A 144,179-nucleotide genomic window follows, 5' to 3' on the forward strand; every position below is an offset into this window, starting at 1 on the left:
GCACCAGGCATGGGCCCACCACCACAGCAGCACCAGGCAGAGGCCCACCACCACAGCAGCACCAGGCAGAGGCCCACCACCACAGCAGCACCAGGCATGGGCCCACCACCACAGCAGCACCAGGCATGGGCCCACCACCACAGCAGCACCAGGCATGGGCCCACCACCACAGCAGCACCAGGCAGAGGCCCACCACCACAGCAGCACCAGGCAGAGGCCCACCACCACAGCAGCACCAGGCATGGGCCCACCACCACAGCAGCACCAGGCATGGGCCCACCACCACAGCAGCACCAGGCAGAGGCCCACCACCACAGCAGCACCAGGCATGGGCCCACCACCACAGCAGCACCAGGCATGGGCCCACCACCACAGCAGCACCAGGCATGGGCCCACCACCACAGCAGCACCAGGCAGAGGCCCACCACAACAGCAGCACCAGGCAGAGGCCCACCACCACAGCAGCACCAGGCAGAGGCCCACCACCACAGCAGCACCAGGCAGAGGCCCACCACCACAGCATTACCAGGCAGAGGCCCACCACCACAGCAGCACCAGGCAGAGGCCCACCACCACAGCAGCACCAGGCAGAGGCCCACCACCACAGCAGCACCAGGCAGAGGCCCACCACCACAGCAGCACCAGGCAGAGGCCCACCACCACAGCAGCAGCAGGCAGAGGCCCACCACCACAGCAGCACCAGGCAGAGGCCCACCACCACAGCAGCACCAGGCATGGGCCCACCACCACAGCAGCACGAGGCATGGGCCCACCACCACAGCAGCACCAGGCAGAGGCCCACCACCACAGCAGCACCAGGCATGGGCCCACCACCACAGCAGCACCAGGCATGGGCCCACCACCACAGCAGCAGGGTGGTTACTACCTCCTGTGTTAAACAAGTAACAATGTACCGTCGAGCTGAAGTAATGGGAAATGAAGAACCTGAAAAACTGAGCCGTGTTTTTTGTACATTGTGGTGAAGGAGGGAATTGGTTTTACCTCGTAGTCAGGCCTGGGTCCAGGTTTTTCTGTTGATTACCTGTTCAACCAACCTATTGTTATTGGTAACAACAATGCTCACATAACCATGGCAGTCAGGATGATGTGGCACTTGCCAGGAATACTGAACCAGTTTCTTCTTGAATACGTCTACACTTTTGCCGGAAATATTTCTAAAATCCGCTGTTGCAAGGTTGAATATACTTGTACCACGGATGTTGACGCAGTATTCATTATATTTTCTGGCCGTGATGTCTCTCCTACCTCGGGACCACATAAGATCTGAATGTTAGTAATGTTCTCAGAATCCTCTCTCACTGTCGTGATCTTCGCTGTTTTTAAGTGATTGTGCTCTCTATATGACAAATGGTTTGACATAATTGTTCTTAGTTTTTTACTTGTTCTCTTCGTTTTATGAGATAATCTAGTTTCGTTCTTTATATTGCCATTGTTTTGAACTCTTCATTCTGACCATATCTAAGTGATTGAAATTTGTGACCATTTAACATTCTCTTACTTTCCTGCACTCTTTGTGTGTGTGTGTGTATGTGTGTGTGTGTGTGTGTGTGTGTGTGTACTCACCTAATTGTACTCACCTAATTGTGGTTGCAGGGGTCGAGACTCAGCTCCTGGCCCCGCCTCTTCACTGATCGCTACTGGATCCTCTCTCTCTGCTTCCTGAGCTTTGTCATACCTCTTCTTAAAACTATGTATGGTTCCTGCCTCCACTACTTCACTTGCTAGGCTATTCCACTTGCTGACAACTCTATGACTGAAGAAATACTTCCTAACGTCCCTGTGACTCGTCTGAGTCTTCAGCTTCCAGTTGTGACCCCTTGTCCCTGTGTCCCCTCTCTGGAACATCCTATCTCTGTCCACCTTGTCTATTCCCCGCAGTATCTTGTATGTCGTTATCATGTCTCCCCTGACCCTTCTGTCCTCCAGTGTCGTCAGTCCGATTTCCCTTAACCTTTCCTCGTACGACATTCCCTTGAGCTCTGGGACTAGCCTTGTTGCAAACCTTTGTACTTTCTCTAACTTCTTGACGTGCTTGACCAGGTGTGGGTTCCAGACTGGTGCTGCATACTCCAGTATGGGCCTAACATACACAGTGTACAGTGTCTTGAACGATTCCTTATTAAGGTATCGGAACGCTATTCTCAGGTTTGCCAGGCGCCCGTATGCTGCAGCGGTTATTTGGTTGATGTGTGCCTCCGGTGATGTGCTCGGTGTTATGGTCACCCCAAGGTCTTTCTCCCTGAGTGAGGTCTGTAGTCTTTGTCCACCTAGCCTATACTCTGTCTGCGGTCTTCTTTGCCCCTCCCCAATCTTCATGACTTTGCATTTGGCTGGATTGAATTCGAGAAGCCAGTTACTGGACCACATGTCCAGCCTCTCCAGGTCTCTTTGCAGTCCTGCCTCATCCTCGTCCGATTTAATTCTTCTCATCAACTTCACGTCATCTGCGAACAGGGACACTTCAGAGTCTATTCCTTCCATCATGTCGTTCACATATATCAAAAATAGCACTGGTCCTAGAACTGACCCCTGTGGGACCCCGCTCGTAACAGGCGCCCACTGTGATACCTCTTCACGTACCATGACTCGTTGCTGCCTCCCTGTCAGGTATTCCCTTATCCATTGCAGTGCCCTTCCTTTTACGTGTGCCTGATCCTCCAGCTTCTGCACTAATCTCTTGTGGGGAACTGTGTCAAAGGCCTTCCTGCAGTCTAGGAAAACGCAATCTACCCAACCCTCTCTCTCATGTCTTACTTCTGTTACCTTGTCATAAAACTCCAGGAGGTTTGTGATACAAGATTTGCCTTCCATGAACCCATGCTGGTTTTCATTTATAATCTTGTTCCTTTCCAGGTGTTCGACCACTCTCCTCCTGATAATCTTCTCCATGACTTTGCACACAATACATGTCAGAGACACAGGTCTGTAGTTTAGTGCCTCGTTTCTGTTTCCTTTCTTAAATATGGGGACTACATTTGCTATCTTCCATTTCTCAGGTAGTTGCCCAGTTTCAAGGGATGTGTTGAAGATTGTGGTTAGAGGCACACACAGCATCTCTGCTCCTTCTCTAAGGACCCATGGGGAGATGTTGTCTGGTCCCATCGCCTTTGAGGTGTCAAGGTCACTTAAGAGCTTCTTCACCTCCTCCTCAGTTGTTCGTATGTCATCCAACACTTGTTGGTATATTCCCTCTTGATGTTCCCTTCTGTTCTGTCTTCCCACAGCCCTTCCTGTCTCTACTGTAAAAACTTCCTTAAATCTCCTGTTCAGCTCCTCACATACCTCCTGATCATTTCTTGTGAGTTCTCCACCTTCTGTCCTTAATCTGATCACCTGGTCTTTGACTGTTGTCTTCCTCCTGATGTGGCTATACAACAGTTTCGGGTCTGTCTTGATTCTCGATGCTATGTCATTTTCATACTGTCGCTGGGCCTCCCTCCTTACCTGTGCATACTCATTCCTGGCTCTGCGACTGATCTCCCTATTTTCGTGTGTTCTCTGCCTTCTGTACTTTTTCCATTCTCTATTGCACTTTGTTTTTGCCTCCTTACACCGTCGGGTGAACCAGGGGCTTGTTCTGGTCTTCCCGTTGTTACTGTTGCCCTTGGGAATGAACCTTTCCACTGCCTCCTTGCATTTTGTTGCTACATATTCCATCATTTCATTTACTGGCTTTCCTGCCAGTTCTCTGTCCCACTGGACCTCCCGCAGGAAGTTCTTCAACCCTATGTAGTCCCCTCTTTTATAGTCAGGCTTTTCCCATTCTACTCCTGTTATTCTCTCCACTTGCAGCTCTACTATGTATTCAAAGCACAGAACCACGTGGTCGCTAGCTCCTAGGGGACTCTCATACTTGATGTCCTCAATGTCTGAGCTGCCCAGGGTGAACACAAGGTCCAATCTTGCTGGTTCATCCTCCCCTCTCACTCTGGTAGTGTCCTTAACATGTTGGTGCATGAGGTTTTCCAGCACCACGTCCAACATCCTGGCTCTCCATGTTTCGGGACCCCCATGTGGCTCCAGGTTTTCCCAGTCAATCTCCCTGTGGTTGAAATCCCCCATAACCAGCAACTTTGCTCTGCTGGAGTGAGCTCTTCTTGCCACCTCAGCAAGTGTGTCCACCATTGCTCTGTTGCTCTCTTCATATTCCTCTCTTGGCCTCCTGCAGTTCTGTGGTGGATTATACATCACTGCAATGACCACTTTGTGTTACCCAGACTGAAGTGTACCTGCTATGTAGTCTCTTTCTCCCGTCTCATCTATTCCTTCCATTTTCTCGAATTTCCATCTGTTTTTTTACGAGCAGAGCAACCCCACCTCCCCCCCTGCCCCTTCTATCTTTCCTCATGATCTGGTATCCTGGTGGGAAGATTGCATCTGTTATTGTCTCCATGAGTTTTGTTTCTGTAACTGCTATGATGTCTGGGGACTTCTCATTGATTCTTTCTTGCCATTCCTCATGTTTATTCGTTAATCCATCTGCATTTGTGTACCAAACCTTCAACTTCTGTTCTAATACTGTAACTGTGGTGCGGGGGGTGGAAACAGAGGGATCGGTGTGTGATGGTTGGTTTGGATTGTTCAGTTGCCTTGGGGGTGTCGTGGCTGGAGTCCTTCTGCAGGTGTTTCTGGGGGGTGCGCTTGTCCTTCCATTTGATCCTGGGTCATTCTGCTCTCCTTTTTCATTTCCTCCCATTTCTCCTTTCGTTTTTGAACTCTCTCTTTCATTGTCTTCCTTTCGTCCTGTGTTCTGTCTCGGTCGAGGTACACACTCCGGAACTCCTGCTTGCCTCTCAGCCGTGCTTTCTCCTGCAGGATCATGGTTCGGGTTGATTCTGCCTTGAAAATTACTTTGAGAGGCCGATTCCTTTTCTTTGTGAACCACCCAATTCTCCGAAAATTTGCCACCTGGGTCATGTCCCCCTCGCCTATCACCTTCATGATGTCTTCAATCGCTTTTTTCTCCTCCTGCTTTCTTTCATCATAAGTTTCCCCTTTAGCTTCGTCTAGCCCATAGACAAACACGGATCTCTCCCTTTCCACCTCCCACTGTGACTCCCATTGCATCCTCTGATGTGTTTTAGTTCCTTCCCATGGAGTGTTCCTTCCTTCAGTCCCTTCCCTCGTTATGGCCCCTATGCTTCTTGGTTTATCCTTCCTGCTCACCTGCTCCTGGCCCACACAGGTATCTGGTAAGGTCCTTGCACATGTCCTAGTTCCTTCGATGTCTTCCAACCTCTCTTTCTGTCCTAGTGTGCTCCCTGTCTTTGTTTTGGCCCCATGTGGGTTTGACAGGACCTCTGCATATAGTTTAGTTTCCATGCTTCCTTCAGACCTGTTGTCTGTGTTTAATTTAGCCATTGCCGATGCTACTTCTGTAATATCTTTGTCTCTGTGCTGTTTCAGATGTCTCAGCTCCTCTTCTAATCTCTCTATCTTGATTTCTGCTTCTGTGGCCTGTTGCTTCCACCTTCTGCATTCTGCTGCTAACCTCTCTTCCATCTTCCTTTCCAGCTCATCTAGTCTCCTTCCTCAGTCTTCCTCCCTTTTTTTGAGCTCTATCTCCCATTCCTCCCTCTCAGATTCGTCCTTGGAACCCCTTGTCCTCATCCTGGTTAGGGGGAGGGGAATAGATGGTTAGGAGAGGGGATGGATGGTTGTGGGGGAGGGGGAGGATGGTTATTGGAGGGGTAGAGATAGTTGGGGGAGGGAGTTAGATGGTTTGGGGGAGAGAGGGGATGGATGGTTATGGGGGAGGGGGAGGATGGTTATTGGAGGGAGGTTGTTGGGCGGGGGTTAGACGGTTTGGGGAGGGGTTAGGTGGTTTGGGGGAGGGGTAGGTGGCTAAGGTGAGGTGGTTAGGGAAGGGGTGGTACGTGTTTGTGTCTAGTGTTTGTGTCAAGTGGTGGAGGGTGTGTGTGTGTGTGTGTGTGTGTGTGTGTGTGTGTGTGTGTGTGTGTGTGTGTGTGTGTGTGTGTGTGTGTGTGTGTGTGTGTGGATGTGCGTGCGTGTGTGTGTGTGTGTGTGTGTGTGTGTGTGTGTGTGTGTGGGTGCGTGTGGGTGTGTGCTTGTGTGTGGTGTGTGTGTGTGTGTGTGTGTGTGGTGTGTGTGTGGTGTGTGTGTGGTGTGTGTGTGGTGTGTGTGTGTGTGTGTGTGTGTGGTGTGTGTGTGGTGTGTGTGTGTGTGTGTGTGGTGTGTGTGTGTGTGTGTGTGGTGTGTGGTGTGTGTGTGTGTGTGTGTGTGTGCGTGTGCGTGCGCGTGTGTACTCGCCTAGTTGTACTCACCTAGTTGTGTTCACCTAGTTTTGGTCGCAGGGGTCGATTCATAGCTCCTGGTCCCGCCTCTTCACTGGCCGCTACTGGGTCACTCTCCGTGCACCATGAGCTTTATCATACCTCTTCTTAAAGCTATGAATAGATCCTGCCTCCACTTCATCGCTTCCCAAGCTTTTCCACTTCCTGACTACTCTGTGATTGAAGAAATACTTCCTAACATCTCTGTGATTCATCTGAGTCTTCAACTTCCAACTGTGTCCCCTTGTTGCTGGGACTAGTCTTGTTGCAAACCTTTGCACTTTCTCTAGTTTCTTTACGTGCTTGGCTAGGTGTGGGTTCCAAACTGGTGCCGCATACTCCAATATGGGCCTAACGTACACGGTGTACAGGGTCCTGAACGATTCCTTATTAAGATGTCGGAATGCTGTTCTTAGGTTTGCCAGGCGCCCATATGCTGCAGCAGTCATTTGGTTGATGTGCGCCTCAGGAGATGTGCCTGGTGTTATACTCACCCCAAGATATTTTTCCTTGAGTGAGGTTTGTAGTCTCTGGCCCCCTAGACTGTACTCCACATGCGGTCTTCTTTGCCCTTCCCCAGTCTTCATGACTTTGCACTTGGTGGGGTTGAACTCCAGAAGCCAATTGATGGACCAGGTCTGCAGCCTGTCCAGATCCCTTTGTAGTTCTGCCTGGTTCTCGTCCGATTGAATTCTTCTCATCAACTTCACATCATCTGCAAACAGGGACACTTCGGAGTCTATTCCTTCCGTCATGTCGTTCACAAATACCAGAAACAGCGCTGTTCCTAGGACTGACCCCTGTGGAACCCCACTCGTCACAGGCGCCCACTCTGACACCTCGCCACGTACTGCTGTTGTCTTCCTGACAAGTATTCTCTAATCCATTGAAGTGCCTTCCCTGTTATCCCTGCTTGGTCCTCCAATTTTTGCACTAATCTCTTGTGTGGAACTGTGTCAAACGCCTTCTTGCAGTCCAAGAAAATGCAGTCTACCCACCTCACTCTCTCTCTTGTCTTACTGTTGTCACCCTGTCGTAGAACTCCAGTAGGTTTGTGACACAGGATTTCCTGTCCCTGAAACCATGTTGGCTGTTGTTGATGAGCTCATTCCTTTCTAGGTGTTCCACCACTCTTCTGATAATCTTCTCCATGACTTTACATACTATACATGTCAGTGACACTGGTCAGTAGTTTAGCACTTCATGTCTGTCTCCTTTTTTTAAAAATTGGGACTACATTTGCTGTCTTCCATAACTCAGGTAATCTCCCTGTTTCGATAGATGTGTTGAATATTGTTGTTAGAGGTACACAAAGTGCCTCTGCTCCCTCTCTCAGGACCCATGGAGAGATGTTATCTGGCCCCATCGCCTTTAAGGTATATAGCTCACTTAGCAGCCTCTTCACTTCTTACTCGGTTGTATGTACTGTGTCCAACACTTGGTGGTGTACCGTACCTCTCCATCTTTCTGGAGTCCCTTCTGTCTCCTCTGTGAACATTTCTTTGAATCTCATGTTGAGTTCCTTGCATACTTCGAGGTCGTTTCTTGTTGTCTCTCCTCCTTCCTTCCATAGCCTGATTACCTGGTCCTTGACTACTGTTTTCCGCCTGGTGTGGCTGTATAACAGCTTCGGGTAATATTTGGCTTTTGCTGCAATGTCATTTTCGTATTGTCGTTGGGCCTCCCTTCTTAACAGTGCACATTCATTTCTGGCTCTGTGACTGCTCTTATTCTCCTGGGTCCTTTGCCTTCTATACTTCTTCCATTCCCTAGCACAGTTGATTTCTGCCTCCCTGTACCTTTGGGTGAACCATGGGCTCATCCTGGCTTTTTCATTATTCCTGTCACATATGGGTACAAACCTCTCCTCAGCTTCCTTACATATTCCATTATCTCATTTACTGACTTCCCTACCAGTTTTCTGTCCCACTGATCCCCGTTCAGGAAGATCCTCATTCCTACGTAATCCCTTGCTTGTAGTTTGGCTTCATTCGCCCGGCCCTTCCTGCTTCCCCTTCCACTTGTAACTCTACTGTGTATTCGAAGCTTAAAACCACATTATCACTGGCCCCAAGGGGTCTTTTGCATGTGATGTCCTCAATATCTGCACTACTCAAGGCGAATACTAAGCCCAGTCTCGTTGGTTCATCCTCTCCTCTCTCTCTGGTAGTGTCCCTTACGTGTTGGTACATGAAGTTTTTCAGTACCACCTCCATCATCTTAACCCTCCACGTTTCTTGGCCCCCATTTGGCTCCAAGTTCTCCCAATCGATTTCCTTGTGGTTGAAGTCACCCATGATCAGTAGTTTTGCCGTGCTCGTGTGAGCCCTTATGGCTACTGCAGCCAGTGTGTCAACCATTGCTCTATTACTCTCATCATACTCTTGCCTGGGCCTCCTGCTGTTCTGTGGTGGGTTATACATCACTGCAATTACCACCTTGGGACATCCAGACTGAAGCGTTCCTATGTAATCTCTTGCTTCTCCACTGTCTCCTCTCTCCAGTTCATCAAAACTCCATTGGTTTTTGATCAGCAGTGCCACTCCTCCCCACTCCCCCCTGTTCCCTCTGTCTTTCCTGAGGATCTGATATCCCGTTGGAAAGATGGCATCTGTTATCATACCTGTGATCTTGGTTTCTGTGAGAGCTATGATTTCCTGTGATGGCTCTTTGGCTCTTTCATGCCACTCCTCCCACTTATTTGTTATTCCATCAGCATTTGTGTACCATACCTTCAGTTTCCTCTCCAACACTATGTTTTGGGTGGTCTATGAGGGTGGGAGACCTGGTATTGTACTGTGGAATTCTATAGCTTAGTGTTGGGTGGGAGCTGTGTGGATTGTAGTTTGTGTTGGGATAGTGAGACTGGTTGTGGGGTTCTGGGGATGATTCTGTGTGTGCTTGCTCTTGTTGCTGTGTGCGTGTGTGTGTGTGTGTGTGTGTGTGTGTGTGTGTGTGTGTGTGTGTGCTCACCTAATTGTGGTTGCAGGGGTCGAGACTCAGCTCCTTGTGTGTACTCACCTATTTGTGGTTTCAGGGGTCGAGTCATAGCTCCTGGCCCACCTCTTCACTGATTGCTACTGGGTCCTCTCTCTCCATGCTCCATGAGCTTTATCAAACCTCGTCTTAAAACTATGTATGGTTCCCGCCTCCACTACGTCACTTTCTAGGCTGTTCCACTGCCTGACAACTCTATGACTGAAGAAATACTTCCTAACATCCCTTTGACTCATCTGAGTCTTCAACTTTCAATTGTGAACCCTTGTTTCTGTGTCCCATCTCTGGAACATCCTGTCTTTGTCCACCTTGTCTATTCTGTGCAGTATTTTATATGCTATTATCATGTCTCCTTGGACCCTCCTGTCCTCCAGTGTCGTCAGGCCAATTTCCCTTAACCTTTCTTCGTAGGACAGTCCCCTTAGCTCTGGGACTAGTCTTGTTGCAAACCTTTGCACTTTCTCTAATTTCTTGATGTGCTTGATCAGGTGTGGGTTCCAAACTGGTGTTGCATACTCCAGTATGGGCCTGACGTAAATGGTGTACAGAATCTTGAACGATTCCTTACTGAGGTATCGGAATGCTATCCTTAGGTTTGCCAGTCGCCCGTACGCTGCAGTAGTTGTCTGATTGATGTGTGCCTCAGGAGACGTGCTCGGTGTTATACTCACGCCAAGGTCCTTTTCCTTGAGTGAGGTTTGCAGTCTTTGGCCACCTAGACTATACTGTGTGTGCCGTCTTCTTTGCCCTTCCCCGATCTTCATGACTTTGCATTTGGCGGTGTTAAATTCAAGGAGCCAGTTGCTGGACCAGGCTTGTAGCCTGTTCAGGTCGCTTTGTAGTCCTGCCTGATCCTCGACCAAATTAATTCTCATTAACTTCACATTATCTGCAAACAAGGACACTTCTGAGTCTATCCCTTCCGTTATGTCATTCACATGTACCAAAAACAGCACAGGTCCTAGGACTAACCCCACCCCTGTGGAACCCCGCTTGTCACAGGTGCCCACTCTGACACCTTGTCACATACCATGATTCGTTGTTGCCTCCCTGTCAGATATTCTCTGATCCATTGTAATGTCTTTCCTGTTATGTGTGTCTGATCCTCTAGCTTTTGCAGTAACCTCTTGTGAGGAACTGTGTCGAAGGCCTTCTTGCAGTCCAAGAAAATGTAGTCTATCCATCCCTCTCTCTCTCTTGTCTTACTTCTGTCACCTTGTCATAAAACTCCAGTAGGTTTGTGACACAGGATTTTCCTTCCCTGAAACCATGCTGGTTGTCGATTATACACTTGTTTCTTTCCAGGTGCTCCACCACTCTCCTCCTGATGTTCTTCATGACTTTGCATACTATACACGTTAGTGACACAGGGCTGTAGTTTAATGCCTCGTGTCTGTCTCCTTTTTTAAAAATTGGGACTACATTTGCCATCTTCCATACCTCAGGGAGTTGCCCAGTTTCAATGGATGTGTTGAAGATCTTTGTTAGTGGCACACACAGCATCTCTGCTCCCTCTCTAAGGACCCACGGAGAGATGTTGTCTGGTCCTACCACCTTTGAGTTATCAAGTTCACATAGCAGCTTCTTCACCTCCTCCTCGGTTATGTGTACCACATCCAGCACTTGTTGGTGTACCTCCCTGTTCTGATTTCCTGAAGTCCTACCAGTTTCCACTGCAAATACTCTTTAAATTGCATGTTGAGCTCCTCACATACCTCTTGGTCGTTTCTTGTGAACTCCCCATCCTTCCTCAGTCTGATTTCCTGGTCCTTGACTGTTGTTTTCCTCCTGATGTGGCTGTACAACAGCTTCAGGTCAGACTTGACTTTCGATGCTATGTCATTTTCGTATTATCGCTGAGCCTCCCTTCTTCTCTGTGCATATTCGTTTCTGGCTCTTCGGCTGATCTCTTTGTTTTACTGGGTCTTTTGTCTTCTGTACCTTTTCCATTCTCTAGTACACCTAGTCCTTGCCTCCCTACACCTTTGGGTGAACTAAGGACTCGTTCTGGTCTTCCCACTATTTCTGTTTCCCTTGGGAACAAACCTCTTCTCTGCCTCCTTGCATTTTGTTGTCACATAGCCCATCATTTCTTTTACTGATTTTCCTGCCATTTCTCTCTCCCACTGAACGTCTTGCAGGAAGTTCCTCATGCCTGTGTAGTCCCCCCTTTTGTAGTTTGTTTTTTCCCATCCTATTCCTGATACTCTCTCCACTTGTAGCTCAACTATGTAGTCAAAGCACAGAACCACATGATCACTAGCTCCGAGGGGCCTTTCATACATGATATCCTCGATGTCCGAACTACTCAAGGTGAATACAAGGTCCAGTCTTGCTGGATCGTCCTCGCCTCTCTCTCTGGTACTGTCTCTAACATGTTGATGCATGAGGTTTTCCAGTACCACATCCATCATCTTGGATGTGGTACTGGGCTCCAGGCTTTCCCAGTCAATCTCCTTGTGATTGAAATCACCCACGACTAGTAACTTTGCTCCCCCCATGTGAGCTCTTCTGGCCACCTCTGCTAGTGTGTCGACCATTGCTCTGTTGCTCTCGTCATATTCTTCTCTTAGCCTCCTGCAGTTCTGTGGTGGGTTGTACATTACTGCAATTACCACCTTATGGCCCTCAGACTGGATTGTTCCTACTAAGTAGTCCATTTCACCTATGCCATCCATTCCTTACATTTTCTCAAATCCCCACCGGTTTTTAATGAGCAGTGCAACTCCTCTCCCCCCTCTCCTCCCTCTATCTTTCCTGAGAATTTGATATACGAGAGGAAAGATTGCATCTGTTATGATCCTGGTGAGCTTTGTTTCTGTGAGTGCTATTATGTCTGGGGATGTCTCCTTGATTCTTTCATGCCTAAAAACTATGTATGGTTCCTGCCTCCACTACGTTACTTTGAAGACTATTCCAATTCCTAACAACTCCATGACAGAAGAAAGACTTCCTAACATCCCTTAGACTCATCTGAGTCTTCAACTTCCAATTGTGAACACTTGTTCCTTTCTCCCATCTCTAGAACATCCTGTCTTTGTCCACCTTGTCAATTCCTCATAGTATTTTATACATCTTTATCATGTCTCCCCTAACTCTCCTGTCCTCCAGTGTCGTCAGGCCAAGTTCCCTTAACCCTTCTTCATAGGGCATTCCCCTTAGCTCTGGGACTAGTCTTGTTGCAATCCTTTACACTTTCTCTAATTTCTTGATGTGCTTGACTAGGTGTGGGTTCCAAACTGGTACTGCATACTCCAATAAGGACCTGATGTACAAGATGCACAGTCTTGAGCGATTCCTTGATGTATCAGAATGCTATTCTTAGATTTGCCTGGCACTCATATGCTGCAGCAGTTATCTGGTTAATGTGCAACTCAGGAGCTGTGCTCAGTATTATACTCGCCCCAAGATCCTTTTCCATGAAAGAGGTTTGCAGTCTTTGGCTACCTAGCCTATACTCTGTCTGCGGTCTTCTTTATTCTTCCCCGATCTACATGACTTTGCATTTGGCGGCGTTAAATTCGAGGAGCCAGTTCCTGGACCAGGCTTGCAGCCTCTCCAGGTCCTTTTTGTAGTTCTGAATGATCCTCATCCGATTTAACTCTCCTCATTAGTTTCATATCATCTGCAAACAGGGACACTTCTGAGTCTATCCCTTCTGTCATGTCATTCACATATACCAAAAACTGCACTGGTCCTAGGACTGACCCCTGTGGAGCCCCGCTCGTCACAGGCTCCCACTCTGACACCTCGTCACGCACTTTGACTCGTTGTTGCCTCCATATCAGGTATTCTCTTGTCCACTGCAGTGCCTTTCCTGTTATGCATGCCTGATCCTCTAGCTTTTGCGCTAACTTCTTGTGAGGAACTGTGTTGAAGGCCTTCTTGCAGTCCAAGAAGATGCAATCTACCCATCCCTCTCTCTCTTCTTAGCTCCATTACTTTGTCATAAAACTCCAGTGGGTTTGTGACACAGGATTTCCTTCCCTTGTTCCTTCCTCGGTGCTCCACCACCCTCCTCCTGATAATCTTCTCAATGATTTTGCATACTATACACGTCAATGACACTGGTCTGTAGTTTAATGCCTCGTGTCTGTCTCCTTTCTTAAAAACTAGGTCTACATTTGCCACCTTCCATACCTCAGGTAGTTGTCCAGTTTCAATGGATGTGTTGAAGATTTTCGTAAGTGGCACACACAACATCTCTGCTCCCATGGAGAGATGTCCGGTCCCTCCGCCTTTGAGGTATCAGGTTCACATAGCAGCTTCTTCACCTCCTCCTCGGTTGTATGTATTTCATCCAGCACTTGCTGGTATATCCCTCGTTGGTTTAACCCCCTACTCATGGAGTCCTTCCTTTCTCTACTGTGAATACTTCATTAAATCTCATGTTGAGTTCCTCTCACATACTTCTTAATTGTTTTTTGTGAACTCCCCACCTTCCTTCCTCAGCCTGATTACTTGATCCTTGACTGTTGTTTTCCTCCTTATGTGGCTATAGAACAATTTTGGGTCAGACTTGACTTTCAATGCTATGTCGTTTTCGTATTGTTGCTGGCCCTCCCTCCTTATTTGTGCACATTTATTTCTCATTCTTCAACTAATCTCTTTATTTTCCTAGGTCCTTTGTCTTCTGTACTTTTTCCATTCTCTAGCACACTTTTTTTTTTTGCCTCTCTACAGTTTTGGGTGAACTAAGGGCTCATTCCGGTCTTTCCATTATTTCTGTTTCCCTTGGCAACAAAGCTCTCTTCAGCCTCCTTGCATTTTGTTGTCAGATAGTCCATCATTTCGTTTGCTGATTTTCCTATCAGTTCTCCTTCCCACTGTACCTCTTGCAGGAAGTACCTCATGCCTGTGTAGTCTCCTCTTTTGTAATTTGGCATTTCCTATCCTACTCCAGTTACTCTCTCCAATTGTAACTCCACTATGTATTCAAAGTTTAGAACCACATGGCCACTAAATCCGAGAGGTCTTTCGTATGTGATGTCCTCAGTGTCAGAACTACTCATTGTGAATACGAGGTCCAGTATTGCTGTTTCGTCCTTACCTATCTCTCCGGTAGTGTCCCAAACATATTGATGCATGAAGTTTTCCAGTACCATATCCAAAATTTTGGCTCTCCATGTTTCGGGACCCCCATTTGGTTCCAGGTTTTCCCAATCTCGTGATTAAAATCACCCATGACTAGTAACTTTGCTCTACCCAAGTGAGCTCTTCTGGTCAACTCAGCTAGTGCATCCACCATTTCTCTGTTGCTCTCTTCATATTCTTCTCTTGGCCTCCTGCAGCTCTGTGGTGGGTTGTACATCATGTAGTCACTTTCGCCCATTCTGTCCATTCCATCCATTTCCTCAAATTCCCACCAGTTTTTAATGAGCAGTGCAATTCCTCCTCTCCCCTCTGCTCCCTCTACCTTTCCTCAGGATCTGATATCCGGGTAGAAACATTGTGCCTATTATCCCAGTGTGTTTCTTTTCTGTGAGTCTTATGTCTGGGAATGTCTCTCCAGACATCCACATTTGTATACCAAACCTTCAACTTTTCTAAAACTGTGATCTGGGGGATATGTTGGGATTGGGGAGGCAGGAGACCTGGCCTGGAACTATGACGGGTTGCTGTGAAGGTGGAGTTTGTGCTGATGGGGTGAGGGCAGTGGGTACAGCATGTGGGTTGTGGGTTAGATTGGGTGCATTGATGATGTCGGGGTTGATGGCCTTCTGTATGTGGTTCTGAGGGAGTTTGTATTTGCTCCTCCTCCTGAGTCTGGGTTCTCCTGCCAGTCTCCATCTTTGCCTCTCTTTCCTCCTTGCATCTTTGTACCCTATCCTTCAGTTTCTCTTTCTTCTCATGTTCTGTCACGGTTAAGGTACACCCTCTAGTACACTGGTATGTCCCTTAGTTGTGCTTTCTCCTGCAGGATCCTGTTTCATGCCAGTTCTGCCTTGAAAATCACTTTGATCAGCCAGTTTCTTCCTCTTGCAAATCTCCCCTATTTTCAAAAAAATTGTCAGCTGCATCATGTCGTCCTCTCCTATTGTTTTCATGATACTTTCAATTGCTTTTTTCTCCCCCTTTCTTCTTGCTTCATAAGTTTCCCTTCAACTTTCTGGAGTCCATAAACAAAGACTGACCTCTCCCTCTCATTCTTCCACTGCAGTTCCCTTTGTATCCTCTGATTCAATTTAGTTGTCTCTGTCACAGCTTTCCTTTCTTCAGTTTCTTCTCTATCTGTTGTCCCTGTGCCCAGTGGTTTGTCATTTTCCCTTAATTTTTCCGGGACACTGCCGTGGTCTGTTATGGCCTCTACGTAAAACTTAGCACTTTCATTGTCTTTAGTCCCCTCATTTGTTCTTGGTGAGCTCCCCGTCTTTTCCTATGCTCCACGGTGGTCTGACAGGGCCTCTGCATACAGTTTAACTCCTTTGTTCCCTACAGTCCCCTCATATGTGACTGATGTAGCAGTTTCTGATGTCATCCCTAATCATTTAGCCTAATCCAACTAAATATATTTTAGACAAGTTTACAATAATTTAATAATAAACAGACACAATGAAATATATATTTTTTGTTAGGTTCAGAATGACTTTTGCAAATTTACCACATACATAAATTTTCGCTTGCTCAAGTACTTTTACACTTCTCAGTGCATCATCAGGAGCTATACAATGTTGCAAGGTTACAACTGAAGGAGGGGAAGTTTTCTCAGAATAGCACAGGGCTGGTCTATCACCTGCTGATGGCTCTCTTAAAATGTGGGCCAATAGTCGGTGTCACACCCAGCACTACCACCATCCCCATCCCCCCATATGGGGTAAGACAGTTTTGCGAAGTCAAGTATTATGAAATCAGAATATATAATAGTCCACCCCAAGCTTTTTCTAACCGTGTAGAAGGGGTCATGTGACTTGAGAAAATACGTTTCTTAGTGGATATTATATGCAGTGTATGGACATCTATTATTCTGTGTAACCTTTTTAATTAATAAAAGAGAGGGAATGAATGTGCTCTTTGTCTGTTTAAATGCCCTGTTCTGGGGTACTCGAATGTTCTCAGGAGTACTGAGAAGTATCTCTTATATTTTATTGAATATTGTCTATTCTTCTCAATATCAATTAATATGCCTTATTTGGGATTCTTCTATACATTCCTATAATATTTCTATGATCGAGATTTCTACTTGTAATATCCTTTAACCCCACTACTTATGTTATCAGGTAATTAGGTGTACCCATCAATGTATGGTACAATCACAGCTAAACGCGTTTTATAACCATAAACCAACTGATGTAGCATGGTGTTGTGGTGCGTAGACATCAATTGAGCGTCACCAATCCATCATGAGACCACCTGGTATAATGAGCAATCCTGTGATTTTGTATAGCATTGTTGCTTAAGTTTGTGTACAGCAGACTCTACTAAATAGCTATCGAGATTGTATAACCCATGATTTGAGTTATATACGGTATTTCTCTCATGTTTCAAGAGAGAAGATTCAATTATGTTTCTTTCTATGACAGAACCGTTTGGGCAGTATCCCATCCCGGTGGTTGACTACAGGAACTAACCTGCCCTGTCCTGAGTATTTATGTTGGGCTATTCTGGTTTCCAGAATTTTACCTATTTGACTTATATATGAGAGAAGGCACTGAGTACATGGGACCTTGTAAACTCCACCAACTCCACCAAGCAAGGTATATACTGCTCTTTTTTAATGCCTCACGCAGGCAAACCAGGTTCTCATTGTAAGGTAAAACTAGTACATTTTTCTTGGCCATCACTTCCTTGGGTTCAGTCCTGTAGAAAGTCTTTCTTGCTGATATTAGTGCCTTCTCGGCTAAATCCCCAGGTTATCTCACTTTTGTGGCTATGTTGAATGTCTTGCTCATTTCGTCGTCTAATTACTCTGGACTGCAGATGCGCAAGGCTCTCAAGAACACTGTGAGGAACACACTCCTTTTTACCCTGGCTTCGTGGTTGGAATAATAGTGAATGTATGACGACACATTGGTGGACTTCCTTTAAACTGTAAATTTGAAATTTCTATCAACACAATGGATTAAAACATCTAGGAAAGGCAAAGTGTTGTTTATTTCATGTTCTGTAGTGAACTTAATGGAAGGTACTAGCCCATTAAGTGTAGGTAGGAACTAGTCAATTATGTGATCTCTCGGCCATAGGTAAAGAACATCATCTACGTATCTGAACCAACTAGCTTAATCTTGAAGAATGTCTTTTAAGAAGTCTGGTCTCATAGAGTTCCATATACAAGGTGCTGAGTAAGGGATTAAAGGGATTCCCCATTGGCATGCCTTGTTTTGAAGATAGTATTTCCCTTCAAACACGAACTTACCATCAGTAACACAAAGTTTTGTCAATTCACTTATATTCGTGGGGTAGGGCATGGGAAATTTTTCTAATTCCTCTTCGAGGTACGAAAGCAAGTCAGGGACAGGGACTTTGATGAACAGAGCTGTGACGTCAAAGCTCACTAGGGTAAAGTCATGAGGGACATTTAATTTCTGGCACACCATCTAAAGGGAACAAAAAGATACAAAACATCCAGACCATGGGAAAACCTGGGTAGCCACAGCCACTCAAGAGGGAGAGGTTTTTTAGTGCCAGGAAGAAAAAAAAACTGGCAGGAAATGGCAGAAATCGCATACCAAATCCAGTCATTTCTGGAGTGGAATCACAGTCAATGGCCTCCACTCCAAACCAACAGATACAGATATTAGTGCCGGAAAAAAAGTCCCCCCAGTACCACCAATACCACCAATCCGATGACATTCTTCTTTGCAAATATACAGGGTCTAAAGCCAGCAACGAACAACAAAATACCTTTCATCCGTGGACTGCTTGCAGAGGCAAATGCAATGTTTGCGGCTTTCACAGAGACCCACATAAAGGATCACTTGGACAACGAAATATGGACCCTATGTTACAACCTATACAGATGCGACAGAGTGAACAGGCAAAAGGGGGGGGGTGGCCTGTATATCGCAGAGTCACTTATTTGCACAGAACTGCTTAATGCCTCAAATGGTGTAGTGGAAGTTTTAGCAGTAAAGATCGAGAACCAAATCACTGTCTGGAAAATCTTCCAGCTCCTGCCCCCAACATCTTGTTCCTGGGGGATTTCAACTTAAGGCACCTAAAATGGAGGAATATAGCAAATAATGTTGTTGCAGTGATAACACTAGGAGGCAGCTCAGACGAGAACTCACACACACACACACGAGCTTTTAAATCTCTGCACAAAATTCAATTTAAACCAGCAAATAATAGAGCCTACTAGACTGAAGAATACACTGGACCTCATCTTCACTAACAATGATGATCTGATACGAAATGTCACCATATCAAAAACAATATACTCGGATCACAACATAATCGAGGTTCAGACATGTATGCCCCGAGCCCCAGACCGACAAAATGAGATCAGTCACGAGGGAGCCTTCACCAAATTCAACTTCAATAAGAAGAACATAAAGTGGGACCAAGTCCTAAACGATATAAGCTGGGAAGATAGACTAAGCAACACAGACCCCAACTTATGCCTAGAACAGATTAACTCGGTGGCACTCGATGTATGCTCAAGGCATATTCCTTTAAGAAGAACGAGGAGTAAATGTGAAAGAGAAAGAGACAGGCGCTCCCTTTACAGGCGACGGAAAAGAATAACAGAGCGGGTAAAAGAGGCCATTATATCTGAAATGCGTAGGGAGACACTGGTCAGAGAAATAGCAAACATCAAACAAAAGCTAAAGGAATCTTATAGGAGTCAGGAGTCGCGGGAAGAACTAAAAGCCATAAATGAAATCGAAAGAAACCCAAAGTATTTCTTTTCTTATGCCAAATCAAAGTCGAGAACAACATCCAGTATTGGGCCCCTACTTAAACAAGATGGGTCCTACACAGATGACAGCAAGGAAATGAGTGAGCTACTCAAGTCTCAATGACTCAGTTTTTAGCAAGCCGCTAACCAAAGTCGAAGATCTAAATGATTTTTTATGAGCCACAGAATTTGGTAAACACAAGCCTATCTGACGTTATCTTGACGCCAAATGACTTCGAACAGGCGATAAATGACATGCCCATGCACTCTGCCCCAGGGGCAGACTCATGGAACTCCGTGTTCATCAAGAACACATACTTTTAACATCCTATGGAGAGGGAGCATGGACACTGGGATCGTCCCACAGTTACTAAAAACAACAGACATAGCCCCACTCTACAAAGGGGGTAGTAAAGCAATAGCAAGGAACTACAGACCGATAGCACTAACATCCCATATCATAAAAATCTTTGAAAGGGTCCTAACAAGCAAGATCACCACCCATCTAGATACCCATCAATTACACAACCCAGGGCAACATGGGTTTAGAGCAAGTCGCTCCTGTCTTTCCCAACTACTGAATCACTACGACAAGGTCCTAGATGCACTAGAAGACAAAAAGAATGCAAATGTAATATACACAGACTTTGCAAAAGCCTTCGACAAGTGTGACCATGGCGTAACAGCGCACAAAATGCGTGCTAAAGGAATAACAGGAAAAGTTGGTAGATGGATCTATAATTTCCTCACAAACAGAACACACCTAGCACTACCGCAATCCCCATATCCCCCATATGGGATAAGAGGGTTTTGAGAAGTCAAGTATAATGAATTTAGAAGATATAATAGGCCGCCCGAGGTAGTAGGTTGGTAGACAGCAACCACCCAGGGAAGTACTACCGTCCTGCCAGATGACTGTGAAACAAAAACCTGTAACTGTTTTGCATGATGGTAGGATTGCTGGTTTCTTTTTCTGTCTCATAAACACGCTAAGATAACAGGGATATCTTGCTACTCCTACTTACACTTTGGTCACACTTCACAGACACGCACATGCATATATATATATACATACATCTAGGTTTTTCTCCTTTTTCTAAATAGCTCTTGTTCTTTTTTATTTCTTCTATTGTCCATGGGGAAGTGGAAAAGAATCTTTCCTCCGTAAGCCATGCGTGTCGTATGAGGCGACTAAAATGCCGGGAGCAATGGGCTAGTAACCCCTTCTCCTGTATACAATTACTAAAAAAGAGAAGAAGAAAAACTTTATAAAACTGGGTTGCTTAAATGTGCGTGGATGTAGTGCGGATGACAAGAAACAGATGATTGCTGATGTTATGAATGAAAAGAAGTTGGATGTCCTGGCCCTAAGCGAAACAAAGCTGAAGGGGGTAGGAGAGTTTCAGTGGGGGGAAATAAATGGGATTAAATCTGGAGTATCTGAGAGAGTTAGAGCAAAGGAAGGGGTAGCAGTAATGTTAAATGATCAGTTATGGAAGGAGAAAAGAGAATATGAATGTGTAAATTCAAGAATTATGTGGATTAAAGTAAAGGTTGGATGCGAGAAGTGGGTCATAATAAGCGTGTATGCACCTGGAGAAAAGAGGAATGCAGAGGAGAGAGAGAGATTTTGGGAGATGTTAAGTGAATGTATAGGAGCCTTTGAACCAAGTGAGAGAGTAATTGTGGTAGGGGACTTGAATGCTAAAGTAGGAGAAACTTTTAGAGAGGGTGTGGTAGGTAAGTTTGGGGTGCCAGGTGTAAATGATAATGGGAGCCCTTTGATTGAACTTTGTATAGAAAGGGGTTTAGTTATAGGTAATACATATTTTAAGAAAAAGAGGATAAATAAGTATACACGATATGATGTAGGGCGAAATGACAGTAGTTTGTTGGATTATGTATTGGTAGATAAAAGACTGTTGAGTAGACTTCAGGATGTACATGTTTATAGAGGGGCCACAGATATATCAGATCACTTTCTAGTTGTAGCTACACTGAGAGTAAAAGGTAGATAGGATACAAGGAGAATAGAAGCATCAGGGAAGAGAGAGGTGAAAGTTTATAAACTAAAAGAGGAGGCAGTTAGGGTAAGATATATAAACAGCTATTGGAGGATAGATGGGCTAATGAGAGCATAGGCAATGGGGTCGAAGAGGTATGGGGTAGGTTTAAAAATGTAGTGTTAGAGTGTTCAGCAGAAGTTTGTGGTTACAGGAAAGTGGGTGCAGGAGGGAAGAGGAGCGATTGGTGGAATGATGATGTAAAGAGAGTAGTAAGGGAGAAAAAGTTAGCATATGAGAAGTTTTTACAAAGTAGAAGTGATGCAAGGAGGGAAGAGTATATGGAGAAAAAGAGAGAGGTTAAGAGAGTGGTGAAGCAATGTAAAAAGAGAGCAAATGAGAGAGTGGGTGAGATGTTATCAACAAATTTTGTTGAAAATAAGAAAAAGTTTTGGAGTGAGATTAACAAGTTAAGAAAGCCTAGAGAACAAATTGATTTGTCAGTTAAAAATAGGAGAGGAGAGTTATTAAATGGAGAGTTAGAGGTATTGGGAAGATGGAAGGAATATTTTGAGGAATTGTTAAATGTTGATGAAGATAGGGAAGCTGTGATTTCGTGTATAGGGCAAGGAGGAATAACATCTTGTAGGAGTGAGGAAGAGCCAGTTGTGAGTGTGGGGGAAGTTCGTGAGGCAGTAGGTAAAATGAAAGGGGGTAAGGCAGCCGGGATTGATGGGATAAAGATAGAAATGTTAAAAGCAGGTGGGGATATAGTTTTGGAGTGGTTGGTGCAATTATTTAATAAATGTATGGAAGAGGGTAAGGTACCTAGGGATTGGCAGAGAGCATGCATAGTTCCTTTGTATAAAGGCAAAGGGGATAAAAGAGAGTGCAAAAATTATAGGGGGATAAGTCTGTTGAGTGTACCTGGTAAAGTGTATGGTAGAGTTATAATTGAAAGAATTAAGAGTAAGACGGAGAATAGGATAGCAGATGAACAAGGAGGCTTTAGGAAAGGTAGGGGGTGTGTGGACCAGGTGTTTACAGTGAAACATATAAGTGAACAGTATTTAGATAAGGCTAAAGAGGTCTTTGTGGCATTTATGGATTTGGAAAAGGCGTATGACAGGGTGGATAGGGGGGCAATGTGGCAGATGTTGCAAGTGTATGGTGTAGGAGGTAGGTTACTGAAAGCAGTGAAGAGTTTTTACGAGGATAGTGAGGCTCAAGTTAGAGTATGTAGGAAAGAGGGAAATTTTTTCCCAGTAAAAGTAGGCCTTAGACAAGGATGTGTGATGTCACCGTGGTTGTTTAATATATTTATAGGTGGGGTTGTAAGAGAAGTAAATGCGAGGGTCTTGGCAAGAGGCGTGGAGTTAAAAGATAAAGAATCACACACAAAGTGGGAGTTGTCACAGCTGCTCTTTGCTGATGACACTGTGCTCTTGGGAGATTCTGAAGAGAAGTTGCAGAGATTGGTGGATGAATTTGGTAGGGTGTGCAAAAGAAGAAAATTAAAGGTGAATACAGGAAAGAGTAAGGTTATGAGGATAACAAAAAGATTAGGTGATGAAAGATTGAATATCAGATTGGAGGGAGAGAGTATGGAGGAGGTGAACGTATTCAGATATTTGGGAGTGGACGTGTCAGCGGATGGGTCTATGAAAGATGAGGTGAATCATAGAATTGATGAGGGAAAAAGAGTGATTGGTGCACTTAGGAGTCTGTGGAGACAAAGAACTTTGTCCTTGGAGGCAAAGAGGGGAATGTATGAGAGTATAGTTTTACCAACGCTCTTATATGGGTGTGAAGCGTGGGTGATGAATGTTGCAGCGAGGAGAAGGCTGGAGGCAGTGGAGATGTCATGTCTGAGGGCAATGTGTGGTGTGAATATAATGCAGAGAATTCGTAGTTTGGAAGTTAGGAGGAGGTGCGGGATTACCAAAACTGTTGTCCAGAGGGCTGAGGAAGGGTTGTTGAGGTGGTTCGGACATGTAGAGAGAATGGAGCGAAACAGAATGACTTCAAGAGTGTATCAGTCTGTAGTGGAAGGAAGGCGGGGTAGGGGTCGGCCTAGGAAAGGTTGGAGGGAGGGGGTAAAGGAGGTTTTGTGTGCGAGGGGCTTGGACTTCCAGCAGGCATGCGTGAGCGTGTTTGATAGGAGTGAATGGAGACAAATGGTTTTTAATACTTGACGTGCTGTTGGAGTGTGAGCAAAGTAACATTTATGAAGGGATTCAGGGAAACCGGCAGGCCGGACTTGAGTCCTGGAGATGGGAAGTACAGTGTCTGCACTCTGAAGGAGGGGTGTTAATGTTGCAGTTTAAAAACTGTAGTGTAAAGCACCCTTCTGGCAAGACAGTGATGGAGTGAATGATGGTGAAAGTTTTTCTTTTTCGGGCCACCCTGCCTTGGTGGGAATCGGCCGGTGTAATAATAAAAATAAAAAATAGGCCGCCCCAAGCTTTTCGCAAACATGCAATCTTGACGATGGTGAACAAGCCACATTGGGACGGAAATCATCTTTAGATGTAGTATACACAGACTTTGCAAAAGCCTTTGACAAGTGCGACCATGGTGTAATAGCACACAAAATACGTGCTAAAGGGATAACCGGCAAAGTAGGCAGATGGATCTTCAACTTTCTAACCAATCGCACACAAAGAGTAGTGGTAAACAGAGTTAAATCAGATGCTGCCATAGTGAAGAGCTCTGTCCCACAAGGCACAGTACTCGCACCTATCCTGTTCCTTATTCTCATATCAGACATAGACAGAGATGTAAACCACAGCACTGTACCATCTTTTGCAGACGATACTAGGATCTGCAAGAGAGTGTCATCCATTGAGGACACGGCAAAGCTCCAAGAAGATATAAACCAAGTTTTCCAATGGGCAACAGAGAACAATATTATGTTCAATGAAGACAAATTCCAACTACTCCGTTATGGAAAACTGAAGGAAATAATAATTAGAACTGAGTATACTACAAACTCCAGTCACACAATAGAGCGGAAAAGTAATGTGAAGGACCTGGGTGTGGTAATGTCCGAAGACCTCACCTTCAAGGACCACAACAATGCCACTATCACATCTGCTAGGAAACTGATAGGATGGATAATGAGAACATTCAAGACAAGAGATGCTAAGCCAATGATGATCCTTTTTAAATCACTTATTCTTTCTTGGCTGGAATACTGCTGTACATTAACATCCCCATTCAAGGCAGGTGAAATTGCAGAGCTAGAGAATGTACAGAGAACCTTTACTGTACGTATAAGTTCCATCAAACACCTTAACTACTAGGAGCGCCTGGAAGCACTTGACTTGTACTCACTAGAGCGCAGGCGAGAGAGATATATCATAATCTACACCTGGAAGATTCTGGAGGGACTGGTCCCTAATATGCACACAGCAATCACTCCATACGAAAGCAAAACACTTGGCAGGCGATGCAACATACTCCCAGTGAAAAGTAGGGGGCGTCACTGGTACACTAAGAGAAAACGTAATAAGTGTCCGGGGCCCAAGACTGTTCAACAGCCTCCCACCAGCAATAAGGGGCATTATGGGAAGACCCCTGGTTGTCTTCAAAACGGAGATGGACAGATACTTGAAGACGGTGCCGGATCAGCCGGGCTGTGGCTCGTACGTTGAATTGCGTGCGGCCAGCAGTAACAGCCTCGTTGATCAGGCCCTGATCCACCGGGAGGCATGGTCGTGGACCGGGTCGCGGGGGCGTTGATCCCCGGAATGCCCTCCAGGTAGACTCCAGGTAGCTCGATCTTTCACACAACCTCCCATCCCTTGACACCCTCCCGAGGAGTCAGGGGAAGGCAAGTTACAGAATACTAGGGAAACGCAGTAGTCAGCCCAAAACTGCGTCTAATCGATATCAGCTAATCAGTTGCCATATCGAATCATTTTACGTAAGTGGTTAATACATCCCCAAATTAAAGTTTTATGTAACATTGCTTTATTATGCGAATCAGATTAACTAGTTGTCAGCCTATACTATCATGCGTCAGGGAATGTTGAAGAAAGTGAAAGGAGAGAAGATTCTTTACAAAGTTCCCTGTATATTTACCTACCCTATTCCATGCCAACTGCACTTTTTCTTAACACTAGGACCACAGAGACGATAAGTCGTTCTACCTGACCCTGATAGGAATAAGTCACTTTGATTTTTTTGGAGGGGTTATCCTAGGTAATTTACAATATGTATTATAATTGTACTTATGTATACCTGTGGCTAAATAAGCTTACTTACTTGTTAGGATATCCTAGGAAACTCGCATATACGTTACTATGTAACATAATATCTTTATTTACTACAAGTACATGTACAAGGTATACAGTCCTAGCTGACATCAATAACATACTACTATATAGAAAGCCACTTGTTATGTAGAGCATTTCGGGCAAATTAGATCAGTTTTGTCCCAGGATGCGACCCACACCAGTCCACTAACACCCAGGTACCCATTTTACTGAAGGGGAACATAGACAACCGGTGTAAGGAAACACACCCAACGTTCCAACCCTCGCCAGGAATGGAACCCGGACACTCGCCATCTGATGTGAAAGCTTCAGCCGCCCGGCCACGGGGCTTACTTTTGATATTAAAGATTTTGAAAACTTGTTGAAATATAGTGGAATTCTTTCAACTGTCCCAAGTTGACTATAGTTGATCCATTTGTGACCTCAGGTCTGGGAAGCCATCCCGCTTGATAGCTTTCTGAACGGTGTGTTTAAAATTTAATACATTTTGTAAAGAAGTTCGGAGTGTTGATGTTTGATATGTGGGGAGAGTATGAGTGTTTTATTTGTGAGACTTTTGGTGGAGCAATTACTGGCCGAAACTGAATATTTGGAGAGTAAACAAAGTCATTCATCCACTCATCCTGCTTTGGAAGAGTCACTCACCATAGTGTCACCCGCTGGAGAGCTGCCTGGGGAGTTACTCAGCTGAGTTCCCCATCTTGCTGGCCATACGGGTCACCCGAACTAGGAGCTGTCACTGAAGACTCCCATCACCCGATGATAGTGACCTATCACCTACCCACTGCCATCAACCCACCTATTGTCACTCAACTCCTGTGACTTTCACCCAGCTGCTGTGTTACTGCTCTGGCCTGTTACCCATTGTAGTGGGTGCATGTGGCTGTCACCCATTGTAGTGGGTGCATGTGGCTGTCACCCATTGTAGTGGATACCTGTGGCTGTCACTCATTGTAGTGGGTGCATGTGACTGTCACCTAGCTGCGGTGCTACTATTACCTAGCTGCTGTGTTCCTGTTACCTAGCTGATGTGTTACTGTTACCTAGCTGATGTGCTCCTGTTACCTAGCTGCTGTGCTCCTGTTACCTAGTTGCTGTGTTACTGTATTGACCTAGTTGTGCTCACCTGTTTGTGGTTGCAGGGGTCGAGACTCAGCTCCTGACCCCACCTCTTCACTGATCGGTACTAGGTCCTCTCTTTCCCTGCTCCATGAGCTTTATCATACCTCGTCTTAAAGCAATGTATGGTTCCTGCCTCCACTACATCACTTGCTAGACTATTCCACTTCCTGACAACTCTATGACTGAAGAAATACTTTCTAACATCCCTTTGACTCACCTGAGTCTTCAACTTCCGATTGTGACCGCTTGTTTCTGTGTCCCATCTCTGGAACATCCTGTCTCTGTCCACCTTATCTATTTCACGCAGTATTTTGTATGTCGTTATCACGTCTCCCTTAACCTTTCTGTCCTCCAGTGTCGTCAGGCCGATTTCCCTTAACCTTTCTTCGTAGGACATTCCCCTTAGCTCTGGAACTAACCTTGTTGCAAATCTTTGCACTTTCTCTAATTTCTTGACCTGCTTGACCAGGTGTGGGTTCCAAACTGGTGTTGCATACTCCAGTATGGGCCTGACGTACACGGTGTACAGTGTCTTGAACGATTCCTTACTGAGGTATCGGAACGCTATTCTCATGTTTGTCAGGCGCCCATATGCTGCAGCAGTTATCTGGTTGATGTGTGCTTCCCGAGACGTTACCTAGCTGCTGTGTTACTGTTGCCTAGCTGCTGTGTTATTGTTACCTAGCTGCTGTGCTACTGTTACCTAGCTGCTGTGTTGCTGTAACCTAGCTGCTGTGTTTCTGTTACCTACCTGCTCTATTACTGTTACCTAGCTGCTGTGTTACTGTTGCCTAGCTGCTGTGTTACTGTTACCTAGCTGCTGTGTTCCTGTTACCTACCTGCTCTATTACTGTTACCTAGCTGCTGTGCTCCTGTTACCTAGCTGCAGTGCTACTGTTACCTAGCTGCTGTGCTCCTGTTACCTAGCTGCTGTGCTACTGTTACCTAGCTGCTGTGTTACTGTTACCTAGCTAGCTGCTGTGTTACTGTTACCTATCTCCTGTGTTGCCGTTACCTAGCTGCTGTGCTACTGTTACCTAGCTGCTGTGCTACTGGCCTGGTCTGTTGTCATAAAGTGGGTGCCTTGTAAATATCACCTGTTGTCACCCAGGGATGGGTGACTGTAATGCTATCAAATGCCTTCCTGCAGTCACTATTGGCTAGCTGCCTCACTCAGTCTACACACCCGTCGGTTCCCACTTTTCCTCCGCCATACGAATTGATCTACCACTATTCCTAGTTATCTCCTGACCAGGTTAATGCCTCTCCTGCAGCTGACCATTAGCAGTGGGAGCACTGTTATGCTGAAAGCCGAGATGCTGCTGCTTTACTGTAAGCTGGGCCGATGACAAAAGGCTTTTGGTGGGTATGATGACTGTCATGTTGGGGTTGAGTATGAGGGATGCTGGCTGGTGTGCCATCCAGGAACTGCCCTCTTTGGAGATGTGGAAGGATGTTGCCCACGGAGATAGACTCAAGCTGTTGGGACGAGCCACCCTGCCGGAGGCTTGTCTCCAAGGTTATAATATTAAGACCTGCTGTTGTGGTAGTAGTTGCAAGCCTTCAAAATGTCACCTGCTTGTTGCTGCTGGCTTGGTATAGGACCTATCTACTGATTTTGCTGGCTTGCCTGTACTGCTGGTATGGGGCTGTTCTGCTGCCTTGAAGAACAGAGGGCGAAGTGTTCCAAGCCTTTCTTTGAGCTGCCAGAGGCGTTTATATTACCTGTGTGGAATGAGGTGACCTTGGAAACGGTCCAGTGACCGTTTCCAAGGTCACCTTGTTTTATACAGCCAGTGAACCCTAGTAGTGGTGTAGTATAGTGGAGAGTTTCTAGTTGTGATACCTGCCCTGTCTCAAGTTTCAAAAACTGAAGGGTTGTTGTGGAAGTGTGTCAGGAAACTGCGACCTCGGGAGCTGTGAAGTAGTCCAGGTGCGAATATTTGAAGAATATCGCACCTGGAGCTGTTTTGCAAGCCAATATATAACACAAGGTAGAGGTTTGGCCCAATGGTTAATTTGCTAGGGTGCTGTAATAAAAGCGTTCTACCTTGACTAACAATAAATTAGTCACTTCGTCATTAAAGTCCACACTAAACACCAGACGTCTCATGTTTTGTCATTATATGGAAATTATCTCTTCCGACACGGCTGTACTTACCAGGGTGAGCTGGTTGAATATTCTGGGCGAGTTCTAGAAGGCTTCAATTCTCCTCTTTCAACCCACCAAAACTACCTGTGCAATATAGATTTGAGCAAATCCTAACACTTTGAGGGTACAATGAGTGCTTGTTGTGGAGTCTGACGCAGTTATTCTTGTCACGAAGCTTGCCCTGTCTGTTCCACCAGTATACCATTAATGAACCACTAATATTCATACCGGTAGCTTTAAGAGTCGTGAGTCAATGCCGGTTCTTATCATACGTTCCCGTCGCTAGTCAGAACTTGACTCACCCGTGTGTTAGTATTTAGCGTCTGAGGTCCACCAGCCTGTAATAGTGCCTGGTACATATAGTATCAAGTTTATAGGCCTACAGAGACAGCCAATGTCAATACTATGCTACTTACCATTAACTATGTAAACTACAGTCTTAGACTGGGTTCTAGTTGACTAACGTGTTACGACTAATTTGCCTTACACATAATGTTAAGGGCAGAGACCTGGCAGTGCAAAGTTACAATATGTCACCAGACCTTCTCGTGTAGGTTCTATATAACCCTCCCACTCTCACCCCCCAGTATACACTCTCACACAAAACTCATATTTTTCCATAGAGGGTGACTAGTGAAACTAGTTTGTGTATTTCTAGTAAAGTATGAAAAACAATGGCGCCAGAAGTTAGTTTAATTATAAAGCAAAATGAGTAATAAGGAAGTTTTGTGGCCAGGAACTTCATTGTGTCGTACCAGTGTCAGGGTCTCTGATTATAATGACCTTCATTGTGTCGTGCCAGTGTCAGGGTCTCTGATTATAATGACCTTCATTGTGTCGTGCCAGTGTCAGGGTCTCTGGTTATAATGACCTTCATTGTGTCGTGCCAGTGTCAGGGTCTCTGATTATAATGACCTTCATTGTGTCGTGCCAGTGTCAGGGTCTCTGGTTATAATGACCTTCATTGTGTCGTGCCAGTGTCAGGGTCTCTGGTTATAATGACCTTCATTGTGTCGTGCCAGTGTCAGGGTCTCTGGTTATAATGACCTTCATTGTGTCGTGCCAGTGTCAGGGTCTCTGATTATAATGACCTTCATTGTGTCGTGCCAGTGTCAGGGTCTCTGGTTATAATGACCTTCATTGTGTCGTGCCAGTGTCAGGGTCTCTGATTATAATGACCTTCATTGTGTCGTGCCAGTGTCAGGGTCTCTGGTTATAATGACCTTCATTGTGTCGTGCCAGTGTCAGGGTCTCTGGTTATAATGACCTTCATTGTGTCGTGCCAGTGTCAGGGTCTCTGGTTATAATGACCTTCATTGTGTCGTGCCAGTGTCAGGGTCTCTGATTATAATGACCTTCATTGTGTCGTGCCAGTGTCAGGGTCTCTGGTTATAATGACCTTCATTGTGTCGTGCCAGTGTCAGGGTCTCTGATTATAATGACCTTCATTGTGTCGTGCCAGTGTCAGGGTCTCTGGTTATAATGACCTTCATTGTGTCGTGCCAGTGTCAGGGTCTCTGGTTATAATGACCTTCATTGTGTCGTGCCAGTGTCAGGGTCTCTGGTTATAATGACCTTCATTGTGTCGTGCCAGTGTCAGGGTCTCTGATTATAATGACCTTCATTGTGTCGTGCCAGTGTCAGGGTCTCTGGTTATAATGACCTTCATTGTGTCGTGCCAGTGTCAGGGTCTCTGGTTATAATGACCTTCATTGTGTCGTGCCAGTGTCAGGGTCTCTGGTTATAATGACCTTCATTGTGTCGTGCCAGTGTCAGGGTCTCTGGTTATAATGACCTTCATTGTGTCGTGCCAGTGTCAGGGTCTCTGTTTATAATGACCTTCATTGTGTCGTGCCAGTGTCAGGGTCTCTGGTTATAATAACCTTCATTGTGTCGTGCCAGTGTCAGGGTCTCTGATTATAATGACCTTCATTGTGTCGTGCCAGTGTCAGGGTCTCTGGTTATAATGACCTTCATTGTGTCGTGCCAGTGTCAGGGTCTCTGATTATAATGACCTTCATTGTGTCGTGCCAGTGTCAGGGTCTCTGATTATAATGACCTTCATTGTGTCGTGCCAGTGTCAGGGTCTCTGGTTATAATGACCTTCATTGTGTCGTGCCAGTGTCAGGGTCTCTGATTATAATGACCTTCATTGTGTCGTGCCAGTGTCAGGGTCTCTGATTATAATGACCTTCATTGTGTCGTGCCAGTGTCAGGGTCTCTGACTATAATGACCTTCATTGTGTCGTGCCAGTGTCAGGGTCTCTGATTATAATGACCTTCATTGTGTCGTGCCAGTGTCAGGGTCTCTGGTTATAATGACCTTCATTGTGTCGTGCCAGTGTCAGGGTCTCTGACTATAATGACCTTCATTGTGTCGTGCCAGTGTCAGGGTCTCTGACTATAATGACCTTCATTGTGTCGTGCCAGTGTCAGGGTCTCTGGTTATAATGACCTTCATTGTGTCGTGCCAGTGTCAGGGTCTCTGGTTATAATGACCTTCATTGTGTCGTGCCAGTGTCAGGGTCTCTGGTTATAATGACCTTCATTGTGTCGTGCCAGTGTCAGGGTCTCTGATTATAATGACCTTCATTGTGTCGTGCCAGTGTCAGGGTCTCTGGTTATAATGACCTTCATTGTGTCGTGCCAGTGTCAGGGTCTCTGATTATAATGACCTTCATTGTGTCGTGCCAGTGTCAGGGTCTCTGGTTATAATGACCTTCATTGTGTCGTGCCAGTGTCAGGGTCTCTGACTATAATGACCTTCATTGTGTCGTGCCAGTGTCAGGGTCTCTGACTATAATGACCTTTATTGTGTCGTGCCAGTGTCAGGGTCTCTGGTTATAATGACCTTCATTGTGTCGTGCCAGTGTCAGGGTCTCTGACTATAATGACCTTCATTGTGTCGTGCCAGTGTCAGGGTCTCTGACTATAATGACCTTCATTGTGTCGTGCCAGTGTCAGGGTCTCTGGTTATAATGACCTTCATTGTGTCGTGCCAGTGTCAGGGTCTCTGGTTATAATGACCTTCATTGTGTCGTGCCAGTGTCAGGGTCTCTGGTTATAATGACCTTCATTGTGTCGTGCCAGTGTCAGGGTCTCTGATTATAATGACCTTCATTGTGTCGTGCCAGTGTCAGGGTCTCTGGTTATAATGACCTTCATTGTGTCGTGCCAGTGTCAGGGTCTCTGGTTATAATGACCTTCATTGTGTCGTGCCAGTGTCAGGGTCTCTGGTTATAATGACCTTCATTGTGTCGTGCCAGTGTCAGGGTCTCTGATTATAATGACCTTCATTGTGTCGTGCCAGTGTCAGAGTCTCTGATTATAATGACCTTCATTGTGTCGTGCCAGTGTCAGGGTCTCTGATTATAATGACCTTCATTGTGTCGTGCCAGTGTCAGGGTCTCTGGTTATAATGACCTTCATTGTGTCGTGCCAGTGTCAGGGTCTCTGGTTATAATGACCTTCATTGTGTCGTGCCAGTGTCAGGGTCTCTGATTATAATGACCTTCATTGTGTCGTGCCAGTGTCAGGGTCTCTGATTATAATGACCTTCATTGTGTCGTGCCAGTGTCAGGGTCTCTGATTATAATGACCTTCATTGTGTCGTGCCAGTGTCAGGGTCTCTGGTTATAATGACCTTCATTGTGTCGTGCCAGTGTCAGGGTCTCTGGTTATAATGACCTTCATTGTGTCGTGCCAGTGTCAGGGTCTCTGATTATAATGACCTTCATTGTGTCGTGCCAGTGTCAGGGTCTCTGATTATAATGACCTTCATTGTGTCGTGCCAGTGTCAGGGTCTCTGATTATAATGACCTTCATTGTGTCGTGCCAGTGTCAGGGTCTCTGATTATAATGACCTTCATTGTGTCGTGCCAGTGTCAGGGTCTCTGGTTATAATGACCTTCATTGTGTCGTGCCAGTGTCAGGGTCTCTGATTATAATGACCTTCATTGTGTCGTGCCAGTGTCAGGGTCTCTGATTATAATGACCTTCATTGTGTCGTGCCAGTGTCAGGGTCTCTGATTATAATGACCTTCATTGTGTCGTGCCAGTGTCAGGGTCTCTGGTTATAATGACCTTCATTGTGTCGTGCCAGTGTCAGGGTCTCTGATTATAATGACCTTCATTGTGTCGTGCCAGTGTCAGGGTCTCTGATTATAATGACCTTCATTGTGTCGTGCCAGTGTCAGGGTCTCTGATTATAATGACCTTCATTGTGTCGTGCCAGTGTCAGGGTCTCTGGTTATAATGACCTTCATTGTGTCGTGCCAGTGTCAGGGTCTCTGATTATAATGACCTTCATTGTGTCGTGCCAGTGTCAGGGTCTCTGGTTATAATGACCTTCATTGTGTCGTGCCAGTGTCAGGGTCTCTGGTTATAATGACCTTCATTGTGTCGTGCCAGTGTCAGGGTCTCTGGTTATAATGACCTTCATTGTGTCGTGCCAGTGTCAGGGTCTCTGGTTATAATGACCTTCATTGTGTCGTGCCAGTGTCAGGGTCTCTGGTTATAATGACCTTCATTGTGTCGTGCCAGTGTCAGGGTCTCTGGTTATAATGAACTTCATTGTGTCGTGCCAGTGTCAGGGTCTCTGGTTATAATGACCTTCATTGTGTCGTGCCAGTGTCAGGGTCTCTGGTTATAATGACCTTCATTGTGTCGTGCCAGTGTCAGGGTCTCTGGTTATAATGACCTTCATTGTGTCGTGCCAGTGTCAGGGTCTCTGGTTATAATGACCTTCATTGTGTCGTGCCAGTGTCAGAGTCTCTGATTATAATGACCTTCATTGTGTCGTGCCAGTGTCAGGGTCTCTGATTATAATGACCTTCATTGTGTCGTGCCAGTGTCAGGGTCTCTGATTATAATGACCTTCATTGTGTCGTGCCAGTGTCAGGGTCTCTGGTTATAATGACCTTCATTGTGTCGTGCCAGTGTCAGGGTCTCTGGTTATAATGACCTTCATTGTGTCGTGCCAGTGTCAGGGTCTCTGGTTATAATGACCTTCATTGTGTCGTGCCAGTGTCAGAGTCTCTGATTATAATGACCTTCATTGTGTCGTGCCAGTGTCAGGGTCTCTGGTTATAATGACCTTCATTGTGTCGTGCCAGTGTCAGGGTCTCTGATTATAATGACCTTCATTGTGTCGTGCCAGTGTCAGGGTCTCTGATTATAATGACCTTCATTGTGTCGTGCCAGTGTCAGGGTCTCTGGTTATAATGACCTTCATTGTGTCGTGCCAGTGTCAGGGTCTCTGGTTATAATGACCTTCATTGTGTCGTGCCAGTGTCAGGGTCTCTGATTATAATAACCTTCATTGTGTCGTGCCAGTGTCAGGGTCTCTGGTTATAATGACCTTCATTGTGTCGTGCCAGTGTCAGGGTCTCTGGTTATAATGACCTTCATTGTGTCGTGCCAGTGTCAGGGTCTCTGGTTATAATGACCTTCATTGTGTCGTGCCAGTGTCAGAGTCTCTGACTATAATGACCTTCATTGTGTCGTGCCAGTGTCAGGGTCTCTGGTTATAATGACCTTCATTGTGTCGTGCCAGTGTCAGAGTCTCTGACTATAATGACCTTCATTGTGTCGTGCCAGTGTCAGGGTCTCTGACTATAATGACCTTCATTGTGTCGTGCCAGTGTCAGGGTCTCTGACTATAATGACCTTCATTGTGTCGTGCCAGTGTCAGAGTCTCTGATTATAATGACCTTCTGGTACTGGGAGTCCAAAAGGCTACTAAAACTTTGCTAAAGTACTGAAAGTTTGTATTGTATTTAGAAAGAAAGTAAGAAGTAAAGTGATAATTCTGTATAATTATTGACTTTTTTTGTGTCCGTCTTTGGCTGGTTCATCTGAACCAGTCAAAAATTATTATTAAAACTATTTTTTATATGTTGAATAATTTTCTTAAGCTTTTATTTGAGTTTGTAAGTCCCATATATGTGAAGACTGTTGAAAAGTTTTGATCCTCTACACTTACTGTGTTCTCTCTCACAGTAACCATAGTACTCTTGCTTACTGTGTTCTCTCTCACAGTAGTCATAGTACTCTTGCTTACTGTGTTCTCTCTCACAGTAACCATAGTACTCTTGCTTACTGTATTCTCTCTCACAGTAGTCATAGTACTCTTGCTTACTGTGTTCTCTCTCACAGTAGTCATAGTACTCTTGCTTACAGTGTTCTCTCTCACAGTAGTCATAGTACTCTTGCTTACTGTGTTCTCTCTCACAGTAACCATAGTACTCTTGCTTACTGTGTTCTCTCTCACAGTAACCATAGTACTCTTGCTTACTGTGTTCTCTCTCACAGTAACCATACTACTCTTGCTTACTGTGTTCTCTCTCACAGTAGTCATAGTACTCTTGCTTACTGTGTTCTCTCTCACAGTAGTCATAGTACTCTTGCTTACTGTGTTCTCTCTCACAGTAGTCATAGTACTCTTGCTTACTGTGTTCTCTCTCACAGTAGTCATAGTACTCTTGCTTACTGTGTTCTCTCTCACAGTAGTCATAGTACTCTTGCTTAGTGTGTTCTCTCTCACAGTAGTCATAGTACTCTTGCTTACAGTGTTCTCTCTCACAGTAGTCATAGTACTCTTGCTTACTGTGTTCTCTCTCACAGTAACCATAGTACTCTTGCTTACTGTGTTCTCTCTCACAGTAACCATAGTACTCTTGCTTACTGTGTTCTCTCTCACAGTAATCATAGTACTCTTGCTTACTGTGTTCTCTCTCACAGTAGTCATAGTACTCTTGCTTACTGTGTTCTCTCTCACAGTAGTCATAGTACTCTTGCTTACTGTGTTCTCTCTCACAGTAATCATAGTACTCTTGCTTACTGTGTTCTCTCTCACAGTAGTCATAGTACACTAGCTTACTGTGTTCTCTCTCACAGTAACCATAGTACTCTTGCTTACTGTGTTCTCTCTCACAGTAGTCATAGTACTCTTCCTTACAGTGTTCTCTCTCACAGTAGTCATAGTACTCTTGCTTAGTGTGTTCTCTCTCACAGTAACCATAGTACTCTTGCTTACTGTGTTCTCTCTCACAGTAACCATAGTACTCTTGCTTACTGTGTTCTCTCTCACAGTAATCATAGTACTCTTGCTTACTGTGTTCTCTCTCACAGTAGTCATAGTACTCTTGCTTACTGTGTTCTCTCTCACAGTAGTCATAGTACTCTTGCTTACAGTGTTCTCTCTCACAGTAGTCATAGTACTCTTGCTTACTGTGTTCTCTCTCACAGTAGTCATAGTACTCTTGCTTACTGTGTTCTCTTTCACAGTAACCATAGTACTCTTGCTTACTGTGTTCTCTCTCACAGTAATCATAGTACTCTTGCTTACTGTGTTCTCTCTCACAGTAGTCATAGTACTCTTGCTTAGTGTGTTCTCTCTCACAGTAGTCATAGTACTCTTGCTTACTGTGTTCTCTCTCACAGTAATCATAGTACTCTTGCTTACTGTGTTCTCTCTCACAGTAATCATAGTACTCTTGCTTACTGTGTTCTCTCTCACAGTAGTCATAGTACTCTTGCTTACTGTGTTCTCTCTCACAGTAACCATAGTACTCTTGCTTACTGTGTTCTCTCTCACAGTAACCATAGTACTCTTGCTTACTGTGTTCTCTCTCACAGTAATCATAGTACTCTTGCTTACTGTGTTCTCTCTCACAGTAGTCATAGTACTCTTGCTTACTGTGTTCTCTCTCACAGTAACCATAGTACTCTTGCTTACTGTGTTCTCTCTCACAGTAATCATAGTACTCTTGCTTACTGTGTTCTCTCTCACAGTAGTCATAGTACTCTTGCTTACTAGTACTCTTGCTTACTGTGTTCTCTCTCACAGTAATCATAGTACTCTTGCTTACTGTGTTCTCTCTCACAGTAACCATAGTACTCTTGCTTACTGTGTTCTCTCTCACAGTAATCATAGTACTCTTGCTTACTGTGTTCTCTCTCACAGTAACCATAGTACTCTTGCTTACTGTGTTCTCTCTCACAGTAATCATAGTACTCTTGCTTATAGTACTCTTGCTTACTGTGTTCTCTCTCACAGTAATCATAGTACTCTTGCTTACTGTGTTCTCTCTCACAGTAACCATAGTACTCTTGCTTACTGTGTTCTCTCTCACAGTAGTCATAGTACTCTTGCTTACTGTGTTCTCTCTCACAGTAACCATAGTACTCTTGCTTACTGTGTTCTCTCTCACAGTAACCATAGTACTCTTGCTTACTGTGTTCTCTCTCACAGTAGTCATAGTACTCTTGCTTACTGTGTTCTCTCTCACAGTAACCATAGTACTCTTGCTTACTGTGTTCTCTCTCACAGTAACCATAGTACTCTTGCTTACTGTGTTCTCTCTCACAGTAATCATAGTACTCTTGCTTACTGTGTTCTCTCTCACAGTAGTCATAGTACTCTTGCTTACTGTGTTCTCTCTCACAGTAACCATAGTACTCTTGCTTACTGTGTTCTCTCTCACAGTAGTCATAGTACTCTTGCTTACTGTGTTCTCTCTCACAGTAGTCATAGTACTCTTGCTTAGTGTGTTCTCTCTCACAGTAGTCATAGTACTCTTGCTTACTGTCTCTCTCACAGTAGTCATAGTACTCTTGCTTACTGTGTTCTCTCTCACAGTAACCATAGTACTCTTGCTTACTGTGTTCTCTCTCACAGTAACCATAGTACTCTTGCTTACTGTGTTCTCTCTCACAGTAATCATAGTACTCTTGCTTAGTGTGTTCTCTCTCACAGTAACCATAGTACTCTTGCTTACTGTGTTCTCTCTCACAGTAGTCATAGTACTCTTGCTTACTGTGTTCTCTCTCACAGTAGTCATAGTACTCTTGCTTACTGTGTTCTCTCTCACAGTAGTCATAGTACTCTTGCTTACTGTGTTCTCTCTCACAGTAGTCATAGTACTCTTGCTTACTGTGTTCTCTCTCACAGTAGTCATAGTACTCTTGCTTACTGTGTTTTCTCTCACAGTAACCATAGTACTCTTGCTTACTGTGTTCTCTCTCACAGTAATCATAGTACTCTTGCTTAGTGTGTTCTCTCTCACAGTAACCATAGTACTCTTGCTTACTGTGTTCTCTCTCACAGTAGTCATAGTACTCTTGCTTACTGTGTTCTCTCTCACAGTAGTCATAGTACTCTTGCTTACTGTGTTCTCTCTCACAGTAGTCATAGTACTCTTGCTTACTGTGTTCTCTCTCACAGTAGTCATAGTACTCTTGCTTACTGTGTTCTCTCTCACAGTAGTCATAGTACTCTTGCTTAGTGTGTTCTCTCTCACAGTAGTCATAGTACTCTTGCTTACTGTGTTCTCTCTCACAGTAGTCATAGTACTCTTGCTTACTGTGTTCTCTCTCACAGTAGTCATAGTACTCTTGCTTACTGTGTTTTCTCTCACAGTAACCATAGTACTCTTGCTTACTGTGTTCTCTCTCACAGTAATCATAGTACTCTTGCTTAGTGTGTTCTCTCTCACAGTAACCATAGTACTCTTGCTTACTGTGTTCTCTCTCACAGTAGTCATAGTACTCTTGCTTACTGTGTTCTCTCTCACAGTAGTCATAGTACTCTTGCTTACTGTGTTCTCTCTCACAGTAGTCATAGTACTCTTGCTTACTGTGTTCTCTCTCACAGTAGTCATAGTACTCTTGCTTACTGTGTTCTCTCTCACAGTAGTCATAGTACTCTTGCTTACTGTGTTCTCTCTCACAGTAGTCATAGTACTCTTGCTTAGTGTGTTCTCTCTCACAGTAGTCATAGTACTCTTGCTTACTGTGTTCTCTCTCACAGTAACCATAGTACTCTTGCTTACTGTGTTCTCTCTCACAGTAACCATAGTACTCTTGCTTAGTGTGTTCTCTCTCACAGTAGTCATAGTACTCTTGCTTACTGTGTTCTCTCTCACAGTAGTCATAGTACTCTCGCTTACTGTGTTCTCTCTCACAGTAGTCATAGTACTCTTGCTTACTGTGTTCTCTCTCACAGTAGTCATAGTACTCTTGCTTACTGTGTTCTCTCTCACAGTAGTCATAGTACTCTTGCTTACAGTGTTTGTTACAATCTCTGTTCATTTTGAGGAGGAAATTCCCATTTATTGTTTTTTAGCAAGTGAATGTGGAATGTATTCAGTGGTTGGTGGTGGTTGGGGGGGGGGGGTGGTGGTGGTGGTTGGGGGGGGGGAGTGCAAGCAATGATGGGTAGGTTCCATTATATGTATAAACCTTGAGTACTTGTGAAGCAATGTACGTAGAAGCTGTCTGTAGGTTGTGTTAAGTTTGTTTTAATGTTCTCATGTATGTACTTATACAGTAGATTGTGTAGTGAATGTTTTATTGCTTATCACCAGTGTTAGTGTTACATATTGATGTATGTACATATTGATGTATGTACATATTGATGTATGTACATATTGATGTATGTACATATTGATGTATGTACATATTGATGTATGTACATATTGATGTATGTACATATTGATGTATGTACATATTGATGTATGTACATATTGATGTATGTACATATTGATGTATGTACATATTGATGTATGTACATATTGATGTATGTACATATTGTACCTACATATATCTCTACATGAAGTTTTAAATAAAATATAAAAAGAAAACTTGTTTTGTCAACGACATATTTTTACATGTTAATTTGGCTTTTTCACTTAATATTATTTTCAGGAGTAATTCCATTAGTAGTTAAAATGGATTTACTCGACTATATAGTATTACTGGCCGTGTATTATTTAGCTTTGTACATAGGTAGGTTGATTATTCTGACTGTTGGTGCGACCTGGCTAAGCACCAGTAGGCGATTTGAGCTACTCAACCCCAGCTCCTACCTAGTCAGAGTTGGCTGGTAAAGCCTCACTTTAGTCAGTTCCTACCTTCCTCTGGACCAGGAACGGTCTAGGGAAATATCCAGCTAAAACCCACGATTCACCTCCCTAGGATCTACCAAGACTTTCGTGGCAAGAGTTTCTTTCGGTCGGAGAAGGCGGTTGAGAGTCTCGTAAAGAAAGTAAGAATAAGTGAGCAACTCTCAGTGCTATAAGAGGAATTATTGGAGACTGAACTCAGTGGAATAGCTCTAACAGTGTTGTTTGAGTTTTTTAAAGAACTCCAGTCTAGTACTTACCTGTATATTCTGACTCACAGAGAGCCTTTGTAAATTCTTAGATCATTACAGTGATGTGATAATGAGACGTGTGACACATGTTCAACTCATAATATAGATATGAGAAAGTTGTAAAGATATTAAATAATTTAAGTCATTAAATTTAAGTAGTTATTAAGATTATTAATAAATTACCCAGGAAATGTGATAATGCCTTCGCTTCTGAGTGATGGCCCGTGGACATGATAATCTCGTTCATTTGTTACGAAAAGCACTAATACCCTAGGACCATCAGGCTATGTTCGTAACAGTGTTCTCTCTCACAGTAACCATAGTAGTCTTGCTTACTGTTCTCTCACAGTAATCATAGTGCTCTTGCTTTTTCTCTGGAGGCATTTAGCACCGTCTTCCAACCTTCTTCATTTCGTAGGTAATGATTTGATGTTCAGATATGGGACCTGTCCCTCTAGAATTTTCCAGATGTAAATTAATATAATATACCATCTTTATTTACTATAAGTACATGTACAAGGTACACAGTCCTAGCTGACATCAATGACATACTACTATATAGAAAGCCACTTGTTATGCTGAGCATTTCGGACAAATTAGGTCGGTTTTGTCCCAGGATGCGACCCACACCAGTCGACTAACACCCAGGTACCTGTTTTATTGATGGGTGAACATAGACAACCGGTGTAAGGAAACACGTCCATTGTTTCCATCCCTTCACCGGGAATCGAACCCGGACACTCACCGTGTGAAGCGAGAGCTTTTGCCACCAGGTCACGGGGCACCACAATGTGTTTCTCTTGTCTAGGTTCAAGAGAGTATGGCTGAAGGAACTTCAAAGCATTCCCAACAATTTATACTAGCAGTGATTTTGACTACCATTCAAGGGGCTGTTAGTATACAGTAATATTGCATTTTAGACAGAAGAGGAGATTTAAAAGGGGCCATGATCGGCCCCTTTTAAATCGGTCGTTTAGAAGACTAGTTATTCAGACTATTATTTTTTCTTGTAGTTGTGAAAATGATAATGTTATGCCTCAGTGTGAGATCTTCTGACATCACTTCTAAGTCCCTCACAACAATCTTCCGCTATACTGAGTGAGCTGAGTTGGTTTTATTCTCAGTTACTATAATTAATTCCTAAGTTTTCTCCATGGCTGAGCAACTGAAATTTGTCCTCCCTGCACATCATATTTTCAATGGCCCACTGAAAGATGCTTCACATCGTCTTGAAGATCTGCTGTGTCTTCAATGGAAGCCCCTCTCATACTGACTCTAGTATCATCTGCCACGGACGGTGTGGTACTACATCTGCCACGGACGGTGTGGTACTACATCTGCCACGGACGGTGTGGTACTACATCTGCCACGGACGGTGTGGTACTACCATTTGTCTGTCTATTTCACATTAAAATGACAGACCTGAGGCAAGTAGTGAGCTTTGATTAACATCACTTCTGATTGTATTTACCATAACCATAACTACCACCAGCTCTTCCACCATAAATGCCATCAGCTTTGCCACCATAACTGCCACCAGCTCTATTACCATTACTGCCACCAGCTCTACCACCATTACTGCCACCAGCACTTGTTATTCATCACAGCATCACTACCACCATCACTGGCAACATCACTACCGCCATCACTGGCACCATCACCACTACCTGCACTTGTTTAACATACCGTTACTACCACCATTACCACCATCATCACCACTACCTGTACTTGTTTAACATACCGTCACTACCACCATCACCACTACCTGTAGCTGTTTAACATACCGTTACTACCACCATTACCACCATCATCACCACTACCTGCACTTGTTTAACATACCGTTACTACCACCATTACCACCATCATCACCACTACCTGTACTTGTTTAACATACCGTCACTACCACCATCACCACTACCTGTAGCTGTTTAACATACCGTCACTACCACCGTTACTACCATCATCACCACCACCATCACCACTACCTGTAGCTGTTTAACATACCGTCACCACCACCGTCACTACCACTATCACCTCTACCGTCACTATCATCACCACCACTACCTGTAGCTGTTTAACATACCGTCACCACCACCGTCTCTACCACCGTCACTACCATCACCACCACTACCTGTAGTTGTTTAACATACCGTCACCACCACCATCACCACCATCACCACCACCACCACCACCACCATCCCCACCACCCTCACCACCCTCACCACTACCTGTACTTATTTAACATACCGTCACCACCACCATCACCACCACCATCACCATCACCATCACCATCACCACTACCTGTACTTGCTTAACATACCGTCACCACCACCATCACCACCACCATCACCACCACCATCACCACTACCTGCACTTGTTTAACATACCGTCACAACCACCATCACCACCACCATCACCACCACCATCACCACTACCTGCACTTGTTTAACATACCGTCACCACCACCATCACCACCACCACCATCACCATCACCACCACCATCACCACTACCTGCACTTGTTTAACATACCGTCACCACCACCATCACCACCACCATCACCACCACCATCACCACCACCATCACCACCACCATCACCACCACCATCACCACTACCTGCACTTGTTTAACATACCGTCACCACCACCATCACCACCACCACCATCACCACCACCACCACCATCACCACCACCATCACCATCACCACCACCCTCACCACCACCATCACCACCACCATCACCACCACCATCACCACCACCACCATCACCATCACCACCACCCTCACCACTACTTGTACTTGTTTAACATACCGTCACCACCACCATCACCACCACCATCACCACCACCATCACCACCACCACCATCACCACCACCACCATCACCATCACCACCACCCTCACCACTACTTGTACTTGTTTAACATACCGTCACCACCACCATCACCACCACCATCACCACCACCATCACCACCACCACCATCACCATCACCACCACCATCACCACCACCATCACCACCACCATCACCATCACCACCACCATCTCCACCACCATCACCATCACCACCACCACCATCACCACCACCACCATCACCATCACCACCACCATCACCACCACCATCACCACCACCATCACCACCACCACCATCACCACCACCACCATCACCATCACCACCACCCTCACCACTACTTGTACTTGTTTAACATACCGTCACCACCATCACCACCATCACCACCACCACCATCACCACCACCACCACCACCATCACCACCACCACCATCACCACCATCACCACCACCACCATCACCACCATCACCACCACCACCACCACCACCATCACCACCACCATCACCACTACTTGTACTTGTTTAACATACCATCACCACCACCATCACCACCATCACCACCACCATCACCACCATCACCACCATCACCACCACCATCACCACCACCATCACCACTACTTGTACTTGTTTAACATACCGTCACCACCACCATCACCAACACCATCACCACCACCATCACCACCATCACCACCACCATCACCATCACCACCACCACCACCACCATCACCACTACTTGTACTTGTTTAACATACCGTCACCACCACCATCACCACCACCATCACCACCACCATCACCACCATCACCACCATCACCACCACCATCACCACCATCACCACCACCATCACCACCACCATCACCACTACTTGTACTTGTTTAACATACCGTCACCACCACCATCACCAACACCATCACCACCACCATCACCATCACCACCATCACCACCACCATCACCACCACCACCACCATCACCACCACCATCACCACCACCATCACCACCACCATCACCACCACCATCACCACTACTTGTACTTGTTTAACATACCGTCACCACCACCATCACCACCACCATCCCCACCACCATCACCACTACTTGTACTTGTTTAACATACCGTCACCACCACCATCACCACCACCATCACCACTACCTGTACTTGTTTAACATACCGTCACCACCACCATCACCACCACCATCACCACTACTTGTACTTGTTTAACATACCGTCACCACCACCATCACCAACACCATCACCACCACCATCACCACCATCACCACCACCATCACCACCACCATCACCATCACCACCACCCTCACCACTACTTGTACTTGTTTAACATACCGTCACCACCACCATCACCATCACCATCACCACCACCCTCACCACTACTTGTACTTGTTTAACATACCGTCACCACCACCATCACCACCATCACCACCACCATCACCACCACCATCACCACCATCACCACCACCATCACCACCATCACCACCACCATCACCACCACCATCACCACCACCATCACCACTACCTGTACTTGTTTAACATACCGTCACCACCACCATCACCACCACCATCACCATCACCACCACCCTCACCACTACTTGTACTTGTTTAACATACCGTCACCACCACCATCACCACCACCATCACCACTACCTGTACTTGTTTAACATACCGTCACCACCACCATCACCACCATCACCACCACCATCACCACCATCACCACCATCACCACCACCATCACCACCACCATCACCACCACCATCACCACCACCATCACCACTACCTGTACTTGTTTAACATACCGTCACCACCACCATCACCACCATCACCACCACCATCACCACCATCACCACCACCATCACCACCACCATCACCACCACCATCACCACTACTTGTACTTGTTTAACATACCGTCACCACCACCATCACCACCACCATCACCACCACCATCACCACCATCACCTCCATCACCACCACCATCACCACCACCATCACCACCATCACCACCACCATCACCACCACCATCACCACCACCATCACCACCACCATCACCACCACCATCACCACTACTTGTACTTGTTTAACATACCGTCACCACCACCATGGCTGCACTCTCCATACTAACCTGCAAAAGAAAACACGAAAATTAATGTAACAGGCTGGATGGTGTTTAGAATAATGGTGTCAAGCAAAATAAATTTACAGGCACAACAGTATACGTATAATTCCACCGATGGACTGAACAGAGAAAAATATATATATAAGCAGAGAAACTTTAGCTGCGTCAACATGAACTTTGAGTAAACTAACATCTCGCTAAGACAAACACAGCAACATATCATGGCTCAACTTTTCCTTGTGGTGGCGAGGCAGCACAAACACACATGCTGAGAAATACAAGTTTCCCTTGCTGGATATTTTCTTCCCAGCTCGTCAACCTCATCCCTCCAGGTGTCCTGGGCAAAACACTCCCATTGACACACAGGAATGTACGATGGACGATGGTAATAACAGTAATAATATCTTTATTTCTACAAGTACATGTACAAGGTGTACTACAATCCTAGCTGACATCACTGACATACTACTATATAGAAAGCCACTTCCTATACACAGCATTTCGGGAAAATTAGGTCAATTTTGTCCCGGAATGTGACCCACACCAGTCCACTAACTCCCAGATACCCATTTTACTGACTGGTGAACATAGACAACAGGTGTAAGGAAACACACAACGTTCCCCCCGGCCGGGAATCGAATCCGGAACCTCAGCGTGTGAAGCCAGAGCTTTCGCCACAAGACCACGGGCCACCAAGACTTTAACTTTGGAGTGCCTGAGGTAATGCAGAGTCACTAGGACAAACACAGGTGTATCCTCTGGCTGGATATCCTCTTCCTCCTCTCCTCCCATGTGGTACCCAGGGTTAGTTTAATATGTTTATTATGCACCCCATACCCATCCTGTGGGCGGTAGTCAAAAGATTACAGAGGTACATAATTGGTCCAGGGACTGGACTCCAAAGTTTTGATAGCTGAGCAAGTTAGAGGTAATGAACTCACAATTTACAAAGGTAATGAACTCACAATTTACAAAGGTAATGAACTCACAATTTACAAAGGTAATGAACTCCAGGTAGGTCTAGTCACAATCATGACAAGTTACACAACCCTCATCCCATGTGGTACCCAGGAAATAATAATAATAATAATAATAATAATAATATCTTTATTTCTACAAGTACATGTACAAGGTATACAGGCATACTACTACTATACAAAAAGCCGCTTGTTATGCAGAGCATTTCGGGCAAATTAAATCAGTTTTGTCTCTGGATGAGACCCACACCAGTCCACTAACTCCCAGGTACCCATTTTACTGATGGGGAACATAGACAACCTGTGTAAGGAAACACGCCCAATATTTTTACCCCTCACCGGGATTCGAACCCGGACCCTCGCTGTGTGAAGCGAGAGCTTCAGCCACCAGACTACAGCGCGAATCTCGGTTTGGTTTACGTGGGTTGACTACAGTGTATTTTGATGTGTTGATCGAGGGATAGATGGAGGATGTGGAGGATGGATAAGATGATGATGGAGGTTGTGAATGATGGATGAGTATGGAGGAAAAGTACAGAGGTTGTGAATAATGGATAAGATAAAGATGGAGGTTGTGAAGGATGGATAAAGATGGAGGTTATGGAGGATGGATAAGGATGGAGGTTGTGAAGGATGGATAAGGATGGAGGTTATGAAGGATGGATAAGGATGGAGGTTGTGAAGGATGGATAAGGATGGAGGTTGTGAAGGATGGGTAAGATAAGGATGGAGGTTGTGATAGATGGATAAAATGAGTATGGAAGATGTAGGTTGTGAAAGATGGATAAGATGAAGATGGAAGTTGTGAAGGACGGAGGTTGTGAAGGATGGATAGTGATTATGGGTGATGTATGGTGGTTGTGAGTAATGGATGGTGAGTAGGGGGGATGGATGGTGGTTGTGGGGGTGGAGGGTAGTTGTGGGGGGATGGATGGAGGCTGTGGGAGATGGATGGTGGTTGTGAGGGATGGATGGTGGTTGTGCGGGTGGATGATAGTTGTGAGGGATGGGTAGTGGTTTTGGGGATGGATTATATTACATTTTGCCACTGAAGTGGCTAGTTTATTGTGTACCCCATCTCCATCCTGTGGACGGTAGCGCAAGAACATCTGGATACACAGAAGGCCTAGGAACTAGGCCACAAAAGGGTTTACAGGTGTACATCTTGATTTAGATCTAGATTTGACTTATCTGTTACAAGAAAATTCAGAGATGGAATATACGCTGGCTGAAACAGCGACAAACTGTTCCCCCAAGACACAGTTCTTGCGTCGCTTCTCTCTTCCATTCATATATTCCACATAGACAGGGTTTTAATTATAGAAATGAACCATCCTCTGCAGATACTAGAAAGGTATCTATCGAAGGTAACCTCCAAGCTGATGTAAGCCTTCCAGTGGGTCACTGATAACTATATAATATTTATCAAGGACAATTTTCAGTTAGAGTAGACCGTTATTTAACACGGTAGTAACGTTCCGGAAAACACCGTGTTAGGTAAAAACCGTGTTAGATGAAGTCAGTCAGTGAGTCACTAAGTCAGTCAGTCACACAAACTTATGTTTACCTTTTTTTGTGTACAACTGTCAGACACTGCATCATCATGGGATCTTGATACAAAGAATTCTTCAAAACTTGTCCAACCTTTGGACGAAGACCTACTTCGACTAGTGGATGGTACCACTATGACCCCGCCTCCTCCTGCTTCGCCTCACCTCACTACAGTATATAAGCCACGTCTACGGCTCTATACAATACATTCTACAAGACTGATGGATTGAACACATCGACTCCAGGCTGAGGGACTGATTACCTCAAACTCCTCTCTTTACACCTTTCTGCTTTGTATTGGACTGATGAAGCCACTGTTTGGTGAAACGTTTCCTCAATAAAGATTCCCATATGTTGCATAAGTGTCTGAATCTTCATCAAGTGTACAAAGTAACACTTCATTATGGCCACAGGATGTCTTGTCTAATGTCTTTGTTTCCTTCGTTAATTCTAAGACTTAAATGTTTACACCTTTTCTTGCCACTTTGAACAACACTGGTATGCCTACTGGGTGTCAGGATTGTTTGGCAGAAACAAGATACAGCAATTAAAAGATGAAAACACAATTCACAATCACAAGCTTGTAGCAGAGAAGTTGGACTGGACACACATGAAGTACAAATGCTGGGATGGTGGGTGGTGTCACGGGGGGGGGGGGACGGTGGGAGGTCTCCCCCGCTGATCCACTACAAGGCAGCCGCTTGAGGAAAAGGGAAGTTTTTTTCCTTCCCGCAAACTGAACCGTGTTAAATTCATCATACGACGTGCTACATAAAATTGTGCCGCAATTCTTCAATCGTGCTATACTCAAATCGTGCCCAATAAACTCGTGCTAAATAACGGTCTACTGTACTTAGTTTTGGGAAAAAAAAATAAGTTCAGCAATTTAATTTAGTAGAACAGGATTTCAGTGTGAGAGTGTTGAGCGTGACAGAGTCAAAGGATCTCACAATGATATTATGGAAAACTAGAAAATTCAGAACAAGAACAAGAACGAGAGTGCTCAGCCAATGATTTTCAAGCCACTTGTTCTCTCCAGGCTGGAATATTGCAGTAAGCTAACTAGTCTCTCCAAGGTAAGAGATATGGCAGAACCGGAAAACACAGATAATCTTCAGTTATCATATAAGTTCCGTCAAACATCTACACTAGTAGAAACGCCTAAAGCTCCCTGAATTTTGCTCTTTGTAGTGTAGGTGAGAAAATGCAACATAATCGATACCTGGAAAATACTCAATACGAAAGCAGCAGGTCTGGCAGACGTTGATAAATACTTCCAATGAAAAGTAGGAGTGCGATGAGCACACTGACATAAAATCTTCACAAATGCTCCTTTCGTACTTAAGGAAACTTGCCAGAAAACTCCCTGGCTTTCTTGAAGATGAAATTTGATAAGTGTCTCAAGGGCAGTTCCTGCTCTGCCAGGCTGTGGTGCATATGTTGGACTACGTGTGGGATGGCACCATCAACCTGGTCGATCAGGCCAGCAACAGAGGGACTTGGTCTGGTACCGAGCCGCAGGGACGATGACTCCTGAAATCGGCTCCACTGAGGCTCCCGGTCAACTTTATCATGTACTTTCCCCTAGATACGACTCTCAACACTGTTACTACAGAGGTAAGTTAACAAGACACAATATACAGTTTATGGTATTTTAATAATAAGACGTTTCGCGTAGAGAAACTTTCTCCAACCCCCAGGGGGGCATCGATCCCCCTGTCAGGAGGCAACGACCCCCCTCGAGGGAGCTAAGACCCCTCTCTGTAATTTCCCACACTGGAGAGCAGGAAAGAGCAGGAGAGGGGTCAAGATCTGTTCTTTTTGCACTAGCAGAGGTCAATAAGATCTTGCATTTTTCTACAAGACTCCACGACGTCACTACGCAGTCAAGACAACAATATCCGTTTCTTGACGTCAATACGTCACCAGCTCCCGTTACAACGAGCCACTGCAGTGCACTGCAGTGCCTAGGGTCGATGTTAGGTGAATAGGACTGACCATTTCAAGATAATGATGGACGGCCCAAGCCTAAAACCACAGGTAAGGGTCTCCCACGTCTTCCAGGTGACATACCTGACATACTGTTCATATATGTCAGCAGAGCATATTATTATTATTATAATCAAGGGGAAGCGCTAAACCCGGAGGATTATAAAGCGCCTGGGGGGGGATGTGGAAGGCATTCAGGCTTAATTCGGGGAACTGGAGCACAGATCCAATTCCCTAAATCAAGAGCCCCTCACCAACATCAAGGAACCTTCCTTGAGGGGTCAGCAGAGCATATATTAACCCTGGTTATAATCACCTCCTTACAGCCATGGTGGAGCTCCAGACAACAAAAGGTCGACGGGAACCTTGAAGAGGCTGCAGGTGTTTTCACCTGTCCTCAAGAGATGAGTACTAGTCCACATAGTGGTTCTTTTATTATCATAATTAATGTACTCATCTCGCCCAAAATCTCAAATTTCGTCCACCAGGAACATGATCAATAAACAAGTCCTTGGTGGGTGAAACATCTCAATAAAGTGCCATAAACGGCATATGGTGTCTCATTAACGTAAGTGACGGAATATAATATCATTGTCATACAACACAAAGATGTTTATTATTACTGTTCCTTGATGGGCAGGGGCAACATTTGGCCCTCTTGCCCCTGTCTGTTGGGAAGGGGTAACAGGCATGCAAGAAAATTTGCCCAGGAAATCGAACCTAGGACCTTGCAGTTGTGCGCTGAATGCTCTCGCTAGTGAACTACATGGCACCCTAGGAAAATGGATAATGTGATTGCAGTTGTTTTTATGGTGGAGGTGGGATAATTATTGAAAATGTGTGGTTGTGGTCGTGGTGTAGGTGGGTTTGTTCGGTGGAACCGAAGGGTGAAGACGGGTTGGGGAGGAGTTACCCAGACTTGAGGTCCACTTCCTTCACCGTGCTTTGCAGGAAACGCCTTGTGTCAACAGTGTTGGAGGAAGAGAACTTATGGTATGACACTGTGTTGGAGGAAGAAGACTGAGGGTATGACACCTTGTGTTGGAGAAAGAAGACTGAGGGTATGACACCTTGTGTTGGAGAAAGAAGACTGAGGGTATGACACCTTGTGTTGGAGGAAGAAGACTGAGGGTATGACACCTTGTGTTGGAGGAAGAAGACTGAGGGTATGACACCTTGTGTTGGAGGAAGAAGACTGAGGGTATGACACCTTGTGTTGGAGGAAGAAGACTGAGGGTATGACACCTTGTGTTGGAGAAAGAAGACTGAGATGACACCTTGTGTTGGAGAAACAAGGAGGGTATGACACCTTGTGTTGGAGAAAGACTGAGGGTACACCTTGAGGAAGAAGACTGAGGGTATGACACCTTGTGTTGGAGAAACAAGACTGAGGGTATGACACCTTGTGTTGGAGAAACAAGACTGAGGGTATGACACCTTGTGTTGGAGGAACAAGACTGAGGGTATGACACCTTGTGTTGGAGAAACAAGACTGAGGGTATGACACTTTGTGTTGGAGAAACAAGAATGAGGGTATGACACCTTGTGTTGGAGAAACAAGACTGAGGGTATGACACCTTGTGTTGGAGAAACAAGACTGAGGGTATGACACCTTGTGTTGGAGGTAGAAGACTGAGGGTATGACACCTTGTGTTGGAGGTAGAAGGCTGAGGGTATGACACCTTGTGTTGGAGAAACAAGACTGAGGGTATGACATCTTGTGTTGGAGAAACAAGACTGAGGGTATGACACCTTGTGTTGGAGAAACAAGACTGAGGGTATGACACCTTGTGTTGGAGAAACAAGACTGAGGGTATGACACCTTGTGTTGGAGAAACAAGACTGAGGGTATGACACCTTGTGTTGGAGAAACAAGACTGAGGGTATGACATCTTGTGTTGGAGAAACAAGACTGAGGGTATGACACCTATGAGGGTATGACACCTTGTGTTGGAGAAACAAGACTGAGGGTATGACACCTTGTGTTGGAGAAACAAGACTGAGGGTATGACACCTTGTGTTGGAGAAACAAGACTGAGGGTATGACACCTTGTGTTGGAGAAACAAGAATGAGGGTATGACACCTTGTGTTGGAGAAACAAGACTGAGGGTATGACACCTTGTGTTGGAGAAACAAGAATGAGGGTATGACACCTTGTGTTGGAGAAACAAGACTGAGGGTATGACACCTTGTGTTGGAGAAACAAGACTGAGGGTATGACACCTTGTGTTGGAGAAACAAGACTGAGGGTATGACACCTTGTGTTGGAGAAACAAGACTGAGGGTATGACACCTTGTGTTGGAGAAACAAGACTGAGGGTATGACACCTTGTGTTGGAGAAACAAGACTGAGGGTATGAAAATCTCCAGTGTCGGCATGTGTACGTAATAAAACTATCGTGTTTACACTGCATGTCTAAAACCGTACATTACCCTTAATCTTCTTAGCGAATCCTCGAGAGCCCTAACAAAACCGTAAGTTAGGCGTAGTATTTTGATGGATTTAGGCCTTAAGAATAATTTAGGAAGGCGAATCATTAAATAATATTAAGACTATTAAAGTATCAGGATGTTACATTAGATAATGAGCGTATACCTTCTATATGTACTTGTAGAAATAAAGATAATAATAATAATTAATAATAATATTATTATTACATGTATTATTATTGAATGTAGGTGGCAACTCTGCAGAGGGCTGAGGAGAACGAGAGATCACATGCTTGCTCGTCCTTCTGGTTCTAGTAGGCAAGGTGAGCGGTCAAGCAGTGACTGCTGGTGGACTGTGTCAACAACATCCACACCTTGCCTCAGCCTTACAAAATATCGTCTGGCAGCCAGAGAAACATCGTTGTGCAAGAAAGGTATAAAATACCGACAATATGAAAGTTAAGACACATGTGCAACATCTGGATATCTTTATTGTAGACGTTTCGCCATCCAGTGGCTTTATCAATACAGATTCTAGGACATAATAGGAAGACAGTAGAACTATATACAAAAGATGAGGTAATCAGTCCCTCGGCCTTGGAGTTAGTGTTCACAGCATCGTGGTGGAGGAGAATCTGGAGCAAAGGCAAGAAGACTGGCGTTTATATAGGCGTCAGTGGAAGGGACGGGCAGCAGACGAGGGCAGTCACTGGTAGGCGGGATTCCCAAGTGGAAGTAGGTCCTTCCCAAAGAGATGGGTTAGTTGCAGCAGCCGTGAAGAAGGTCTTGTAGATGTCCTCTGAACCAAGATTCCATGATGTTGCAGTGTCTGACAAGTTGTGCAAGAAAGGTATAAAATACCGACAATATGAAAGTTAAGACACATGTGCAACATCTGGATATCTTTATTGTAGACGTTTCGCCATCCAGTGGCTTTATCAATACAGATTCTAGGACATAATAGGAAGACAGTAGAACTGACGCCTATATAAACGCCAGTCTTCTTGCCTTTGCTCCAGATTCTCCTCCACCACGATGCTGTGAACACTAACTCCAAGGCCGAGGGACTGATTACCTCATCTTTTGTATATAGTTCTACTGTCTTCCTATTATGTCCTAGAATCTGTATTGATAAAGCCACTGGATGGCGAAACGTCTACAATAAAGATATCCAGATGTTGCACATGTGTCTTAACTTTCAGAGAAACATCGGTAGAAGCAGTCCCAAAATAGAGAGGATATTTTGTCTCCATGCCAGACCCTGTCCATAAGATTATTACTCAAGTCTTCAACTAAATTAACTAGTGTGGTGAATGGTTTTGAAAACCGACAAGTTGAAGAATTGAGACACTTGTGCAACACATGGGAATCTTTATTGAAGAAACGTTTCGCCACACAGTGGCTTCATCAGTCCAATACAAAGTAGAAATAGGTAAGGAGAGGAGGAGTTCGAGGTAATCAGTCCCTCAACCTGGAATCGATGTGTTCAGTCCATCACTCTTGTAGGAAGTGCAGCATAGGGCCAGAGAGGTGGCTTATATACGGCAGTCAGATGAGTTGAAGCAGGAGGAGGCGGGATCACAGTGGGACCTGCCACTTGTGTAAGTAGGTCGTCGTCCAAAGGTTGGGCAAGCGTTGAAGTCTTTGTACCAAGATCCCATGTGTTGCACAAGTGTCTCAATTCTTCAACTTGTCGGTTTTCAAAACCATTCATCACATCTGTCAGACACTGCAACATCATGGGATCTTGGTACAAAGACTTCAACGCTTGCCCAACCTATGGACGACGACCTACTTACACAAGTGGCAGGTCCCACTGTGATCCCGCCTCCTCCTGCTTCAACTCATCTGACTGCCGTATATAAGCCACCTCTCTGGCCCTATGCTGCACTTCCTACATGAGTGATGGACTGAACACATCGATTCCAGGTTGAGGGACTGATTACCTCGAACTCCTCCTCTCCTTACCTATTTCTACTTTGTATTGGACTGATGAAGCCACTGTGTGGCGAAACGTTTCTTCAATAAAGATTCCCATGTTGCACAAGTGTCTAAATTAACTAGGCGGCCAATGACACCACTGAGTGGAAAGCTAGGATAATTAAGGGTATGTGATATAAGCAGGGCAATGCCCCACCCTAGGGTAGGTCACAGTAAATATTGTTTAGTAATTTATTTACTGTGAACCTCGTTCCAGAAGCTAGTAACTCCTCAGTCATATATTGATGCTAGTTAGCGCAAACCCAAAAAATATAAGGAACCTTAGGTTGTATACTAGAGTTACTAACCTATTGTTTGCAGGTACCATTTTTCCCTTTACACGTGACCATTGAGTAGGCAGTCTCACAGAGGTCAAGCTAGCCTGAGTAGTCTCAGGGAAAATTTCTAATTATGACAGACTTTACATCAAGTAAGTTGGTTTCATTCTGTGCATGGGTATGTGGAGACCCGCAGGGTCTTCGTCCCAATTACCTTTTTCAAAGAAGAGAACCACGGAAGTTTGTGAGGGTAGGATTGTTAATCTTACATTAACTGCGCCAGCTGTGATTGCCAGAGTTGAGCACCTCACTCTGGGGGAGAGGGAGGGTATAACACTGTGTTGGAGGAAGGAGAGGGAGGGTATGGCACTGTGTTGGAGGAAGGAGACTGAGGGTATGACACTGTTGGAGGAAGGAGAGGAAGGGTTTGAACTGTGTGTTGGAGGAAAGAGAGGGAGGGTTTAATACTTCGTGTTGAAGGATGGGTATGACGTTGCGTGTTGGAGGAAGGAGAGGGAGGGTATGGCACTGTGTTGGAGGAAGGAGAGGGAGGGTATGGCACTGTGTTGGAGGAAGGAGAGGGAGGGTATGGCAATGTGTTGGAGGAAGGAGAGGGAAGGTATAGCACTGTGTTGGAAAAAAAAGAGGGTATGGCACTGTGTTGGAGGAAGGAGAGGGAGGGTATGGCAATGTGTTGGAGAAAGGAGAGGGAGGGTATGGCACTGTATTTCTTATATACCTCAGTCAGGTGAGTTGAAGTAGGAGGAGGTGGAGTCACCGGTGGAAAAATCCCCTAATGCATGTAGGTCATGCCTGTAGGTCAGGCAAACATTGAAGAATTTCCTGTATTAAGACCCCAATATGTTGCTGGGTCTGACATGTGATGTAAATGGTTTAGAAAACGGACAAAATGAAGCATGAGACACTTATGTAACGTATGGGAATCTTTAGTGTGAAACATTACGCCAATCAGTGGCTTCTTCAGTCCAATACAGAGAAAAATTGTAAAATATAAGGAGGAGGACGAGCTTGAGGTAATCACTCCGTCAGCCTTGAGTCGATGTGTTCTGTCCATCAGTCTTCAGAACTGTACATTTCACTGTTTAAATAACTTACAAACTCGAATAGTTAAGATTTCAAAATTTCATGAAACTCATTTAAACCTTAAATTTTATATTCTCGTTATCTTATTATTTTATTTTTTCTACAACAATGAGAGACTTGTGAATATATATTTTCTTACCTCCCAAAAAAAAAAATTCTATTCATGAAAATTAATAAAGACAACGTATTTCTTCCCGTCAACACTTGTGGAATATTATCTAAACTTTTAAATTTTCATGACTATGTTAATTTGCAATGACCATTTTGTCTTGCAACCCTCTTTGATGTTCATAGAATAATATTGTTTGAAATGTAAATTTCCACTTCCTGTATATATAAACAAGGCAAGTTTATCAGATGTAAACAACACAGCTGATGCACCAAACAAATACATTTAACTAGCTAATACGTTATTATTTTGCAATATAAATTTAATGCATACCTATAATGTTACTCTATGTTGAACGTTCCAAGATATACTGTTCAAGGGACTTGAAACAGTCCTGGTAGTTCAGATGTCTGAATGAATTTATGCAAGCGGTGAAGATTCTCTAAGTTCTTCAGCTTTGAAATCTCTACCGCCTTAAAGAGGCAGTATAATACAATAATGTTCCAGCCTGCAAAGAACAAGTGACTTGAAGAGTATCATCACTGGATTCACAATTCTTATCTTGAATGTTCTAGTTATCCAGCCTATTATTTTCCTTGGGGTAGTGTAGCAAAATTATTATGATCCTTCATAGTGAGATCTTCTGACACTGTCACTCACAAGTCTCGCTCATTAAACTTCCGCTCAAGTGAATTATTCGCGTTTATCTTGTAGTCCATTTCAATCATCATTTTTTCAATTTTTCCATAGTGGAATATCTGAATTTTGTTTTCAATGAGCATTATATTATTGTCTGTGGCCCAATGGAAAAAGTGGGTTATATCTGCATGAAGATTCGCTGTATCTTCGATGGACTCCACTCATATATATCCTGGTATCAACAAAGGATGCTATAGTGTTGTGATGCATATCCTTGTTTATATCAGATATAAGAATGAGAAATAGAAGTGAAGCGAGTACTGTTTTGTGAGGAACCAGCCTTTTCACCGTGGCAGCCTCCGACTACACTCCATTTACTATTACTACCTTGTTTGTTTTTGTTAAGAGATTAACTATCCAGAAATAAATTATGGTGTATCTTTCTTGCCTATATTCCAGGGACTTCAAGCGTTCCTAGTAATTTAAGTGCTTGACAGATTTTAAACTGGCAGTGAGAGTTCTCTGGCATTCTCCATCTCCTCACTAGTGACTTAAAAGGGATTCTTAGTATATTATGGCCTAGAGAGCAAGTGACTTCAAGAATATCATTAACTGGGTATCTTTAATTTTGAAGGTTTTGCTTAGCATGCTAATCATTTTTCCTTGAATTGTGGTAATAATATGATCACTGAATGTGATATGTTCTGACATTATTACTCGTTTGTCATATACCCAATTTTCATTAGTTCAGTTTTTCCACAATGGAGTAGCCAAAATTTGTCCTCACTGAACATTATATTGTCAGTGGCCCTCTGGAAGACATGGTTTGCATCAGCTTGAAGGTTTGTTGTTTTCTCCGCTGCCACTCTCATACAAATTCTAATCTCATCGGCAAAGAATATGATGCTATGATTATATCCCTTTTTTATGTTGAATTTGAGAATAAAAAAGACAACTGAGCGGATTGCTGTGCGGTAGAAAACAGAACTTTCAGTCAATGTAATAGTCTCTGACTTGACTGTGTTCACTATAATTCTTTGGGCTTTGTTTGTTAAGAAGCTAAATATCCATCTGCTCATATTTTCAGTTATTTCTTTTAAAAAGTTTTTGTACACTAGTTTCTGTATTTTGCTTGTCTCCCAGAACACCAAGATGATGTAATGAAGTAGCAGATGCGAGAAGCAACAGCTGATACATAGCATCATGCTGCCCTGAGTTACTCACTTGTTGTGAATCTATAGAAACCTTGCTTCTTAAAACTGTTTAAAAGATTTTCCTAATGTTGGAGGTCAGAGCAATCGGTCTATAGTTTCTTGTATATCGTCCGGTTTTCCAATAAAGATTTAGCAGCTGTGGTAGTTTCAAAGGTCATGTTCTAACAGAGTTGGATTTACTGTTACTGAGAAATTACCATTAATATGACTATTCTGTATTCTCTGGGAAAAGAGCTTAGATCTAGGTGAAGGACCAGTTGCCTTAAAAAGTGCAGACATAGTTCCTCAGCAGAGAAGTGACGGTAGAGAACTGGCAAATAATTACAAACCAGTAACAACAATATTATGCATTATCAAAGTTAGTTAAAGGGTGACGAAACGCGAAACTGCAAAAATCTATGAAAAAAAACATGAGGCCTGGTCTCAGACCGGGCCGCAGGGGCGTTGACCCCCGAAACCCTCTGCAGGTAAACTCCAGATATACAACCCAGACCAACATTGGTTTAGAACTGGAGGATCATGTTTGTCAAGCTGACAAAATCACAAAAGTTTTAAAAGAAAATCAAAATGCAGATACTGTCTATACGATTTTTTTCATGAAGAAACTATATCACTATCTATGTCAAGTGCAAGATCAACCAGGCTGTGAGGATATGCAGGCCAGTGGGCTACTTAAAGCAAAAGCCTGATTCATCAGGGATGCACCAGAAAAGCCTGGCCAGAGGCAGAGCTGGGGAAGCAGAAATGGTTCTCGAAACCCATCACACACACACTATCCCATACACAGGAAAAATGGAAGAGGAAGCAAAAAGAAAAATAGTAAACTAGGACTGATCACTAGACAAAAACAAGGAGAATAAGGATGGGGGTGAAGCTGAACGGTGAGAAGCACCACTGCCAACCAGGGAAGGAGTAACCTGGGTGCCAATTGCTGTTACCTCCCCCCACCCCCACCCCCCCCAGGGCGTACACTCCCGGCAATCTGATGTTACTGTTAAACACACAGTGAAGGTAATTATGCTCTGGTAGTCACGCGGACCATGTAGTCACATCTCACATCCACCCTCAAGTATGTTCACAGTTAAACATTTCCATCCTCGCTCACCTAACAGAATTTATACGGTTCTTGATTTAACAATTATTTGTATAACTATGTATGTGTTTATATATGTTTATATATATATATATATATATATATATATATATATATATATATATATATATATATATATATATATATATATATTGTGTGTGTGTGAGTGTGTGTGTGTACTCACCTAATTGTGGTTGCAGGGGTCGAGACTCAGCTCCTGGCCCCGCCTCTTCACTGATCGCTACTAGGTCCTCTCTCTCTCTGCTTCCTGAGATTTGTCTAATGCGTGGAATAGATAAGGTGGACAGAGACTGGATGTTCCAGAGACTGGACACAGAAACAATGGGTCACAATTGGAAGTTGAAGACTGAGACGAGTCAGAGGGATGTTTGGAAATATTTCTTCAGTCATAGAGTTGTCAGGAATTGGAATAGTCTAGCAAGTGATGTAGTGGAGGCAGGAACCATACATAGCTTAAAGAGGAGGTATGACAAAGCTCAGGAAGCAGAGAGAGGACCTAGCAGCGATCAGTGAGGAGGAGGGGCCAGGAGCTGAGTCTCGACCCCTGCAACCACAATTAGGCGAGTACAATTAGGTGAGTACACACACACACACACACACACATTATATATATATATATATATATATATATATATATATATATATATATATATATATATATATATATATATATATATATAACACATTGGCTGTTTACTACCAAGGCAGGGTGGCCCAAAATAGAAAAAACTTTCATCATTCACTCCATCACTGTCCTGCCAGAGGCATGCTTGCGCTACAGTTATAAAACTGCAACATTAACACCCCTCCTTCAGAGTGCAGACACTGTACTTCCCATCTCCAGGACTCAAGTCCGGCCTGCCGGTTTCCCTGAATCCCTTCATAAATGTTACCTTGCTCACACTCCAACAGCACGTCAAGTATTAAAAACCATTTGTCTACATTCGCTCCTATCTAGCATGCTCACGCATGCCTGCTGGAGGTCCAAGCCCCTCGCACACAAAACCTCCTTTACCCCCTCCGTCCAACCTTTCCTAGGCCGACCCCTACCCCGCCTTCCCTTCACTACAGATCTGCATACTCTCGAAGTCATTCTATTTCGTTCCATCATCTCTACACGTCAAACCATCTCAGTGGCCCCTCCTCAGCCCTCTAGATAATAGTTTTGGTAATCCCATACCTCCTTCTAATCTCTAAACTACGGATTCTCTGCATTATATTCACACCACACATTGCCCTCAGACATGACATCTTCACTGCCTCCAGTCCTCTCCTTGTTGCAACATTCACAACCCATGCCTCACACCCATACAAGAGCGTTGGTATAACTATACTCTCATACATTAACCTCTTTGCTTTCAAGGATAAAATTCTTTGTCTCCACAGACTCCTCAGTGCACCACTCACCCTTTTCCCCTCGTCAACTCTATGATTCACCTCATCCTTCATAGACCCATCTGCTGACACGTCCACTCCAAAATATCTGAATACATTCACATCCTACATACTCTCTCCCTCCAATCTGATATCCAGTTTTCCATTACCTATTTTTTATCCTCATCACCTTACTCTTTCCTATATTCACTTTCAATTTTCTTCTTTTACATACCCTACTAAACTCATCAACCAACCTCTGCAACTTCTCTTCAGAATCTCCCAAAAGCACACACACACACATGCGCACACACACACTCACAAGAAACGATCAAGAGGTATGTGAGGAGCTCAACACGAGATTTAAGGAAGTATTTACAGTAGAGTCAGGAAGGACTCTGGGGGGACAGACCAGATGGGGACACCAGCAAGGAATACACCAACAAGTGTTGGACGACATACATACAGATGAGGAGGAGGTGAAGAAACTGCTAAGGGACATCGATACCTCAAAGGCAATGGGACCGGACAACATCTCCCGTGGGTCCTTAGAAAGGGAGCAGATATGTTGTGTGTGCCACTTACCACAATCTTCAACACGTCCCTGGAAACTGGGCAACTACCTGAGGTATGGAAGACGGCAAATGTAGTTCCCATTTTTAAAAAAGGAGACAGAAAAGAGGCACTAAACTATAGACCTGTGTCATTGACGTGTATAGTATGCAAAATTATGGAGAAGATTATCAGGAGGAGAGTGGTGGAGCACCTGGAACGGAACAAGAGTATAAATGCCAACCAGCACGGATTCATGGAAGGCAAATCCTGTGTCACAAACCTTCTGGAGTTTTATGATAAAATAACAGAAGTAAGACACGAGAGAGAGGGGTGGGTTGATTGCATCTTCTTGGACTGCAAGAAGGCCTTTGACACAGTTCCTCACAAGAGATTAGTGCAGAAGCTAGAGCATCAGGCGCATATAACAGGAAGGGCACTGCAATGGATCAGAGAATACCTGACAGGGAGACAACAACGAGTCATGGTACGTAATGATGTATCACAGTGGGCACCTGTGACGAGCGGGGTCCCACAGGGGTCGGTCCTAGGACCAGTGCTATTTTTGGTATATGTGAACAACATGATGGAAGGGTTAGACTCAGAAGTGTCCCTGTTTGCAGATGATGTGAAGTTAATGAGGAGAATTAAATCTGATGAGGACCAGGCAGGACTTCAAAGAGACCTGGACAGACTGGACACCTGGTCCAGCAAATGGCTTCTCGAATTTAATCCTGCCAAATGCAAAGTCATGAAGATTGGGGAAGGGCACAGAAGACCACAGACCGAGTATAGGCTAGGTGGCCAAAGACTGCAAACCTCACTCAAGGAGAAAGATCTTGGGGCGAGTATAACACCGAGCATGTCTCCGGAAGCACACATCAACCAGATAACTGCTGCAGCATATGGGCGCCTGGCAAACCTGAGAACAGCATTCCGATACCTTAGTAAGGAATCGTTCAAGACACTGTACACCGTGTATGTCAGGCCCATACTGGAGTATGCAGCACCTGTTTGGAACCCGCACTTGATAAAGCACGTCAAGAAACTAGAGAAAGTACAAAGGTTTGCGACAAGGTTAGTTCCAGAGCTAAGGGGAATGTCCTATGAAGAAAGATTAAGGGAAATCGGCCTGACGACACTGGAGGACAGGAGGGTCAGGGGAGACATGATAACGACATATAAAGTACTGCGTGGAATAGACAAGGTGGACAAAGACAGGATGTTCCAGGGAGGGGACACAGAAACAAGAGGCCACAATTGGAAGTTGAAGACACAAATGAGTCAGAGAGATATTAGGAAGTATTTCTTCAGTCATAGAGTTGTAAGGCAGTGGAATAGCCTAGAAAATGACGTAGTGGAGGCAGGAACCATACACAGTTTTAAGACAAGGTTTGATAAAGCTCATGGAGCGGGGAGAGAGAGGGCCCAGTAGCAACCGGTGAAGAGGCGGGGCCAGGAGCTAAGACTCGACCCCTGCAACCACAAATAGGTGAGTACACACACACGCACACGCACATGCACACGCACACACAGTAGGGACAGCGAGTGCGCTAGTCACGCCGTCGGTGCTCCGGGGATTTAAGTGTTTTTGAGGGCTACTAAGTGTTCTGCAAGGGTTGCTAAGTGTGTCAGGGTAGTCAACAATCCTAGAAGTGTTTTTTTTAATTGCCTGAGCCACACAAGTGTGGGGAAAGACACAATTTTGAAAGTGATCTGGAAAATAAAAGCGTTGTGGCGCAGGCTAGTGTGTAAGGCGGCATTGCCAAGTGTCACCCAAGAAAGGTAATAAAGTGAAACAATCGTGTGACCAGTGAAAGAAATACAGTGAATAGGGTACATTATTAACGAGAAGGAATTGAGGTGGATCTACGCAAGGATGTACATCGAGCTGGACAATCTACAGTGCTACAGCTGCACTACAAGTACTGTATCACCTATGAGTGGTTGTTTGGGTGTGGGGTCCAGGTTCCAATTAACCGCCAAGCTGAATGTGAATTGTCTAACTCTCATAGCACGATAAAGAATAGGCACTCAAGTATTCAATAAGGTTTAGCAAATGGTAATCCATTGAACAAGGCGATTAACTCACTATAAGCAGGTCGATATAGGCAACACTGCAAGGGTGGGAGTCAGGTCACAAGAGGTTGTGGACACAAGCGACAACTGAGAATCTACATTACACTCCAAGCACAAGCCACCTACTTTTCAGACACATAATAAACCCACACATAATTCGACACATAATTACACACACACACACACACACACACACACGCACACACACAAACACACACACACACACACACACACACATACACACACCCACATACACACATACACACACACACACACACACACAAACACACACACACACACACACACATACACACACACACACACACACACACACACATACACACACCCACATACACACATACACACACACACACACACATGGAGCGGGGAGAGAGAGGGCCTAGTAGCAACCGGTGAAGAGGCGGGGCCAGGAGCTAGGACTCGACCCCTGCAACCACAAATAGGTGAGTACAAATAGGTGAGTACACACACACACTGTAAGTGCGGTAAGTCCCAGGAGGTTGGGGGTCAGGTCACAAGAAGGTGTGGGCAGCCAAGGACCACTGAGACTTACATTAAACGAGAAGCCACCTACCTTTCAGTACATAATAAACCCACACATAATTCCACACACAATTACACACAAAATTACACACTCACACACACACACACACACACACACACACACACACACACACACAAATCCAGACACACATACACACCCCCCACACCACCGACATCTCACTACATCCCCTGATCCCTCCCCTCCCTCGATCACCCTCCCCTCCCCCGTTCACCCCAAACCCTCCCCACTCCTCCCCACTCAGCTCCCACATAGCCACAGTTCCTCCACTACTTCCCCCCCCCACACTCTGACACACACACTACTAACCTAACATACAGAACTACATAGGTTTCCCACTCTGAGGCAATCAGGATAAAACAAAAATGGGTTGCCAGAGAGCAACAAGAAAAACCAAGGGACAGGAGGAGGAAAATGCAAAGGAAGATTGGGCAGCAGAGCTCATAAAAAGGGATCATGAATGGGAAAAGAAACTAGAAGAACTTAGCATGAGAATGGAAGAGAGGATAGATATGGAAAGCAGGAAGTGGGAGGTGCATGTCAAAGCAGCAGAAGCTAGGATACAGAGTTTAGAAGAGGAATTGAAAAATCTGAAACAGCCTAAAGAACTAAAGAACATTTTGGGATTGACAACAGAGACTGCTACCTCAGCCACAAATAAGGGGACTGTAGGGAAAGAAGGGGCACAACTGTGTGGAGATGCTCTATCAGAGGAGACTGTAGCAAATGAAAGAGCTAAGCTTTATGTGGAGGCCCTAACAGACAACAACAGAGCCCAAGGAAAGCCGAGAAGGGAAAATGACAGGCCACTGAGCCCAAGTACATTAGCCAGTGAAACTGATGAAAGGAAAGCTGCAGTGGAGGAAACCAAATTAAATGAGGGGATACACAGGGATATGCAGTGGGAGAATGAAAGGGTGAGGTCAGTCTTTGTGTATGGGCTCCAGGAAGTCGAAGGGGAAACATATGAAGCAAGAAAACAAGGCGAAAAAAAGCAATTGAAAGCATCATGAAAGCAATAGGAGAAGACGATATGACCCAGCTGGAAAATTTTCGGAGAATAGGGGGGTTTGTAAAAACATGAACCCGGCCAGTGAGAGTGACCTTCAAGGCAGAAGCGACTCGGACCAGGATCCTGCAGGAGAAAGCACGATTAAGGGACATGACGGCATACAGGAGGGTGTATCTCGACTGCGACAGAACACAAGAAGAAAGGAAGAAACTGAGAGAGATGGTACAAAGGCGAAAGGAGGAAAGAGAGGGGATGGAGAAGACAGACAGGAGATCCCAGACCCAGGAAGATCAAATACAGCCTCCCTCACAGCTTCCTATAGAAGCCTCCCAACCAGGTCAACTCCAGTGCAACCAAACACTCTAAATCAAAACACCCATGCCACATCCAATGCCCCCACCCACTACATTACAAACTTCACCCCCACAGCAACAACCCATAGTTCCTTACCAGGTCTCCCACTTCCCCAACCCCAATATACTTCCCAGACCACAGTCTTAGAAAAGAAGTTGAAGGTGTGGTATACAAATGCAGATGGAATAACAAACAAGTATGAGGAGTGGCACGAAAGAATCAAAGAGACATCCCCAGACATAATAGCACTCACAGAAACAAAACTCACCAGAATAATAACAGATTCAATCTTTCCATCCGGATATCAAATCTTCAGGAAAGACAGAGGGAGGAGAGGGGGAGGAGGAGTTGCACTGCTCATTAAAAACCAGTGGGGTTTTGAGAAAATGGAAGGAATGGATGGCATGGGCGAAAGGGACTACTTAGTAGGAACAATCCCGTCTGAGGGACATGAGGTGATAATTGCAGTAATGTACAACCCACCAAAGAACTGCAGGAGGCCAAGAGAAGAATACGATGAGAGCAACAGAGCAATGATCAACACACTAGCCGAGGTGGCCAGGAGAGCACACATGGGGGGAGCAAAGTTACTAGTTATGGGTGATTTCAATCACAAGGAGATTGACTGGGAAAACCTGGAGCCCCATGGGGGTCCCGAAACATGTAGAGCCAAGATGATGGATGTGGTACTGGAGAACCTCATGCATCAACATGTTAGAGACACTACCAGAGAGAGAGGAGAGGATGAACCAGCAAGGTTGGACCTTGTATTCACCATGAGTAGTTCGGACATCGAGGGTATCATGTATGAAAGGCCCCTGGGAGCTAGTGATCATGTGGTTCTGTGCTTCGACTACATAGTTGAGCTCCAAGTGGAGAGAGTAGCAGGAATAGGCTGGGAAAAACCAAACTACAAAAGGGGGAACTACTCAGGCATGAGGAACTTCCTTCAAGACATTCAGTGGGAGAGGGAACTGACAGGAAAACCAGTACAAGAAATGATGGACTATGTAGCAACAAAATGCAAGGAGGCAGAGGAGAGGTTTGTTCCCAAGGGAAACAGAAATAATGGGAAGAACAGAACGAGTCCTTGGTTCACCCAAAGGTGTAGGGAGGCAAAAACTAGGTGTACTAGAGAATGGAAAAGGTACAGAAGACAGAGAACTCAGGAAAATAAAGAAATCAGCCGAAGAGCCAGAAACGAATATGCACAGATAAGAAGGGAGGCTCAGAGACAATATGAAAATGACATAGCATCAAAAGTAAAGACTGACCCGAAGCTGTTGTACAGCCACATCAGGAGGAAAACAACAGTCAAGGACCAGGTAATCAGACTGAGGAAGGGTGATGGGGAATTCACAAGAAACGACCGAGAGGTATGTCAGGAGTTCAACACAAGATTTAAAGAGGTATTTACAGTGGAAACCAGTAGGACTCCAGGAAATCAGAACAGGGGGGCACACCAGCAAGTGCTTGATGAGGTACATATAACCAAGGAGGAGGTGAAGAAGCTGCTATGCGAACTTGACACCTCAAAGGCGGTGGGACCAGACAACATCTCTCCATGGGTCCTTAAAGAGGGAGCAGAGATATTGTGTGAGCCATTAACAAAGATCTTCAACACATCATTTGAAACTGGGCAACTCCCTGAGGTATGGAAAATGGCAAATGTAGTCCCAATTTTTAAAAAGGGAGACAGACATGAGGCACTAAACTACAGACCTGTATCACTAACGTGTATAGTATGCAAGGTCATGGAGAAGATCATCAGGAGGAGAGTGGTGGGGCACCTGGAAAGAAACAAGTGTATAATTGACAACCAGCACGGTTTCAGGGAAGGAAAATCCTGTGTCACAAACCTACTAGAGTTTTATGACAAGGTGACAGAAGTAAGACAAGAGAGAGAGGGGTGGATCGACTGCGTATTTTTGGACTGCAAGAAGGCTTTCGACACAGTTCCTCACAAGAGGTTACTGCAAAAGCTAGAGGACCAGGCACACATAACAGGAAAGGCACTGCAATGGATCAGAGAATATCTGACAGGGAGGCAACAACGAGTCATGGTACGCGACGAGGTGTCAGAGTGGGCGCCTGTGACAAGCGGGGTTCCACAGGGGTCAGTCTTAGGACCTGTTCTGTTCTTGGTATACGTGAACGACATAACGGAAGGGATAGACTCAGAAGTGTCCTTGTTTGCAGACGATGTGAAGTTAATGAGAAGAATCGAATCGGACGAGGATCAGGCAGGACTACAAAGAGATCTGGACCGGCTACAAGCCTGGTCCAGCAACTGGCACCTTGAATTTAACCCTGCCAAATGCAAAGTCATGAAGATTGGGGAAGAGCAAAGAAGACCGCAGACACAATATAGTTTAGATGGCCAAAGACTGCAAACCTCACTCAAGGAAAAAGATCTGGGGGTGAGTATAACACCGAGCATATCTCCTGAGGCGCACATCAATCAGATAACTGCTGCAGCATACGGGCGCCTGGTAAACCTACGGATAGCGTTCCGATACCTCAGTAAGGATTCGTTTAAGACTCTGTACACCATCTACGTCAGGCCCATACTGGAGTATGCAGCACCAGTTTGGAATCCACACCTAGTCAAGCACGTCAAGAAATTAGAGAAAGTGCAAAGGTTTGCAACAAGACTAGTCCCAGAGCTACGGGGATTGTCCTATGAAGAAAGGTTGAGGGAAATCGGCCTGACGACACTGGAGGCCAGGAGGGTCAGGGGAGACATGATAACGACATATAAAATACTGCGCGGAATAGACGAGGTGGACAAAGACGGGATGTTCCAGAGACGGGACACAGACACAAGAGGTCACAATTGGAAGTTGAAGACTCAGATGAATCAAAGGGATGTTAGGAAGTATTTCTTCAGTCATAGAGTAGTCAGGCCATGGAATAGCCTAGAAAGTGATGTGGTGGAGGCAGGAACCATACATAGTTTTAAGGCGAGGTATGATAAAGCTCATGGGGCAGGGAGAGAGAGGACCTAGTAGCAATCAGCGAAGAGGCGGGGCCAGGAGCTGTGACTCGACCCCTGCAACCACAAATAGATGAGTACAAATAGGTGAGTACAGACACACACACACACACACACACACACACATATATATATATATATATATATATATATATATATATATATATATATATATATATATATATATATATATAGTGCCGAATAGGAAAAACTTGCGATTTTGGCTCAAATAGCTACGCTCTTTTTGCCGAATAAGGCAAGCGAAAATTTGTGTATGCAATAATTTTGCAAAAGTCATTCTCAACCTAACGAAAAAAATATATTTCATTGTGTTTGTTTATTATTAAATTACTGTAAACGTATCTAAAATATATTTAGTTTGATTGAGCTAAATTAAATTGCGCTTGTTATAATAAGGTTATGTAAGTTTTCTAAGGTTGTTTTTGTGCAAAATTAATAGTTTTTACATTAACATAAATGAAAAATATATATATTTAAACTTATAAGAGAAAATTTTAGAAAGGACTTAATTTTAAATGAGTTCTTGGAAACTGACCAATTTTACCTATTCGGCACGACATATATATATATATATTATATATATATATATATATATATATATATATATATATATATATATATATATATATATATATATATATATATATATATATATATATATATATATATATATATATATATATATATATATATATATATATATATATTATATATATTTTTTCTAAGTAGTAGGGTTGTAGAGAGTAACGACCCAGGGGGGCACTACTGTCCTGCCAAATGGGTATGAAACGGAAATCTATAATTGATTTACACAATACTGCGACTGCTAGTGTCTTTTCTTTCTTTTTTTGTAAACACGCAAGATAACAGGTACATCTTGCTACTCCTTCTTACACTGAGGTATTGAGTTCTCTTAACCTCTCCTCATAGGACATACCCAGTATCTCGGGGACTAATCTTGATGCAAACCTCTACACTTTCTCCAATTTCTTAATAACCTTGACCAGGTGTGGGTTCCACACTGGTGCTGCATATTCCAATATTGGCTTGACGTACACGGTGTACAGTGTTGTGAATGACTTCATACTAAGATGTCGAAAAGCTATAATTAGATTACCAAACATGTATTTGCTGCAGCAGTTATTTGGGTGATGTGCCCCACAGGGTATATGCTCGGTATGATAGTCACCCCAACGACCTTCTCCTTGAGTAAGGTTTGTAGCCTTTGACCCTCGAGCCTCTACTCCGTCTGCCCTTCCTTAAACTTCATAACTTTACACTTGGCGAAGTTAAACTCCCGGAGCCATTTGTTAGACCTGGCCTGTAGCCTGTCCACATTCTTTTGTAGCCTTTCCTGGTCTTCGTCCACTTGTATTCTCATGATTAGTTTCAAGTTATCTGCAAATAGGGACACCTCTGATTCTATTCCTTCTGTCATGTCATTCACATATACAGAAACATCACCGGCCCTAGGACTATTCCTTGTGGAACCTCACTTGTCACATGCACCCATTTAGACACTTCATCATGGATCATTATTCGTTGTTTCATTTTTGTCAGATATTTCTCGATGCACTGTATTTCTTCTATTATTCCTGCTTGCTCCTCTAGCTTTTGTATCAGTCTTTTGAGTGGTACTGTGCCAAAAGCCTTCTTACATTCGAAGAAAATGCAATCTACCCATTCCTCTTTCTCCTATCTTACTTATGTAACCGTGTAGAACTCCAGTAGGTTTGTGACACGGGAGTTTTCTTCCCTACAGACCTGCTGGCTGTCATATATGAACTCACTCCTCTCTAAGTGTTCCACCACTTTTCTCCTGATAATCTTTTCCATAACTTTATATAACACATTCCATTAACAATGGTGTGTGGTTTAATGCTGCCTGTCTCTTCTCCTAAAAGTTGGGACTATATTTGCTGTCTTCCACGCCTTTGGCAGTTGCTCTGTGTCGATAGACCTGCTGAAGATTGTTGCTAGTACACACACCTCGGGGTAAACTATGAACTCACTCTGGTCTTTCCATTGTTTCTACTACCTCTGGATACCAACTTTTACGCTTCACTGCACTTTGTGGGCACATGTTCCATCATCCCATAAAAGTTTTTCATTCTAGTTTTCTTTCCCATTGTGTGTGTGTGTGTGTGTGTGTGTGTGTGTGTGTGTGTGTGTGTGTGTGTGTGTGTGTACTCACCTAATTGTGGTTGCAGGGATGGAGTCATTGTTCCTGACCCCGCCTCTTCACTGGTCGCTACAAGGTCCACTCTCTCCCTGCCCCATGAGGTTTTTCATACCTGCCTTACATAATTACTAAATCATTACAATGTATTTCTGGATGCTGCAGAAGATAAGCTAAATGCTGATGTATGTATATTAATTTAATAAAAGCATTCAACAAATGCGACCATAGTGTAACTGTACACAAAATGCGTGCAAAAAGGAATAACTGAAAAAGGGCCGATGGATACTTAACTTTTTAACAAATACAACACAGAGAGTAGTTGTAAAAATAGTGAAGTCGAAGGCTGTCACACCGAAAACTGCCGTTTCTCACTCACAGTTCTCGCCCCACTTCTCTTGCTCATTCTTATATCCGACATTTACAAGGACATAAATCATAGTACTGTAACATCGTTTGCTGATGACACCAGGATATCTATATTTGAGTGACATCCTTCAAAGACAGCTAATTTTTAGGTAGATGTAAATCCATTCTTCCAGTGGTCCTCAGACAACAATATGATGTTTAACGATGATAAGTTTCAATTACTCCACTATGAAAGAATAAAAGAAATAAATACTAACAAACTTAGATCATTCAATATAGCGATAAAGTCCCATGCGCGAGACTGAAGAGCAATAATGTCGGAAGATCTCACATTCAAGGATCACAACGATGCTGTTATCCCTACTGCAAGGAAAATAATAGGCTGGATAACTAGAACTATCAAGAGATTCTGAGCCAGTGATCATACTCTTCAAGGCATTTGTTCTCTCCAGGCTGGAATACTGCTATATACTAATAGCCCCTTCAAGGCAGGCGAGATTTCGGAGCTGGGAAACGTAGAGGAACTTTCACTACTGTGAGAAAGATAGACAATAATATACACCTGGAAAATCCTGGAGGGATTCGTTCCTAACTTGAACATTAAAATCATTCAGTATAACGACAGGAGATTTGGTAGACGGTGCAAAATATCTCCACTTAAAAGCAAAGGGCGCGACGAATACACCAAGATAGAACTCGATAAGTTTGAGAGGTCCCCAACTCTTTTGTGCCCTCTTTCTTTCGTACGTAAGGTGAATTTTCAACAAACCTCTGGCGGTCTTAAGTTGGAAGTGTAAAAGCTTCTCAAGTAAATGCCTGACAAGCCGGTAGTGGTTCGTACATAGCACTGCGTGCAGTCAGCAGTAACAACCTGGTCGATCAGGCCTTGATCCTCCAGAGGCCAAATCTGGAACAGAGCCGCAGGGGCATTGGCCGTCCCCCCCGAAACGTCCTTTAGGTATCCTTCAGCATCCTTCAGGTCGCATTTATATGGCATTTCTGTCACATAAGTCTCTCCAAATTTACAAACACCTCGCCTATAATGCAGTGATTTACAAACACCTCAGTTATAGTGCCGTTATTTACAAACACCTCAGTCATAGTGCCGTTATTTACAAACACCTCAGTCATAGTGCCGTGATTTAATATGATTTGTGGTATTGCAGCTGTTTACTGTTTATTTGCGTCATTCAAGCTTCTGGTGTTAGTTCCTCTAGTTTGTGTTTACATCTGATCTCGTATTAAGATTTTTCCTACTTTATTACACAACTCTGGTTGTTACTTTATTACACAACTCTGGTTGTTACTTTATTACACAACTCTGGTTGTTACTTTATTACACAACTCTGGTTGTTACTTTATTACACAACTCTGGTTGTTACTTTATTACACAACTCTGGTTGTTACTTTATTACACAACTCTGGTTGTTACTTTATTACACAACTCTGGTTGTTACTTTATTACACAACTCTGGTTGTTACTTTATTACACAACTCTGGTTGTTACTTTATTACACAACTCTGGTTGTTACTTTATTACACAACTCTGGTTGTTACTTTATTACACAACTCTGGTTGTTACTTTATTACACAACTCTGGTTGTTACTTTATTACACAACTCTGGTTGTTACTTTATTACACAACTCTGGTTGTTACTTTATTACACAACTCTGGTTGTTACTTTATTACATAACTCTGGTTGTTACTTTATTACACAACTCTGGTTGTTACTTTATTACACAACTCTGGTTGTTTATTACACAACTCTGGTTGTTACTTTATTACACAACTCTGGTTGTTACTTTATTACACAACTCTGGTTGTTACTTTATTACACAACTCTGGTTGTTACTTTATTACACAACTCTGGTTGTTACTTTATTACACAACTCTGGTTGTTACTTTATTACACAACTCTGGTTGTTACTTTATTACACAACTCTGGTTGTTACTTTATTACACAACTCTGGTTGTTACTTTATTACACAACTCTGGTTGTTACTTTATTACACAACTCTGGTTGTTACTTTATTACACAACTCTGGTTGTTACTTTATTACACAACTCTGGTTGTTACTTTATTACACAACTCTGGTTGTTACTTTATTACACAACTCTGGTTGCTACTTTATTACATAACTCTGGTTGCTACTTTATTACACAACTCTGGTTGCTACTTTATTACACAACTCTGGTTGTTACTTTATTACACAACTCTGGTTGTTACTTTATTACACAACTCTGGTTGTTACTTTATTACACAACTCTGGTTGTTACTTTATTACACAACTCTGGTTGTTACTTTATTACACAACTCTGGTTGTTACTTTATTACACAACTCTGGTTGCTACTTTATTACACAACTCTGGTTGCTACTTTATTACACAACTCTGGTTGTTACTTTATTACACAACTCTGGTTGTTACTTTATTACACAACTCTGGTTGTTACTTTATTACACAACTCTGGTTGTTACTTTATTACACAACTCTGGTTGTTACTTTATTACACAACTCTGGTTGTTACTTTATTACACAACTCTGGTTGTTACTTTATTACACAACTCTGGTTGTTACTTTATTACACAACTCTGGTTGTTACTTTACTACACAACTCTGGTTGTTACTTTATTACACAACTCTGGTTGTTACTTTATTACACAACTCTGGTTGTTACTTTATTACACAACTCTGGTTGTTACTTTATTACACAACTCTGGTTGTTACTTTATTACACAAGTGTTTGTGTGTAACAGTGTAATACTCGACTTGTAAACATTTTTGTCCTCCATCCACCACTGAATTATGATGCTTGACAAGATGTGTCTAGATGACCTGTATATCTTGTAAAGACGATGATAGAAGAATATATTCTTGAAGCACTCCACTTACGTATATTGTAATGAGTATAAGGGAAGAATATATTCTTGAAGCACTCCACTTACGTATATTGTAATGAGTATAAGGGAAGAATATATTCTTGAAGCACTACACTTACTTAAAGAGTAAGAGGGAAGGATATATCCAAGAAGCACCCCACGTATGCACTCGTATGTTATATATAAAATAAGAGGGAGGATATATGCACGAGTTACTCTGCTTGTTGCACTCACACACTAGAAGGCCGCCCTCTGTACCTCAACACTTTTGCTTCCTCTCACTGACACAGACTTGTATCCAACCTTCTACGTTTTATCTTATACCATGTATCTTATACCATGTATCTTATACCATGTATCTTATACCATGTATCTTATACTATGTATCTTATACCATGTATCTTATACCATGTATCTTATACCATGTATCTTATACTATGTATCTTATACCATGTATCTTATACCATGTATCTTATACCATGTATCTTATACTATGTATCTTATACCATGTATCTTATACTATGTATCTTTTCTATCTTTAGCATAATATTCATCTTATGTCTCTTTGTGGAAATATATTCATGTTATATTTGCGTTAATTTTATTTCTAATTTCCTTTATGAAAATATATAATTTTAAATTCGTCACTAGATACACTGTATCTCTAAGCAATATTTTTTTTAAGATTCTCTTCTCTGTGGACCTACTTGTTGAGTGTACATGAGCTTGTGTTACCTGTGGCACTGGAGGTAGCAAGTGCCTGATGTTCCTGGCTGATATATGCACACACACACACACTATATATATATATATATATATATATATATATATATATATATATATATATATATATATATATATATATATATATATATATATATATATATATATATATATTCCCCAGGTATGTCATGCTACTTCTACTTACACTTACGTCACACTACACATGCATGTACAAGCATATATATACTAGCCCATCTGGGTTTTCTTCTGTTTTCTTCCTAGTTCTTGTTCTTGTTTATTTCTGCTTATCTCCATGGGGAAGTGGAGCAGAATTCTTCCTCTGTAAGTCATGCGTGTCGTAAGAGGGGACTAAATGCTGGGAGCAATTGGCTAGTAACCCCTTCCCCTGTATAAAATACTAAAAACAAGGAAAAGAAAAGCTTTATAAAACTGGGATGCTTGAATGTGCGTGGATGTAGTGCGGATGATAAGAAAGAAATGATTGCTAATGTTATGAATGAAAAGAAGTTGGATGTCCTGGCCCTAAGCCAAACACAGGAGAAGGGGGTAGGCGAGTTTCAGTGGGAAGAAATAAATGGGATTAAATCAGGAGTATCTGAGAGAGAGCTAAGGAAGGGGTAGCAATAATGTTGAAGGAGAGAGAAGAGGGAATATAAATGTATAAATTCAAGGATTATGTGGATTAAATAAGGGTCGGATGTGAAAAGTGTGTCATAATAAGTGTGTATGCATCTGGAGAAGAGAGGAGTGTAGAGGAGAGAAAGAGAGACATTTTGGGAGATGTTAAGCGAGTATTTAGGAACTTTTGAGCCAGGTGAAAGTAATTATGGTAGGGACCTAAATGCTAAAGTAGGAGAAACGTTTAGAGAGGGTGTGGTAGGTAAGTTATGGGTGCCAGGTGTAAATGATAATGGGGAGCATTTGATTATAGGGGTTTGGTTATAGGTAATACATATTTTAAGAAAAAGAGGATAAATAAGTATACAAGATATGATGTAGGGCGAAATGAGAGTAGTTTGTTGGACTAGGTATTGGTAGATAAAAGACTGTTGGGTAGACTTCAGGATGTATATGTTTATAGAGGGGCCACATATATATCAGATCATTTTCAGTTGTAGCTACACTGAGAGTAAAAGGTAGATGGAATACAAGGAGAATGGAAACAGCAAGTAAGAGAGAAGTGAAGATTTATAAACTAAAGGAGGAGACAGTTAGGGTAAGATATAAACAACTGTTGGAGAACAGATGGGCTAGTGAGAGTATCAGCAATGGAGTAGAAGATGTATGGGGTAAGTTTAAGAATATAGAATTAGAGTGCTGAGCAGAAGTTTGTGATTATAGGAAAGTGGGTGCGGGAGGGAAGAAGAGCGATTGGTGTAAGGAGAGTAGTAAGAGAGAAAAAGTTAGCATATGAGAGGTTTTTACAATGTAGAAGTGATGCAAGGAGGGAGGAGTATATGGAGAGAAAAAGAGAGGTTAAGAGAGTGGTGAAGCAATGTAAAAAGAGAGCAAATGAGAGGGTGTGTGAGATGTTATCAACAAATTTTGTTGAAAATAAGAAAAAGTTTTGGAGTGAGATTAATAAGTTGAGAAAGCCAGAGAATAAATGGATATGTTAGTTAAAAATAGGAGAGAGTTATAAAATGGAGAGTTAGAGGTATCGGGAAGATGGAGGGAATATTCTGAATAATTGTTAAATGTTGATGAAGATAGGGAAGCTGTGATATCGTGTATAGGCAAGGAGGAACAACATCTTATAGGAGTGAGGAAAAACCAGTTGTGAATGTGAGGGAGGTGCATGGGGCAGTGAGTAAAATGAAAGGGGGTAAAGCAGCTGGGATTGATGGGATAAAGACAGAAAAGTTAAAGGCAGGTGGTTAGTGTTTTAATTTAATAAATGAATGGAAGAGGGTAATGTACCAAGCGATTGGCAGAGAGCATGCATAGTTCCTTTGTATAAAGGCAAAGGGGACAAAAGTGTGTAAAAATTATAGGGGAATAAGTCGGTTGAGTATACCTGGTAGAGTGTATGGTAGAGTTATTACTGAAAGAATTAAGATTAAGACGGAGAGCAGGATGGCAGATGAACAAGGATTCTTTAGGAAGGGTAGGTAGATAAGACACATAGGCAAGATTTAGGCAACTTTATTCCGAAACGTTTCGCCTACACAGTAGGCTTCTTCAGTCGAGTACAGAAAGCAGGCAGGAGCAGTAGGAAGGGTAGGGAGTGTGTAGACCAAGTGTTTGCAGTGAAACACATAGGTGAACAGTATTTAGATAAGGGTAAAGAGGTATCTGTGGCATTTATGGATTTCGAAAAGGCATATGATAAGGTGGATAAGGGGGCAATGGGGCAGATATTGCAAATGTATGGAATAGGAGGTAGGTTACTGAAAGCGGTGAAAAGTTTTTACAAGGATAGCGAGGCTCAGGTTAGAGTATGTAGGCAAGAGGGAGATTATTTCCCAGTAAAACTAGGCCTTAGATAGGGAAGTGTGATGTTACCATAGTTGTTCAATATATTTACAGATGGAGTTGTAAGAGAAGTGAATGTTCGGGTATTGGCAATATGTGTGGAGTTAAAAGATAAAAGAATCTAACACAAAGTGGGAGATGTCACAGTTGCTCTTTGCTCATGATACTGTGCTTTTGGGGGATTCTGAAGAGAAGTTTCAGAGGTTAGTGGGTGAATTTGGTAGGGTATGTAAAAGAAGGAAATTAAAAGTGAATATAGGAAAAAGTAAGGTGATGAGGATAACAAAAAACACCATGTAGCAGAAGACTGGATAACAGATTGGAGGGAGAGAGTAAGGAGGAGGTGAATGTGTTCAGAGATTTGGCAGTGGATGTGTCAGCAGAAGGATGAGTTGAATCATGGAATTAACGAGGGGAAAAAGGTGATTGGTGCACTGAGGAGTCTGTGGAGACAAAAAACTTTATCCATGAAAGCAAAGAAAGTAATGTATGAGAGTATAGTTATACCAACGCTCTTGTGTGGGTGTGAGGCATGGGTTGTGAATGTTGCAACAAGGAGAGGACTGGAAGCAGTGAAGATGTCGTGTCTGAGGGCAAAGTGTGGTGTGAATATAATGCAGAGAATCCGTAGTTTAGAGATTAGGAGGAGGTATGGGATTACCAAAACTATTATCTAGAGGGCTGAGGAGGGGTCACTGAGATGGTTTGACATGTAGAGATGATGGGACGAAATAGAATGACTTCGAGAGTATGCAGATCTGTAGTGAAGGGAAGGCGGGGTAGGGGTCGGCCTAGGAAAGGTTGGAGGGGGGGGGTAAAGGAGGTTTCGTGTGCGAGAGGCTTGGACTTCCACCAAGCATGCGTGAGCGTGTTAGATAGGAGCGAATGTAGACAAATGGTTTCTAGGACTTGACGTGCTGTTGGAGTATAAGGAAGGAAACATTTATGAAGGGATTCAGGTAAACCGGCAGACTGGACTTGAGTCCTGGAGATGGGAAGTACAGTGTCTGCACTCTGAAGAAGTTGCAATTTTAAAACTGTAGTGTAAGCGCACCTCTGGAAAGACAGTGATCGAGTGAATGATGATGAAAGTTTCTTTTTCGGGCCACCCTGCCTTGGTGAGAATCGGCCTGTGTGTTAATAATAAATAATAAAATATATTCCCCATGTAAGTGGTCCCCATTGCGACCACTTCCTTTATGGAGACCACTTCTATGGGGAAATGGAACAGAATTCTTCCTCCGTAAGCCACGCGTGACGTAAGAAGCTACAAAAATGCCAGGAGCAAGAGGCTAGTAACCCCTTCTTCAGTAAGCACTAAATTTAAAAAGAGAAACTTTTGCTATTCTTTTTAGGTCACCCTGCCTCGGTGGGACATGGCTGGCTTGTTGAATATATATATATATATATATATATATATATATATATATATATATATATATATATATATATATATATATATATATGTGTGTCATCATGTATCACACACTTAGTATCAAATCTTATAGTGTATATGAAATGGATATGTTATAATGATTTGGAAACTATTATTATTATTATTATTATTATTATTAGTAGTAGTAGTAGTAACAAACGGAAGCACTAAACACCTGTGGGTTATGAAGCATTAATATGAATGAATTACATGAGCTCATATTGGTGTGTAATGACCTTACAACGGGTCATTTCCACCTTTATCGTAAGATGATAAAGAGTGCGTATGTCTGCACTGGTGGGTAGCAGTGTTGTCTGGTGGGTAGGAGTGTTGTCTGGTGGGTAGCAGTGTTGTCTGGTGGGTAGCAGTGTTGTCTGGTGGGTAGGAGTGTTGTCTGGTGGGTAGGAGTGTTGTCTGGTGGGTAGGAGTGTTGTCTGGTGGGTAGGAGTGTTGTCTGGTGGGTAGGAGTGTTGTCTGGTGGGTAGGAGTGTTGTCTGGTGGGTAGCAGTGTTGTCTGGTGGGTAGGAGTGTTGTCTGGTGGGTAGGAGTGTTGTCTGCTGGGTAGGAGTGTTGTCTATGTGAAGCAGTGTTGTCTGGTGGGTAGGAGTGTTGTCTGGTGGGTAGCAGTGTTGTCTGGTGGGTAGCAGTGTTGTCTGGTGGGTAGCAGTGTTCTCTGGTGGGTAAGAGTGTTGTCTGCTGGGTAGGAGTGTTGTCTGTGGGTAGGAGTGTTGTCTGGTGGGTAGGAGTGTTGTCTGGTGTGTAGGAGTGTTGTCTGGTGGGTAGGAGTGTGGTCTGGTAGGTAGGAGTGTGGTCAGGTGGGTAGGAGTGTGGACTGGTGGGTAGGAGTGTGGTCTGGTGGGTAGCAGTGTTGTCTGGTGGGTAGGAGTGTTGTCTGGTGGGTAGGAGTGTGGTCTGGTGGGTAGGAGTGTTGTCTGGTGGGTAGGAGTGTGGACTGGTGGGTAGAAGCGCGGTCTAGTAGGTAGAAGTGTAATCTGGTGGGTAGGAGTGTGGTCTGGTGGGTAGGAGTGTGGTCAGGTGGAGCGGAGTGTGGTCTGGTGGGTAGCAGTGTTGTCTGGTGGGTAGGAGTGTTGTTTGGTGGGTAGGAGTGTGGTCTGGTGGGTAGAAGTGTGGTCTGGTGGGTAGGAGTGTTGTCTGGTGGGTAGGAGTGTGGTCTGGCGGGTAGGAGTGTGGTGTAGTGGATAGGAGTGTAATCTGGTGGGGAGGAGTGTGGTCTGGTGGGTAGGAGTGTGGTCTGGTGGGTAGGAGTGTGGTCTGGTGGGAAGAAGTGTGGTCTGGTGGGGAGGAGTGTGGTCTGGTGGGTAGGAGTGTGGTCTGGTGGATAGGAGTGTGGTCTGGTGGGTAGGAGTGTGGTCTGGTGGGTAGGAGTGTGGTCTGGTGGGTAGGAGTGTTGTCTGGTGGGTAGGAGTGTGGTCTGGTGGGTAGGAGTGTTGTCTGGTGGGTAGGAGTGTTGTCTGGTGGGTAGGAGTGTGGTCTGGTGGGTAGGAGTGTGGTCTGGTGGGTAGGAGTGTTGTCTGGTGGGTAGGAGTGTTGTCTGGTGGGTAGGAGTGTGGTCTGGTGGGAAGGAGTGTGGTCTGGTGGGTAGGAGTGTGGTCTGGTGGGTAGGAGTGTTGTCTGGTGGGTAGGAGTGTGGGGTCTGGTGAGTAGGAGTGTTGTCTGGTGTTTAGGAGTGTGGTCTGGTGGGTAGGAGTGTTTTCTGGTGGGTAGGAGTGTGGTCTGGTAGGTAGGAGTGTTGTCTGGTCTGGTGGGTAGGAGCGTGGTCTGGTGGGTAGGAGTGTGGTCTGGTGGGTAGGAGTGTGGTCTGGTGGGTAGGAGTGTGGTCTGGTGGGTAGGAGTGTTGTCTGTAGTAGGTGTAGGTGGGTAGTGTGGTCTGGTGGGTAGGAGTGTTGTCTGGTGGGTAGGAGTGTTATGGGTAGAAGTGTGGTCTGGTGGGTAGGAGTGTTGTCTGGTGGGTAGGAGTGTGGTCTGGCGGGTAGGAGTGTGGTGTAGTGGATAGGAGTGTAATCTGGTGGGGAGGAGTGTGGTCTAGTGGGTAGGAGTCTGGTCTGGTAGGTAGGAGTGTAGTCTGGTGGGTAGGAGTGTGGTCAGGTGGGTAGGAGTGTGGTCTGGTGGGTAGGAGTGTGGTCTGGTGGGAAGGAGTGTGGTTTGGTGGCTAGGAGTGTGGTCTGGTGGGTAGGAGTGTGGTCTGGTGGGTAGGAGTGTGGTCTGGTGGGTAGGAGTGTGGTCTGGTGGGTAGGAGTGTGGTCTGGTGGGTAGGAGTGTGGTCTGGTGGGTAGGAGTGTGGTCTGGTGGGTAGGAGTGTTGTCTGGTGGGTAGGAGTGTGGTCTGGTGGGTAGGAGTGTGGTCTGGTGGGTAGGAGTGTGGTCTGGTGGGTAGGAGTGTGGTCTGGTGGGTAGGAGTGTGGTCTGGTGGGTAGGAGTGTGGTCTGGTGGGTAGGAGTGTGGTCTGGTGGGTAAGAGTTTGGTCTGGTGGGTAGGAGTATGGTCTGGTGGGTAGGAGTGTGGTCTGGTGGGTAGGAGTGTGGTCTGGTGGGTAGGAGTGTGGTCTGGTGGGTAGGAGTGTTGTCTGGTGGGTAGGAGTGTTGTCTGGTGGGTAGGAGTGTTGTCTGGTTGGTATAAGTGTTGTCTGGTGGGTAGGAGTGTTGTCTGGTGGGTAGGAGTGTTGTCTGGTGGGTAGGAGTGTTGTCTGGTGGGTAGGAGTGTTGTCTGGTGGGTAGGAGTGTTGTCTGGTGGGTAGGAGCGTGGTCTGGTGGGTAGGAGTGTTGTCTGGTGGGTAGGAGCGTTGTCTGGTGGGTACGAGTGTTGTCTAGTGGGTAGCACTGTTGTCTGGTGGGTAGGAGTGTTGTCTGGTGGGTAGGAGTGTTGTCTGGTGGGTAGGAGTGTTGTCTGGTGGGTAGGAGTGTGGTCTGGTGGGTAGGAGTGTTGTCTGGTGGGTAGGAGTGTGGTCTGGTGGGTAGGAGTGTTGTCTGGTGGGTAGCAGTGTTGTCTGGTGTCTGGTGGGTAGGAGTGTGGTCTGGTGGGTAGGAGTGTGGTCTGTTGGGTAGGAGTGTTCTCTGCTGGGTAGGAGTGGTGGGTAGTGGTCTGGTGGGTAGGAGTGTGGTCTGGTGGGTAGGAGTGTTGTCTGGTGGGTAGGAGTGTTGTCTGGTGGGTAGGAGTGTGGTCTGGTGGGTAGGAGTGTGGTCTGGTGGGTAGGAGTGTGGTCTGGTGGGTAGGAGTGTTGTCTGGTGGGTAGGAGTGTGGTCTGGTGGGTAGGAGTGTGGTCTGGTGGGTAGGAGTGTGGTCTGGTGGGTAGGAGTGTTGTCTGGTGGGTAGGAGTGTCTGGTGGGTAGGAGTGAAGTGTGGTCTGGTGGGTAGGAGTGTTGTCTGGTGGGTAGGAGTGTGGTCTGGTGGGTAGGAGTGTTGTCTGTGGGTGGAGTGTTGTCTGGTGGGTAGGAGTGTGGTCTGGTGGGTAGGAGTGTGGTCTGGTGGGTAGGAGCGTTGTCTGGTGGGTAGGAGTGTGGTCTGGTGGGTAAGAGTGTTGTCTGGTGGGTAAGAGTGTTGTCTGGTGGGTAGGAGTGTTGTCTGGTGGGTAGGAGTGTGGTCTGGTGGGTAGGAGTGTGGTCTGGTGGGTAGGAGTGTTGTCTGGTGGTTAGGAGTGTTGTCTGGCGGGTAGGAGTGTGGTCTGGTGGGTAGGAGTGTGGTCTGGTGGGTAGGAGTGTTGTCTGGTGGGTAGGAGTGAGGTCTGGTGGGTAGGAGTGTGGTCTGGTGGGTAGCAGTGTTGTCTGGTGGGTAGGAGTGTTGTCTGGTAGTTAGGAGTGTGGACTGGTGGGTAGGAGTGTGGTCTGGTGGGTAGGATTGTGGACTGCTGGGTAGAAGTGCAGTCTAGTAGGTAGAAGTGTAATCTGGTGGGTAGGAGCGTGGTCTGGTGGGTGGGAGTGTGGTCTGGTGGGTCAGAGTGTACTCTGGTGGGTAGCAGTGTTGTCTGGTGGTAGGAGTGTTGTTTAGTGGGTAGGAGTGTGGTCTGGTGGGTAGGAGTGTGGTCTGGTGGGTAGGAGTGTTGTCTGGTGGGTAGGAGTGTTGTCTGGTGGGTAGGAGTGTGGTCTGGCGGGTAGGAGTGTGGTGTAGTGGATAGGAGTGTAATCTGGTGGGGAGGAGTGTGGTCTGGTGGGTAGGAGTGTGGTCTGGTAGGTAGGAGTGTGGTCTGGTGGGTAGGAGTGTTGTCTGGTGGGTAGGAGTGTGGTCTGGTGGGTAGGAGTGTGGTCTGGTGGGTAGGAGTGTGGTCTGGTGGGTAGGAGTGTAGTCTGGTGGGTAGGAGTGTGGTCTGGTGGGTAGGAGCGTTGTCTGGTGGGTAGGAGTGTGGTCTTGTGGGTAAGAGTGTTGTCTGGTGGGTAAGAGTGTTGTCTGGTGGGTAAGAGTGTTGTCTGGTGGGTAGGAGTGTGGTCTGGTGGGTAGGAGTGTGGTCTGGTGGGTAGGAGTGTGGTCTGGTGGGTAGGAGCGTTGTCTGGTGGGTAGGAGTGTGGTCTGGTGGGTAAGAGTGTTGTCTGGTGGGTAAGAGTGTTGTCTCGTGGGTAAGAGTGTTGTCTGGTGGGTAGGAGTGTGGTCTGGTGGGTAGGAGTGTGGTCTGGTGGGTAGGAGTGTGGTCTGGTGGGTAGGAGTGTGGTCTGGTGGGTAGGAGTGTTGTCTGGTGGGTAGGAGTGTGGTCTGGTGGGTAGGAGTGTGGTCTGTTGGGTAGGAGTGTTGTCTGCTGGGTAGGAGTGTGGTCTGGTGGGTAGGAGTGTGGTCTGGTGGGTAAGAGTGTGGTCTGGTGGGTAGGAGTGTTGTCTGGTGGGTAGGAGTGTGGGGTCTGGTGAGTAGGAGTGTTGTCTGGTGGGTAGGAGTGTTGTCTGGTGGGTAGGAGTGTTGTCTGGTGGGTAGGAGTGTTGTCCGGTGGGCAGGAGTGTGGTCTCGTGGGTAGGAGTGTGGTCTGGTGGGTAGGAGTGTGGTCTGGTGGCTGGGAGTGTGGTCTGGTGGGTAGGAGTGTGGTCTGGAGGGTAGGAGTGTTGTCTGGTGGGTAAGAGTGTGGTCTGGTGGGTAGAAGTGTGATCTGGTGAGTAGGAGTGTGGTCTGGTGGGAAGGAGTGTGGTCTGGTGGGTAGGAGTGTGGTCTGGTGGGTAGGAGTGTGGTCTGGTGGGTAGGAGTGTTGTCTGGTGGGTAGGAGTGTTGTCTGGTGGGTAGGAGTGTGGTCTGGTGGGTAGGAGTGTTGTCTGGTGGGTAGGAGTGTTGTCTGGTGGGTAGGAGTGTGGTCTGGCGGGTAGGAGTGTGTAGTGGATAGGAGTGTAATCTGGTGGGGAGGAGTGTGGTCTGGTGGGTAGGAGTGTTGTCTGGTGGGTAGGAGTGTGGTCTGGTGGGTAGGAGTGTGGTCTGGTGGGTAGGAGTGAGGTCTGGTGAGTAGGAGTGTGGTCTGGTGGGTAGGAGTGTGGTCTGGTGGGTAAGAGCGTTGTCTGGTGGGTAGGAGTGTGGTCTGCTGGGTAGGAGTGTTGTCTGGTGGTTAGGAGTGTTGTCTCCCGGGTAGGAGTGTGGTCTGGTGGGTAGGAGTGTGGTCTGGTGGGTAGGAGTGTTGTCTGGTGGGTAGGAGTGTGGTCTGGTGGGTAGGAGTGTGGTCTGGTGGGTAGGAGTGTTGTCTGCTGGGTAGGAGTGTGGTCTGGTGGGTAGGAGTGTGGTCTGGTGGGTAGGAGTGTGGTCTGGTGGGTAAGAGTGTGGTCTGGTGGGTAGGAGTGTTGCCTGGTGGGTAGAAGTGTGGTCTGGTGGGTAGGAGTGTGGTCTGGTGGGTAGGAGTGTTGTCAGATGGGTAGGAGTGTGGTCTGGGGGGTAGGAGTGTGGTCTGGTGGGTAAGAGTGTGGTCTGGTGGGTAGGAGTGTTGTCTGGTGGGTAGGAGTGTGGGGTCTGGTGAGTAGGAGTGTTGTCTGGTGTTTAGGAGTGTGGTCTGGTGGGTAGGAGTGTTGTCTGGTGGGTAGGAGTGTGGTCTGGTGGGTAGGAGTGTTGTCTGGTGGGTAGGAGTGTGGTCTGGTGGGTAGGAGTGTGGTCTTGTGGGTAGGAGTGTTTTCTGGTGGGTAGGAGTGTGGTCTGGTGGGTAGGAGTGTGGTCTGGTGGGTAGGAGTGTGGTCTGGTGGGTAGGAGTGTGGTCTTGTGGGTAGGAGTGTGGTCTGGTGGGTAGGAGTGTTGTCTGGTGGGTAAGAGTGTGGTCTGGTGGGTAGGAGTGTGGTCTGGTGGGTAGGAGTGTGGTCTGGTGGGTAGGAGTGTGGTCTGGTGGGTAGGAGTGTGGTCTGGTGGGTAGGAGTGTGGTCTGGTGGTTAGGAGTGTTGTCTGGTGGGTAGGAGTGTGGTCTTGTGGGTAGGAGTGTTGTCTGGTGGGTAGGAGTGTGGGCTGGTGGGTAGGAGTGTGGTCTGGTGGGTAGGAGCATGGTCTGGTGGGTAGGAGTGTGGTCTGGTGGGTAGGAGCGTGGTCTGGTGGGTAGGAGTGTGGTCTGGTGGGTAGGAGTGTGGTCTGGTGGTTAGGAGTGTTGTCTGGTGGGTAGGAGTGTGGTCTGGTGGGTAGGAGTGTGGTCTGGTGAGTAGGAGTGTGGTCTGGTGGGTAGGAGTGTTGTCTGGTGGGTAGGAGTGTGGTCTTGTGGGTAGGAGTATGGTCTTGTCGGCAGGAGTGTGGTCTGTTGGGTAGGAGTGTTGTCTGTTGGGTAGGAGTGTGGTCTGGTGGGTAGTAGTGTGGTCTGGTGGGTAGGAATATGGTCTGGTGGGTAGGAGTGTGGTCTGGTGGGTAGGAGCGTGGTTTGGTGGGTAAGAGTGTGGTCTGGTGGGTAGGAGTGTGGTCTGGTGGGTAGGAGTATGGTCTGGTGGGTAAGAGTGTGGTCTGGTGGGTAAGAGTGTGGTCTGGTGGGTAAGAGTGTGGTCTGGTGGGTAAGAGTGTGGTCTGGTGGGTAAGAGTGTGGTCTGGTGGGTAAGAGTGTGGTCTGGTGTGTAAGAGTGTGGTCTGGTGGGTAGGAGTGTGGTCTGGTGGGTAGGAGTGTTGTCTGGTGGGTAGGAGTGTGGTCTTGTGGGTAGGAGTGTTTTCTGGTGGGTAGGAGTGTTGTCTGGTGGGTAGGAGTGTTGTCTGGTGGGTAGGAGTGTGGTCTGGTGGGTAGGAGTTTTGTCTGGTCTGTAGTAGTGTGGTCTGGTGGGTAGGAGTGTGGTCTGGTGGTTAGGAGTGTTGTCTGGTGGGTAGGAGTGTGGTCTTGTGGGTAGGAGTGTTGTCTGGTGGGTAGGAGTGTTGTCTGGTGGGTAGGAGTGTGGTCTGGTGGGTAGGAGTGTTGTCTGGTCTGTAGGAGTGTGGTCTGGTGGGTAGGAGTGTGGTCTGGTGGTTAGGAGTGTTGTCTGGTGGGTAGGAGTGTGGTCTTGTGGGTAGGAGTGTTGTCTGGTGGGTAGGAGTGTTGTCTGGTGGGTAGGAGTGTGGTCTGGTGGGTAGGAGTGTTGTCTGGTGGGTAGGAGCGTGATCTGGTGGGTACGAGTGTTGTCTGGTGGGTAGGAGTGTGGTCTTGTGGGTAGGAGTGTGGTCTGGTGGGTAGGAGTGTGGTCTTGTGGGTAGGAGTGTGGTCTGGTGGGTAGGAGTGTTGTCTAGTGGGTAGGAGTGTGGTCTGGTGGGTAGGAGTGTTGTCTGGTGGGTAAGAGTGTGGTCTACATACATGACACTTATCTGACAAGGACTACAGCCTCAGTCTAGGCGTAAAATATATTTCAGATTTCAGAGCAGACTTATGCGCTAACAACTACGACCTTTAAACCATGATCTCATTGTGACTGTTTGTGTGGATTTTGACGCTTGTTTGTCCGCCAGCTTCAGACCCGGTTCACTTCACGGCATTGAACAACATAATTCATGGAGGTAAGTCAGTGTAAGTATGATACATCGCACGCCTGTATCCACATCCTGAAGTTCATTCCTTTGTTCGTACGAGATTTCTTTTTCTTGTTAGTAACAAGTTCATTCAATAATTAGAGGTTCGCCGGTACTTCCGGCCTGGGTCTTCTCCATATTGTGGCCCGGCTCTGAGTAACAAGTTCAACAGTCATGTTCGGCGAATATTGACACAGTGTTCTCCTGTTGTGCCTACAACATTCCTGTTTTTCACTAGTTATAATCTTCACTTCTTCCCATGTCTCTCACTCCAGTCGCATACTATGGTAGTGTATTAACTGGGAGGCTCACTCTCAAGTAATTTCCATGTACAGTACATGCATGTTATCAGGTATCTCTTTCTTTGTTCCAGAGAGCAACAATTCGTACCTTAGATAAACTTCACTGATCACATTTTATGTCTACTGGCTTCTGTTTCCTCATGAATATAATAATAATAATAATAATAATAATAATAATAATAATAATAATAATAATAATAATAATAATAAATGGGATCCAAAGATAACAACCCAAGACTTACGAAGTGTTCCCAGTAGCTTATAAGTTTCTTTTGACTATAATTTTCAGCTCTGCTCTGCTCTCTCTTGCTTGCACGAGCTGCGCTCTGAGGACACACTATTCCATTTGTGAGAACACAAGAGATTTGACTGGTACTATTATTAACGTGATTCTCTCCTCGGGAAGGTTCTCATTATCTACCGTTATTTTCCCAACATTACTGCATGTGACCTCTTCTTCTACTTCTATTTTTTCTACTTCCTACTAATATTACTGTCACGAGGGACATGGTTATTAAACAGATAGACAAACTGAAACAAAATAAGTCCCCGGGACCCGACGAGTTGTTTTCAAGGGTACTTAAGGAATGCAAGATGGAGCTTAGTCAGCCATTAACGAGTGTATTCAATGCGTCCATCCTTACCAGTGTTGTGCCAGAGTTGTGGAAGATGGCTAATGTGGTTCCTATATTCAAATCAGGGGATAAGTCCACTCCTTCAAATTACCGTCCAATAAGCCTGACATCTATAGTGGGCAAGTTATTAGAATCAATTATAGCTGACATTATCAGAAGTCACCTTGAAGAGCATAACTTGATAAATGAATCTCAGCATGGATTCACGAGAGGTCGTTCCTGCCTGACAAACTTACTGACGTTCTTCAATAGAACATTTAAGGCGGTTGACAGTGATAAGGAATATGATATTGTTTATTTGGATTTTAGTAAAGCCTTCGACAGAGTACCTCACAAGAGACTCTTAAGAAAAGTGGCAGCTCATGGTATAGGAGGTAAAGTTCTAGCATGGATTGAGGCATGGCTTACCAATAGAAAGCAGAGAGTTACCATTAATGGAGTGAAATCTGAATGGGGATTAGTCACTAGTGGCGTTCCACAAGGATCAGTTTTAGGCCCTCTCCTGTTCATAATTTACATTAATGACCTTGATGAAGGGATTACTAGTGACATGAGTAAGTTTGCTGATGATACAAAGATAGGCCGTATAATTCACTCTGAGGAGGATATCAATGAACTCCAGGACGATTTGAACAAATTAATGTCTTGGTCTGAAAAATGGCAGATGAAGTTTAATGTGGATAAGTGTAAGGTACTTGCCCTTGGTAATGAAAATAACCCTCGAAGCTATAATCTAGGTGAAGTAGAGCTTGGTCATACAGAATGTGAAAAAGACTTGGGAGTCATGGTAAGCAGAAATCTAAAGCCAAGACAGCAGTGCCTTAGTGTGCGCAACAAGGCCAACAGATTACTTGGATTTATCTCAAGAAGTATAAGTAACAGAAGTCCAAAAGTTATTTTACAGCTCTATACATCACCAGTGAGGCCTCATTTAGATTATGCTGCTCAGTTTTGGTCCCCTTACTACAGGATGGACATAGACTCATTAGAGAACATACAGAGAAGAATGACTAAAATGATTTACTGTGTAAGGAACCTCCCGTATGAAGATAGACTTGTGCAAGAAAGGTATAAAATACCGACGATATGAAAGTTAAGACACATGTGCAACATCTGGATATCTTTATTGTAGACGTTTCGCCATCCAGTGGCTTTATCAATACAGATTCTAGGACATAATAGGAAGACAGTAGAACTATATACAAAAGATGAGGTAATCAGTCCCTCGGCCTTGGAGTTAGTGTTCACAGCATCGTGGTTACTTTAGTATCTTCTGGTAATGAATTTCATATTTTGGGGCCCTTTATGTGCATAGAGTTTTTACACCGTGTGATATGGACACGAGGTACATCAAAAAGAGATCTGTGTCTTGTGTTATGGTCATGTGTCCTGTTAAGGTTGGTGAGGAGAAGTTTGAGTGGTGGATTTATATTTGCATGTATTGTTCTGTGTATGTAGTAGGCACATGAATAAGTATGGACGTTCTTAATGGTGAGCAGATCTAGACTTTTGAAAATTGGTGGAGTGACAGCCTTGGCTAGAGTTCAGTGATGGGGACCTTGAGGGACATCTCTCCGATGCATGAGTGACAGCCTTGGCCAGATAGATGAAATAACCTGCTGAACTGATAAATAATCTTGAGGTTCATGAAGAGCTTGGAGGAAGCGATCACAGATCGCTTAGTCTCAGCTACGTAAATAACTATAATAAACTTAAGGTTAAGGTTCGTGATTTTGATGCCGCTGTCTTTGGATTAGTGACGACCTGAGCAGTAAAGACTGAGGTCACCTGACTAGGGATTATGTACTTAAGGTTGCGAGGGAATCAAACACTAACTGAAAGAGTTTCTTTCAGGTATATACCTGGAGTCACTTCTGCAGGTCACTGTCCCTGGGCCAGGTCCCAGATAAGGCCTCCTGACTGCTGGCCTGATCGATCAAGTTGTTAGTGTCCATCATCCACAGTCCAACATATGCACCACAACCCGGCTTATCGGGATTTTTTGGTGATCCCTCTCATGCAGCTGATAGCTGCATGATGATAGCTGAGCAAGTTACAGAGGTAATGAACTCACAATTTACAAAGGTAATGAACTCCAGGTAGGTCTTGTAACTTGTCATGATTGTGACTAGACCTACCTGGAGTTCATTACCTTTGTAAATTGTGAGTTCATTACCTTTGTAAATTGTGAATTCATTACCTCTGTAACTTGCTCAGCTATCAAAACTTTGAGGCCCAGTCCCTGGACCCATTATGTACCTCTGTAATCTTTTGACTACCGCCCACAGGATGGGTATGGGGTGCATAATAAACATATTAAACTAAACTAACCTCTCATGCATGAAGAGGGGTAACTCAAGAGCCATTGTTACTGAACACTGAGTTCTCTCTGTGTACTCATCGCTTCCTTGCTTTTCATTGGAGGTATCCTGCACTGTCTTCCTCGCCTCTTGTGTTTATAAGTAGTAATTTCGATATGCAGGATTGGGATCAGTTCCTCCGGCATCTTCTAGGTACACCCTTATATTACTGGGCATGGCTTCAACAAGGTACTGGGAACATTCCTTAGTGATCCAGATCTATGATGACATAATAACATCAACGCAGTTCTTGCACACTGGTAGGCTGCACATTCATGCTGTGAATCTCCCATTCCACTACATCCCAAAAGTTTATGCCAAATTCTGACTCTACCATCTGCATGTTGCAGCAGAAATCGCCATTCGTCAGACCAGGTGACGTTTTTCCAGTCTTTAACTGTCTAGTTTTGGTGAGCCAGTGCCCATTGTAGCCTCAGTCTCCTGCTCTTAGCAGACGCGAGTGGAACCTGGAGTAGTCTTCTGCTGCTGTAACTTATTCACTTTAAGGTTCAACGTATTGTGCATTCAGAGATGCTCTTCTGAATACCACTGTTGAAATACATGGTTATTTGAGTTCCTGTCACCTTCCTGTAAGCTTTAGGCAGTCTGGAGTTTTTGCCCGCAGAACTGGGTGATTTGTGTTTTTCACAAAATTCTCCGTAAAATCTATAGAATGTGTGTAAATAACCCAGATCAGCAAAATTTCTTCTCCATTCTGACGTTAGGTCCGAACAACAACTGAACCTCTTGACCATGACTGCACGCTTTTAGGCAGTGAGGTTCTGCCACATGATTGGCTGTTTAAATATTTGCATTAACGAGTAAGTGTACAGGTGTACCTAATAAAGTGGCCACTGACTGTATGTTCCTGTCTATGTCAGAAATGAAAAATAAGAAAAGTGGGACGAATTCTGTGACGTGAGGGATGGAACTTTTCACTTTAGCAGTTCCTAAGATCAGGGAAAAGAGAGGCCCACCTACATGTACCTCAGGTCAGTTTACAGCTATTGATAAATAGGACACACAAAAAAATCTCAGATCAAAGTTACTTGTGACATGGTCCTTAGACAAATAGATTAAAACGAAAGAAGTCACCAGGCCCTGACGAACTATTTTCAAGGGTGATAGGAGTGTAAGGAAATATTTAGTGAAATATGAGAAATACGATACCTATTTATGAATCTGGAGATTAGTCTAACTTCAATTATGATCAATAAATCATAGCATTGTTTTACAAAGGGGTATTCATGCCTTACAAATTTACTAAACTTTTTCTACAAGGGTGTTTGAGTAGATAGACCAAGATAAAGAATACGATGTGTATTCGAATTTCAGTAAGGCCTTTCATAGAGTTCTCCAGGGAAACTGTTGGAGAAAGTATTAGTCAGCACAAGGATTAGGGTGGAAAACATGTCTCCTGGATCGAGTAATGATTTGATCAAACGGCAACATAGAATTTGCATAAATGGGAAGTAATCAATATGTGAACCCATTACCTGTGGTGTTCCACAAGGGTGAATATTGGGCCTCTTGTTGTTCACCATATACATGAACGATATAACAGAAGGAATTAATAGCAACAGACATATTAAAGGTCTTTTTTTGTCCTATTTCTTCCACTTTTGAGAGAATACAACAGGTATGTGAAAAAGAGACTAAAAATAAATTTCATGAAAATTGGTAGAAAAACATTTTTTTGTACATGACAACTCTTATCTAAATTCTTTCAAATATTGGATATGACCAGAGTGGTTTTGTCACCGGTATGAGGAGATAAATTGTTCTACACCGATAGGAATAATACAATGTATTGTACAAGATACTGGAGTGGAAGCGAAGGACACTTAATCTATTTAGCTAGAATTTCTTGAGGGACGTGAAAAGTTAATCTTGGGTGTGATTTACAGGCGCTTAAATCTAGAAAAGGAATATGGTAAACCTCTGAGGGACGAAATTAATAAGGCATCCAGATACAAAAATGTTTTAGTGGGAGATTTTTAACGTTAGCCAAAATGATTTGAGCAATCTGATAGGAAATCTTGAATCTAGCGAATTTCTAGATACAGCCCAGGACTGATTTTTTAATAACTTGGGACAAAACTAACCATAAGGGAATAACTTTCTTGGCTTTGTTTTTGCTAGCAACTAATCTCCTATTAATAATATTGAGAATAATAATGAGGTTAACGATCAGTTTTAATATATCATGGAATTATCTTAACTCTAATGGTGTCAAGGTATTGTTCCTAGTTGGAATATAAGCAGTCATAGTGACACCCATCACCACCAACCTGACCCACAGGATGACGAGTCAGGTCACACCAGTTCACCCCACCCACCCAGATAATTCCTCAGCCCCATGAAATCGGTTAAGCGAAAATAAGATATAGACTTGGTTTTACTTACTGAGGTAATTCCATGATATGTTGAAACTGAGAGATTTGTGATCGCTTTCCCCAAGCTTATTAATCTCAAAATTATTAGAGATTTCTTGTTAGTGAGTACTAAGTCAAACAGGTTATTTCCTGTACTTGGTTCTGTTACAAACTGTTTTAAAAACCAACCCTGGATAGCATCAAGACAATAAACGTACCTCAGGGAAAACTCAAGGTTCTCCCATATATATATATATATATATATATATATATATATATATATATATATATATATATATATATATATATATATATATATATATATATATATATATATTATATAAACACTGATCTCTGGCCGAAAGAGACTCGAACCTACGAACCTTGGAACAAGGTAATCAGTGCTTTACCATCCTCGCCACACTGTAAAGCACTGCATACCTTGTTCCAAGGTTCGTAGGTTCGAGTCTTCTTCGGCCAGAGATCAGTGTTTGTATATATTTCGCCGGCTCTTGCGAATTCCTTGCATATATGTGTGTATATATATATATATATATATATATATATATATATATATATATATATATATATATATATATATATATATATATATATTATAGATTGGTTATATCACCTTCCGAAATATCCCATGTGTGTATTTCTGTAAATGCTCCAAACATGGCATTCACTTCTGTGGAGAGCCCATCAATATTGTTAACTTTGTCATTGTTATTTGATTTAAAGCCCTGAATGTTTGCAAAAAGGAAACAAGTTGTACAGCTTGAGATGATGTGGTTTGGTGTGTGTTTTGTTACTGTCGTTGGTTATGTATCACTTCGTATGGCACCTAGTGTACTGTTTCTGCACTAATAATTATACACCGGTCTGTAGTACGTTCGACCCCGTTGAGTGTATGACTAATTTGGTTTGTCCCACTTTTGTGCACCACTGTACCACTTGTTGAACCTCTCTGTTTGTCATCCTTCTGGGGTCTGCTCGTTTCCCTTTGCTTCTAAAAAAGAATGCTGTTTATTTTTCATTCCCCTGCTGTCTTCGTAGCGCCGCGTTCCTATCACATGGTGGTCTGGACAGCTTAGATATAACATTCCCTGAGTTTAACACCGCTGGATGGAGGTATCTACATTCCTTCTCAAAGGAACACTCCCCTTCCACATCATTATCTGAAAATTTTCTGCTGTGTTGATAACAGCATTTTCTCACATACAGCCACGTCCCTTTACTCCAGTATTTCCAGATGTCCTGACTACCTACCTTCATTGTGGTAGACTGATTCTCACTTTCTGAGAAGTGATCTCTATTCTTTTGCTTACCTTTCTATCAGGTCTTTCTTTCCAGGCAGTTCTGTTCCTTATTTTCCTGCTACTGTCGTCTCTTCCTCCTCTTTATTATTCTCAGTGTCTTGCATCCTTATTTCCGTCGCTTCTATCCTGTCCTAAGTATCTGTTTCATCTATTTGAACTCTGTGCTCCCCAATTTTACCTTTCCACTCTCTGCATATTTCTGGCAAGCTCCTCAGGAAATTCTTTATACCAACCAGGTTTTATTTTCAATACTTCCTTTATACCTCTCCAGCTTTCTGTCTGTCTAGAGGAAATCCAGAAACAACTATATTCAGCTTCGTATATGAAACACGATATTTTTGTACAGCGTATTCCATAGTCAATACACTAGACACACCTGGTGTTGAGAATGCTACACCAGACACACCTGGTGTTGAGAATGCTACACCAGATACACCTGGTGTTGAGAATGTTACACCAGACACACCTGGTGTTGAGAATGCTACACCAGATACACCTGGTGTTGAGAATGCTACACCAGATACACCTGGTGTTGAGAATGCTACACCAGATACACCTGGTGTTGAGAATGTTACACCAGACACACCTGGTGTTGAGAATGCTACACCAGATACACCTGGTGTTGAGAATGTTACACCAGATACACCTGGTGTTGAGAATGTTACACCAGATACACCTGGTGTTGAGAATGTTACACCAGATACACCTGGTGTTGAGAATGTTACACCAGATACACCTGGTGTTGAGAATGCTACACCAGACACACCTGGTGTTGAGAATGTTACACCAGATACACCTGGTGTTGAGAATGTTACACCAGATACACCTGGTGTTGAGAATGCTACACCAGATACACCTGGTGTTGAGAATGCTACACCAGATACACCTGGTGTTGAGAATGCTACACCAGACACACCTGGTGTTGAGAATGCTACACCAGATACACCTGGTGTTGAGAATGCTACACCAGATAAACCTGGTGTTGAGAATGTTACACCAGATACACCTGGTGTTGAGAATGCTACACCAGATACACCTGGTCTTGAGAATGCTACACCAGATAAACCTGGTGTTGAGAATGCTACACCAGATAAACCTGGTGTTGAGAATGCTACACCAGATACACCAGGTGTTGAGAATGTTACACCAGATACACCAGGTGTTGAGAATGTTACACCAGATACACCAGGTGTTGAGAATGCTACACCAGATACACCTGGTGTTGAGAATGCTACACCAGATAAACCTGGTGTTGAGAATGCTACACCAGATACACCAGGTGTTGAGAATGTTACACCAGATACACCAGGTGTTGAGAATGCTACACCAGATACACCAGGTGTTGAGAATGCTACACCAGATACACCTGGTGTTGAGAATGCTACACCAGATACACCAGGTGTTGAGAATGCTACACCAGATACACCTGGTGTTGAGAATGCTACACCAGATACACCAGGTGTTGAGAATGTTACACCAGATACACCAGGTGTTGAGAATGTTACACCAGATACACCTGGTGTTGAGAATGTTACACCAGATACACCAGGTGTTGAGAATGCTACACCAGATACACCTGGTGTTGAGAATGTTACACCAGATACACCAGGTGTTGAGAATGTTACACCAGATACACCTGGTGTTGAGAATGCTACACCAGATACACCTGGTGTTGAGAATGCTACACCAGATACACCTGGTGTTGAGAATGTTACACCAGATACACCTGGTGTTGAGAATGTTACACCAGACACACCTGGTGTTGAGAATGCTACACCAGATACACCTGGTGTTGAGAATGCTACACCAGATACACCTGGTGTTGAGAATGTTACACCAGATACACCTGGTGTTGAGAATGTTACACCAGATACACCTGGTGTTGAGAATGTTACACCAGATACACCAGGTGTTGAGAATGTTACACCAGATACACCTGGTGTTGAGAATGCTACACCAGATAAACCTGGTGTTGAGAATGCTACACCAGATACACCTGGTGTTGAGAATGCTACACCAGATACACCTGGTGTTGAGAATGCTACACCAGACACACCTGGTGTTGAGAATGCTACACCAGATACACCTGGTGTTGAGAATGCTACACCAGATACACCTGGTGTTGAGAATGCTACACCAGATACACCTGGTGTTGAGAATGCTACACCAGATACACCTGGTGTTGAGAATGCTACACCAGACACACCTGGTGTTGAGAATGCTACACAAGACACACCTGGTGTTGAGAATGTTACACCAGACACACCTGGTGTTGAGAATGCTACACAAGACACACCTGGTGTTGAGAATGCTACACAAGACACACCTGGTGTTGAGAATGCTACACAAGACACACCTGGTGTTGAGAATGTTACACCAGATACACCTGGTGTTGAGAATGCTACACAAGACACACCTGGTGTTGAGAATGCTACACCAGATACACCTGGTGTTGAGAATGCTACACCAGATACACCTGGTGTTGAAAATATTGCATTTCACACACACTTGAAGTTGGTAATGTTAATCTTGACACATCTGGTGTTGAGAATGTTGTACTAGATACAACTGGTGTAGGAATGTTGATACCACCAGCTGACCATCATGCCGGTGATACCACCAGCTGGCCATCATGCCGGTGATACCACCAGCTGGCCATCATGCCGGTGATACCACCAGCTGACCATCATGCCGGTGATACCACCAGCTGACCATCATGCCGGTGATACCACCAGCTGACCATCATGCCGGTGATACCACCAGCTGACCATCATGCCGGTGATACCACCAGCTGACCATCATGCCGGTGATACCACCAGCTGGCCATCATGCCGGTGATACCACCAGCTGACCATCATGCCGGTGATACCACCAGCTGACCATCATGCCGGTGATACCACCAGCTGACCATCATGCCGGTGATACCACCAGCTGACCATCATGCCGGTGATACCACCAGCTGGCCATCATGCCGGTGATACCACCAGCTGACCATCATGCCGGTGATACCACCAGCTACCCATCATGCTAGTGATACCACCAGCTGGCCATCATGCCGGTGATACCACCAGCTACCCATCATGCTAGTGATACCACCAGCTGGCCATCATGCCGGAGATACCACCAGCTACCCATCATGCTAGTGATACCACCAGCTGGCCATCATGCCGGTGATACCACCAGCTGGCCATCATGCCGGTGATACCACCAGCTGACCATCATGCCGGTGATACCACCAGCTACCCATCATGCTAGTGATACCACCAGCTGGCCATCATGCCGGTGATACCACCAGCTACCCATCATGCTAGTGATACCACCAGCTGGCCATCATGCCGGAGATACCACCAGCTACCCATCATGCTAGTGATACCACCAGCTGGCCATCATGCCGGTGATACCACCAGCTGGCCATCATGCCGGTGATACCACCAGCTACCCATCATGCTAGTGATACCACCAGCTGGCCATCATGCCGGAGATACCACCAGCTACCCATCATGCTAGTGATACCACCAGCTGGCCATCATGCCGGTGATACCACCAGCTGGCCATCATGCCGGTGATACCACCAGCTGGCCATCATGCCGGTGATACCACCAGCTGACCATCATGCCGGTGATACCACCAGCTGGCCATCATGCCGGTGATACCACCAGCTACCCATCATGCTAGTGATACCACCAGCTGGCCATCATGCCGGAGATACCACCAGCTACCCATCATGCTAGTGATACCACCAGCTGGCCATCATGCCGGTGATACCACCAGCTGGCCATCATGCCGGTGATACCACCAGCTACCCATCATGCTAGTGATACCACCAGCTGGCCATCATGCCGGAGATACCACCAGCTACCCATCATGCTAGTGATACCACCAGCTGGCCATCATGCCGGTGATACCACCAGCTGGCCATCATGCCGGTGATACCACCAGCTACCCATCATGCTAGTGATACCACCAGCTACCCATCATGATGGTAACACCACCAACTACCCATCATGCTAGTGATACCACCAGCTACCCATCATACAAGTGATACCACCAGCTACCCATCATACTAGTGATACCACCAGCTACCCATCATGCTGGTGATACCACCAGCTACCCATAATGCTGGTGATATCACCAGCTGCCCACGATGCTGGTGATACCACCATCTCCCCATCATGCTAGTGATACCACTTCCTCCCCATCATACTAGTGATAGCTCCAGTCGGCCATCATCATGGTGATACCACCAACTGCAAATCATGCTGGTGATACCACCAACTGCAAATCATGCTGGTGATACCACCAGCTGCCCTTCATAATGGTGATACTACTAGCTGGCCATCATGATGTGATACCACCAGATGCCCATCATAATGGCGGTACCACCAGCTGCCCATCATGATAGTGATACCACCAGCAGCCCATCATGATGGTGGTACCATCAGCTGGCCATAATGCTGGTGATACCACCAACTGGCTATCATGATGGTATCACCAGCTGCCAATCATCACGGTGACACCACCATCTTCCCCATCATGATAGTGATACCACCAACTGAGGCAGGTGAGGGAGACAAGTGAATTAAGAGGTAGGTGAGACAGACAAGTGAATCATGAGGCAGATGATTCAGACAAGTGAATCAAGAGGCAGGTGAGGCAGACAGGTGAATCACGAGGCAGGTGAGGCAGACAGGTGAATCACGAGGCAGGTGAGGCAGACAGGTGAATACTGAGGCAGATGATTCAGACAAGTGAATCAAGAGGCAGGTGAGGCAGACAGGTGAATCACGAGGCAAATGATTCAGACAAGTGAATCACGAGGCAGGTGAGGCAGACAGGTGAATCACGAAGCAGATGATTCAGACAAGTGAATCAAGAGGCAGGTGAGGCAGACAAGTGAATCACGAGGCAGGTGAGGCAGACAGGTGAATCACGAGGCAAATGATTCAGACAAGTGAATCACGAGGCAGGTGAGGCAGACAAGTGAATCACGAGGCAGGTGAGGCAGACAGGTGAATCACGAGGCAGGTGAGGCAGACAGGTGAATCACGAGGCAGATGATTCAGACAAGTGAATCAAGAAGCAGGTGAGGCAGACAAGTGAATCACGAGGCAGGTGAGGCAGACAGGTGAATCATGAGGCAAATGATTCAGACAAGTGAATCAAGAGGCAGGTGAGGCAGACAAGTGAATCACGAGGCAGGTGAGGCAGACAGGTAAATCACGAGACAGGTGAGGCAGACAGGTGAATCATGAGGCAGATGATTCAGACAAGTGAATCACGAGGCAGGTGAGGCAGACAAGTGAATCACGAGGCAGGTGAGGCATACAAATGAATCACGAGGCAGGTGAGGCAGACAGGTGACTCACGAGGCAGGTGAGGCAGACAGGTGAATCATGAGGCAGATGATTCAGACAAGTGAATCACAAGGCAGGTGAGGCATACAAGTGAATCACGAGGCAGGTGAGGCAGACAAGTGAATCACGAGGCAGGTGAGGCAGACAGGTGAATCACGAGGCAGGTGAGGCAGACAGGTGAATCATGAGGCAGGTGAGGCAGACAAGTGAATCACGAGGGGGGTGAGGCATACAAGTGAATCACGAGGCAGGTGAGGCAGACAAGTGAATCACGAGGCAGGTGAGGCAGACAAGTGAATCACGAGGCAGGTGAGGCAGACAAGGGAATCACGAGGCAGATGATCCAGACAATTGAATCACGAGGCAGGTGAGGCAGACAAGTGAATCACGAGGCAGGTGAGGTAGACAAGTGAATCACGATGCAGGTGAGGCAGACAGGTGAATCACGAGGCAGATGATTCAGACAAGTGAATCAAGAAGCAGGTGAGGCAGACAAGTGAATCACGAGGCAGGTTAGGCAGACAGGTGAATCATGAGGCAAATGATTCAGACAAGTGAATCACGAGGCAGGTGAGGCAGACAAGTGAATCACGAGGCAGGTGAGGCAGACAAGGGAATCACGAGGCAGATGATCCAGACAATTGAATCACGAGGCAGGTGAGGCAGACAAGTGAATCACGAGGCAGGTGAGGTAGACAAGTGAATCACGATGCAGGTGAGGCAGACAGGTGAATCACGAGGCATATGATTCAGACAAGTGAATCAAGAAGCAGGTGAGGCAGACAAGTGAATCACGAGGCAGGTTAGGCACACAGGTGAATCATGAGGCAAATGATTCAGACAAGTGAATCACGAGGCAGGTGAGGCAGACAGGTGACTCACGAGGCAGGTGAGGCAGACAGGTGAATCATGAGGCAGATGATTCACACAAGTGAATCACGAGGCAGGTGAGGCATACAAGTGAATCACGAGGCAGGTGAGGCAGACAAGTGAATCACGAGGCAGGTGAGGCAGACAGGTGAATCACGAGGCAGGTGAGGCAGACAGGTGAATCATGAGGCAGGTGAGGCAGACAAGTGAATCACGAGGGGGGTGAGGCATACAAGTGAATCACGAGGCAGGTGAGGCAGACAAGTGAATCACGAGGCAGGTGAGGCAGACAAGTGAATCACGAGGCAGGTGAGGCAGACAAGTGAATCACGAGGCAGGTGAGGCAGACAAGTGAATCACGAGGCAGGTGAGGCAGACAGGTGAATCACGAGGCAGGTGAGGCAGACAGGTGAATCATGAGGCAGATGATTCAGACAAGTGAATCACGAGGCAGGTGAGGCAGACAAGTGAATCACGAGGCAGGTGAGGCAGACAAGTGAATCACGAGGCAGGTGAGGCAGACAAGTGAATCACGAGGCAGGTGAGGCAGACAGATGAATCACGAGGCAGGTGAGGCAGACAGGTGAATCACGAGGCAGGTGAGGCAGACAAGTGAATCGCGAGGCAGGTGAGGCAGACAAGTGAATCACGAGGCAGGTGAGGCAGACAAGTGAATCACGAGGCAGGTGAGGCAGACAAGTGAATCACGAGGCAGGTGAGGCAGACAAGTGAATCACGAGGCAGGTGAGGCAGACAAGTGAATCACGAGGCAGGTGAGGGGTAAATGAGAGAGGTGAAGTTACAAGGTGAGGTGAAGGTGGGACCTGGGAAGGTGAGGTGAAGGTGGGACCTGGGAAGGTGAAGTGAAGGTGGGACCTGGGAAGGTGAAGTGAAGGTGGGACCTGGGAAGGTGAAGTGAAGGTGGGACCTGGGAAGGTGAAGTGAAGGTGGGACCTGGGAAGGTGAGGTGAAGGTGGGACCTGGGAAGGTAAGGTGAAGGTGGGACCTGGGAAGGTGAGGTGAAGGTGGGACCTGGGAAGGTGAAGTGAAGGTGGGACCTGGGAAGGTGAAGTGAAGGTGGGACCTGGGAAGGTGAGGTGAAGGTGGGACCTGGGAAGGTGAGGTGAAGGTGGGACCTGGGAAGGTGAGGTGAAGGTGGGACCTGGGAAGGTGAAGTGAAGGTGGGATCTGGGAAGGTGAAGTGAAGGTGGGACCTGGGAAGGTGAAGTGAAGGTGGGACCAGGGAAGGTGAAGTGAAGGTGGGACCTGTGAAGGTGAGGTGAAGGTGGGACCTGGGAAGGTGAGGTGAAGGTGGGACCTGGGAAGGTGAGGTGAAGGTGGGACCTGGGAAGGTGAGGTGAAGGTGGGATCTGGGAAGGTGAAGTGAAGGTGGGACCTGGGAAGGTGAAGTGAAGGTGGGACCTGGGAAGGTGAAGTGAAGGTGGGACCAGGGAAGGTGAAGTGAAGGTGGGACCAGGGAAGGTGAAGTGAAGGTGGGACCTGGGAAGGTGAAGTGAAGGTGGGACCTGGGAAGGTGAAGTGAAGGTGGGACCTGGGAAGGTGAAGTGAAGGTGGGACCTGGGAAGGTGAGGTGAAGGTGGGACCTGGGAAGGTGAGGTGAAGGTGGGACCTGGGAAGGTGAGGTGAAGGTGGGACCTGGGAAGGTGAGGTGAAGGTGGGACCTGGGAAGGTGAAGTGAAGGTGGGACCAGGGAAGGTGAAGTGAAGGTGGGACCTGGGAAGGTGAAGTGAAGGTGGGACCTGGGAAGGTGAAGTGAAGGTGGGACCTGGGAAGGTGAAGTGAAGGTGGGACCAGGGAAGGTGAAGTGAAGGTGGGACCTGGGAAGGTGAGGTGAAGGTGGGACCTGGGAAGGTGAAGTGAAGGTGGGACCTGGGAAGGTGAAGTGAAGGTGGGACCTGGGAAGGTGAAGTGAAGGTGGGACCTGGGAAGGTGAGGTGAAGGTGGGACCTGGGAAGGTGAGGTGAAGGTGGGACCTGGGAAGGTGAGGTGAAGGTGGGACCTGGGAAGGTGAGGTGAAGGTGGGATCTGGGAAGGTGAAGTGAAGGTGGGACCTGGGAAGGTGAAGTGAAGGTGGGACCAGGGAAGGAAGGTGACCAGGGAAGGTGAAGTGAAGGTGGGACCTGGGAAGGTGAAGTGAAAGGTGGGACCTGGGAAGGTGAGGTGAAGGTGGGACCTGGGAAGGTGAGGTGAAGGTGGGACCTGGGAAGGTGAGGTGAAGGTGGGACCTGGGAAGGTGAGGTGAAGGTGGGACCTGGGAAGGTGAGGTGAAGGTGGGACCTGGGAAGGTGAGGTGAAGGTGGGACCTGGGAAGGTGAAGTGAAGGTGGGACCTGGGAAGGTGAGGTGAAGGTGGGACCTGGGAAGGTGAGGTGAAGGTGGGACCTGGGAAGGTGAGGTGAAGGTGGGACCTGGGAAGGTGAAGTGAAGGTGGGATCAGGGAAGGTGAAGTGAAGTTGGGAACTGGGAAGGTGAAGTGAAGGTGGGACCTGGGAAGGTGAAGGTGGGACCTGTGAAGGTGAAGTGAAGGTGGGACCTGGGAAGGTGAAGTGAAGGTGGGACCTGGGAAGGAGAAGTGAAGGTGCGACCTGGGAAGGTGAAGAAGGTGGGACCAGGGAAGGTGGGACCTGGGAAGGTGAGGTGAAGGTGGGACCTGGGAAGGTGATGTGAAGGTGGGACCTGGGAAGGTGAGGTGAAGGTGGGACCTGGGAAGGTGAAGTGAAGGTGGGACCTGGGAAGGTGAGGTGAAGGTGGGACCTGGGAAGGTGAAGTGAAGGTGGAACCTGGGAAGGTGAAGTGAAGGTGGGACCTGGGAAGGTGAGACAGGAACAACAGTTGAGATTCGCATGGGAAGGTCACGTCAAAGGTCACACCACCATCACCTCTGGCATGATGACTGTGCTGGTCACCTCTGGTATGATGACTGTGCTGGTCACCTCTGGCATGATGACTGTGCTGGTCACCTCTGGCATGATTACTGTACTGGTCACCTCTGGCATGATGACTGTTCTGGTCACCTCTGGTATGATGACTGTGCTGGTCACCTTTGGCATGATGACTGTGCTGGTCACCTCTGGCATGATGACTGTGCTGGTCACCTCTTGCATGACTGTGCTGGTAACCTCTGGCATGATGACTGTGCTGGTCACCTCTGGCATGATGACTCTACTGGTCATCTCAAAGGTCACACCACCATCACCCCTAACATGACTGTACTGGTCATCTCAAATGTCACACCTTCATTTCTAACATGACTGTACTGGTCACCTCTGGCATGACTGTACTGGTCACTTCTGGCATGATGACTGTACTGGTCACTTCTGGCATGATGACTGTACTGGTCACACAGTGACGTTACTGTAACTGACCAGCGATACTGTTATATGGAAGTAGCAAAGGAGCAGTGACAGCAGCAGACGGAAGGCAGCCATAATGGAGCAGGGGCGACATCTGATGGAAGGCAGCCATAATGGAGCAGTGATAACATCAGACGGAAGGCAGCCATAATGGAGCAGGGGTGACATCTGATGGAAGGCAGCCATAATGGAGCAGTGATAACATCAGACGGAAGGCAGCCATAATGGAGCAGTGATAACATCAGACGGAAGGCAGCCATAATGGAGCAGGGGTGACATCTGATGGAAGGCAGCCATAATGGAGCAGGGGTGACATCTGATGGAAGGCAGCCATAATGGAGCAGGGGTGACATCTGATGGAAGGCAGCCATAATGGAGCAGGGGTGACATCTGATGGAAGGCAGCCATAATGGAGCAGTGGTGACATCTGATGGAAGGCAGCCATAATGGAGCACGGGAAGACATCTGATGGAAGGCAGCCATAATGGAGCACGGGTGACATCTGATGGAAGGCAGCCATAATGGAGCAGGGGTGACATCTGATGGAAGGCAGCCATAATAGAGCAGGGGTGACATCTGATGGAAGGCAGCCATAATGGAGCACGGGTGACATCTGATGGAAGGCAGCCATAATGGAGCACGGGTGACATCTGATGGAAGGCAGCCATAATGGAGCACGGGTGACATCTGATGGAAGGCAGCCATAATGGAGCACGGGTGACATCTGATGGAAGGCAGCCATAATAGAGCACGGGTGACATCTGATGGAAGGCAGCCATAATGGAGCACGGGTGACATCTGATTTAAGGCAGCCATAATAGAGCAGTGGTGACATCTGATGGAAGGCAGCCATAATGGAGCAGTGATAACATCAGACGGAAGGCAGCCATAATGGAGCAGTGGTGACATCTGATGGAAAACAGCAGTAATGAACGAAGTGATAACATGAGATGGAAGGCAGCAGTAATGGACAAGTGATAATAATGGATGGCAGGCAGCAGTGATTGACCAGTAGTAACAAGAGATGGAAGGCAGCAGTAATTTATGTGAAATATATATATATATATGTGTGTGTGTGTGTGTGTGTGTGTGTGTGTGTGTGTGTGTGTGTGTGTGTGTGTGTGTGTGTGTGTGTGTGTGTGTGTGTGTGTGCATGTGTGTGAGTGTGTATGTGTGTGTGTGCGTGTGTGTGTGCGTGTATGTGCGTGTATGTGTGTGTATGTGTGTATGTGTGTATGTGTGTGTGTGTGTGTGTGTGTGGATGTGTGTGGATGTGTGTGTGGATGTGTGTGTGGATGTGTGTGTATGTGTGTGTGTGTGTGTGTGTCTATGTGTGTGTATGTGTGTGTATGTGTGTGTGTATGTGTGTGTGTGTGTGTGTGTGTGTGTGTACTCACCTATTTGTGGTTGCAGGGGTCGAGTCTTAGCTCCTGGCCCCGCCTCTTCACCGGTTGCTACTGGGCCCTCTCTCTCCCCGCTCCATGAGCTTTATCAAACCTCGTCTTAAAACTGTGTATGGTTCCTGCCTCCACTACGTCATTTTCTATCTAGGCTATTCCACTGCCTTACAACTCTATGACTGAAGAAATACTTCCTAATATCTCTCTGACTCATTTGCGTCTTCAACTTCCAATTGTGGCCTCTTGTTTCTGTGTCCCCTCCCTGGAACATCCTGTCTTTGTCCACCTTGTCTATTCCACGCAGTATTTTATATGTCGTTATCATGTCTCCCCTGACCCTCCTGTCCTCCAGTGTCGTCAGGCCGATTTCCCTTAATCTTTCTTCATAGGACATTCCCCTTAGCTCTGGAACTATCCTTGTGGCAAACCTTTGTACTTTCTCTAGTTTCTTGACGTCCTTTATCAAGTGCGGGTTCCAAACAGGTGCTGCATACTCCAGTATGGGCCTGACATACACGGTGTACAGTGTCTTGAACGATTCCTTACTAAGGTATCGGAATGCTGTTCTCAGGTTTGCCAGGCGCCCATATGCTGCAGCAGTTATCTGATTGATGTGTGCTTCCGGAGACATGCTCGGTGTTATACTTACCCCAAGATCTTTCTCCTTGAGTGAGGTTTGCAGTCTTTGGCCACCTAGCCTATACTCTGTCTGTGGTCTTCTGTGCCCTTCCCCTATCTTCATGACTTTGCATTTGGCAGGATTAAATTCGAGAAGCCATTTGCTGGACCAGGTGTCCAGTCTGTCCAGGTCTCTTTGAAGTCCTGCCTGGTCCTCATCAGATTTAATTCTCCTCATTAACTTCACATCATCTGCAAACAGGGACACTTCTGAGTCTAACCCTTCCATCATGTCGTTCACATATACCAAAAATAGCACTGGTCCTAGGACCGACCCCTGTGGGACCCCGCTCGTCACAGGTGCCCACTGTGATACATCATTACGTCCCATGACTCGTTGTTGCCTCCCTGTCAGGTATTCTCTGATCCATTGCAGTGCCCTTCCTGTTATATGCGCCTGATGCTCTAGCTTCTGCACTAATCTCTTGTGAGGAACTGTGTCAAAGGCCTTCTTGCAGTCCAAGAAGATGCAATCAACCCACCCCTCTCTCTCGTGTCTTACTTCTGTTATTTTATCATAAAACTCCAGAAGGTTTGTGACACAGGATTTGCCTTCCGTGAATCCGTGCTGGTTGGCATTTATACTCTTGTTCAGTTCCAGGTGCTCCACCACTCTCCTCCTGATAATCTTCTCCATAATTTTGCATACTATACACGTCAATGACACAGGTCTATAGTTTAGTGCCTCTTTTCTGTCTCCTTTTTTAAAAATGGGAACTACATTTGCCGTCTTCCATACCTCAGGTAGTTGCCCAGTTTCCAGGGACGTGTTGAAGATTGTGGTAAGTGGCACGCACAGCATATCTGCTCCCTCTCTAAGGACCCACGGGGAGATGTCCGGTCCCATTGCCTTTGAGGTATCGATGTCCCTTAGCAGTTTCTTCACCTCCTCCTCATCTGTATGTATGTCGTCCAACACTTGTTGGTGTATTCCTTGCTGGTGTCCCCATCTGGTCTGTCCCCCCAGAGTCCTTCCTGTCTCTACTGTAAATACTTCCTTAAATCTCGTGTTGAGCTCCTCACATACCTCTTGATCGTTTCTTGTGAGTTCTCCACCTTCTTTCCTCAGCCTTATCACCTGGTCCTTGACTGTTGTCTTCCTCCTAATGTGGCTATACAGCAGTTTCGGGTCAGATTTGACTTTCGATGCTATGTCGTTTTCATACTGTCGCTGGGCCTCCCTCCTTATCTGTGCATACTCGTTTCTGGCTCTTCTACTAATCTCCTTGTTTTCCTGGGTCCTATGCCTCCTGTACCTTTTCCATTCTCTGTTGCACTTAGTTTTTGGCTCCCTACACCTTCGGGTAAACCAAGGACTCGTTTTGGTCTTCCTATTATTTCTGTTTCCCTTGGGAACAAAACTTTTCTCTGCCTCCTTGCACTTTGTTGCCACATATTCCATCATCTCGTTTACTGATTTTCCTACCATTTCTCTGTCCCACTGAACCTCCTGCAGGAAGTTTCTCATACCTGTGTAGTCCCCCCTTTTATAGTTTGGCCTGTCCCCTTCAGTTCCTGTTACCTTCTCCACTTGTAACTCTACTATATAATCAAAACTCAGAACCACGTGATCGCTAGCTCCAAGGGGCCTCTCGTAAGTGATGTCTTCAATGTCTGAACTGCTCAGGGAGAACACAAGATCCAGTCTTGCTGGCTCATCCTCCCCTCTCTCTCTGGTTGTGTCCCTGACATGTTGATGCATGAGGTTTTCAAGTACCACATCCATCATCTTGGCTCTCCATGTTTCGGGACCCCCATGTGGCTCCAGGTTTTCCCAGTCGATCTCCCTGTGGTTGAAATCGCCCATTACCAGTAACTTTGCTCTGCTCGAGTGAGCTCTTCTTGCCACCTCAGCCAGTGTGTCCACCATCACCCTGTTGTTTTCTTCGTACTCCTCTCTTGGCCTCCTGCAGTTCTGTGGTGGGTTATACATCACTCCAATGACTACTTTATGTTCTCCGGACTGAATTGTACCTACAATGTAGTCTCTTTCTCCAATCATGTCCATGCCTTCCATTTCCTCAAATCCCCATCGGTGTTTTATGAGCAGTGCAACCCCTCCTCCCCCTCTACTCCTATCTTTCCTCAGGATCTGATATCCCGTTGGGAAGATTGTGTCTGTTATTGTCTCAGCGAGTTTTGTTTCTGTGACTGCTATGATGTCTGGGGATTTTTCACTGATTCTTTCGTTCCACTCCTCATGTTTATTCATTATTCCATCCTCGTTTGTGTACCAAACTTTCAGTTTCTTTTCTATCATTGTGGTCATGCAAGAATATTGGGGTTGGGGGAGCGAGAGCCTTGGTGGGGGCCTATATGGGGCTGTGGTGTTGGTGGGGTTTGTGATGATGGGGGTGGGGTCAGAATGCCCATAAGGGACAGCTGTTGGGGTGAGGTTTTTGATATGGTGGTTGGTGGCAGAGGGAACAGTGAGTGGGTTGTAGCATAGGTTGCTCAGTTGCGTTGGGAATGTCGTGGTTGGAGTCTTTTGGTGGGAGATTCTGTGGGGTGTGTTTGCCCTTCCTCCTGTGTTTGGGTCCTGCTCATTTTCGTCATTGCCTCTCGTTCCTCCTTGCGTCTCTGTACCCTCTCTTTCAGTGTAGTCCTTTCTTCTTGTGTTCTGTCGCGGTCGAGGTATACTCTCTGGTACCCCTGTTTGTCCCTCAGTCTTGCTTTCTCTTGTAGAATCCTGGTTCGAACTGATTCTTCCTTGAAAGTTACTCTGACAGGCCGTATCCTTCCACTCGCAAACCACCCAATTCTCTGAAAATTTGTCACCTGGGTCATATCGCCCTCACCTATTGTTTTCATGATGCCTTCAATCATTTTTTTCTCCTCCTGTTTTATTTCTTCAAAGTTGTCCCCCTTGGCTTCTTGGAGCCCGTACACAAAAACTGACCTCGCCCTTTCCTCCTCCCACTGAGTCTCCATCTGCTTCCTCTGAGGCATTTTATTTCCTTCCATTGACATGTTCTTGCCTTCAGTCCCTGTCATATCTGAAACTTCTATTCTCAGTGAACTGTCTTTCATGACCAGCTGTCCCTTGCTACTGCAGTTGGCTGTTAGAATCTCTGCATATAGCATACCTTCATTGTCTTCGGACCTGTCATTTGATCTTAGTGTGCTCCTCGTCTTTTCCCTGGCCCCACGTGGGTCTGATAGGGCCTTCGTGTACGGCATGTCTCCGTTGTTGCTTACCGTCCCCTTGTCTGCGCCTGACATTGAATTTCCTGATGTCACATCTGAATTGTCATTTGTCTCTCTAATCTGTTTCAGGCTTTGCAGTTTCTCTTCTAAGCACTGTATCCTAGCTTCTGCTGCTAAGACCTGTACTTCCCATTTCCTGCACTCTTCAACTATCCGCTCCTCCATTTTCTTACCAAGCTCTACTATCTTCCTTCCCCACTCTTCCTCCCTTTTTTGGAGCTCTAACTCCCAGTCTTTCCTCCCTGGTTCGTCTACCAGATCTCTGGTTTTCCGTCCTCTAGGGCCACCCATTTTTGTGTGTGTGTGTGTGTGTGTGTGTGTGTGTGTGTGTGTGTGTGTGTGTGTGTGTGTGTGTGTGTGTGTGTGTGTGTGTGTTACATTAAATTCAACGTCCGTAACACAACCATTGTCCAGTTCAAACCACCAATCACGTGGAAGCCTGCTGCTACATCAACCAAGATGACGTCACGGGCTGAGTGGCAGACTTCCGGTCACTGGTCGTGACACTGTACATCGTGTATATAATAATGGTGACGGTATATACATGGGTAAAGAAATCTACCCCTGCTGAGTTTACCTTGTCTTTCTTGTGCACTGCTGACTGCTTTGCTTTGCTGACTTAGTTATTACCAAGTGCTGACTTAGTTATTACCAAGTGCTGACTTAGTTACGACCAAGTGCTGACTTAGTTACTGCCAAGTGCTGACTTAGTTACTGCCAAGTGCTGACTTAGTTACTGCCAAGTGCTGACTTAGTTACTACCAAGTGCTGACTTAGTTACTGCCAAGTGCTGACTTAGTTACTGCCAAGTGCTGACTTAGTTACTACCAAGTGCTGACTTAGTTACTACCACGTGCTGACTTAGTTACTACCACGTGCTGACTTAGTTACTACCAAGTGCTGACTTAGTTACTACCACGTGCTGACTTAGTTACTACCACGTGCTGACTTAGTTACTACCAAGTGCTGACTTAGTTACGACCAAGTGCTGACTTAGTTACTACCAAGTGCTGACTTAGTTACGACCAAGTGCTGACTTAGTTACGACCAAGTGCTGACTTAGTTACGACCAAGTGCTGACTTAGTTACGACCAAGTGCTGACTTAGTTACGACCAAGTGCTGACTTAGTTACGACCAAGTGCTGACTTAGTTACGACCAAGTGATGACTTAGTTACGACCAAGTGATGACTTAGTTACGACCAAGTGATGACTTAGTTACGACCAAGTGCTGACTTAGTTACGACCAAGTGCTGACTTAGTTACGACCAAGTGCTGACTTAGTTACGACCAAGTGCTGACTTAGTTACGACCAAGTGCTGACTTAGTTACGACCAAGTGCTGACTTAGTTACGACCAAGTGCTGACTTAGTTACGACCAAGTGCTGACTTAGTTACGACCAAGTGCTGAAAGACTTTAGACTACCACCTGTGCTCAAACCGCGGTCCGTAAATTGACAGTCCGACGCTGTACCGTCAAGGCCAGGAGTCTCCGAACTGCAGCTCGCAGGACACATGCGGCTCGCAGGACACATGCGGCTCGCACGACACATGCGGCTCGCACGACACATGCGGCTCGCACGACACATGCGGCTCGCACTACACATGCGGCTCGCACTACACATGCGCTCGCACGACACATGCAGCTCGCACGACACATGCGGCTCGCACTACACATGCGGCTCGCAGGACACATGCGCTCGCACGACACATGCCGCTCGCACGACACATGCGGCTCGCACTACACATGCGGCTCGCAGGACACATGCGGCTCGCACGACACATGCGGCTCGCACTACACATGCAGCTCGCAGGACACATGCGGCTCGCACTACACATGCGGCTCGCACTACACATGCGGCTCGCACGACACATGCGGCTCGCACGACACATGCGGCTCGCACGACACATGCGGCTCGCACGACACATGCGGCTCGCACTACACATGCGGCTCGCACTACACATGCGGCTCGCACTACACATGCGGCTCGCACTACACATGCGGCTCGCACGACACATGCGGCTCGCACGACACATGCAGCTCGCACGACACATGCAGCTCGCACGACACATGCGGCTCGCACGACACATGCATCTCGCACGACACATGCGGCTCGCACGACACATGCAGCTCGCACGACACATGCGGCTCGCACGACACATGCGGCTCACACGACACATGCGGCTCGCACGACACATGCGGCTCGCACGACACATGCGGCTCGCACGACACATGCGGCTCGCACGACACATGCAGCTCGCACGACACATGCGGCTCGCACGACACATGCGGCTCGCACGACACATGCGGCTCGCACGACACATGCGGCTCGCACGACACATGCGGCTCGCACGACACATGCGGCTCGCACGACACATGCGGCTCGCACGACACATGCGGCTCGCACGACACATGCGGCTCGCACGACACATGCGGCTCGCACTACACATGCGGCTCGCACGACACATGCGGCTCGCATGATACATGCGGCTTGCACGACACATGCGGCTCGCACGACACATGCGGCTCGCACGACACATGCGGCTCGCACGACACATGCGGCTCGCACTACACATGCGGCTCGCACTACACATGCGCTCGCACGACACATGCAGCTCGCACGACACATGCAGCTCGCACGACACATGCAGCTCGCACGACACATGCGGCTCGCACGACACATGCGGCTCGCACGACACATGCGGCTCGCACGACACATGCGGCTCGCACGACACATGCGGCTCGCACGACACATGCGGCTCGCACGACACATGCGGCTCGCACGACACATGCGTCCCCCAGCATCTTCAAATATTTATAAAGAGTAAAACTAATAAATCCTCATTTTCAGTCACTTCAAATTAAGTATTTCGTAATAATTTATATGTCAAAATTTGTTCAAATTTTAGATATAATCTTCTCATTTTTCAGATACAATCTTCAGTTATGGAAGGAAAATGGAAAGGAACAGTGCAGTGTGGGAGCCGCTTGTTTAATGAAGAATGGGGCGTAAAGTACTTCTTTATCTGGTGAAAAACCTTGTGTGTTGTATGCCACGAAACTGTTGCAATTTTGAAGACGTACAATGTACATCTGCACTATGAGACCAAACACAAACCAAGTTATTCCTATTTCCACAGGAACACAGAGTGTGGAAAATTCTGAATTCATGCAAAGCAGGTTGCTTTACCAACAAGTTTTTTACACAGAAGACAGCTGAAAAATGATACATTAATCATGGCCAGTTACAAAGTAGTTTATGCGTTAACTAGAAGAGGAAAGCCATTCATCGATGGAGATGTGATCAGAATGTATAATGGAAGCAGTGGCAGAGTCAAGCAGAGAAAAAGCAAATATGTTCAAAATCCTCAGTCTTGTGCCATATACTGTGGCTCATAGAACTGAGGATAAAAGAAGCAATATTATTTTTTATTTATTTATTAACACATCGGCCGTTTCCTACCAAGGCAGGGTGGCCCGAAAAAGAGAAACTTTCATCATTCACTCCATCACTGTCTTGCAGAGACGTGCTTACATTACAGTGCCTGCACTCTGAGGGAGTGCAGGCACTGTACTTCCCATCTCCAGGACTCAAGCTCGGTCTGCCGGTTTCCCTGAATCCTTTCATAAATGTTATCTTGCCCACACTCCAACAGCACGTCAAGTCCTAAAACCATTTGTAGCTATTCATTCTTATCTAACACGGTTACGCATGCTTGCTAGAAGTCCAAGCCCCTCAGATATAAAACCTCCTTTACCCCCTCCCTCCAACCTTTCCTAGGCCGACCAATACCCTTCCTTCCCTCCACTACAAATTTATACACTCTCGAAGTCATTCTATTTCGTTCCATCCTCTCTACATGTCCGAACCACCTCAATAACCACTCCTGGATAATAGTTTTGGTAATCCCATGCAATATATTCAAACCACACATTGCCCTCAGACACGACATCTCCACTGCCTCCAGCCTTCTCCTTGTTGCAACATTCACCACCCATGCCTCACACCCATATAAGAGTGCTGGTATAATTACACTTTCATACATTCCCCTCTTTGCTTCCATGGATAAAGTTCTTTGTCTCCACAGACTCCTCAGTGCACCACTCACCTTTCTCCTCTCGTCTTTCTATGATTCACTTCATCTTTCATAGACCCATCTGCTGACACACGTTCACTCCCAAATATCTGAAAACATTCACCTCCTCGATATGCTCTCCTCTAATCTGTTATCCAATCTTTCGTTACCTAATTTTTTTTGTTATCCTCATCACTTTACTCTTTCCTATATTCACTTTTAATTTTCTTCTTTTACATACCCTACCAAACTCATCAACTGACCTCTGAAACTTCTCTTCAGAATCTCCCAAAAGCACAGTGTCATCAGCAAAGAGCAACTGTGACAACTCCCACTTTATGTTACATTCTTTATCTTTTAACCCGAAACCTCTTGCCAACACCCGAGCATTCACTTTTCTTACAACCCCATCTGTAAATATATTTAATATGAATGTCTAAGTCCTGCTTTTACTGGGAAATAATCTCCCTCTCTCCTACATACTCTAATCTGAGCCTCACTGTCCTCGTAAAAACTCTTCACTGATTTCAATAACCTACCTGCTATTCCATACATTTGCAACATCTGCCTCATTCATCCCCTATCCGCCCTATCATATGCCTTTTCCAAATGTATAAATGCCACAAAACCCTCATTACCATTATCAAAATACTGTTCACCTAACTGTTTCACTGTAAACACTTGGTCCACACACCCCCTATCCTTCCTAAAGCCTCCTTGTTCGTCTGCTGTTCTGCTCTCCATCTTACTCATAATTCTTTCAATAATAACTGTACCATACACTTTACAGGTATACTCAACAGACTTATTCCCCTATAATTCTTACACACTCTTTTTTTTTTTTACCCTTTGCCTTTATACAAAGGAAGTATTCATGCTCTCTGCCTGTCCCTAGGTGCCTTACCCATTCCATACATTTCTTAAATAAAAACACTAACCACTTATTTCTCCTCTTTTTCTTAAAATATGTATTACCTATAACCAAACCCCTTTCTATATAAAGTTCAATCAAAGGGCCACCATTATCATTTACACCTGGCACCCCAAACTTACCTACCATATATATATATATATATATATATATATATATATATATATATATATATATATATATATATATATATATATATATATATATATATATATATATTATATATGTCGTGCCGAATAGGCAGAACTTGCGATCTTGGCTTAAATAGCAACGCTCATCTTGCCATATAGGACAAGTGAAAATTTGTTTATGCAATAATTTCGCCAAAATCATTCTGAACCTAACGAAAAAAAATATATTTCACTGTGTTTGTTTAGTATTAAATTACTGTAAACAAATCTAAAATATATTTAGTTGGGTTAGGCTAAAATAAATTGTTCTTGTTATAATAAGGTTAGGTAAGTTTTCTAAGATTCTTTTGGTGCAAAATTAAAAATTTTTACATTAACATTATTGAAAAAAATATATCTTTAAACGTGTAAAAGAAAATTTCAGAAATGATTTAATTTTAAATGAGTTCTTGCTAATTGACCAGTTTTACATATTCGGCACGACATATATATATATATATATATATATATATATATATATATATATATATATATATATATATATATATATATATATATGTCGTGCCGAATAGGCAGAACTTGCTATCTTGGCTTAAATAGCAACGCTCATCTTGCCACATAGGACAAGTGCAAATTTGTGTATGCAATAATTTCGCCAAAATCATTCTGAATCTAGCGAAAAAATATATTTCACTGTGTTTGTTTAGTATTAAATTATTGTAAACAAATCTAAAATATATTTAGTTGGGTTAGGCTAAAATAAATTGTTCTTGTTATAATAAGGTTGGTCGCTACTTTATCATACCTCTGCTTAAAGCTATGTATGGATCCTGTCTCCACTACATCGCTTCCCAAACTATTCCACTTCCTGATTATTCTGTGGCTGAAGAAATACTTCCTAACATCCCTGTGATTCATCTGTGTCTTCAACTTCCAACTGTGTCCCTTCTTGCTGTGTCCCATCTCTGGAACATCCTGTCTTTGTCCATGTCAATTCCTCTCAGTATTTTATATGTCGTTATCATGTCCCCCCTATCTCTCCTGTCCTCCAGTGTCGTCAGGTTGATTTCCCTTAACCTCTCCTCGTAGGACATACCTCTTAGCTCTGGGACTAGTCTTGTTGCAAACCTTTGCACTTTCTCTAGTTTCTTTACATGCTTGGCTAGGTGTGGGTTCCAGACTGGTGCCGCATACTCCAATATGGGCCTAATGTACACGGTGTACAGGGTTCTGAACGATTCCTTATTAAGATGTCGGAATGCTGCTCTGAGGTTTGCTAGGCGCCCATATGCTGCAGCAGTTATTTGGTTGATGTGTGCTTCAGGAGATGTGCCTGGTGTTATACTCACCCCAAGATCTTTTTCCTTGAGTGAGGTTTGTAGTCTCTGGCCCCCTAGACTGTATTCCATCTGCAGTCTTCTTTGCCCTTCCCCAATCTTCATGACTTTGCATTTGGTGGGGTTGAACTCCAGGAGCCAATTGCTGGACCAGGTCTGCAGCCTGTCCAGATCCCTTTGTAGTTCTGCCTGTTTTTCGATCGAATGAATTCTTCTCATCAACTTCACGTCATCTGCAAACAGGGACACTTCGGACTCTATTCCTTCCGTCATGTCGTTCACAAATACCAGAAACAGCACTGGTCCTACGACTGACCCCTGTGGGACCCCGCTGGTCACAGGTGCCCATTCTGACATCTCGCCACGTACCATGACTCGCTGCTGTCTTCCTGACAAGTATTCCCTGATCTATTGTAGTGCCTTTCCTGTTATCCCTGCACTAATCTCTTGTCTGGAACTGTGTCAAACACCTTCTTGCAGTCCAAGAAAATGCAATCCACCCACCCCTCTCTCTTGTTTTACTGCTGTCACCATGTCATAGAACTCCAGTAGGTTTATGACACAGGATTTCCTGTCCCTGAAACCATGTTGGCTGCTGTTGATGAGATCATTCCTTTCCAGGTGTTCCACCACTCTTCTCCTGATAATCTTCTCCATGACTTTGCATACTATACATGTCCGTGACACTGGTCTGTAGTTTAGTGCTTCATGTCTGTCTCCTTTTTTAAAGATTGGGGCTACATTTGCTGTCTTCCATTCCTCGGGCAATTTCCCTGTTTCGATAGATGAATTGAATATTCTTGTTAGGGGTACACATAGTGCCTCTGCTCCCTCTCTCAGGACCCATGAAGAGAGGTTATCCAGCCCCATTGCCTTTGAGGTATCTAGCCCACTCAGAAGCCTCTTCACTTCTTCCTCAGTTGTGTGTACTGTGTCCAGCACTTGGTGGTGTACCCCCACCTCTCCGTCATTCTGGAGCCCCTTCTGTCTCCTCTGTGAACACTTCTTTGAATCTCTTGTTGAGTTCTTCACATACTTCATGGTCATTTCTTGTCTCTCCTCCTTCCTTCCTTAGCCTGATTACCTGGTCCTTGACTGTTGTTTTCCTCCTGATGTGGCTGTATAACAGCTTCGGGTCAGATTTGACTTTTGCTGCTATGTCGTTTTCATATTGTCGTTGCGCCTCCCTTCTTATCCGTGCATATTCATTTCTGGCTCTATGACTGCTCTCCTTATTCTCCTGGGTCCTTTGCCTTCTGTGTTTCTTCCATTCCCTAGCACACTTGGTTTTTGCCTCCCTGCACCTTTGGGTGAACCATGGGCTCATCCTGGCTTTTTCATTATTACTGTTGCCCTTGGGTACAAACCTCTCCTCAGCCTTCTTGCACATGGTTGCTACATATTCCATTATCTCATTAACTGGCTTTCCTGCCAGTTCTCTGTCCCACTGAACCCTTTCAGGAAGTTCCTCATTCTCGTGTAGTCCCCTTTCTTGTAGTTTGGCTTCATTCGCCCTGGCCTTCCTGCTTCTCCCTCCACTTGTAGATCTACTGTGTATTCGAAGCTTAAAACCACATGATCGCTGGCCCCAAGGGGTCTTTCATATGTGATGTCCTAAATATCTGCACTACTCAAGGTGAATACTAGGTCCAGTATTGCTGGTTCATCCTCTCCTCTCTCTCTTTTAGTGCCCCTTACGTTTTGGTACATGAAGTTTTCCAGTATCACCTCCATCATCTTAGCCCTCCATGTATCTTGGCCCCCATGTGGCTCCAAGTTCTCCCAATCGATTTCCTTGTGGTTAAAGTCACCCATGATCAGGAGCTTTGCCTTGCATGCATGAGCTCTTCTGGCCACTGCAGCCAGTGTGTTAACCATCACTCTATTGCTCTCATCATACTCTTGCCTTGGCCTCCTGCTGTTCTGTGGTGGGTTATACATCACTGCAATTACCACTTTGGGACCTCCAGAGTGAAGCATTTCTGCTATGTAATTGCTTGCTTCTCCGCTGTCTCCTCTCTCCAGCTCATCAAAATTCCATCGGTTTTTGAGCAATGCCACTCCTCCACCCCTCCCTGTTCCCTCTGTCTTTCCTCAGGATTTGGTATCCAGTTGGAAAGATGGCATCTGTTATCATACCTGTAAGCTTGGTTTCTGTGAGAGCTATGATGTCAGGTGATGCCTCTTTGACTCTTTCGTGCCACTCCTCCCACTTATTTGTTATTCCATCAGCGTTTGTGTACCATACCTTCAGTTTCCTCTCCAACACTGTGGTTTGGGGGGCCTGTGAGGGTAGGAGACCTGGTAGTGTACTGTGGGATTCTATTGCTGGTTGTTGGGTGGAAGCTGTGAGTATGGATTGTAGTTTGTGTTGGGATGGTGTGATAGGTTGTGAGATTCTGAGGATGGTTCTGTGTGTGCTTGCCCTTGCTGCTCTGTCCTGCTCTGATTGACTTCTGCTGGTTCTGTCCTTGTCTCCTTTCCTAGCTCCTTTCGCTTTTTTGTCCTCTCCCTCAGCTGCTGTCATTCTGTTTGTGTTCTGTCTCTGTCTAGGAACACCCTCTTGTACTCTTCCGAGTACTTCAACCGTGGTTTCTCTTGAAGGATCCTGTTCCGCACTGTTTCTGTCCTGAGAATCAGCGTGATCGGTTGTTTCCTCCTCTTCAAGCTCCCCCCTATTATCTGAAAATTTACAATCTCGTCCATGTCTTCACCTATTTCTGTGATGTTCTCAATCTCCTTTCTTTCTACCTGCCGTCTTTCAGTGTGTGTCCTTTACTCTCTCTCCTGAAGCCCATGGATAAACATTGATTTTGCCCTTTCCTCCTCCCATTGCCTCTCCCTCTGTGACTCTGGTTCCCGTCTCTACGTGGTCATTTTCACCCTTGTTTTTTCCAGTGGCTCTTGGTAGCATGGTTGTGCCTCTGCATTTGACCTATCACCCTCTCCATCTGCATCCAGCTGCTCTCCCCTTTCACTCCTTGGCTCTTCTTGGCAGGCTGATATGACCTTAGCATAATTCATATCTCCTTCCTTCTGGTTCGGCCTCTCAGCTTCATATGCTGTGTCTTCTCTGGCCAATGCCCCTGCAACTCGCTTCAGCCTGTTTACCACATCTTCTAGGACCCTTATCCTGGCTACTGTAGTTTCGACTTGTGCCTGCCAATTCTTCTTCTCCTCCTCCAACTTCTTTTCTAATTTCACAGAAAGCTCTGTCCCCATTTTTTCAGAAAGGTCTCCTAATTTTCTCTCCCACTCTTGTTCCATCCTTTTTCACTGCTCCTCCATCCACTCCTTCCTACCAGAACCCTTCTCATTTGATCCCTGGTTCCTTCCACTCCCCACCATATTTTCTTTTGTTTTTTTTTCCTTTTTTCCCTTTTCTTCTCTTTCTTTTTTTAAAGAGAAAAGAGAATGGAAAGGTAGAGAGAGAGAGGGAAAGAGAGAGAATTATTATTATTATTATAATAAAAAAAGAAGTGCTAAGCCAAAAGAGAGAGAAGAGAAAGGTAGAAGGAGAGAGGGGGAGTGAGAAGGGAAAACGAGGGAGAGAGAGTGAGAGAGAGCAAGAGAGAGAGAGGGGAGAGAGGGGGCAAAGAGAGGGGAGAGAGAGGAGGAGAGACAGGGGAGAAGGGGGAGAGAGGGGGGAGGTGGAAGAGAGGAGAGAGAGAGAGGAGGAGGGGAGAGAGAGAGAGAGAGAGAGAGATGGGAAATGGGAGAGGGGAGAGATAATGAGAGGGGGAGAGATGTTAGAGGGGGAGAAATGGGAGAGGGGAGAGATGAGAGAGGGGAGAGAGATAGGTGAGGGGAGAGAGATAGGTAAAGAGATAGGTAGATAGGTAGAGAGATAGGTAGAGAGAGATAGGTAGAGAGAGAGATAGGTAGAGAGAGATAGGTAGAGATAGATAGGTAGAGAGAGATAGGTAGAGATAGATAGGTACTGAGAGAGAGAAAGAGGGGGGGGGGATAGCAGATAGTGGAATGTTAGAGGGAGGGATATCAGGTCAGTTTACAGGAAGGTGTGAAATCCTGTGCATGTACTCACCTATTTGTACTCACCTATTTGTGGTTGCAGGGGTCGAGTCCTAGCTCCTGGCCCCGCCTCTTCACCGGTTGCTACTAGGCCCTCTCTCTCCCCGCTCCATGAGCTTTATCAAACCTCGTCTTAAAACTGTGTATGGTTCCTGCCTCCACTACATCATTTTCTAGGCTATTCCACTGCCTTACAACTCTATGACTGAAGAAATACTTCCTACTATCTCTCTGACTCATTTGTGTCTTCAACTTCCAATTGTGGCCTCTTGTTTCTGTGTCCCCTCCCTGGAACATCCTGTCTTTGTCCACCTTGTCTATTCCACGCAGTATTTTATATGTCGTTATCATGTCTCCCCTGACCCTCCTGTCCTCCAGTGTCGTCAGGCCGATTTCCCTTAATCTTTCCTCATAGGACATTCCCCTTAGCTCTGGAACTAACCTTGTCGCAAACCTTTGTACTTTCTCTAGTTTCTTGACGTGCTTTATCAAGTGCGGGTTCCAAACAGGTGCTGCATACTCCAGTATGGGCCTGACATACACGGTGTACAGTGTCTTGAATGATTCCTTACTAAGGTATCGGAATGCTGTTCTCAGGTTTGCCAGGCGCCCATATGCTGCAGCAGTTATCTGATTGATGTGTGCTTCCGGAGACATGCTCGGTGTGATACTCACCCCAAGATCTTTCTCCTTGAGTGAGGTTTGCAGTCTTTGGCCACCTAGCCTATACTCTGTCTGTGGTCTTCTGTGCCCCTCCCCCATCTTCATGACTTTGCATTTGGCAGGATTAAATTCGAGAAGCCATTTGCTGGACCAGGTGTCCAGTCTGTCCAGGTCTCTTTGAAGTCCTGCCTGGTCCTCATCAGATTTAATTCTCCTCATTAACTTCACATCATCTGCAAACAGGGACACTTCTGAGTCTAACCCTTCCATCATGTCGTTCACATATACCAAAAATAGCACTGGTCCTAGGACCGACCCCTGTGGGACCCCGCTCGTGTGTGTGTGTGCGTGTGTACGACAGCTTTTACAAATGCCTGACCGCTTGTTCCTGTGTGTGTGTGTGTGCTCCCACTTCTAAGTATTCATACTGCTAATAAATACCAGTAGTAATACCAGTAATTCTAAAACTTACCAATAGTAATTTTAACACTTATCAATTCTACTTATAAATGCAGAAATTAACTAGGTTGTAAAATTTAGCTTGTCTCATCTTCAACAAGTGTCTGACGTTATCCCTCGTTAGACCGCTTTACTCCTCACTCTCTCGTCAACACTATCTTCACCTTATCTATGCTATTTCTACTCCAATTCTGGTAATAGCTTGCAGGAGTGAGTGACCAGTATCTAACAGTGATGCAGAGAGCAGAATCTGACAACATGCAACCTCAATAGGTGAGCAATACTTGCGCTGGCAGCGGAGCGATGACAAGTTGCCAGATGCTGATGACGTAGCCTTCTATCACTATTTTGAAAATCCTTCAACCGTGATGTTTATAACCATGCTCATACATCTCGCGTTCCTCAAGTGATTTCACTTCTCACTTACGATAGAATACACTTTACATTCGGTGGTTACACTTTATATGTATAATGGCACACAGCTGTTGTGACGTCACTGCTTCAACAGGCCTACTCCTGCCGCCTTCCCTTGTTATATATTTTATATTTCCTTTTTCCTTTTGCTTATTAACTTTTTCACTCTCACTGTATGGTGCCCCACATTTCACTTGTTAACCAGTCTCACGTAACTCTTGAACACCCGCTTCCACACTCACTTTGATCTTTGTATATTTGAATCTGTGTGGCAACAGGTGCCTACTAGACCCCTAACGGTTTGGCACTTTCAAATATTAATGATTTCAAGCTTCCTCTCGACTTTTTCTTAACTAATAACTTTAGTTATCACTCGTAGGATTGTTCACTAACATTGTCACTACCACTGATTACTGCTAGCATTTATTGTGCGCCTTAAAAACACTAAGGTTCTCGGAGCCTTGTGCATCTACGTCTGCGTGACTGTGTGTGTGTGTGTGTGTGTGTGTGTGTGTGCACTACATTTGTGAACAGGTGTTCATAATGCAGAGCATGAAGACTGAAATCTTCAGTACAAGATCTTTCACACTCTCTGTGCGTCGTCAGGAGCTATGCAGTGCTACACGATTAGCAACAGATAGTAGGGGAAAAATTCTCTCTGAGGCAGTGCTGAAGTACAAAGTGTCAGGCCATGGCACAGTGGAGTGTGGGTGTCATCCCACTACTCAATTACCTCTAACAGTCCCCTCTCTTCCTTTATGGAAAAGAGTGGGGAGGGACTTAATAAATTTACAGAAAGCTAGTTACTGAATAATAAGGAATAGTGGTAGTCAGTCCAAAACTGCGTTTATTCGACATCAACTGATCTAGTGACGTATTAAATAATTTTCCCTAAGTAGAATATACACCCACACACTCAGGCTTTATGTAAATTTACAATATACAGAACAGATGTACTATATGTCACCTTTTACTATCAAACATCAAAGAACATTCCTGAAAGTGTTGTCTACACATATTCCTACATATTTACTTACACAGCTCCAAGGCTGTTGCGGTGTTTCATAACACTAGGACCCCAGAGGCTATGTCACTCTGCCAGACTTCCCTAGGTTATCCTAGGAAACTTACATATACATGTTACTATAAATACTATCCTAGGAAACTTACACAAATATTACTGTGTATATTGCATAAACCTACATAACTGTACTCGTATACAAGGTCTGAATAGACTGACTACTACCATTAGCTACTTATTACAGCTACTTATAACAGTATAATACAGCTTCCTATTACAATATTCCATCAAACCTGTACCAGAAATATTTATTTAAATATAACAGGGGCATAATTTCACCTCCACCAGCCTGTGGGAGACGTTGTACTTTCTGAGAAAGCCTGTATACAACCATAGGAATTTCCGATGCATTAAATGTGTAGACCAGTCAGTCAAAGTTTATCCTAAAAAGGAAACGGTAAAATTGAACGCCAGAAAGGGTATTATACCCTCATTTACCTACGGGAAGTCAATTTTGAAACTTCCTGGCATACCCTATTTCCAACAAAGACAGGTAGGATCTCAGAAGGGCAAAACATGCAGGACAGAAGGAGAACTCTTCTCTAACATCAAATCCTCACGAGGACCCTTTACATAATGAGCAATCTGGGGATTTTTGTATAGCATCCTTGCTTAAGATTGTGTACAATTGTCTACAAACAAGTGTCGAGTTTGCACATTCCATTATTCGAATTATGTAAGACATTCCTATGATGTTTGATGAGAGAGGATACGATTATGTTCCTTTGCATAATGGAACTATTGGGTACAGTGACATGAGCTGCTGCCCACCCCAGCAGATGATTCCAATTACTGTGATTAAAGATACCATTTGACTCCTGAACCCTCCTTACCAAGTACTGATGTTGGGCTAATCTGATATCAAGTGGTTTACTTCTCTGCCCGACGCACGGCAGAGAGCATAGTATGCATGGGACCATGTAAACACCACCAACAATGCTGGATGGTACGTTCTTAATCAACTTCTGCTTCATTGTCCTGATGTTCTTGAAGACAATATTTATACTGAGCTTTTTTAATGCATCACCCAGTCAGGCCATATTCTCATTGTAAAACAAAAGCAGTATATTTTTCCTGGAACGTACTTCCCAAGGTTCAGTCCTGTAGAAAGTCTTCTTGGCTGCCAATAACGCCTCAACAAATTCCCCAGAATATCTCAGTTGAGTTGCTATACTGAATATTTTATTAATTTCATCATCAAAATATTCCGGGCTACAAATACGTAAAGCTCTCAAGAGCACTATAAGGAAAACTCTCCTTTTAACCTTAGATTCATGACTGGAATAACAGTGAATGTATGATCTACTCTCTGCCAACTAATGTGTTGACTTTTGTCAACACGGTGGCTTAGAACATCTAGGAAAGGCAATTTGTTTTCTACTTCGTGCTCTGTTGTGAACTTAATGGAGGGTACTATTATTATTATTATTATAATCAAGGGGGAAGCGCTAAACCCGGAGGATTATACAGCGCCTGGGGGGGGGGATGTGGAAGGCATTCAGGCTTAATTCGGGGAACTGGAGCACAGATCCAATTCCCTAAATCAAGAGCCCCTCACCAACATCAAGGAACCTTCCTTGAGGGGATGGAGGGTACTAAATGACTGAGTCTAGGAAGTGATCAACATCGAGATCTCTAGGCCAGAAACACAGAACATCGTCTATATATTTGAACCACTCGGCTCTACTAGGGAGGATATCTTTAAGGATTCTAGTTTCATAGAATTTCTTAAACATGTTGCTGAGTAATGGACTAAGCGGATTTCCCATGGCCATGCCTTGTTTTGGAGCATAGTATTTACCTTCAAATACGAACTTAGTCCATCACACAAAGCTTAATAAGTTCAATAGTTATATTAGTGGGGTAGAGCATGGAGAAGTTGCTCTTCCAGATACGCAAGATCAGGGACAAGGACTCTAGCAGACAGTGCAGTCACAGCAAAACTCACAAAAATTAAGTCATGTAATGCATATAATTTCTGGAGCCTCTTCATAAGGTCAACTGTTATGGGGCTATAGGGCCCAACATGTATTTATGTATCTGTAACAGTTACTCTGGAATACCTAATTTTATTGAATTGATGGAGACTCAGCTCTAAATGTCATAAGGGCAGATCACTCTTATGGCTGTAAAGCAGCTGAGTCAAGCCTGTTTTTCTCAATATAATAGGTTATACTATAGACATGCAAACACACAATTTAAATAAGTAGTTATAAAGTTGTAATTCTTTTTGTAAAAGTAAAATTAAGGTGTGGTAGAATTGTGGTAACTGGAGAATTGTGCTTGGCAACAGTCTTTTGTTTTGGTGGGAGGAGCTTAGCTAGGCTCCTCCCTCTCTCTCTCTCTGCTGCTGGACTTCAAACTGGCAGGACCCCTGGGTCCTTCTTGTATTTTTGGGGCATTATGTGTGCTCCAGGGGTGAGTTTTTATAACTTAAGTTGTGGCCACCATACCTAGGGTGACTAAAGTGTGTCAAAACACTGGTTAGCCCAGAGTTAGTCAAGAGGAGAGAAGGACAAAGTTGATGAGATGCACCATGTGGGAGAACAGCTATGGAGTGTGTAGATTTTTGTTTTGAATATGTGAGGCTGTAATTGTATATTCTGTACATATCTATTTAGAATAGTTATATTTTTATAGTAGTAGTTTACATAACCTGTGAAGAGGGTTGGTGAAAGAATATCAGAGACACTGAGGATGATCAGTCATGATGTAAGTATTACCCCTAGACAGATAAGGCCATTAAGTAAAAAGCTGCCCCACACTAGAACATGTAGTGAGAACCTTACTATCAAAGTAATAAGGGACATAACATCAACATTATTTTTAATATGAGCATTCGAAATCTTTCCGACCAGGGGTGTTAGCAGTTTAACTATATATATGGATGGGATGTATGCATACGAGATTACTGAACTTACAATAGAACGGGCTGGGTTCCCTGATTTATGGGACTTAATCCATAAAGGTACGGTAGAGTTGGCGACCTGGCTGACAGACATTTAATTAATTCATCATTCCTCTTCATTAACGTTTTAAGTCGTTTACTGAAGTGAGAGTTGACCTGTTCGAGGGGATTCTTTATTAGAGGTTCATTATCCCATAGAAAAGTGTTCACCTTATCAGAATATTCAGCTTTATTTAAAATAACAAACGAGTTAAATTTATCGGCTTTCGTGCTACACATGGGCTCTGGTGGCCTGGTGGCTAACTCTCTCGCTTCACAAGGCGAGGGTCTGGGTTCGATTCCCAGCCAGAGTAGAAACATTGGGCATGTTTCTTTCCACCTGTTGTCTATGTTCCCCATCAGTAAAATGGATACCTGGGTGTTAGTCGACTGGTGTGGGTCGCATCCTGGGACACTGACCTAATTTGCCCGACATGCGGAGCATAACAAGTGGCTTTCTATATAGTAGTATGTCATTGTTGTCAGCTAGGCCTGTATACCTTGTACATGTACTTGTAGTAAATGAAGATATTATTATATTATATCCTTGTATGCTGTGATAAATTGTAGAGGGCAGATGGGAAGCACAGGACGAAGGTATCTTAGACCATCTCTTTGCAGATATTAAACACATCAGGCATCAGATCACCATGTTTTCCCAACATACAAAACGACTTAGCGAGGTCTACATAACTAACATTTATAGTTGTGGGAGCCAAACTTAATCCAAACACTAGAGCTGCTTGCTGGTCATTGCTTAATTCTTTGCTAGACAAGTTAATGACAAAATCTGGGTTTAAATGTGTAACCAAGCCACTCCGTGCTATGTAAGATTATTTAGTTTCCTAGTATTAGTGCGCTACATTGTAACATATGTGCGAGTTTCCTAGGATAACGTATATAGAAACATATAAGTGCGAGTTTCCTAGGATAACGTAGGGAAGTCTGGCAGAGTGACTTATAGCCTCTGAGGTTCTAGTGTTAGGAAACACAGCAACAATCTTGGAACAGTGTAATTAAATATTTAGGGATGTGTGTAGACAACATTCTCTGCAATATTCTATGACGTATGGAAGTATAGGGTGATACATAATACATCTGTTAAGTAAGTTTGTTCAGGTACACATACTCAAATAGTTAAGTAAATATCATACATAGGAGCATATGTGAACATTACCAAAGATAACCCAACAAGACAGGCAGTCTGAGTGTATGGCTGTATTTATTACTTAGGTAAAATGATTCCATACGTCACTAGATCAGTTCATGTCAATTAAATGCGGTTTTGGGCTGTAACTAACTTTCTGCATATTATATATGGGATTTCTGCATGTTCACCCAAATGTCATTCACCTTGTATAAACATTTAAATAAACTTATTATTATTATTATTATTATTATTATTAATTATGAGGTTCCTCCGTCCCCTCCCCGTCAAGGGAGAGAGGGGACAGGAGGAGGTGACTGAATAGTGGGGTGACACTCACGCTACACTGTGACATAACCCGACGCATGACGCTTCTGCCTCGCATTAGAGAGAATTTTTCCCCTATTATCTGGTGTGTTGCAACACTGCCTGACATAATGTCTCCCTGGGTCCTGAGATACACACCAGACCCACTGTACAGTAGATAACACATCGTGGAAGGACCTTCCTGGAAAGCTAAAAAATTAGAAATGTCATCGTAGTATTTAACACAAGAATTGGCTTAAAAAACTGTCATGACCTTTCAAAATACTGAGAGTTCTATGTGAAAGCAAAAAAACACTACAAAAGTGGAAATGATAAAATTTTTAAGGGGAAAAATGAAAATAGCTTCTGTTTAAGAAGAGAGAAACGATTCAGAAAACAGAACTACAAACATCGAAATATTGGTGATGCAGACGGAAACAAGTGGAACGACTCGAGCCTTCAGAGAGAGTTTTGCACAGTGAAGCATAGACACTAAAGAGTAACTTGCACAGATGTAGTAGGAGGTGATTAAAGGCAGGAAGGAGATCTCTATGTGAGATTCAATTTCCTGCAAGGAACCGGTAAAAATCATCAAGTGATATGCTAGATGGACCAGGAATCTACTGGGAACGCTTGAACTCCCTTCAACTGTATTTCTAGGAACATAGGCGAGAGAGGTACATAATAATATACACCTGGAAAATCCTAGAGGGATTGGATCTAAACCTGGACACCGAAAGCACTCCCTGTGACAACAAGAGACTTAGAAGACTGTGCAAAATATCATCACCAAACAGAACTCGGGGAGTGTCAGGGGTCCCTGACTCTTCATCACTCTTCCTCCATCCATGCATACAGGAAATTACCAACAAACTTCCGGAGATCTTCAAGAGGGAGCTGAATATGCTCTTTAAATCAGTGCCTGACAAGCCAGGCTGTGGTTCATGCTTTGGACTGCGTGAAGCCAGCAGTAACAGTCTGGTTGATCAGGTCTTGATCCTCAAGGAGGCCTGATCTAAGACCGGGAGCGTTGATTCCAGGAAATTTCCTTCATGTATCCTTCAGGTAAGTAAATATTGAATGTAAGAAGCAGCAGGAATGACAGTAGAGAACATTCATAGTTATTATTGTAAAGTTATATATTGAATAACGGACTTAAGAACATAAGAACATAAGAATGTAGGAACACTGCAGAAGGCCTACTGGCCCATACGAGGCAGGTCCTTATCAAAACGACGTTTACCTAAAGCTACCCAAGAAATAACTCGAAATAATCTTGGAAACAATCATTAGAAGGAAAGATAACGAGAATATATATGGTAATTGTGTAAATGTAAAGATAACGAGAATATATATGGTAATTGTGTAAATGTAAAGATAACGAGAATATATATGGTAATTGTGTAAATGTAAAGATAACGAGAATATATATGGTAATTGTGTAAATGTAAAGATAACGAGAATATATATGGTAATTGTGCAAATGGGTTTGAAAACCGGCACGTTGATAATTATCAACTTGTTGGGTTTCAAAACCATATTCATGAACACAAGAGTATATATTTACGCAAGAGTATATATGTACACAAGAGTATACATAAACATAAGAGTGGAACGCTACGGTAAGCCTACTGGCCCATGCTAGGTAAGTCTAACTCCCACCCACATCCATTCAAATACCTTTCCAACCTTAACTGAAAGCTACCCAAAGTTTTGGCTTCAGTGAAGCTACCCGGGAGTTTGTTCCACTCATCTACACCTTCAGTGATGCTACCCGGGAGTTTGTTCCACTCATCTACACCTTCAGTGAAGCTACCCGGGAGTTTGTTCCACTCATCTACACCTTCAGTGAAGCTACCCGGGAGTTTGTTCCACTCATCTACACCTTCAGTGATGCTACCCGGGAGTTTGTTCCACTCATCTACACCTTCAGTGAAGCTACCCGGGAGTTTGTTCCACTCATCTACACCTTCAGTGAAGCTACCCGGGAGTTTGTTCCACTCATCTACACCTTCAGTGATGCTACCCGGGAGTTTGTTCCACTCATCTACACCTTCAGTGAAGCTACCCGGGAGTTTGTTCCACTCATCTACACCTTCAGTGAAGCTACCCGGGAGTTTGTTCCACTCATCTACACCTTCAGTGAAGCTACCCGGGAGTTTGTTCCACTCATCTACACCTTCAGTGAAGCTACCCGGGAGTTTGTTCCACTCATCTACACCTTCAGTGAAGCTACCCGGGAGTTTGTTCCACTCATCTACACCTTCAGTGAAGCTACCCGGGAGTTTGTTCCACTCATCTACACCTTCAGTGAAGCTACCCGGGAGTTTGTTCCACTCATCTACACCTTCAGTGAAGCTACCCGGGAGTTTGTTCCACTCATCTACACCTTCAGTGAAGCTACCCGGGAGTTTGTTCCACTCATCTACACCTTCAGTGATGCTACCCGGGAGTTTGTTCCACTCATCTACACCTTCAGTGAAGCTACCCGGGAGTTTGTTCCACTCATCTACACCTTCAGTGAAGCTACCCGGGAGTTTGTTCCACTCATCTACACCTTCAGTGATGCTACCCGGGAGTTTGTTCCACTCATCTACACCTTCAGTGAAGCTACCCGGGAGTTTGTTCCACTCATCTACACCTTCAGTGAAGCTACCCGGGAGTTTGTTCCACTCATCTACACCTTCAGTGAAGCTACCCGGGAGTTTGTTCCACTCATCTACACCTTCAGTGAAGCTACCCGGGAGTTTGTTCCACTCATCTACACCTTCAGTGAAGCTACCCGGGAGTTTGTTCCACTCATCTACACCTTCAGTGAAGCTACCCGGGAGTTTGTTCCACTCATCTACACCTTCAGTGAAGCTACCCGGGAGTTTGTTCCACTCATCTACACCTTCAGTGAAGCTACCCGGGAGTTTGTTCCACTCATCTACACCTTCAGTGAAGCTACCCGGGAGTTTGTTCCACTCATCTACACCTTCAGTGAAGCTACCCGGGAGTTTGTTCCACTCATCTACACCTTCAGTGAAGCTACCCGGGAGTTTGTTCCACTCATCTACACCTTCAGTGATGCTACCCGGGAGTTTGTTCCACTCATCTACACCTTCAGTGAAGCTACCCGGGAGTTTGTTCCACTCATCTACACCTTCAGTGATGCTACCCGGGAGTTTGTTCCACTCATCTACACCTTCAGTGAAGCTACCCGGGAGTTTGTTCCACTCATCTACACCTTCAGTGATGCTACCCGGGAGTTTGTTCCACTCATCTACACCTTCAGTGAAGCTACCCGGGAGTTTGTTCCACTCATCTACACCTTCAGTGAAGCTACCCGGGAGTTTGTTCCACTCATCTACACCTTCAGTGAAGCTACCCGGGAGTTTGTTCCACTCATCTACACCTTCAGTGAAGCTACCCGGGAGTTTGTTCCACTCATCTACACCTTCAGTGATGCTACCCGGGAGTTTGTTCCACTCATCTACACCTTCAGTGAAGCTACCCGGGAGTTTGTTCCACTCATCTACACCTTCAGTGAAGCTACCCGGGAGTTTGTTCCACTCATCTACACCTTCAGTGAAGCTACCCGGGAGTTTGTTCCACTCATCTACACCTTCAGTGATGCTACCCGGGAGTTTGTTCCACTCATCTACACCTTCAGTGAAGCTACCCGGGAGTTTGTTCCACTCATCTACACCTTCAGTGAAGCTACCCGGGAGTTTGTTCCACTCATCTACACCTTCAGTGATGCTACCCGGGAGTTTGTTCCACTCATCTACACCTTCAGTGATGCTACCCGGGAGTTTGTTCCACTCATCAACACCTTCAGTGAAGCTACCCGGGAGTTTGTTCCACTCATCTACACCTTCAGTGAAGCTACCCGGGAGTTTGTTCCACTCATCTACACCTTCAGTGAAGCTACCCGGGAGTTTGTTCCACTCATCTACACCTTCAGTGAAGCTACCCGGGAGTTTCTTCCACTCATCTACACCTTCAGTGAAGCTACCCGGGAGTTTGTTCCACTCATCTACACCTTCAGTGAAGCTACCCGGGAGTTTCTTCCACTCATCTACACCTTCAGTGAAGCTACCCGGGAGTTTGTTCCACTCATCTACACCTTCAGTGAAGCTACCCGGGAGTTTGTTCCACTCATCTACACCTTCAGTGAAGCTACCCGGGAGTTTGTTCCACTCATCTACACCTTCAGTGAAGCTACCCGGGAGTTTGTTCCACTCATCTACACCTTCAGTGAAGCTACCCGGGAGTTTGTTCCACTCATCTACACCTTCAGTGAAGCTACCCGGGAGTTTGTTCCACTCATCTACACCTTCAGTGAAGCTACCCGGGAGTTTGTTCCACTCATCTACACCTTCAGTGAAGCTACCCGGGAGTTTGTTCCACTCATCTACACCTTCAGTGATGCTACCCGGGAGTTTGTTCCACTCATCTACACCTTCAGTGATGCTACCCGGGAGTTTGTTCCACTCATCTACACCTTCAGTGAAGCTACCCGGGAGTTTGTTCCACTCATCTACACCTTCAGTGAAGCTACCCGGGAGTTTGTTCCACTCATCTACACCTTCAGTGATGCTACCCGGGAGTTTGTTCCACTCATCTACACCTTCAGTGAAGCTACCCGGGAGTTTGTTCCACTCATCTACACCTTCAGTGAAGCTACCCGGGAGTTTGTTCCACTCATCTACACCTTCAGTGAAGCTACCCGGGAGTTTGTTCCACTCATCTACACCTTCAGTGAAGCTACCCGGGAGTTTGTTCCACTCATCTACACCTTCAGTGAAGCTACCCGGGAGTTTGTTCCACTCATCTACACCTTCAGTGAAGCTACCCGGGAGTTTGTTCCACTCATCTACACCTTCAGTGAAGCTACCCGGGAGTTTGTTCCACTCATCTACACCTTCAGTGAAGCTACCCGGGAGTTTGTTCCACTCATCTACACCTTCAGTGAAGCTACCCGGGAGTTTGTTCCACTCATCTACACCTTCAGTGAAGCTACCCGGGAGTTTGTTCCACTCATCTACACCTTCAGTGAAGCTACCCGGGAGTTTGTTCCACTCATCTACACCTTCAGTGAAGCTACCCGGGAGTTTGTTCCACTCATCTACACCTTCAGTGAAGCTACCCGGGAGTTTGTTCCACTCATCTACACCTTCAGTGAAGCTACCCGGGAGTTTGTTCCACTCATCTACACCTTCAGTGAAGCTACCCGGGAGTTTGTTCCACTCATCTACACCTTCAGTGAAGCTACCCGGGAGTTTGTTCCACTCATCTACACCTTCAGTGAAGCTACCCGGGAGTTTGTTCCACTCATCTACACCTTCAGTGAAGCTACCCGGGAGTTTGTTCCACTCATCTACACCTTCAGTGAAGCTACCCGGGAGTTTGTTCCACTCATCTACACCTTCAGTGAAGCTACCCGGGAGTTTGTTCCACTCATCTACACCTTCAGTGAAGCTACCCGGGAGTTTGTTCCACTCATCTACACCTTCAGTGAAGCTACCCGGGAGTTTGTTCCACTCATCTACACCTTCAGTGAAGCTACCCGGGAGTTTGTTCCACTCATCTACACCTTCAGTGAAGCTACCCGGGAGTTTGTTCCACTCATCTACACCTTCAGTGAAGCTACCCGGGAGTTTGTTCCACTCATCTACACCTTCAGTGATGCTACCCGGGAGTTTGTTCCACTCATCTACACCTTCAGTGATGCTACCCGGGAGTTTGTTCCACTCATCTACACCTTCAGTGAAGCTACCCGGGAGTTTGTTCCACTCATCTACACCTTCAGTGATGCTACCCGGGAGTTTGTTCCACTCATCTACACCTTCAGTGAAGCTACCCGGGAGTTTGTTCCACTCATCTACACCTTCAGTGATGCTACCCGGGAGTTTGTTCCACTCATCTACACCTTCAGTGAAGCTACCCGGGAGTTTGTTCCACTCATCTACACCTTCAGTGATGCTACCCGGGAGTTTGTTCCACTCATCTACACCTTCAGTGAAGCTACCCGGGAGTTTGTTCCACTCATCTACACCTTCAGTGATGCTACCCGGGAGTTTGTTCCACTCATCTACACCTTCAGTGAAGCTACCCGGGAGTTTGTTCCACTCATCTACACCTTCAGTGATGCTACCCGGGAGTTTGTTCCACTCATCTACGCCTTCAGTGAAGCTACCCGGGAGTTTGTTCCACTCATCTACACCTTCAGTGAAGCTACCCGGGAGTTTGTTCCACTCATCTACACCTTCAGTGAAGCTACCCGGGAGTTTGTTCCACTCATCTACACCTTCAGTGAAGCTACCCGGGAGTTTGTTCCACTCATCTACACCTTCAGTGAAGCTACCCGGGAGTTTGTTCCACTCATCTACACCTTCAGTGATGCTACCCGGGAGTTTGTTCCACTCATCTACACCTTCAGTGAAGCTACCCGGGAGTTTGTTCCACTCATCTACACCTTCAGTGAAGCTACCCGGGAGTTTGTTCCACTCATCTACACCTTCAGTGATGCTACCCGGGAGTTTGTTCCACTCATCTACACCTTCAGTGAAGCTACCCGGGAGTTTGTTCCACTCATCTACACCTTCAGTGAAGCTACCCGGGAGTTTGTTCCACTCATCTACACCTTCAGTGAAGCTACCCGGGAGTTTGTTCCACTCATCTACACCTTCAGTGAAGCTACCCGGGAGTTTGTTCCACTCATCTACACCTTCAGTGATGCTACCCGGGAGTTTGTTCCACTCATCTACACCTTCAGTGATGCTACCCGGGAGTTTGTTCCACTCATCTACACCTTCAGTGATGCTACCCGGGAGTTTGTTCCACTCATCTACACCTTCAGTGAAGCTACCCGGGAGTTTGTTCCACTCATCTACACCTTCAGTGAAGCTACCCGGGAGTTTGTTCCACTCATCTACACCTTCAGTGAAGCTACCCGGGAGTTTGTTCCACTCATCTACACCTTCAGTGATGCTACCCGGGAGTTTGTTCCACTCATCTACACCTTCAGTGAAGCTACCCGGGAGTTTGTTCCACTCATCTACACCTTCAGTGATGCTACCCGGGAGTTTGTTCCACTCATCTACACCTTCAGTGAAGCTACCCGGGAGTTTGTTCCACTCATCTACACCTTCAGTGAAGCTACCCGGGAGTTTGTTCCACTCATCTACACCTTCAGTGATGCTACCCGGGAGTTTGTTCCACTCATCTACACCTTCAGTGAAGCTACCCGGGAGTTTGTTCCACTCATCTACACCTTCAGTGAAGCTACCCGGGAGTTTGTTCCACTCATCTACACCTTCAGTGATGCTACCCGGGAGTTTGTTCCACTCATCTACACCTTCAGTGAAGCTACCCGGGAGTTTGTTCCACTCATCTACACCTTCAGTGAAGCTACCCGGGAGTTTGTTCCACTCATCTACACCTTCAGTGAAGCTACCCGGGAGTTTGTTCCACTCATCTACACCTTCAGTGATGCTACCCGGGAGTTTGTTCCACTCATCTACACCTTCAGTGATGCTACCCGGGAGTTTGTTCCACTCATCTACACCTTCAGTGAAGCTACCCGGGAGTTTGTTCCACTCATCTACACCTTCAGTGATGCTACCCGGGAGTTTGTTCCACTCATCTACACCTTCATTGAAGCTACCCGGGAGTTTGTTCCACTCATCTACACCTTCAGTGAAGCTACCCGGGAGTTTGTTCCACTCATCTACACCTTCAGTGAAGCTACCCGGGAGTTTGTTCCACTCATCTACACCTTCAGTGAAGCTACCCGGGAGTTTGTTCCACTCATCTACACCTTCAGTGAAGCTACCTGGGAGTTTGTTCCACTCATCTACACCTTCAGTGAAGCTACCCGGGAGTTTGTTCCACTCATCTACACCTTCAGTGAAGCTACCCGGGAGTTTGTTCCACTCATCTACACCTTCAGTGAAGCTACCCGGGAGTTTGTTCCACTCATCTACACCTTCAGTGATGCTACCCGGGAGTTTGTTCCACTCATCTACACCTTCAGTGAAGCTACCCGGGAGTTTGTTCCACTCATCTACACCTTCAGTGAAGCTACCCGGGAGTTTGTTCCACTCATCTACACCTTCAGTGATGCTACCCGGGAGTTTGTTCCACTCATCTACACCTTCAGTGAAGCTACCCGGGAGTTTGTTCCACTCATCTACACCTTCAGTGAAGCTACCCGGGAGTTTGTTCCACTCATCTACACCTTCAGTGAAGCTACCCGGGAGTTTGTTCCACTCATCTACACCTTCAGTGAAGCTACCCGGGAGTTTGTTCCACTCATCTACACCTTCAGTGATGCTACCCGGGAGTTTGTTCCACTCATCTACACCTTCAGTGATGCTACCCGGGAGTTTGTTCCACTCATCTACACCTTCAGTGATGCTACCCGGGAGTTTGTTCCACTCATCTACACCTTCAGTGAAGCTACCCGGGAGTTTGTTCCACTCATCTACACCTTCAGTGATGCTACCCGGGAGTTTGTTCCACTCATCTACACCTTCAGTGAAGCTACCCGGGAGTTTGTTCCACTCATCTACACCTTCAGTGATGCTACCCGGGAGTTTGTTCCACTCATCTACACCTTCAGTGAAGCTACCCGGGAGTTTGTTCCACTCATCTACACCTTCAGTGATGCTACCCGGGAGTTTGTTCCACTCATCTACACCTTCAGTGAAGCTACCCGGGAGTTTGTTCCACTCATCTACACCTTCAGTGAAGCTACCCGGGAGTTTGTTCCACTCATCTACACCTTCAGTGATGCTACCCGGGAGTTTGTTCCACTCATCTACACCTTCAGTGAAGCTACCCGGGAGTTTGTTCCACTCATCTACACGTTCAGTGAAGCTACCCGGGAGTTTGTTCCACTCATCTACACCTTCAGTGATGCTACCCGGGAGTTTGTTCCACTCATCTACACCTTCAGTGAAGCTACCCGGGAGTTTGTTCCACTCATCTACACCTTCAGTGAAGCTACCCGGGAGTTTGTTCCACTCATCTACACCTTCAGTGATGCTACCCGGGAGTTTGTTCCACTCATCTACACCTTCAGTGATGCTACCCGGGAGTTTGTTCCACTCATCTACACCTTCAGTGAAGCTACCCGGGAGTTTGTTCCACTCATCTACACCTTCAGTGATGCTACCCGGGAGTTTGTTCCACTCATCTACACCTTCAGTGAAGCTACCCGGGAGTTTGTTCCACTCATCTACACCTTCAGTGAAGCTACCCGGGAGTTTGTTCCACTCATCTACACCTTCAGTGAAGCTACCCGGGAGTTTGTTCCACTCATCTACACCTTCAGTGAAGCTACCCGGGAGTTTGTTCCACTCATCTACACCTTCAGTGAAGCTACCCGGGAGTTTGTTCCACTCATCTACACCTTCAGTGAAGCTACCCGGGAGTTTGTTCCACTCATCTACACCTTCAGTGAAGCTACCCGGGAGTTTGTTCCACTCATCTACACCTTCAGTGATGCTACCCGGGAGTTTGTTCCACTCATCTACACCTTCAGTGAAGCTACCCGGGAGTTTGTTCCACTCATCTACACCTTCAGTGAAGCTACCCGGGAGTTTGTTCCACTCATCTACACCTTCAGTGATGCTACCCGGGAGTTTGTTCCACTCATCTACACCTTCAGTGAAGCTACCCGGGAGTTTGTTCCACTCATCTACACCTTCAGTGATGCTACCCGGGAGTTTGTTCCACTCATCTACACCTTCAGTGATGCTACCCGGGAGTTTGTTCCACTCATCTACACCTTCAGTGATGCTACCCGGGAGTTTGTTCCACTCATCTACACCTTCAGTGAAGCTACCCGGGAGTTTGTTCCACTCATCTACACCTTCAGTGATGCTACCCGGGAGTTTGTTCCACTCATCTACACCTTCAGTCCCAAAACATTATTTCATTATATTCTTTCCACATCCAAATTTGTCTAACCTGAATCCATGATTGCGAGTTCTGTGTTGGTTCAATATTTTCAGTACGTTATCTATATCATCTATATTTACTCCTGTTTTCAATTTGTACACTTCAGTAATATCCTCCTTATTCAACGTCTTGCAAGAGAGTGCAAATGTAGCGCCTCCAGGTATTACTGTACGAAATGTTTCTAATACTGTACAAGGGATCAACTTCATCTCTCTCTCTCTCTCTCTCTCTCTCTCTCTGTCTGTCTGTCTGTCTGTCTCTCTCTCTCTCTCTCTCTCTCTCTCTCTCTCTCTCTCTCTCTCTCTCTCTCTCTGTCTGTCTGTCTGTCTGTCTGTCTCTCTCTCTCTCTCTCTCTCTCTCTCTCTCTCTCTCTGTCTCTCTCTCTCTCTCTGTCTCTCTCTCTGTCTCTCTCTCTCTCTCTCTCTGCTTATTTTCAAGTATTAAAGTGTGTGTCTCAGGAAGTACAACATCCGCTTAGTTGTGTTCACAGAGACTGACGTCACTAACATACACACAGGATACACTTGTTGAAAATGGCATAAAATTCCGAAAGATGATGAGTAAGACACAAGTGCAACAACTGTGTTAACCTAACTGTTACACATGTGTCTTACTCACCAGGATACACAGTGTATACACTGGGAGTTTACTTCATTCCCTATTTCCAGAATTAAAGTATCTTTGACCGGTGATGCACAGGTAAACTCCATCCTTAATGACTCTCATGTAGTCGGTAAGTTTGAAACCTAACAAAGTGCCAACTTACATTCGAGGTATATTTTGATGGAAGTATCTCAGGCAATATGCACTCACAGCAGTATATATGCACCGTGGGGGTGTATATCTCAGTATATACATAGTATAATCCGCAAATAGGACTGTAATTCTATATGAACTAGCCAGAAACAATATTGATGGTGACACACTCGATTGGATAACAAGTTATCTGTTTAGTTCATTACTTATGTTCTCTAGCAAGGGTTTAGAAGTGAGACTTAGGTGATGTACATGTGTACACCACAGAGAGCTGTTCCCAGTCCCATGCTAGTCGTAAGTAATGTACCTGGTAGGTATAACGTTTGTCAGGAAACAGGACAAGTGTTTCCTGACTCAGATCTTAGCCATATGATGACCCACACCTGAAGCTTTTGGTCATTTGACCGAGGACTTCCTCTGGCTTACCGGTCCACCTCTTTAAAATCCATAGAAATCATAAAGTTCTACCTGCATCTGCTAAATATATAGCTATTAGTTATACTGAGGACATTATGATCCACATAACTGGACATAAATAACAAAATGAGCATCGATTTTAATGAAATTTAAGTAATATGTATTCGACTGTCTTATCTTATGTACATCGAAGATATACATAGACTAGCAGAGAACACTGCCCACCCAGGTATTTGCAGGGTGAAGATATCTTACAGATATGCTGGAAAATCCTAGATGGATTAGTCCCAAATCTGCACAGGAAAAATCACTCCCTTCGAAAGCAAAAGATTTGTCAGGAGATGCAACATCCCTCCAGTGAAAGTGTCAGGGACCCAAGACTGTTCAACTGCCTCCCAGCATACATAAGGGGGATTACCAATAGACCCCTGGCTGTCTTCATGTCAGTTCCTGTTCAGCCGAGCTGTAACTCATGCGTTGGTTTACGTACGGCCAGCAGTAACAGCCTGGTTGATCAGGCCCTGATCCACCGCGAGGCCTAGTCAAGGACCGGGCCGCGGGGGGCGTTGACCCCCGAAACCCCCCTCCAGGTATACTCCAGGTAGATGTACCCTTCAATAAATCCATCATACCACAACTAAATACGAAATACAAAGACAGGCTAAATTTTCTGAGCTGTTACTGCCTACAACCCCAACTATGGTGGTAATGTGTGAATACTGAGAATGATGAATGTAACCTATTGTTAACTGATTATGTCTCGTCCATGTTAATATTACCTAAGATAATTCACTCCTGCCTTTGGAACTAATGGAAAAATGAAGATCTCAGAATAATTCTTGGCTGTTCTAAATCTGCTAAGATTCTTATTATAAGGAAAGATTATTGAATAATTTGAATTGAGCCAGACACTGTTACTACAAATGTTACTAAATATCTAGAAATAAATAAACACAGATCTAAATGGGTTGTGAAAACAACAATTATATTAAGTTTTATAACTTGGACGAATTATATCACTCTAGACAACAACAACATTTTACCCTTCATGGAAGTTGTGTTTATTTAATATCACGTACCTGTAAACACTTCCCAAAAAGCCTGTCACCAGTAATTCCTTCCTTAAACAAGAAAAAATTCTTAACTGTTAGTAGTAATATATCATAAATTATATATATATATATATATATATATATATATATATATATATATATATATATATATATATATATATATATATATATATATATATATATATATCCCACCAAATGTGAAATAGTTTCTACTAATCAACAGATGATCCAGAATATTAGCGCCGTTTTACCAGGAGCACGAGCCATTGATCCAGCCAATAGCTGGTGCTCCTCTTGGGTCCAATGCCATCGATCCTAGAAAAAAAAGTCTCAGACCGTCGGATGATGGAAAGCAAGATGAAAGACATTGACACACATGATGCCTTCTACCTACTCACCAGGTGCCTGTCAATCCCAAAACTTACCTACTTTCTGAGATGCTCTCCAGCCTTCAGCAGTCCAAAACTCAAGGACTATGACTCTCCTAAAGACCATGCTAGAGAGTGTACTGAATCTTTCCCTTGAAGATGGACAGTGGTTGCAAGCCTCACTTCCAATCAGGCTTGGGGGGCTAGGAGTACGCAGATCCTCCCACATTGCTCTTTCCTATCCTCTTCCATAGCATCAAACGAGTTGATAAGACAAATTCTTCCTGATAACCTCAGTGACTCAGCAGGAATACAGGACCCTAGCTACGCCAGTGCCATCACTGAATGGGAGACTCTTACTGCTCTAGCACCAAACCCTAGTGCAGCACTGGCTCACAAACAGTTAAGCTGGGATGGCCCGATCGATGAAAAGCTGCTTGCCAACATGCTCAGGGCTGCAACATCAGATAGGGAGACTGCCCGTCTCCAGGCTGTGAGCGCACCTCACTCCAGGGACTTCCTCCAAACAGTTCCCATATCGGCAATGGGAACGCGACTCGACCCTAAGACCCTCCGTATTGCAGTGGCTCTGCGCCTTGCTGCCCCAATTCACACAGAATATATGTGTATTTGCGGTGAAGTGCAAGCAGACCAATACGGTCTACATGGTCTTAACTGTTCCAAAACCAAGGGCTGGCATGCAAGACACAATGAGGTCAATGACATCATAAAGAGAACCCTTGCTACAGCTGGATGCCCAGCCGAGATGGAGCCCCGATCACTAGCAGCCAACAATACCCACAACCCAGTAAACCGCCCTGACGGGATCACCATCTATCCTTGGAAGAATGGCAAGCTCTTAGCATGGGACTATACCTGTGTGTCCACACTGGCTGACACCGACATCCATCACAGTGTTGGGCGACAGGGAGGAGCTGCTGACCACAGGGAGGAGTACAAGATCAGCAAGTACAGGGACATAAGCCAACAGTATCAATTTGTCCCAGTGGGATCAGAGACCTTGGGATCATGGGGAAAAAATGTCACATGTTTCCTCAAAGAATTGGGTTCCAGACTCATCGACACCACCAGGGACCCAAGGGCAGCCACTTTCATGTTCCAGCGCCTCAGCATAGCCATCCAGAGGGGAAATACTTGCTGCATACTTGTCTCTCGTCCAGAGGAGCTGGAGGAAATTCATGATCTTTAATACAGTGTACCATTGTATTCATGTTTGTGTTTTTCTGCACATGTATTCTGTTTATCAATAAATGTTTACACAGAATATAAAATATATAGGGGTGGTAGGAGAAGAAAATATTCAAACAGTTCCGGGGAGAACCTTGAGTTTTCCCTGAGGTACGTTTATTGTCTTCTCTGAGGATGAGGGTCCCCAGTCCAGCTATAGAGGTGGTACCTCCCTATATTATATATATATATATATATATATATATATATATATATATATATATATATATATTATTGTGACCACGAAAGAAAGTCCTACACCAAATATTTTACTCCTCGGAGATTTTAATCTCCCTTATGTAAAATGGAAGATGGCACAACGTAATGTTATACCAGAAATATCCCCGGGAAGCACCCTGGCTCAACAGGTACATACCAGGGAAATAATGAGGTTTTGTGAAAAGTACTCTTTAAACCAACAGGTAATTGATCCCACTAGAAATGAAAATACCCTGAATTTGATATTCACAAACAACGAGGAACTGATCAGAGACATAACAGTTTCCAAAACTATTTACTCTGATCATAACATCATAGAGGTTCAAACTAGTATTAACTCAGGGGTAGGAAACTGCATCGCTAAAGTTAGAGACGGGATGTTCAGTAAGTTTAATTTTAACAACCATATAATTAACTGGGAAAAAATAAACCAAGAGCTATCAGACATGTCCTGGGAATCAGACATGAGCGACCTAAATCCCCACCAGTGCCTAGAGAAGCTGAATACAGAAGCATACAAAGTATGTATGAAACATGTACCATTGAGGAAACCCAGAGGAAGATCAGATATAGAGAGAGAGCGTAGGAGATGGTACAGAAGAAGAAAACGGTTTACTGAACTGCTTAAAAACACAAATATGCTACAACAGAGGAAAGACAACCTTAACAGAGAGATCACTGAATTAGAGCAAAAACTTAGGATGTCGTACCTCACAGAAGAAGTACAAAGGGAACAAAGGGCAATACAGGATATTGCAAGAAACCCAAAATATTTCTTTTCCTACGCAAAATCCTAGCTAAGAACTACCTGTAGAATTAGACCATTATTGAGAGGAGATTTGTATATTGATGATGAACAGGAAATGAGTGAAATCCTAAAAGAACAGTATGAGTCGGTGTTCAGCAACCCACGAAATGACAGCAAGGTAGAAAATGCAGAAATATTTTTCACTCCAACAGAAGGCCGCACAGACCAACTAACTGACATTAGTACAAATCCCATAGATTTCGAAAAAGAAATGGAAAACATGCCCATTGACTCAGCACCTGGACCAGTGGCTGGCTGGATGGCGAAGCGTCTACGATAGGGATGCCCGGGTGTTTACCTGGAGTTTACCTGGAGAGAGTTCCGGGGGTCAACGCCCCCGCGGCCCGGTCTGAGACCAGGCCTCCTGGTGGATCAGAGCCTGATCAACCAGGCTGTTGCTGCTGGCTGCACGCAAACCAACATACGAGCCACAGCCCGGCTGATCCGGAACTGACTTTAGGTGCTTGTCCAGTGCCAGCTTGAAGACTGCCAGGGGTCTGTTGGTAATCCCCCTTATGTGTGCTGGGAGGCAGTTGAACAGTCTCGGGCCCCTGACACTTATTGTATGGTCTCTTAACGTGCTAGTGACACCCCTGCTTTTCAATGGGGGGATGGTGCATCGTCTGCCAAGTCTTTTGCTTTCGTAATGAGTGATTTTCGTGTGCAAGTTCGGTACTAGTCCCTCTAGGATTTTCCAGGTGTATATAATCATGTATCTCTCCCTCCTGCGTTCCAGGGAATACAGGTTTAGGAACCTCAAACGCTCCCAATAATTGAGGTGTTTTATCTCCGTTATGCGCGCCGTGAAAGTTCTCTGTACATTTTCTAGGTCGGCAATTTCACCTGCCTTGAAAGGTGCTGTTAGTGTGCAGCAATATTCCAGCCTAGATAGAACAAGTGACCTGAAGAGTGTCATCATGGGCTTGGCCTCCCTAGTTTTGAAGGTTCTCATTATCCATCCTGTCATTTTTCTAGCAGATGCGATTGATACAATGTTATGGTCCTTGAAGGTGATTATTATTATAATCAAGGGGGAAGCGCTAAACCCGGAAGATTATACAGCGCCTGGGGGGGGGATGTGGAAGGTATTCAGGCTTAATTTGGGGAACTGGAGCACAGATCCAATTCCCTAAATCAAGAGCCCCTCACCAACATCAAGGAACCTTCCTTGAGGGGCCTTGAAGGTGAGATCCTCCGACATGATCACTCCCAGGTCTTTGACGTTGGTGTTTCGCTCTATTTTTGTGGCCAGAATTTGTTTTGTACTCTGATGAAGATTTAATTTCCTCATGTTTACCATATCTGAGTAATTGAAATTTCTCATCGTTGAACTTCATATTGTTTTCTGCAGCCCACTGAAAGATTTGGTTGATGTCTGCCTGGAGCTTTGCAGTGTCTGCAATGGAAGACACTGTCATGCAGATTCGGGTGTCATCTGCAAAGGAAGACACGGTGCTGTGGCTGACATCCTTGTCTATGTCGGATATAAGGATGAGGAACAAGATGGGAGCGAGTACTGTGCCTTGTGGAACAGAGCTTTTCACCGTAGCTGCCTCGGACTTTACTCTGTTGACGACTACTCTCTGTGTTCTGTTAGTGAGGAAATTATAGATCCATCGACCGACTTTTCCTGTTATTCCTTTAGCACGCATTTTGTGCGCTATTACGCCATGGTCACACTTGTCGAAGGCTTTTGCAAAGTCTGTATATATTACATCTGCATTCTTTTTGTCTTCTAGTGCATTTAGGACCTTGTCGTAGTGGTCCAATAGTTGAGACAGACAGGAGCGACCTGTTCTAAACCCATGTTGCCCTGGGTTGTGTAACTGATGGGTTTCTAGATGCGTGGTGATCTTGCTTCTTAGGACCCTTTCAAAGATTTTTATGATATGGGATGTTAGTGCTATTGGTCTGTAGTTCTTTGCTGTTGCTTTACTGCCCCCTTTGTGGAGTGGGGCTATGTCTGTTGTTTTTAGTAACTGTGGGACGACCCCCGTGTCCATGCTCCCTCTCCATAGGATGGAAAAGGCTCGTGATAGGGGCTTCTTGCAGTTCTTGATGAACACAGAGTTCCATGAGTCTGGCCCTGGGGCAGAGTGTTGCGCATGTGTCTTAATTTCATCTTGTCGGTATTATATACCATTCTTGTACTACTACTACTACTACCACCACCTCTTCCTGCCTATACATAGCCGTCCTGCTCCACTTCTGGTTAGTGTGACTTTGTAAATGGTCCAAGTCTAACCGAAACGCCGTCGTAAGCTTCTCTCTTTTATGTGCGGGTTATTTGTGTACATATTCATGGAACGCTCTATTTATAAAGAAGTGCAAAGTACCACTAGCACGAGCCCTCAGTATTCTTTGGAGAAAGAGCTTAGATCTAGGTTAAATACCGGAGGCCTTAAAGAGTGCAGACATAGCTCCTTTGCACAAGGGAGGTAGCAGAGTACTAGCTAAAAATTACAAACCAGTAGCCCTAACCTCTCACATCATAAAAATCTTCGAAAGAGTGATGAGACGGCAGGTTACAAATTTCATGGAGCAGCACAACCAACATAACCCGAACCAGCATGGTTTTAGAGCAGGACGATCATGTCTGTCACAGCTGCTGAACCATTATGACAGAATTACGGAGGCGTTGGAAGACGACCAAAACGCAGATGTGATTTACACAGATTTTGCAAAGGCGTTTGACAAATGCGATCATGGAGTGATAGCGCACAAAATAAAGGCCATGGGCATTACGGGGAAGGTAGGCAGATGAATTTTCGGTTTCTTAACACACAGAACACAAAAAGTAGTAGTGAACAGGGCAAGATCCAGCATCAGCGAGGTCAAAAGCTCAGTGCCCCAAGGCACTGTCCTGGCACCTCTGCTGTTCCCCATCCTCATAGCAGACAGACAAAAACACCCGGCACACTTTTGTATCATCATTTGCAGATGACACTAAAATAAGCATGAAAGTCAGTACGGTAGATCACACTGAAAAAGTACAGGAAGACATAAACAGGGTTTTCCAGTGGGCAGTGGAAAACAACATGACGTTCAATGGTGATAAGTTCCAGCTGCTTAGGTATGGAAAGAATGAAGAACTCAAAAGGAGCACTATATACAAAACTCAAGAGGGTCACCAAATAGAACGTAAGGAACACGTAAAAGACCTGGGAATAATTATGTCAGCCAACCTTTCTTTTAAAGACCATAACAAGACAAAGATCACGACAGCCAGGAAGATGACTGGGTGGGTATTGAGAACTTTCAAAACAAGGGAAACAATGCCGATGGTGACACTCTTCAAATCGCTAATGCTCCCTCACTTAGAATATTGCTCAGTGCTGACGGCCCCGTTCAGGGCAGGAGAAATATCGGAGCTGGAACAAATACAGAGATCGTTTACGGCTCACATTGAGCCAGTAAAGCACTTAAGCTACTGGGAACGCCTGCAAGTCTTGAACATGTACTCATTGGAGCGGAGGAGAGAGAGGTACATGATAATATATACCTGGAAGGTACTCGAGGGCTTGGTCCCAAATCTGCACACTGCCATAACAACATACTGGAGTGAGAGATATGGGAGGAAGTGTAAAATAAACCCAGTGAGGAGCAGGGGTGCGGTGGGGACAATAAGAGAACATTGTATCAACATCCGGGGTCCCAGACTTTTCAACATCTTACCAGAAGATATCAGAAACAATGCTGGAACAAGTGTTGAAGCCTTCAAGAAGAAACTAGACAAGTATCTTCACCAGGTGCCAGATCAACCAGGCTGTGATGGATATGTGGGGCAGTGGGTCTCCAGCAGCAACAGCCTGGTTGACCAGGCGAGCACCAGACGAGCCTGGCCCATGGCCGGGCTCAGAGAGTAGATATACTCTCGAAATTCTTCAAAGGTATATCAGAGGAGTGGTATTGATCAATAACAACACTGCACTAGCCAAGGACTCGAACCCATGCTGCTTTGGCCTGCCTCATGGTGGGCGAAAACGCATGACGCTCGTTTGGTCCAGTGGATTAGGGCGTCATGCGTTTTCGCCCACCATGAGGCAGGCCAAAGCAGCATGGGTTCGAGTCCTTGGCTAGTGCAGTGTTGTTATATATATATATATATATATATATATATATATATATATATATATATATATATATACCATTAGATAAGAACAACGGGAAGTCTACCACTGTAAACCGAATTGTTTGTCATCGTTATGGCGCTAAATTTCTCTAGTATTACTAACTCTGTCATCATTGACACTTGACTCACATAATGACTAACATGTTCATTGAAGCCAGGAATACGTATTTAAAAATCAGAGAAACGGAAACTGATGTACAATTGTTCTTGATTCTATCAAACATTAATTACCCCTATACAGTCAAGTTGATAAATTAGTCAAAGAAAGTACACTAAAGGGGAAAAAATAACATAACTTTGGTATATCTGTCTAACAAAACAGGTGAATTTGTAAATGAAGTGATAAGCCTATAGAGGCAGGTGCCAGAAGTCGCCAGAACTTACCACAGGTCAGCTGTTTTTTAATAATCTTCCTGGCTTGCCAGTGTACTCGCATATAATCTAGTGATACCAGTGATTAGCAGAATACAGTGTTGTAGTAGCAACTAACCAGTATTATAATGGTACTTAGTGGAGTGGAGTGACTTTCATTAGTTTCTTTTTCTTGAAATACGAGACGTTACTGTGAATTTCATATAACCTGTAGTTACCAGCAGTCGCAATATACACAACGAGAAGCAATTATTACTACAGAAAAAGCGTCCT

Source organism: Cherax quadricarinatus, chromosome 57 (assembly GCF_038502225.1).
Source record: "Cherax quadricarinatus isolate ZL_2023a chromosome 57, ASM3850222v1, whole genome shotgun sequence".
In the NCBI taxonomy this organism is placed as follows: domain Eukaryota; kingdom Metazoa; phylum Arthropoda; class Malacostraca; order Decapoda; family Parastacidae; genus Cherax; species Cherax quadricarinatus.